Source organism: Chrysemys picta, chromosome 2, assembly GCF_011386835.1.
Source record: "Chrysemys picta bellii isolate R12L10 chromosome 2, ASM1138683v2, whole genome shotgun sequence".
Lineage (NCBI taxonomy): Eukaryota > Metazoa > Chordata > Testudines > Emydidae > Chrysemys > Chrysemys picta.
In genome coordinates, this window is record NC_088792.1 from 236,185,587 (window position 1) to 236,318,442 (window position 132,856).

A 132,856-nucleotide genomic window follows, 5' to 3' on the forward strand; every position below is an offset into this window, starting at 1 on the left:
ACTGGACGAATTTTTCAAAAATAGGAGCATAAACTTAGGCTCCTAAATCCATATTTAGGTGCATACAGGTGAAATTATCATAAATTCCTAAGGGCTAGATTTTTAAAGGTGTTTAGGCACCTAGTGATACAAATAGGCCTAGACAGATTTTTAAAAAAAAAACAAAAAACCTAGCATATAAATTCTATCAATTTCAATGGGAGTTAGGTGCCAATGCACTTTTGAAAATTCCACCAGGTGCCTATCCACATCAATAGGTGCCTAAATATATCTAAAAATTTGGCCCAAAAGACTTATGAGCACAAGTTTCATTGAAATAAATGAAGTTTAAGGGCCAGATTTTGAAAGGTACTTAAGTACCTAGTGATGCAGATAGGTCCCTAGTGGGCTTTTGAAATGCACCTAGAAGGGCATTGGTGCAACATTGATTTCAGTGGGAGATAGGTTTCAGAGTAGCAGCCGTGTTAGTCTGTATCCACAAAAAGAAGAACAGGAGTACTTGTGGCACCTTAGAGACTAACAAATTTATTAGAGCATAAGCTTTCGTGGACTACAGCCCACTTCTTCGGATGCATAAGTGGGCTGTAGTCCACGAAAGCTTATGCTCTAATAAATTTGTTAGTCTCTAAGGTGCCACAAGTACTCCTGTTCTTCTTTTTTCAGTGGGAGATAGGCTCTAATGTCTGAAAACCCCACTAGGCTCTTATCTCCATATTTAGGTGCTAAATACCTTTAGAAATCTGGCCAATGAGACTATTCAGTGTACATAAAGTGAGCAGAATTCAGCCCTAAAATTATAATAAAAGTCTAATTAGTGAATAATTACTTATGTTAAGTCTCTATAATTGCAATCTGTCTGTGTGTTTATACAGTATGTCTACACTCATTAGTAACTAAAATATTTGTATTTCAGTGATCCACTACATTACTTTGTACAACTTTTCATATACAAAACCCATACAATTTCTATCAATTAAGCTTAAGTGCATGCACAGACAAAGCTGAAAGAATATTGAATTTGATTTTAAGTCCTCCATAAACCAGGAAATGTAGTTCCCAAGCTGCCCCTAATTGACACTATTGCTCCAGGTATTAAAATAAGATTACATATAACATAGTATGTAAGGTCAAACAGCAGAGTCTCAAATTTCTTAACTCTGATTTTTATGCATATGTGTGTATGTCTAAGTAAGGTCCTTACTGTTATTTTAACACATTTCGTTTGTGTTCAATTTCCTTTGCTAGGGGATGAGAACTTTATTGTGAAAAAAAAAAAATTCAGTGACAAACCGTCTTGTTCTTTAGTTATTTCCTGGATCATATATTTTTTTTCTGGGTCTTTGTGATCTCAGTGAAAGTACAAGTCTGCATGCATCCCCAGTGTATTATGTCAACATCTACAATGAATGAGGACTACAGGCTGAAAGGCTGTCATCCTACCACTGAGTGGAGTTTAGGAGCACAAATAACATTCCATGTGACCTGCTACTCACAAACAGGGAAGAACTAGTAGGGGAAGCAAAAGTGGATGGGAACCTGGGAGGCAGTGACCATGAGATGGTCGAGTTCAGGATCCTGACACAAAGAAGAAAGGACAGCAGCAGAATACGGACCCTGGACTTCAGAAAAGCAGACTTTGACTCCCTCAGGGAACAGATGGGCAGGATCCCCTGGGAGAATAACATGAAGGGCAAAGGGGTCCAGGAGAGCTGGCTGTATTTTAAAGAATCCTTATTGAGGTTGCAGGAACAAACCATCTCGATGTGTAGAAAGAATAGTAAATATGGCAGGCGACCAGCTTGGCTAAACAGTGAAATCCTTGCTGATCTTAAACGCAAAAAAGAAGCTTACAAGAAGTGGAAGATTGGACAGATGACCAGGGAGGAGTATAAAAATATTGCTCAGGCGTGCAGGAGTGAAATCAGGAAGGCCAAATCACACTTGGAGTTGCAGTTAGCAAGAGATGTTAAGAGTAACAAGAAGGGTTTCTTCAGGTATGTTAGCAACAAGAAGAAAATCAAGGAAAGTGTGGGCCCCTTACTGAATGAGGGAGGCAACCTAGTGACCGAGGATGTGGAAAAAGCTAATGTACTCAATGATTTTTTTGCCTCTGTCTTTACGCACAAGGTCAGCTCCCAGATTGCTGCACTGGGCAGTACAGCATGGGGAGAAGGTGACCAACCCTCTGTGGAGAAAGAAGTGGTTCGGGACTATTTAGAAAAACTGGACGTGCACAAGTCCATGGGGCCGGATGCGCTGCATCCGAGGGTGCTAAAGGAGTTGGCGGGTGAGATTGCAGAGCCATTAGCCATTATTTTTGAAAACTCATGGTGATCGGGGGAGGTCCCAGATGACTGGAAAAAGGCTAATGTAGTGCCCATCTTTAAAAAAGGGAAGAAGGAGGATCCGGGGAACTACAGGCCAGTCAGCCTCACCTCAGTCCCTGGAAAAATCATGGAGCAGGTCCTCAAGGAATCAATTATGAAACAGTTAGAGGAGAGGAAAGTGATCAGGAACAGTCAGCATGGATTCATGAAGGGGAAGTCGTGCCTGACTAACCTAATTGCCTTCTATGATGAGATAACTGGCTCTGTGGATGAGGGGAAAGCAGTGGATGTGTTATTCCTTGACTTTAGCAAAGCTTTTGATACGGTCTCCCACAGTATTCTTGCCGCCAAGTTAAAGAAGTATGGGCTGGATGAATGGGCTGTAAGGTGGATAGAAAGCTGGCTAGATCGTCGGGCTCAATGGGTAGTGATCAATGGCTCCATGTCTAGTTGGCAGCCGGTTTCAAGCGGAGTGCCCCAAGGGTCGGTCCTGGGGCCGGTTTTGTTTAATATCTTTATTAATGATCTGGAGGATGGTGTGGACTGCACTCTCAGCAAGTTTGCAGATGACACTAAACTAGGAGGCGTGGTAGATACACTAGAGGGTAGGGATCGGATACAGAGGGACCTAGACAAATTAGAGGATTGGGCCGAAAAAAACCTGATGAGGTTCAACAAGGACAAGTGCAGAGTCCTGCACTTAGGACGGAAGAATCCCATGCACTGCTACAGACTAGGGACCGAATGGCTAGGTAGCAGTTCTGCAGAAAAGGACCTAGGGGTCACAGTGGACGAGAAGCTGGATATGAGTCAACAGTGTGCTCTTGTTGTCAAGAAGGCTAACGGCATTTTGGGCTGTATAAGTAGGGGCATTGCCAGCAGATCGAGGAACGTGATCGTTCCCCTTTATTCGACATTGGTGAGGCCTCATCTGGAATACTGTGTCCAGTTTTGGGCCCCACACTACAAGAAGGATGTGGAAAAATTGGAAAGAGTCCAGCGGAGGGCAACAAAAATGATTAGGGGTCTGGAGCAGATGACTTATGAGGAGAGGCTGAGGGAACTGGGATTGTTTAGTCTCCAGAAGAGAAGAATGAGGGGGATTTGATAGCAGCCTTCAACTACCTGAAGGGGGGTTCCAAAGAGGATGGATCTAGACTGTTCTCAGTGGTGGCAGATGACAGAACAAGGAGCAATGGTCTCAAGTTGCAGTGGGGGAGGTCCAGGTTGGATATCAGGAAAAACTATTTCACTAGGAGGGTGGTGAAACACTGGAATGCATTACCTAGGGAGGTGGTGGAGTCTCCTTCCTTGGAGGTTTTTAAGGCCCGGCTTGACAAAGCCCTGGCTGGGATGATTTAGCTGGGAATTGGTCCTGCTTTGAGCAGGGGGTTGGACTAGATGACCTCTTGAGGTCCCTTCCAACTCTGATATTCTATGATTCTATGATTCTATGATGTGTAATGATAGTTCCTTGCCTGTAAGTATTACAATAGTCTTTAATTACATGATCAAGATAATGCTGTGTTACAGTCCTGTCCTGCAAATGCTCACCCATAACTTGTCCATAACTTTACACACAAGTGTAGTCTCATTCAATTCATATGGGTGAATGTCTGTGGAACAGGGCTTGAAATGTCATACTTTGCCATGCACTGCAAAGGAGCACATGCCTAGAGAAAGAACACATGCAGTTTTACCCTTTAGTTCCCTGCCACCTGTGTACAGAGGTTAACTATAATCCCATAATCCCAGTCCTTGGTTATTGCCCTCCCAGAGCACAAGATTCAGGAGATCCCAGCATCTCCTCATATGTGGTACAAAGGAATAGAGTGCTTCCAAATCAGCTGATGGAGCTGTGCTGGTATGGAGAGATGTATTTACTCCTTCTGGTGTAACCCAGGGCTGAATCTAACAGGGACCAGCCCCCACGTTGAACCCCTGTCGTCAGCAGGCGGGATTGAACCTGGGACCTCTGAAGCTAAATACATGAGCCTCTACTGCATGAGCTAAAAGCCATATGGCTTTTAGCTAAGGCTGTAGAGCACATTAGTTAAGCTCTAAGTGGTTTTGGGGCCAGAATACCACACCCAGGAGGTGTGTGGATTACATATCCATTACAATAAACTATAGACAGAACTTTATATAATTAAAATATATTTTAAGATGTTTTAATGGTATAAAATACCTAGAGTGATGGCTAGACATTTCAAAGAGGTTTGCTTGTTCATTATATTTAATATATGCAATATAATATATATTACATTACTAAGGCTTGCAAGTTGCTATGCTGCAGTTTCTGTGGTACAGAGGATTGACATCTTTGTTACAACGCACTGGCTCTGTCCTGGTTACTGGGATAAATACAGCAGCAACTAGGAACTGATACTGTTTGGATTTTTCCATTAGCTTCCATAGGAGCAGGATTGGAGCCATAACTAGCATTAGTTGTGTGTGTGTGTGTTTGTTTCTTCAGAAATGATTATAGCTGTGTATTTTTTGAGTTTCTTAACTCAAAAATAACTCCACTAAGGAAGCTCAAACTTTCAAAAAATTGCTTCTCTCTGATTTAAGAATAAGCATGAGAAATTTCAGGCCTAAGGGAGCTTTTCTGTGAAATTTAAACACAAAGAGGTGAAAAAATTGGGTTAATAGTGGTAAATGTGTCACAACCTTACTTATGGAGTCTTAACTATTGCACCAGAATGTAAGCACGTGTGTGGTACTTCTAAAAATGTGTCATTAGAAGATATGTTGTCTCTCCAAACGATATTTAAATGTACAGTAGAATATTTGTACAAGCTAGTTGTTGAAATACATCTGTTTTGATTCTTTGGAAAAGAGAGAGGAAGGGCAAGAAGCTCCAGCATGTGTTTATCATGGCACTGACTCAAGATAAGCCTTGAAATTACTTTTTGGTGTACAAACAGTGTGGTTTCCCCATCAAAAGGTTATTTGTTATAAAAGGGCTTTATTCGGTAAAACATTGGGAACATTCACTTTTTAATTAGAGCAGCCAAGCTTCTGACCAGTCTAAGGTCAAAGTTATGGCATTTTATGATGCTTCTTTTCCTGATTATAAAAGAAACAACAAGTGCAGCAGAACCAATTTCATCCCATGAGGATTCCCTACAGCTCAGTTACCCCTTGAAAAAATAAACCATCAACTGTAACATTGAGTGTGCTTTCTTAATGTCTTGAGGACTTGTTTAAACCCTGCGGAGCAGGGAGTTAACTTATGGTGGTTTTCTCCCTGCTGGCCCTCAGAGTGTTAGAAATTTTTAAAAACACGTTTCATTAATTTCCTCTCCTCGTAGATAGACACCCTTATTTTTAACTCCATTTTTATTTGGAGTTTATTTGCATTTGGTTTTTATTAGTTAAGTAACAGTAGGTCAAATGTCAGAATAGATACCTTTTTCCTTGTGCTCAAGGGAACAGTTTTCTTTTTATTGAAGATTATGAGAAATTCTAGAGACAGTAGTAGGACATTGTTTGATTTCAGCTTGTTAGGTTACATTAGTCTTAAGCTAATTAACTTTAAACAGTACATTTAAGATCATCCAAACTAGTACATAATCATGTGAGACACTCGAAATATTTAAAATAATTTGAATTCAGTCTTTGTAAAAAAAAAAAAAAAAAAAGAGGTTCAAATTAAAACCAATTTGTATTGTCAGTTGTTGGACAAGCTGATTACATTATACAGGCTGCTTAATGTTATAAGGCATAATGAAACCAGTTAAGGATGTCCTTCATTTTGAACTAAACTGACCATAGTGCATCCATTCTCCTGATATGAAGTTAATGTTCTAAGATGCCTTTCAGGAGAGAGATTACCAATATGCTATGGAAATTTGTTTATGCCATAAAACTATCTCTTAGTCATCAAAACAAGCTATATTGCAGCACAAGATATACCTTGGAAGGTTAATTATAGACATTTCTTTAAACATTTTTCTGTCTCCATGTTAGGATATTTGTAAGAATTATTTCTGCTAGATTTCATGTGGGACACAGTACATAATACTCAGCTCCAGTATACAATTGTGTAATTTTAACTATATTGCCAATCAGCACAACAGGCATTACATTTCCGGAGAGGAATTTCCTAATACAACATTATTTATGGTTGTCCTGAAGACTTGCTAATCATGATCTTCTCAAACATGACAAAAAGAAGAAAAAGCCCATATGGCCATCTAGTGTTTACTGTGAGAAATACAGCTCAGCTATTTCTTTTCACTAACAAGATTTACCATTTGATAGTGTTTTCATAGCTTTTCTATAACTCTGAATATATTTTAATGGTGCCTGATATTTCTACTGTCCTGACTGTAACACTGAAATTCATAGAAAACAGGTTTATTTAATAGCTTCAGTTATTTCTATTCCTCTTAACTATGTCTCTCTCTGTCTAGACTTTCAGACCACACTGACCATTATGGTCTCTGAATGCTTTTGAAATATGGATATTGATACCTTACAGCAGAGATTTAAGGGAGTTAGGCGACTACATTAAATTTCAATGGGAGTTGGGTACCTAACTCCCTTTGGCTACATTAAAAATCCCATCCTTCATTCTCATATTCTCCAATATTTTTTATTTAGGCCCCAAATCATCTTGATTTATTCACATGTAAATTCCCACTGAAACCAATAAGGACTTTTCACACGAGTAAAATGTACTGGAGCTGGACTATAGCAAGCATAATTCTCCAAGGTTCTGTTAGCTTTCATCTTCCATTCACTGCAGCTCCCTAGAATTAGTGAGGATTGAGGGCACTCAGTACTCCTCAGGGTTGGGTTATAAAAACTAATAGCTGATGTGTTGAAATATATGCCTGCAAACAATTTGTAAGTGCATACAATGTGACAAGTTCAGGTTCTGCCACACAGAAAAAAGGAATTGATCCTGCTCCCCATACAACCAATAAGAGTTTTGCCATTGACTTTAATGAGAATAGGAACTAGGCCCAGATTTGCCACAATGCTTATCAATTTTTTGGAAACTTGAGATTTTAATTAGGTAGATGCAAATGCGTTTAAATATAGTAAGAGTCAGTCAGTCAGTCTACATCCTCACCTGAAACTTTAACCAGATCTTTTCTGCAGATTCAAAAATGTATAGTTAAATTACCCCATTATTATTTTCATTATTATGTTTCTGTTCCCCTCTCCATTTCTGGGTTACAGACAGAAGCAGATGTTCTGATGAGAGAGGCAGCACCTCTTGTGGCATTTCTGGACTGACTGGAAGCAAAAAGAGCCGAAATTTCACAAGAGAGCATGCTTTTAAAACATTTGATGACCCCTAAGAGCCTCAGAGAAGTTGTGGGTGCTCGTCAGAATTGAACCTCTAAACTTATTGAGGTTTAGCCAGCATTATATTTGTCCCTATAGGAGATTTTTCCAAAGAGTTCACTAACTTTCTGTCTTTTAATAAGATATTATGTTGTCTGTCATTGCTATAGACCCACTTTGTGCTCCTACCTGACCTACATATGTCACATTTATCAGTTAGGGTATCAGAATGTTTATGAACTCAAAGTTTGAGTGGGCATGTTTCTAACATAAGGATGAATGAAGTTAAATGAAATGGGACCACCAGACAGACCCAGCAGCGGTCGCAGGATGTGGAATCCAGAGGACTATTCAAAAGGTAGTAGAAACATCTGAGGAGCTTTAGCTCATTGAGTCATCTCCCAAGTCATCACTAAATAGTGTAAAAAACATACAAAGGTCACTATGCTGTCACCTCTCTGGGTATGTCTACCTAGCAACTAGACACCTGCAGCTAGACCATGCCAGCTGACTTGGGCACACAGGGCTCGGGCTGTGGAGCTGTTTCATTGCAGTATAGACTTCCAGGCTCAGGCTGGAGCCTGTGAGGTGGGAGGGCTCCAGAGCTTGGCCTCCAACCTGAGCCCAGAAGTCTACATAGCAATGAAACAACCCCACAGCCCAAGCCTGAGTCAGCTGGCACGGGCGAGCCATGGATGTCTAGCTGCTGTGTAGACATACCCTGTTTTCCTGTATGTTGTTAGATAGATGACACACTCAGCAGTGGTTAGACTTAAAAGAAAGAGGAGATAGCGACTCATGAGAATACCTTGGAGGAAATCAGTTTGACAGATATGGCAATGTCCTGTAATATCCTGAACAAACCTTATTGAATTAAATTAAACCTTATTGAATTAAGTTTAAGTATCTTAGGAATTCACTATATTAAGAGTGCAAATGTGTATGTATTATTGTGGAATGGTATGTAACCACTCTAGGGAGGAGACCTGAATAATGTAAACCCTGGCAAGTGTTATCAGCTTAAAAGGACTATTTTAAGCAAAGTGAACTTTTTAAAGTAAAGTGAGGATGAGAAGGGGACCTTTTCTCTGCTGATCACCTGTTACATGAAGACAGATTAACCCCCACCCCCCGCCCCCCCACACACTACCACTGTATAAAGAAGGAACTCACAGATTCTCTGGTAGGGGGGTGCTTGTTCTGAGCCAAAGCAGTTATGTACTTGTAACCACCCAAAAATCCCTTGGTGGGATCTGAAGGACTGTTCACCTGCCAGAGCCCTTTTTGGAGTTGAGCTGATCTCTGGTAAGCTTATTAGCATGCCTGTGTCTCTTTATTGTCTTAATATGATGTCTCTGAAATGCTTTACCATAAGAATAAATGTGCTTGCTTAGAAAGGGCTGTGTACTAACTTATAACTCTAGGTAAGTATGCTGTATAGTGCCTCTGAAGAGAAGGCAAAGCAGGTCAGCTTAGAAAGTCTGTCTTGCTGTGGAATATCAGTGTTGGAGGGGAACCGTGCAAGCCTAGAAATAACACCATCAGGAGGGAGAGCTACATGTCTCCATCCAGGAGAGGTAACGGCTGGGGAACTGAAAGCCTCAGAGTGGTTCCCTTGCTGGACCACAATGGGGAAATACAGGTGGCCTAGCAAAAGGTATTTCAGTAGCTTGACCTGACTGGATGTATTTGATGCATGGAGTACTAATAGCTAATGGGATATTGACTTTAGACTCTGGTGCTAGTGAGCTTTGCAGGATGTGATCAATTATCTGGGTGTACAGAAAGGGGATTTGAGGCAGACCTGGAGACGTAACAATGGTTTGGTCTTCATGCGGCAGGCTGTTCTTATCTTGGATAAAAAAGTGGGTATAAGAAACATGTATATTTTAGAGAGGATTTTCTTTACAGAGATTTTATCCCTCTCCCAAATAGAGGTGTGTGGCAAAGTGCTGGGAACCAACAGCTGAGCCACCACTCTGGTCACTTAAACACCAATTAATTCTGCCTGGGGTGGACCTGTCAGGGCCTGACTAGAGGATTAGAATGGGCTGGGGCAAGACCAATGAGCAAATTGTCCCATTAACAAAGGAGGTATAAGAAAACCCAGGAATAGGGTGACCATATTTCCCAAAGGGAAAATGGGCCACCACGCGAGGCTCGCCCAAGTCCCTGCCCTCCCCAGCCCAAGCTGCTTGCCCAATCCTCTCAGCCCCCATGCATGGGGCTATCCCAAGCTGCTCGCCTGAGCCCCCTCCATCATGTGGGGCTGATCTTAGGGGACCCATACACACAAGCCGCCTGGTATCATGAGTCCCACCATGCAGGGCTGGTACTGCCAACTCTTCCCCCACCCAAATGTTTCTCTGTGGTCCGCTAAGGGGGCATGCCCCACTTTTTTGGCAAAACTTGGCATTGCCAAAAAAAATTGGCCACCCAGGACAGAGGTTAAAAAGGGGATTGCCCCAGCCAAAAAGGGGATTGTCCCACCCTACAAAGGAAGGAAGTGCAGGGGGGAGGCAGGCAGGCTTTTAGAGCCAGAGCCAGCACAGATTTCTAGGTAGTGACAGCCCTTTCCTTTCCTCTCCTTCTCTTGGCAGAGAACCGTGGTAAAACTGAAACTGTAAATAATTATGGTATATGGTTCAATAAGGTCATGGGAGGAGCCAAGGTAAAAAAAAACTGCACTGGGGTGTTTAACAACTGAAGGTCTTTGAGTCTGTGTAGACAGAGAAGAAAACAGGAGTGGGATTTCACCCTTTGACAAGGAGGTTACATCAAAACAAAGAAAAACTGAGATTTCCAAAACCATTCAGGAGCTTTAGCCACACATCTTCCAATTGCTTTAATGAAGGATATGTGTCTAAATCCCCTAAACAGCACTGAAAATGTTAATCCCTGTTTCTGTCATTCTGTACTCCCAATACATTCCAAAATATCCTGTATCAGCCATGGGAGAATGGAAGTTAACAATCTACTTGCAGACCATAAGGTATATCTTTTTTTAAATGATTATGAGGGGAGCATTACAAATGCTTATGGACTCAACCCTGCTCCTATTCAAGTCTGCAACAGTTTTGCCTGGTTTTAGAGTACACTGAAATGGGAGGGGGAGCCTTCCTCGTACTAGTAAATGCAAAGGATGATATGTAGGGGAGCACTCTACCCAAAGCAGAGGGAGAAGGGGAAATGTCTCACTACCCCCCACTTGCTCTTGCCATTACTTCAGTGGAAGTAGGATCAGGCCCTACAGTAGATGCCATAGTATATCATCTACATCAAAAATCACAGTAGGAATAGGAGTCCGCCTCTAAGAAATTGCCCAGCATTTTTCTGTAGCCATATTTGAAGAAGGAAGCACCCTATAAAGATTTAATGCTTAGGGAAATATATCCTGGAACAACCATATCTTAGGTATTTGTGCGGCTCCCCTGCTACCATTGTGTCCAAGCACCTCATAGTCTTTATCTTCAGAACACCCCTGTGACAGAAAGAAGTACTATTATCTCCCGCTTTCAGTGTGGGATTGAGGCACAGAGACACTGCCCAAGGACAGATGGCAAATCTGTGATAAAGGAGGGATTTAAACCCAAATCTCTTGAGTCATAGGCTATCCCTGAACCATCCTTCCCCCACTAGAGCCACTGTGACTCCATTTGTACTGTACCGTGTTGAAAAACACACACATGAAAATGTACTTGTAATATAATATTTTTTTTAAGAAACTCTATTTTAACTATTCACTGAATAGTTTTTCCTCCACTTTCTACAGAAATCATAACTCTTCTAGGATCTCACAGCTCTGTTAGAGGCCTCTCATTATATCATATTTACCATATAACTTCCTTAATTGTTTCGATATTTCAAGGTCCTTGTGAACTGGTATTAGTTAAACAACACTTTCTTACAAATTGTGTGGCTCAGGGGATTGGAAATGGGATACAGACTCTTTCACCTCTGGGGCTATGGTTCAAATATCACTTATGTCATTACTAATTAAAGGAACGTGGGAGCCTATCTAAAAGTTCTTACTCTAGTTACTATTTGACTATAGATATATCGTAACAACGATGCCAGTGATGCTTTTATGTCTCTGAAGGAAAATGGATGGTAAACTTCATTTGCAGCCCTCTGAGACAGAGTTGGGTGGACAGCTTGGAGAAGTGTGTACTACTACTGCCCATGCTGTACCTTGTCTGTGGCTAGAGAACTTCAGTTCCCAGGGCTGTCAATCCATCACCTTTCAGGAGCATTAAGTTCACTTAAAAAAATTAATTTTAACAGAAAAGGATGTTATTGCTTATACTGAGGTCACTGAAAAGGTGATACCAGTCTCAGTGATGCTAATGTGAAGATACAGGAGAGATGTAAGTTAATTGCATAGTTACCACTCTATTATTGATTTATGCTCTCCTGACATTTACAGAGAAATAAAATAGAGTTTATATTATGAATACTCTATAGCAAAATATAAGATGTGAAAATTATTGCACAGTAAGTCACTTTTCATTGTTAAAGCCACTGCATATAAAGGGATGATGTTAGGAAAATGTGTATTTTCTCTTCCTGTCATTTCTTCTACTTAAGTCCACCAAATGAACCTATATTTAATTTTACCTTTTTTGGGCAGAGAGATGAAAGGTGTCTTATCTGCTTCATTGATCAATTCCCACCAATAGTCAATGGCTTTCTGAAGTGTCCTAACTCTGTGACTATGGTCATCATTTTTGGTTTAGACCCACACAAGGTCTTATATATTTATTTCAAAATTTACTGCACATGTCCTCTAGTATTGAAAAATAATCAATTATCTCAGGCAGCAGAAGATGCATGAATGATATAGCAATACTAGTCAAAAGGTACTTATTTGCATCATAAGTGACACTTACTAAACTATTAATACAATTTGTCTTTCCCTCATATTTTTTCTTTCCATTTCAATCTGATCAGTAACTTGTAGGTCTCCTTTGTTTACTATTTAGGACATTAGACCTTCCAAAAATAGAAAAATCCTTGAAAAGCTTAATCAAAAGTAGATTTCACTGGATCACATCTAAGGTTTAGCTTCAGTAGCATGCAAGGCAGCTACAGTTAATGGGTCACATGCTTCACTTTTCCATTCCCTATGTTATGCAACATGGGGTGGGGAACCAGGAGATGATGCTGTGATATTCAGCTTTCCAAGGGGGAAGCAGGGGAAGGAAGGAATGGAATTCATTTCTTACTGCAACCTTGTCATTAAAGTCAGGCAGGATAACAGATGAAGAATTTGGGATTGCATTCTATTCCAGTGGGTCAGCTGTATACATACAGGTTGCACTAATAATCGGTCTCAAAAGGTCTCCATTTCAGGCCCCTGAAAAGATATCTCAGAATTTATTTCCACGCATAGACCCCAACCTCAGACCCAAGTGCTTACCTACATTCCTGGGCTAAACCTGAGGAGCAGACTGTGTACCTGGGAGTGTGCTCCCCATCAATCTGTGTTAAAGAATAGTATTAAACCAAGACACTGCTGTGAAAATACTGATCTTTCCCCTATATAGTACTGTGTTTTCCCATCCACGCTAGTAATTAAAACAGTTTTATACAGTGGAGTGGCATCTTACATGGGGGTTATGTTCTAAAGTCAGCGCGTAAGGCGAAAATCGTGTATAGTCAAAATTACCCTTGAAAATCCCTTAAATTGCCCATAAAGTACAGTATACTGTACATGGTTTTGTGTATACAACCCTGTACAGTAATATGTATAATGTATACAGTAATGTACAGTATATAATAAAGAGTACATATGCAAAATATAATTTTACAGTACTGTATTTTTAATTACAGGGGTAATTACAAGGGGTCATCAGGGCTTGATGTCGATCCAGGAGACAGAGGTGACGGAGAGCCTGGGTGACGGAGAGCGAGTCGTAGAGGAATTGGTTGGCTCTGGTTCAGCTCGAGAAGTTGATTGCGTAGGCTCATCTGCTGCTGGTTGTTTTTCCTTGAAAAACATGGTGATCGGCAACTGTCGCTGTTGTCTCTTGAGCTGCTCAAACATTTTTTGATACAGTCTCAAATCGTCTGTAATACTACGTGTGATTTTGAGGCTTCGTTCCATAGAGGAATCGTATTCAGAAATTAAATTATTCAAGTGTTTTGCTGCTTGGAACACTTCAGCAAATTTATGAGGATTCCAACTTTCTGGCTCTTCCTGTTCGTCATCATCATCTTCATCTTCTGTAGATGATTTTATCAGTTCCTCTAACTCTTCATTAGTCAATGTTTCTCTATGGCTCTCAATTAATTCTTCAATTTCTTCCTCAAGGATATCGACCACCCACTTGCCTGGCCACCTGAACAATGAGTTGCACTTCTTTGTCAATGGTCGGGAAACCCTTAAAATCATTCACACATTCTTTCCATGGGTTTCTCCAACAAGCATTGACTGTTTCAGGCTTGATTGAATCCATTGCCTGTTTAATATAAGTGATGCAATTGGCAATGTTGAAGGACTTCCAACACTCCATCACATTAAGATTGGGATCAGCATCCATAGTGCTACGTATTCGTGAGAACGTAAGTCTCGTGTACGTGGCCTTGAAACAGCGAATCACACCTTGTTCGAGAGGTTGGAGGATGGAGGTGGTATTGGCGGGGGGGCGGGGAGAAAGATGACTTCAACATCATTATGTGCAAGCCGGAGTGCCGCAGGCTGGCCATGAGCATTGTCTATGATCAGCAACACTTTAAAGTCAAGTCCTTTCTCTTCGAGGTACTGCTTGACCTCCGGAATGAAACACTTGTGGAACCAATCCAGAAATAATGCTGCTGTCACACAAGCCTTTTTATTTGATTGCCAGAACACAGGCAGGATATTTTTGTTCTTGCCTTTTAGAGCACGGGGATTTGCAGCCTTGTAGCGCAAGCCCAGCTTTATTAAATGCCCAGCCGCATTGCCACAAAACAACACAGTCACACAGTCTTTAGCTGCTTTGAAGCCAGGGGCTTGACTTTCTGATTTCGAAATGTAAGTGCGGGTGGGCATTTTTTTCCAGAAGAGCCCAGTCTCGTCAGCATTAACAACTTGTTCAGGAAGCTAGCCCTTTTCTTCTATGATTTTCTTTAATTATTCGGGGTAGGCTTTTGCTGCCTCTTCATTGGCAGATGCAGCATCACCAGTAGTCTGCACTTTTTTGAGGTTGAAGTGGTTTCTAAAACTGTTAAGCCAACCTTGGCTGGCTTTGAATTCCTTCTCATCAGAAGGCTGTCCCTTTTCGGCAGGAGGTTTGAATAGTGCATAGAGTCTAAGAGCCTTTTCTCGCAATGTGCTGCCATCGACAGGCACACGTTTATGGTTCATGTCTTCCAGCCATAAGTTAATGCCTTTTCAGTCTTCACTAAAGTCTTATCACGCACCTGGCTCATCACCTTAGCAGTTATTGGAGCACTTGACGCCACGGCTTGACGAATTTCTCTCAAATCTTGATGGCATGGATGCTAGATTCGTTGTGGCCATATTTACGCACCACGATGGAGACCGACATACCGTCTCTCAATAAGTCCAACACAGCCAGTTTTTCCTCCAGCATTGAAACAGATTGTTGTTTCTTTGGTTGAGCACCAGATGAAGTAGTTGGCTTGCGTTTAGGGGCCATGTTGTACAAAAAATACCTATCTTTAAACACTAGAATCACACTCAGTGTGGTGAGATGCTCACACTATGAGAGGCACGCGGGAACTGAGACCGACTGAGGGAACAGCAGATTCATGTCTCCCATCTCACGCTCACTCTGGGGCATACACTCATTGGGTGGAATCACCCGCACTATTTACAGGTATCTTGTTGTTTTTCTTTTTTTTTTTTTGCAGAGCGCGTATAGTTGAATTTGCGTAAGTTAAATGCGCGTATGATGTGACTCACCTGTACTACTAATGGTAGCAGAAGATTATAATACTTACTACAGAGCTTAACTGTGGTTTCTGAAATGTTGCTGAACAGGGTGTTGTGTGTCTTTGCTCTCTACACAACATTAAGAATATGAGGCAACCCCAGAGACACAATTGAGTTCCAAATAATTGTTGGCTAACTATACAAACATACAAGGCCTAGCTACATATAGGCTATGTCTACACTACACAGCACTTACAGGGTATGTGTAGCTACATGCCGCAGTGAAAAACACACCACATCCACACATGTCACTGAAGTGCTCTGGTGGGTGGGAGGCAGCAGGAAAAGGCTTCATTGTGGCAAGGAAAGACTCTGCCAGTAGGGAGCAGCAGTGAAAGATTGAGGCTTTCCCTACTGCTTCCCTGGCTGCCTACACCCTACCAGAGTCTTTTCCCCCATTGCCAGAATCCTTACCTGCAGTGGGGAAGGGCTCTAGATATGGGGAGCTGGCAGAGCTTTATACTGTGGTGAGGACAGGCTCTGGCTGGAGGAAGCTGCAGGGAAAGATTAAGCCTTTTCACACTGCTTCCCTTGCTGACTCCCCCCCTGCCAGAGCCTTTCCCTGCTGTCAGAGTCTTTTCCTGTGGTGGGAAAAGGCTCCAGTAGTGGGAAGGCTACACAACTAAAAGTAGCAGTATAAATAGGAAGACATGGCTTGGGCAACTAGAGAGCCTTGTAGGGTATACACTCATGTACATACCCATACCCTCCAGGCATGTCTTCACTCTACTCACATAAGTTAAGCCTCACTGTCTGTACTGCTGTTTATACCCATGAGAGGGGGCTACACAAGTGCTCTACACAGCGCCAAAATAAATGTGCAGTGTAGACGTAATCATTATATACAGTTGCTCTGTTAGGATCTGGTGGCTTCTGCAATAAGAATAGAATGGGAGGTCCACTAGAAGGCTCCAAAACTATTCAAAGGGACACTTCTCAGTTACTATGCACTACAGTTTTCCTAATCTATGTCTGCAGTTAATTCACATTCAGCACCAATGAAGCCCATTGCTGACACTCAGGCCTGATCTGTACTAAAGAATTTAACCTTTTGTAATTAAACTGGCTGTATTGAACCAGTTTAATTACAAACAGCTTAGTGCATCTATGCCAGTCATGCTCAATTAGTCTGTTTTGTACCATGTCCACATCAGTATTGTTCTAAACAGTTTCACTTGTAAAGCCTATCCCACAATTCCCAGCTCAGCTCCCAGAAGCAGTGCATTCTGGGAGACTTCATAATGCACTGCAAGACAGTGCTAGGGAAGACAAATTGAACTGTTTCAACTTGCTGCATCCATACTGGCAGTAAAATGGTTCACATGAACCAGTGAAGCTTTAACTGAATGGCAGTCTGTTTTAAATGGTTACTAGATCATTTGGGCAATTTTTGTATTTTGACCCAAAATCTTATACAAAAATTCTAGGGTCTTTCACTAGGGTCTCTAGTGTAGACAAGGCTTGACTTGACTGTCAGCAAAGAGTAATTTTCTAAGGCATGTCTACGCTACATAAGGAACCATGCCTAATTGAGCCAGTGAGATGGAACCAGTTTAAGCACAAATAGTTCAATATGTGAACACTATCCCTGACAATATTTGTTCTAGAGTGTTGCAGTTTTGCCATGCTTCTATGCAAGTGCAGGTTTTTTTCTGTTTCAGTTGCAGTGTTCTCTGGGTTGAAATTCCACAGTTCCCAGCATAACTCCTATGAGGGGTAGATCCTGGGAGGTTTGAAAAGCAACCAGTGCAGAGTAGGACTGTAGTGGGGGAATTAAACCAACCACTTCAGTCTGAATCGTTTCAGTGCAATCCACACTGATAAACTAGGTATTTATCTATGCTAAAAATAAGTCAAATCCAAAAGATATTTGGCATGTTCTTTGGATCGCTTTTGTGTGTGGGCATGAGAAGTTTTACAGCTTGCTCAAGTGTACACAAAGCTACAAGTCCTTCGATTGGCTAAACAATACATAATCTCTGGTAGATGGCATTGCCAGTATTTTCAAAAATCAAATATTGAAGCATTTAAAATAAGAATAATTGTACATCAGTGTGCAATTTTGCAATTTGAAAAAAAAACTATTCAAATATTTTAATTAATATATATACTGTTTGCTAAATATTTTGAATTAATGTTGTGGATTTTATTGTTCACACGGCTACATAAAATACTCCAGACCATTTGGTTTGTATTGACTTCCTTAGATGAAGCCACAGTATCAACAGATTATATCTAAATATTATTTGTAGTTGTTTTTATTCGAAGAATTGCTTCCACCGTAGTCCTTCTCTATATAAAACTATCTGGGTATGTTACTTCATTAATACAGTTCCAAGGGACAGTATTTGGTGTTGTGGGGTATCTAATAAAAAAAAGTGATGGATATATTCTCCACGCAAGCACTTCATTGCTATTAATATTAATGATATTTTTACTAGATGAGATTTTGACCCCATTATTTGCATCATCTGAAGCCACACCTTTTTCAGGGGAAAAAATTAACAGAAGTACTGACATGGGTGAAGTTAGGCATACACTTAAATGCTTTCAGGTCTGAGGCCTCAGTCTGTTTATATTCTATTTATGAGAGTGTATCCAAATGACCAACAATCTGTTTCCTTCTGCAGCCCCTGGAGAATGGTGTAACATTATTACACTATGGCAGTGATTTGCTTTCTTTTTTAACTGTTGTAACTGCTATTACAGGAAATTACAGGATTCAGTGGTTCTGTTACATTGTAGGTCATATTGTATAGCTTTCCTACACACGGTGACTGTAAATTTATCTATAGCTAGATATAGATATAGTGTGACTTTGTACATTTCTATCTATATTTCTATCTGTATCTATCTCTAGAAATAGAGACCCCCTCCTTTCTTTCTTTCGGCTCCCCTCACTCTTCTATGGAGAAAACTGTGAATTGAGGCTTTTTGATCCTAGAATGAAATCAATGGCAAGGCACGATAAAGATGTGCTCTTTTAAGCAAGTATTTAACTTCCCTTAGATAGAATGCCATTGGTATGTGTGCCTGGAAGAGGAGCTACAGAACAGTATCGGGGGAGCTTGAGAAAGCTGGCATATCGTTTTCTATTATGCCCACTAGATGGCATGTATAGGTTTCTGAATACCTTGAAGAGTGCGTGCTCTGGCACATTTGGTTCTTTGTCACACTTTAACTAACTGCACTGCGTTGAAGTGGAGTTAATTAACTGTCTTGTGACAATTACAACTTTCAAAGTTCATAACGTTAGAAAATAGGGTGGGTGAGAAGGGAATGGCTGGTTTCCCCTCCATAGCTGCTGCTAATGCTGGAAAATAGGGATTCTAAATTAATCTTAAAAAATACGGATACCAATTACCATAAGAAACAGCCCTGAGACTGTTTTGTTTCGGTGTTAGTGCAATAAACTCTTGTAATCTGCAGGTATTAGCATAATCTTCAAAAAATGCATTTAAGATTCTCAACGTCCTTTCTTGTGAGACTCTTAAGAACAAGACATTATAGTATTGTCCTATCCTTTGGGGAGTCTGCTCCTAGGCTTCGAGGGGTTCATAATCGGTTTTTTTTGTTTGTTTGTTTTTTGTTTGTTTTAAGTAGAGGTGCAATAATGCAATTTCGGTATTAAAAGGGGGCAAGGGAGCACTGAAGATTTTAATACTCAAAGTTACTACACACAGCTTGTTTATTAAACGACAAGGGGGAATCCTATAATTCACGCTGAAGTTTCCTTTTCTTCAAATTTGATTTAATGATCTAACTTGAATTTGAAATATTCTGGGGACTGGAATTGGTTTCGAATCATTTGATTGCCTTTGCCTGAAATCTATGGCTCCATTGTGTAGCTGTCCAGGGCTCTGGAAATGAACAACCCAAACCCCAGGTAAGGTTGCAGAAGTGTTCATTGCAGAGAAGGGTGTGTTCTGCAAATACAAACAGCACCCACAGATAGTTGCTAAGGGCACCTAATACATCTTTGCATTACACCTTGAACCAGTCTGCTCCTATCACCTGGTTTTTATTGCACGTACCATAAATGATCGTAAAGTCTGCAAATCTTTCATGGACCCTGGCAATTAATACTTTAGTAAGGGACCTTTACAGAAAACAGCGTTTCTAATGTAGTATTTGAAAACAGCTCAAAGCGGTTTAGGGGCTGCATAATCTTACGATTTATATTCTAAAAAGGTTTATAGCATTTGTACAAATAGCTCAGACTGATTTTTTTTTCTGGGTAAGAAAACACAGAAGGGCTTGTATCAGGATCCCAAGTGCTCTGGAATCAGCAAAACTCAATGCCCAAAAGAACCTACTAGGTTAGACAAGGGTTTCTATTTATGGTTTCAAGTAACTAAACAAAAATTGTTGTCTCTTTGAACCGGTTTGGTCCTGGTCATTTCCTGTATTTCACTTTTCAAGCCAGCAGCAATCCGTGACCCTAGGTGGCTGCGGTTCTTGTCAGCCGTTTACATGGCACTTGGGGCTCCTTTCACAGCTCTGTGTGCTAACAAATAGTAGGGGCTCCTGTGAAGAATTCAAGGTTTTGTAAGAAAATCTCCTACGATGAGATGAACAGTGCACAGCCCCGATGAATTATTTCCAAGGGATGGATCGGTAACAGGAAAAAACAGCCCAGGGAAGCGGAAGGATCAGTGCATCGACAGTTGCTTCACCTGCAGGTTAATGATCCTGGAGTTAAAACAAAAGAAGCGGCTAAACACCCATGCAAAGGCTATTCAGATCGGGAGCAGTCCGATAGGTGAGCATGGCTGACTCCTGCCCCCTTTCTGATGAGCTCAATAAGCTCCCCCAGGTCACAAGCAAAATGCGAGCGCTTGTCCGGGCAGGAAAACAGCCACGTCCCGTGGCAGACCTGCGAAAATAAACAATCGTTTTAAAAAGTGGATGGCAGCCGCCCTGTTAAGGGGCGGTCGGAGCGGTGATGGAGTGAGTCACTGTGAGTTGCTGGACAGGGGATGCCGGGGACTGGCACATTCATTCCCGGCTCGCTTACAAGTGTCTATCTACACCAGAGCCCCCGGCAGCAGGACGTTTGGGGGATTCGCTAGGAAAGGGTTCTACCTTGGGCTGTGCTGCGAAGGGTCCGAACCTGAAATCCTCATTAGCGTGTGTAACACCGCAAAGGGCTACTGCGGCTTTGCTCCCTACGTTCAGTCCAATCTCCCAAGCCCTCCGTACCTGGCTGGGTGGTGTAGTTAGAGAGAGTGGGGAGGGGAGAGGGATCATGGATTCCACTTGAGGAGATGACAGAGCTATAGGGCCATATCGTGCCATCATCACTTTTACTCTCCTACTGCACTCACGATAACCTCCTCCCCCCCACAAACTTCTCCAAGATCGACATAAGCACAAAGACACAGGTGCCTGGCCTTTGAGGAAAATCAAAAAGGCTGCATAGGGAATGCACCAAAGGAAGCGATCTGCTCCTGTTTCTAGGCACGGTGGCTCTTGTGCGATCACAAGGATTTTATTTTGAAAGTGACACGTGAAAATAACTTATTAAAGGTAGCCTGGCCGGCGAGGTTACCTTCAAGATGCCACCTCCCTCTTACAGCTTCTTAACGAAATGGTAACGAAAATAGGCAGCAGATCGTAAAACTACTCTGAGAAGAAACTAAAGGAGAAATGAAAACCACGAGTGACATTAAGTTGGCATCAAATGTGGCCTTGTGAGTCGAGAAATATTCACTATACAGAAATATTCACAGCATATCAAAGACATCCCATCTCATCTTCTACAAGTCATTTAGTTTTGATACAAAGTAGCAGCCATTCCCATTGTTTTTTTTTTTTTTTCCAACAGAGTGATTACCTTGGAAGTTTGTATCCCCTGAAATTGTTCGATTCATTTACAACTTTGTAACAATTATTAACTCAATTTGCATCTTCCTTGTGATAACGATTTGCCTCTGGTGACTAAGTGGCTTCACTGTAAAAATTCCATACTAATTTGGAGAGAAAACAAATCATGTCCGCTGGCTTTATTCATATAACATAAATGACCATTAATAACTGGCACCACAAAACTGGTTTAGATTATCAGATGTGGTTTGCAGCACTTGCATTTATTTCATTGTTAATATTGCCCTGGCATGCAGAATCCCTAGCATTTTGTCTGCGGCAGGATATGGACAGCATACACCCGCCTAAAATCTTCCTGAGTGAGTTTTACTGGCCTTTTAAAAATACCCTTTAAAATGACACTCGAGTTCTTGGGAGCTATTTACATTTTCCTTGTTGCATATCTGGACAATTATTTCTGGTTATTAATAACAGTTACTAAATGTTTAAATAGCCGTATAACGTCCAATGCATTCAAAGTAATATTTTGATTCAGGATTTTCACGCAGAACGCTATAAATGAATTAGCAATCAGAACGAGAATAAAGGCGTGGCATGATCCTAACAATAAGAGCAAACTTGCCGATTTCCTCCCTGAGTAAACCAATAATCCTTGATCGCATTCAAATACTAGAGAAAGGGTGCGGAAAGAACCATATTTTCACGCTTTTACTTGAAACTGGTTGTTTTCTCTGTTGTGACAGTGCCAGTAAATCACTGGTACATTCATATTTACTGTGATGGAATACAGAAGTGCTAACAAAGACAAGGTAAAGGAACGCCCCGAATCTTCCTCTGTTAGGAAGACCTTTCCCTCCAGAAACTCAATAAGAAGACCTCTTCCTTGCCTGGTAACAACTTGCCAAATCCTGTTTTCAGTCACACCCGTGCGACCCCACAATGAACGATGATATAGAAAACCTTCCATATTTTGCATCAAAATTATGTGTATCTATCTTCTTGATGTCAACGCGGCCGTAACGGGTGTGACTGAAGGAAGAATTTGGTTCCATGATAGGCTAGCCGTTAATTATTATTTGAAATCTGCAAAGTTGCAGTTTCGCTGAACAATGTCTGTTGTTATTTAATGGCTACTTCCTTGTGCCACGGTCTCTTCTAGGTGCTCTGGGTAAGCAGCTGAAGTTCCATCTAACTAGTATCCTTGGTAGAGGGAATTGAGATGTTTTAGTTGAGATACTTTACTGTTATCCAACTTTCTTTAAAAAACGGATGCATTCAAAAAGAGATTCAATGAAACAGGGGGAAGTAAACTGAGTAAACTTCTGATCCAAGAGAGAAAGATCCAGCCCTTTGAACTACAACGACATTGTTACTGCAGAACAATCGGGTAGGGGAAAATTTTAAGGAAATTAAATGACTGCACGGGCTTAGTAACACTTTTATTTAGGAGTTTGTGTTTGCGTGTGTTTGTGTCTTATCTATAAAAATCACATCGGTGGCTTGAAAGAGACCAGAGAGCATTGTAGAGAGAAACTTCGGCTAGATTTCTTGGGTCCCAGTGCTAAACACCAGTGATAGTAGGAATGTTCTCCTCACACGCCAGGGTTGCCAGGTGGAATAAAAGTATTTATTTCAGTGCAAACAAACATTCAAGGGAGAAAATATTTCGTAATGACTGATGAGTTATTTGTTGTTGGGCTGGGGAAACAAACATCTCTCTTTCTCTTTACTGAGGTCCTCCAGCACCTTTGTCGGTCAAACTTCCCTATATTATCCATATAGGGATGATGAAAGGAGCAACTAGGATCCACCCCTTTTCTATATGCTAGGCACGATGCCACTCAGCCTGTCCTAGGTCTCCAGTTTAGAGTAATCACGCTGCCATGATGGGGAGTCCTGCCCTGCCTTTGCCCTGCCAGCTCAGCAGGAAGAGCTGGCTTACAGCCCCCTCCAGTACTGCTGCCTTAAATCTGTAAAGGGGGTTTTATTGACTAGGTGCTGGAGGGGGCAGTGGGATTCTCCCCAGCAAGGCTGCTGAGCATGTGCAGATCGGAGAGCGGGAAAAGTGCACGCCTTCTAGCATGGCCTTTAAATCCAATCACCTTCTAGCCCCACTGCATGGCTCTATGGAGTGTGGGGGAAGCTTCAGCTGCCAGTGGGGTGAATGGCTGAGTTGGGGGGATGCCCTCTCAGAACAATGGGGCCACTCACCCCACCCCACGCCTGCCGGGCTACCCCTGGGTCCGGCGGGGCAAGCAGGAGCACGCCCGGCACGTGCTTGGGGTTTTCGTGCAGCGCTTCTAGCTTCTCGCTCGGCTTCCTGGCCAGGAGCAGCACCTAGGGCCGAGAAAGCCGCTTCCTCCAAGGCGCTGGGGCTGCCCCGCCCGCGGAAAGGGCCCGGGCCGTGGGAGCAGCCGAGCCAGCAGGAGCCGCTTTCAGTTTTCCTTGAAGCGGCTGGTTACTGTTTAACATCCCCACCCACGTTTCAGTTTGTTTAGTAAATCGATCTGATGCTCGGGCTCAGCCTGGTGCCTTGTCGCCATTGAGCAAAGTTAATATCCCCCGCTCGAGCATATGGTAAAGGCTTTGCCAGCGAAACCAACTCAGCTCCCGCGGCCTGAGCAGGACAAGGGGCCCCCCGGGAGCCGTTCCCGGGGGATGCTGCCGCCGCCCTGACTTGCCGAGCTGCGACGCGGGAGGCAACGGAGCCGCATCTGTGCCCAGCAGGTAAGTTTCACTTGTGAGCAGGGAATAACTGAGCGCCCCTCCCCCGCCACGCCGCTGCCCTGGCTTCGCACATTGCAGCCGGGTTCCCGGCCCAGCGCCCCAAGAGCCGCCGCCGCTGCTGGTTGGCTCGGGCTTCTTGGAAGCGGAGCCAAGTGCAAACGCAAAAAAGTGGCTCTGGCTGCGCGAGGGAGAACAATGGTTTCCGGAGGGGGCGGGTCACGTGCCTCTGGGCGAGCTGAAGAAATCCATTTTGGGAGGGTGCCGCTGCAGGTTGCGGGGGCTGGGCCGCAGGAGGCCCGCAAGGCGTTTAACGTGGCGAGCAGGGAGAAAGCAGGAGGGCACTGGGATATTGAGAGAACGGCCAACGCATTCCCAAGACTCTACACTAGAACTGCCCTGATAACAAGAGAGGGGAAGCTTTATAAAGGAAATGTGTTACCTTGCTGAGTTCCGGGCCTGAATCTCGTGACCACACGTGAAGTGGGGTGGTTTGTTATTGTAGGGTTGGTGATCACAATGACACTTGGGAATTACGGAGGGCCTTATCAGGGCATTCTAAAGCACACCGATTCTTTTTCAAAGGTAAAAACATTGTCACATAGGCGGGAGAGAGGGGAAAGAGCAAAGAATTATCTGGATTTCACACCCAGATATCGGGTCAAGTTTTAGGGCATATCGGTGCCTGTAGTCGAAATGACGGAAGAACAAGTTATGGTGCAGTCTATGATACTCGCTTCCATTCCCGGTAGTTGGCATGGGAAACAAGCTCAAATATTTTATTCAACATATACTGTGCAGCAAAAATAACACCATTCTTCAAGTTGGTTTTCACATTGACTATGATCAATAATACTCCATCTCCATGCTAATGTGGAAAAATTCATTATATAGCTATTAAACACTGTCTTTTTTGTACTGTTGATTGTATAGTATGTATTTTTGAGTTACTGTCATTTCCCATCTATATTATGAAGCTAATACATTATTTTAAAGCATCATCCACATTATTAATTGAGTTTCTGAAAACTCATTGTGTGAGACAGATTGATTGTATTAAACAGTTTTCCAGGTTCCTGAATCTCTTGATTTTAGGATTCACTTAAGAGTCATTGGAGGAAAATATAAAGCACTAAATAATTCCTATGTCCCTAAAAAGTACTATTTTGGAGCTTATGCAACATGCCTAAGAGAAATCTGAAACATTCAATTATATCCAGGTGTTGATAGAATATTATGAACAAGATACTGTTGATTTTTCCTTTTTATTATGAGAGAAATGATGGAAAACCTTTAAAATGGTCTTTTGTAACAGTCTACACTTCCCATCATTTCTCTGTCTCCGAAGGTTTGACAGGAAAAAAGCATTTAAAATGGCTATTCATTGTCTGGTACTCAGTTCCCTGTCCCTCTCCTCCTCTCTCACTGATGCATACCAGCCCTCCCTGGGGCTCACCTCATACACATAAAAAAATATAAGGTGTTGGACAAGATCGTAATGCAGTTATCTTGTTCAGAATGTTATCTTTCATTTTTGCAACTCACACATATGGACCATATAATTTCCTCCACTGGCTCCTTAGCACACAGCATAACTTTACCTAAAACTTATTCTTTATAAGCAAGGGGACATTCTGGGCCAAATTCTGTTTTGTTACACTAGTGTAAATCCAGAGTAACTAATAGGCCTAATTCACTGTTTTGCTACAGCTCTTTTGTGCCACAAAGCCATCTTCCTAACTATACTCTTCAGCATAGGAGTAATCTCCAGGTAATGGGAGCCAACATAGCAGCTCTATACCACCCTCACAAGGTAATCCCCAGTATAGAAGGTGTGGCTAGAGAAAAGGAAACATGATTTTTGTGTGTGTGTGTGTGTGTCTGAGTGAGAGAGAGAGAGAGACCTGGCAATTACTTGACCAGTCCCTTACGGATGTGCACAGTCAGACATAAATTATATCAGCCCTGAGGCTGCTCTAATTTCTACTGGAGATTGATTTGGATCCTGACCAGGGTGAGGGTGTCTCAGGGTAGTGTAAAGACATCTTTGCCCCCGTGCTTCTTCAGGTCCTATGCCTAAGGAAGGGGGGGTGGCATATTCTATTTGATTTCAGTTGCATTGCTGTGCACCAATGTAAATGAGAATTTGGATGTCAATTTGCTTGAAGTGACTTGTTCAGAATTTTGGTGAATATATTTGTTTAGCTACAAAACCAATAGCTACTTTAATCTTCTACTGACTTGGTGTATAAGAGCCTGATCCTGTAATGATTTGAGTAGAGTCAGCTCCCATTGCCTCTCTCAGCAGGCACTCAGATTTTTCAGTATTGGGCCTGAAAAAGAGGTCCAATACATATTTTTGGATGTTGCATATTTATATATCCAGTATTATATGTTCTTCTACATTTTTTGTTAGTTATGCAGAAAACTAAAAGATGTCTTAGTCTTTTATTAATTCTTTTATAACATGTAAGATCACCAGTAAAATCAAACTTTTCTTTAAGGCTTCAGAAAATTAGTAACACAGTAACTGGAATTTTTATTAATAACACCTGCTGCAAAAAGGTGGTTCCATCTGGAGAATTTCTGAGTAGTCATTAAAACATTGTGATTTGCTGCTTTTATGAAAAAAAATCTGTTAGGTCAAGAATAAGAATAGGTATGATATGCAGATAGTTAAGTTAAGAATCAATCACTGATATGATGCTGTCATTCTGAGCCAAATAGATTTTGGTTTGGACCTCTTTAAAGTAAAAGGGACAACTGCACTCCATTTGTTAATTTCTGCACCTGTGCTCTAGACTGTATATTTCATACCTTTTCCCCCCTCTTTCACTCCCTCTGTGCACAATACCAGACAGTAATAGAGCCTGTGGATCGGCTATTTGATACCTTACTGGTTAGGCTATTTAGGGATCACACAACCTTAATTTTCAACAGTAGTAAGGGCCCTTTGCTAGCTAGATTTACAGCTTATAAGGTTTTAAAGATCCCTTGATTAATTTCTTTTCACCTGTTATTTAATTGAGCAACTCAGCTGTATGGAAGGCCAAATTTTGCTTCCTAAGTAAGTTCAAAAGCAGGTGAAGAGATGCTGTTTACAGTGACTTTAAGGAGAAAAATGTAGGCAGAGTTGCATATGTTGTCTCTTACACAACACTGCTTCTTGTTGCTGTCTGATACATAACGTTTGATGGCTACATTGTTCCACTGTTTATATAGACTGTATTAGAAGGTAAAGATTGATATTATTTTGTGATAAATTGTCAATTCTTAACATAGATGGTGATTTTTTTTATATCTGTTATAAAAAAAGCATTCCATAAGCAAATTGTATTTGTAACATACTATATGTTATATTTAACAAAGGTACACACATTACACAGAACTTGTTTGGGGTATGCATTATTCAGAATCACGCCTACATGTTTTACCTTTTTAAAGTATCCTGTATCATTGTAAAATTGGGATGATTTGCATTAGCAACCAGCAAGTGTGCTTAATGAGACCATTTTTGACACATAAGAGATGTTTTAATGCATCCTTCAACCGCTTTGATTCAATCAATTATTTTTCATTTCAAAATTTCAATTAAAAAAACAACTAAAAATCATGTTGGAATAGTGTATATAATGTCATAGATGAAATCTATCAAAGTGAAAGGCCCAGGATACGTTTTCAAACCTTTTTCAATTGTCAATTTAAGTTAATTGAAAATGAAAGGTCTTGGTTTCAGGATTGGGCCATTGAAATGCAAGCATGCTGCTTTCATTTTGTAATCTCCCACCACATAGGTATTTTTAAAAGGTTCATTCATAATTCTCCCTTTGCACTTCTATTGGAAATGACAGAATTCATTATTTTGAGCTCCTGAACTATTTTTCTGCAACTCGGGTGATGAATTGTATGAGATTTAGTTCACAATATGACATGGCAGCCCACAAGATTTTAAAATTCTCAGGGCTAGATCCTTCCCTCTGTGGCACACCATTGGGAAGAGTCTAGAGCCTTAGTCCAGATTCTCTGCCCCAATCTCCCATGAAGTAACAGGGAACGATCTCTATCTAGTATTTACAGCAATTCTAAAAAGGGGGCTGGAATTCAGGTTTGGTAATTCACCAGAGCTTTCCAGACAGCTAACACAGGCAGCAGCATCCACTAGGCAGGGGTGCTTTCTGAATATTCAACCACATATTCCCTACTCCATGGTTGCCTTGGGCAACAGGATCCCAGCAGCAGAGGACACCTGCAAATAACTTTGCTCCTACTAGCTATTCCTACTGGGGCAAAATTTGGCTCCAAACTTGTATTTTAATTGAAAAGTCTTTATACTACAAAAAAGGGCTTCTAATTATTTTGCTGCATGTGTGAAAATACCTGACCAAACACAGGGATGAGTTGGGGGGAGGGGAAGAAGGAAGATGGTCTTACTCTTCTAAGCTCCGCCCACAAAGTAAGCTGTGCCCATATGAGTTGCCAAAGTGAGATACTGCCCACAGTAGTTTGTGCAGTGTTAAAATATGATTGTCTTGCTACTTGCTCCACCAGATTTCTTGAGCTTGCACCCCCTTGGTGAGGGTTGAATATACCCATGGACTCTGCTAGGCTCCTCAGGTTTGGCTCATTCTTGACTGTGCGGGACAAAAACAGTGGTATCTTCCAAACACCACCCCACTTGTGGCACTAAAATGATCCATCACCCAGTAAATTGTGCAGATCTGTGATCCTCCCTTTTCTTTCTTGCATGATATTGAATCGTCTGTTTCTGAGCCCTGCCTAAACTGCCCTGTAAGTGGACACTGAATACCTTTGTTCCTCTGTCCAAGTCTTTCTGATATGGCTTTTGGTATCAGTATTGATTGTTTTATTTCTTATGTGAAATATACCAAACTGACAACTGCCTGGAGAGATTAAAGTCCTCTAGTTCAAAGAACAGGTAAAGTGGGGTAGAGCAGCAGTACAAATTTGCCTACACTGCCTCACCAACACACTTCATTCTAAGGATGAAGGGGTGAGAAATTCATGTTGCATCTTTGCTAAGACTGCCGACAAGGATTCCAGGGGTGTTTGTTTTTGTAATGTGGTGATTCATCTGTTGAGAACTATACTGGTAGCAACTCATTTCATACAGGCTGCCAAATGGGCATTAGTTGCCAGATATTAATTTGCTATTACCCTGGGCTAGATTTGAACTGGTAGCCTAGTGGAAAGCCTCCATAATTCCTTACAATCACATAAATCATTTACTATCCCATTTCAGTACTGGCCATCATACTGAGTGGTTTCTTAAAATCTCTTAATGGAAATGGACTTCCCTTTTGGAGGCTTTGATCAGACAGACATACAATGATTCTGTTAGATTGATTTGATATCTTTTGGGTTGGCTACCAGTTCAGTAATTTTTTATGATGTTCAGTTGCTCTTCAGTCTGCACTTTTGAGCATGCCACCAGGAAAACTGAATTAATAATCTTTTTACTTTTGAACTATGCAAATGCAATGGTTGTTTTTAATTGCTGAGCAGACATTGCTGATAGGTGATGCCTATGTAATATGTATGTATGTTTTCTCTGTCGCTATTTAGGGTATCAGTTACTAGTTTCTGTTTTGGATGTTTAGATCCCAAAATGCATTGCAGTCTTTCTTAAAGAACTATATTTTTAAGAAGCTTTCACTATCTTCTGAGTGTCTTGTCACAGTTCACTTTTAACATTTTTCTTACTCTTCAGTTGTTGCTTTTGACTTTCATATATTTTTCTATTATTCTTTCTCTTTGCTTTGAGCTTCAGTGAGTTCCTGTATTAATATTAAACATATAACTGCAACACGTGGTTTAGGTGAACTTGTAGACACATTTTTTAGCCTCAAACAGATTTGAACTGCCAGAACTTGTTCTAACATACATTCAAACCACAGCACTAGAGTATCATAACAGGAATAATTTTGGCCATGACAATGCTGTTGACAAAAGAAATAATAAGAACAAAGACAAGAGATACCATCAGCATCAGATTCTGCTTATTGTTTTAGAATCTTGTAGATAAATAAATAACCCCATCACAAAGGTGTACTTAGACTTAAGTCAATACAAGGAAAGTCTAGTCATTCTATCAAAAGGAAAAGGAATATACACAAAAGTGGAACAGAAGGTCCTGTATTAGAATTTGCACAGAAGATGATACAGATGAGAAATGACTGGAAAGATAGGGGGGTGAGGGTTAAGGATGTGATGAAGGATTTATTGATGTGAAAATGTGGAATTCAATTTGTTTATTCTACCTAGCTTCTGGATGAAAAATGATATTTTGGAGTGAACTTTTTTTATTTTTATTTTTTAGTGTGGTAGAATTAGGACCTACTCTCAAATTATTCACAACATATTTAAAACAAACTGACTTGATATTCTGCTATCTTTTATCAATTTATTAATATTATTCAACATTGACTATAGCACCATAGAGTATAAAGCCATTATCCTTGCCCTGAGGAATGATCTAATCTAGATTAGAAACAGGAGTTGAGGGCACTCAGCACTTCACAGGATCAGGCCTTATTAAGAGGATGAGCACCCCATAGAACTAAAGGGTATTTTTTTTTTAATGGTTGGTGGTTTCTTTGGTAAATTCTAGTATTTGTGGGGGAAATGGCAAATTGGTTGCCTTGGAGAATGAGAACCTCTGTTTGTAAGGTAGATACAGCATACGCAGGAACAGTGCAAGTTTCTTCATACTGCTCCAAACTATGCCTCAGTCCTCAGCTGGAAAGGCCAAGACGGTAATTCAATCTTCATGCTGTCAGTCCTTCTTCTTCACCCTGCTGTAACTGCCAACAAAGGAAAATGTAATGGTGCATTTTATGATTTGGACACTTGTCCACAAGACAACAACAATATGTTGGCTAATAGCAAAATTTGAGAACAAGCAATTCTACTCTATTATTGTTTTTTTTCAATAGGAAGGCAATAAGGCCCCTTTAAAAAAAAATGAAGAAATATGAGAAACTTTAAATCAGTAAATTTATAGTCCAAGGACAAGGAGGCACTGAGTGGGTTACTAAAAGCAGGAAGCAGCTGAAAAAGGAATTCAAATTTTAACAAAAATTTCACCATGAGTTTTGTACGTATAAAATTTAATAGTTTTTATCTCCTTTTACTCTAATAGGTCAAGTAATTTATTTCCTGAGATGTATTTGAAGTTGAAAAAAATAAGCTTGAAAATGAAATACGCTGCCAGTACCCTGGCAAAGATCACTCCAAGTATGTATGGTATCACACAGAGTCAAATGAATGTTTTAAAATTAAGTTATATAATGTAGCAAAATCCTTGGCAGGAAGAAAATGAGCACAGCTCAGACTGGTTCAGAGAATAATAACAGCCTACTGCAGCAAATAGTTTAACCCTTGGCACTCTACACCTTTAGTTGCTTCACATTTTAGGCTAGACTCATTATTTCCCACCAAGGTAGTAGCTAATCATCATATAACAGCTGTAGCCAAGTATGTGCCTAATTGTTAAAATCCTCATGACGTTAAGGTGATTCAGAAGTCAGTCAAGACCATGTAGGTAAATGGACATGCAAAGGTTGTTGACCATTTGGTACCAACATGCTGGAGAAGGCCTGGAAGAGTGGCTCTGCTCTGAAGAGTGACTATAAAAATGGCATTTTCTTATTCAGTGGCTGTGATCTCTGTGGGTAATCAAAGTAATAGCTTTTATATTTTATCATCAGTCTGTGGAAAAAGTCTTCTCCCACTCAGCTCGATGTGATTGAGGGGAAAAGCCCTAGTCATCTCTAGGTCTGACCAAACAGTCCAATAACAAAGAGCCCCAAAGGAGGGTTGTGTGGTACACTTTTGTATACAGACTATATCTGTAGGATTAAGCCCTGTCCCACAACTACAGTTCATTTAACTGTGGATGAGCACAGTAGCCCCATTATCATCACCTAGATGAAGAGCCTGACTTCCCCTGTAGTCCTTCAGTGAGATAGAGGGCATTTTCTCAGGCACTGGGGAAGCTGTCTTACTTGATAATAACTTTACTTTCCACAGTAACTATTCAGGATTTCTTAGTTTTCAATTATGATTTCCTCCTCATCAAATGAGGATAATGGTGTCTTTAAGGGACTAAATTCTCTTGCTTCATGACTTACCTATGATCTGATATTCTATCTCCCAGAACTGGAAGGGACCTTGAAAGGTCATCAAGTCCAGCCCCCTGCCTTCACTAGCAGGACCAAGCACTGATTTTGCCCTAGATCCCAAAATGGCCCCCTCAAGGATTGAACTCACAATCCTGGGTTTAGCAGGTCAATGCTCAAACCACTGAGCTATCCCTCCCCCCAAGCCCTCTGATCCTATTGCCATTGAAGTCCAAACTCTAAGTGACTTCAGTGGGAACAGGATTGGCCCCTAAGATGAACACAGGCCCAATGCAAGTCTTTTGTAGTGGCAATTACTATAAAGGGACTGTAGTTTGCAGAGAACAAGCATTGTCTGAGGAACTGGCTGTATATACAGGCTCATCCTTCAGTTTTGTGAGGGAATTAGGAACCTTAAGAAACAATCCAGGCTAATGGTCCATATTAAGAAAGAAGTTGCATGTATGTAGATTTTGAGAAGACCAAAGGACCTAGGTGTATGTGAGAACACTAAAGGGACCAGAAATGCCTGCCAGTAAGAATGCATTTTCGCGAGGATAATATATGAGTATTTTTTTGGTGCTAGAGTTGGTACACTGGTGTAGACTAAGCACAAGCATTTTTACCAGCATGTAACTGTTCATGAACATAGGTTACAGTTACATAGTTTATAGCAATAATGTAATTCCACTGGTGCTGAAAAATAATGACAAATTTTCCTAGTGTAGATAAGGTATGAGAGTCAGTGTTTGTCTGAATTCTGCATTATCCGTAGTTGGGGGTAAAACTGGTGGGTAATATGAAATTGCTAGTTGCTTGCCTTCTCACACTGATACAAAACATTTAATTCTGATATTAGTATCTGACATAGTCAGCAGGGCCGGCTCCAGCATTTCTGCCACCCCAGGCAAAACAAAACAAAACAAAAGTTGTGATCGGCGGCGGCTGTTCGGTGGCAGGTCCTTCGCTTCTAGAGGGAGTGAGGGACCTGCCGCCCCCGAATTGCCGCAAGTGCCGGCCCTTTCCCTTGGCCGCCCCAAGCACCTAAATAGTCTTGTCATAGTTGACTCAAGCTGTACATGTGCGACAGTCACTTTAGGAATTGGTACACCTCTATCCCGATATAACGCTATCCTCGGGAGCCAAAAAATCTTACTGTGTTATAGGTGAAACCGTGTTATATCGAACTTGCTTTGATCCCTGGAATGCGCAGCCCCACCCTCCCGGAGCTCTGCTTTACCATGTTATATCCAAATTCGTGTTATATCGGGTCGCGTTATATCAGGGTAGAGGTGTATTAAGAAATAGCTAAGGTGTACAGCTACTTATAAGATATTTTTTGTGTGGCATAAGCTGGTCATAGATACCTGACTGTTTTTGAGCAGCCAGTCAGCCTTTGCAGGGAAGATGGAGAAAGTAGCAACTTGTTAGCAGCAGCATGAGAAACTGCAGAATGCCATGTTGTTCCTATTCTGGCAGAAGGGTGCTGCTATCAGCTGCCCTAGAACTGCTGCTAAGTGCCCACTTTAGAAAAGGAAGGGAAGGGATCCAGGAGGAATGCTGGAAGAGAATTCTTTCCATGTTTTGTCTCCTGGTTCCTGTCACAACCTCATTCCCTGCCCTTTGAATGCAAGGTTTGTTCAAGGCTCCTGCCGACATTTGTTGTAGCCTGTCCATAACGGAGTGGGCAAGAGTGGGTCTGTGGCACCAACAGTACAGAAATGAGCTGGCTAAGCAGAAGTGCATGCATTGTACCCTTTCCAAGGGTGTAGCAGGGGCCACAATGTCTGTGATAGTGTGAGGGGACCCAAGGAGACCAGTGGTAGACCAGAGAAGTATAGGAAACAGAGAGGAATTAGAGAGAAATCAGATCAAAGAGACTGGAGCAAGCCTACTGAGTGTTTTAAAAATCAGGAAGACCTTTTTAACCTGGATCTTGAAATGAATGGGGAGCCAGTGGAGTCATTTTAGGATGGCAGTGATATGGTTGTGATTCTTTGTACATGTGAGAGGGTGACTAACAGCAGTCTGTTCATGCTGAAGTCGGGGAGCTTGGGTTTGGAGGCCACAGAATTACAATAGTCAGGGTGAACAGAGTTGAAAGCAGAGATGGAGGCAATTGGTGTTCAAGTGCAATGTTCCAGGAATGCAGAAAGCAGATTTGCAAGCAGAGGAGATGTGGGAAGAGAAGAAAAGGTCAAGCATGACACTAACATTACAGAGAGTGGAAGCAAATCAAAAAGAAGAGAAGAGAAATAAAGGAGATGAAACTGTTTTGGGACACACATCTGATACCTTTTGTCACAGGAAGCTGAAAGGAAGCCATACATTTATTTGAATTGGACAGGAGGAGGGTGGAGAGAGAGAGAGAGAGAATATATATGTATAGTTGATAGTCATCAAAGCAAAAGCAATGGTTAAAATTATAGGAAGAGCATTGATGGCTGCAGTTGAAATGTCCAAGAAAAGGTAGTAAGATAATGATCAGAAGAGACAAGGTACATAGGCAGAGGCGGATTATGGGTTTGTAGGGCCCTGGGCAAGAGCAAGTGTGGGGGGGGGCCTCCCCACCCCTTCCGCCTGCAGTCCTCCCGGCACTCCTGCCAGAGAGCTGGGTTGGGGCAAGGGGGCTACCCCACCCACCCAGTGCTCCTGCCAGAGAGCTGGGTCGGGGCGCGGGGTCTTCCCCCACTGCACAGCGCTCCTGCTGGGGAGTGGGGTTGGGATGTGGGGGCTTCCCCTGCTCCCCAACTGGAGTGGCAGGTAGAGGGGACAAGTCCCCCCCCCCCACTGACCCCGCTCCCCAGCAGGAGCACCAGGCAGGTGGGTGGAATGGGTTGGGCTGCGGGGGCGCCCATTTTTCTAGGGGCCCCCCAATTGACCAGGGCCCCTGGGCAGAGACCGTGTTAGCCTAGTGGCTAATCCACCATTGTACATATTCAAGAGGAAAAAGACTGAGAATGCCTTGCAGGGCTCCATAGTGGAGGAGGAATCACCACCAGATGAAAACCAAATACCCAGCAATGAACAATTGCCAATTTCCCGATGAGGAAGCAGTAACAAAGGATGTATGCTGTAAAATTGAGAAAAATCTACACAATACAAAGAGACAGAAGTCTGCATTTGTGTGGAAGTGAGACATCATCAATATGTAGCATACTGCTAAGTCTGCTGGCCTTGATTCTCCATTGGGTTACACCAATGGAATCACACCAGTGTAAAACTGGTATAAGAGTGGAAAATTACCCTAAATATTCACTATAGAATACTGGCGTTTTCTAATGTGATCTAATATGAGCTTTTGGAAAAACATAATAGAAATAACCTTATTAATAATAAAATCTCTCAGTTGTGGAAAAATAAAGAATTTTGTTCTAAGTACTGTATTTTGAGCTGAGGTTTTTCAAAAAGTGGAAAGTAGTCTGCCATTTTAACTGTGTCAGAGACCTCTGCTTTTGGTTAGTAAAAACATATATTTTTTTCCTTTGTATGAACATCTGTGTTAAGCTAAAATATGTTGCTATTAATATTTATCATCATTTGGGGATCACTGAGCCTGATTCTCAACTCTGTTACACTGATTTTAGGCTGACATAAATCCACTGATGACAATAGAGATATGCCAGTGTAAAACAGTACAACAGTGTGAGGAATCAGGCCCTTCATTTGCCATTAACTCATAATCAGTGTGCAGAACAGTGAGTTTAATTCACTGCTAACTTTCATACTGTGCAATTATAATATTTGGCTGGGATGGCACAGCGTACATCAGCACTGAATTTGATGTGAAGCATACACTGTGTAGAGCAGTGTTTCTCATCCTTTTTGATACCAGGAACTGTCTGGCTGCTTTCCAAAACTATCATGGACCATTTGAGAGGGGGAGAAAAAAAAAAAGAACAGTATTTCACTGGTATTTTTGCTGTTTTTTTCAGTATTGCCAGGCATTCTTTTTTTGTACTATCTGCATGTAAGGCATTTCTTACTTGCTTACCAACACAGGGCCACTACTCCAGTTCTATTTATTTGTTAAAATAAAGTCCAGTTCAACCAATTATGTGATATGAAATTGTTAACCTGATTTTTAAACATTGTTTCAAATAAAGGGTACCAATAATTTTGTCTACAACTGTATATCTCATTTTGTACATTAGAGATAATTGCATTGATTTAATTTTAAAAAATAATAAAAAATCAGATGGGTTCACTCACCATTCTGTTAATGAGATATTTGTGCCTGTCTTGTAGACACAAGTCTTTCAATCTTGGGATGAAGGATACTAGGAGCGTATTTCCAATGCGCAACCATTTGCGGTATTTTGTTTTCATTGCAGTCATCACTGAAAATCCAGTTTCATAAAGATCTGTGGCGTGGAACAGGAGCAAAGTTTTGATAGCAAGTTCACTGCGTTGTGGGTATTCACTTCTGACTTTGAGCCTGAAAATAGGTAGAGTTACTTCATGAAACTGTAACTTCAGACCCTCATCACTTGACTGTTCCAGCAACTTGTCCTCCAATGATGGTGACAGAGAGGTCTCAGTTTCTAGAGAGGAGAATGGATCACAAGGTGCCCATTGCTTTCCTTTCTGTGGATCAGAGTCTGATGGGAAATAGTTCTTGAACTTTTGGAGAGTTGATTTTAGATGGGATGCAATTATTTCAACTAGGAGAGGCAGATCCACGTCTTTACTGTCATCAATAGCCAGAAATGCAAAAGATGGAAACATGTCATAACAATTGTACCCAACTCTTTCTTACCAGCGTTAGAGCTTTTTTTTTTTTTTTAAAGGTTGTGATCTTGTCAGCCAATACAAAAATACTCAACATACTTTCCTGCATAGAGAGATTGAGCTGATTGAAGTGAACAAATATATCTGCCAAATATGCAAGCTTGGCGAGCCATTGTAAGTCCTGAAAGTATGCTGCCGGAGGAGACTTCTTTTGAGACAGAAAGGCTTCCAGTTCACATTGCAATTCATACCCTCGATTTAATACTTTGCCATGTGATAACCACTGCACTTCAGCGTATAAGAGTAAATGATGGTATTTGGACCCCATTTCTTCACACATTGTAGCAAAGATGTGAGAATTGAGTCCATTTGCTTTCACTAAATTCACGATTTTAACAACTATACAGAGGACATCATTAAACTCTCGAGACAATTTCTTGACTGCCAAGACCTTTTGAAGAATGAAGCAGTATTCCATCACTCTCGCCACTAACCCTGAATGTCTCCATGTCATTGTGGCCGCTCTGTGCATTCCCTTGTTGGAATGCAACAATCCAGTGCAGCAGTCCCACTGAAGTCCATGTCCTGTGACATACTTGTAGGACCCAGAAGATTTCAGCACCTGTTGTGTTATCTGGCAGTTTTTCACAGCAGAGTAGATCTTCGTGAAATGCGCATTAATAGGCATCAAAAAATGCTGTGTTAGAAAAGTCCATTGACTCATCCAACTAAATTGCAGATGAGCTTGACATTCTCACCCTTTCTATCAACTGAGCTTCAATATCTTCTGCTATATCAGTGATTTGACATGAGACAGTATCATTTAACAGTGGAACACAACTCACTTTTTTGGCAGCTGAATCACCCAAGACTTTGCAATGGGCATCTATTACGGAAGGCATGATTAGTTCTTCATCAACTGTAAATGGCAGTTTGCATTTAGCTGTGTGTAGGGACAGCAGATATGATGCTTTTAACATACCTTCATTTGATGTTACAGCGGTGTGCAGTATTTTCTTTTGCCCCTTCTCTTCATCCCACTTCCGTTGGAAGAATTCCACTGCTTTTCTCTTAAATTTGGATGCTTGGTTTCAAGGTGTCAAATCATTTTTGAAAGTTTCATAGCATTATTGCTCAGAGTCATGCCACACACAACAGAGTTTTTAGGCATTCTGCATCCTCACTTGCAATGAACCCATACTTCCGACAAATCATATCATTAATTGAAGGCCGAACGTTTCCTTTTCTTTTCTAACCCTTCTTCGTTACCATGTTTGGAGTCACTCGCATCTCTATTATGTTTTTCTGAACTTTTGTTAGTTCAAAAAAATCAATCCAGAGTTAACTGCTTTGACAATGACATTGTCTGGTTTAGCTGAGGTAAAAGTTTTACTGGGACTTAAATTTCACTAACCACTTTCTGTTAACTACTTCCTTCCAACAAATGTACGCAAACATGCTTTGCATCTCAGCACCGTGGCAACGGATGTCAACCCAGTCAGTTTTTGTTTGTTTGTTTATTTATTTATTTATTATTTTTTAATGTTCAGAAATAATTGAATCAATATAGTGACGTAAAATATAAGTACATGTAAGCACGGTCTGAATGAACCCTGACAGCTATCTGGGAGGGGGAGAGACTTCAGGAGCAAATTATATTTACATGAACACACCTACTTTGCCAAGATATCCAGCAAATAGAGCAATGTTGCTCAAAGTGATCAACTTTGGCTGGTGTTGGGTTACAAATTACTGAATGTGGGGTAGTGAAATGTTATCAATGTTGTTTTTATTGCATGAATAAAGGGAGCAGAACTGTGCTTAACCTGTCCCAAATAAGAGGGCCACCCTCAGCTGAAAGACCTCGTTAAGTCAGGGGCTCAAATGCCAGATGTAAGAGGGGTGGGGACAGGTGTTCCAGCCAGGAGGGGTGGACTTTCCCTAAGGATCCTCCAGTCTGGTTTAACCAGTTCCTCCCCACTGTTGAAAGATAGAGCTAAATAGTTATTTGTTAGTTTGTTATTTTAAGTGCTTAAATGAGAGCTGAAATTACTTGTGGTGGGACAGGATTTCTGCCTAGCCTGCTAAAAGCTGAACACCACTAAGAGCTGACAGTCACTAAGAGACTGATGTGTGGAGGTCACAGAAGAGAGGCAGGTGGCAGCACAAGGTAACTGATAGTTGGCCAGCGGGAGTGGTGATCAGTCAGCCAGTAGGAGCAGCGAGCAGGTGGCCGGCAGGAGCAGAACAAATAGCTGGCGGCGTGGCCAGCAGAGAAGAACCACAGTTGGCAGGGTGGCCAGCCAGAGCAAGTGCTCAGATGGCGGATCAAGCAAGGTGCCTTTTTCCCCAGGTTGGAGGTGAACTCAGATGCATCTCTGAACTCTGGGTCCTCACTGCCGAAGGACAACCACTGTGAGTGGGGTGTGGTGAGGGAGCAGGGGGAGCACAGAAAAGGAACTTTTGGTGGTAGAACTCAAGAACATGAGGCAGAAGACACTGCCTCATGCACTTTGGGGTGGGTGTCCTGCTCACAGTTTTATGATTATGAATCCTGCTTGTGGCATTTTCCCTAATGAATGTCGGGTTACTTCCCTTCTTTCAATAAAAGTTTCTTTTCTACACTCAGACTCTGTTCTTGCAAGTGGGGATGTATTGCCTCTCGGAGGTGCCCAGGGGTGGTGTGTAATTTTCCCAGGGTACTGGGTGGGAGCTCGAGCTGGTTCTGTGTTGTATTGTTGAAAAGGAGCCCCTAGATATTGAACCTAGCCTTGGTTGCTGCCGGCTCAAACCTGGCTGAAGGGTTACATACAAAAATATTTTAAATATTAATATCCTGTGTCAGGGAGATATCAGGGACTGGCAAGGAGGTCCATGGAGCAGTTGTTGAGAAACACGTGTGTAGAGTCAGCGACTTGACCTTTACTGTACTTAATGGCAGGCACCACTGTCAGATCAAATATTTACTAATTGTAATGTAATCGTAATGTGGGCTTTAATGGATCCTTTGCTCAAAACTTCTTAAGCATGTACACATGCAGTGGCACACATCCAGTACATAAGTGTTTTATTTTTAGTGCTTTACAGTTAACCATAAGATTCTCTTTAAGGGAAACCCACATGAGCAAGTCCTAGGAGTGAATGCTTTTTATTGTCAGTCCCCTTTTTGGTTACTGGAGTTGTTTTGTATCTGTTGCACTTTATAACAAACACAACTCAGGCAAGCACAATGGAGCTCTGGACTCTCAATGTTACCCTAATACAAATAACTACCACTAATGATAATCATGGTCCAATGGCAACAGTTTTGCCAGGTGATCAAAAGGATGCTTCTTCAGCGATTCAAATTAAAAGGACCCGTGCTAAGTCTATCTCAGCTGGAAATTGCTCTTTGTAGATTTCATGGCAAGCAGCATTGTTCAATTGTGCCAAGTTGCAGCTAGCATTGACGCCACACTATTCCTCGGAATGTCTGATTTTGATTAACAGTTTCCCACTCAGTAATGGCAAAGATGGCATAATCCTCCTCTAGATCCCAGGATTGATTGTGGTCTACTGTCTCATTTGTGATTTTTTTTCTTTTTCATTTTGTTTGAGATTGAATTTGAGAGAGCTTTGTTCTGGACAGCAACTTATGGCAGTGGGCTGAAGAGATGAGATTTCACTGAATCATCAAACTAATACACAAACAGAAAATATGTGAAAATTGAAATGGCAAGGTAGAGTGGCTTGGTTGTTGAGGTAGATAAAATAACTACGTTCTCAGGGAAATGAGGTAGGGATTTTTTTTTTCTGAACTAGCTTTAGCTTGAACTGCAATAGTTGATGTAGAAAGCATAAACATCATACAACTTCATGAAAATAGAAATAAATATTTGTCACCCTTTCTTTCATTATTTTGTGCTTAAGAATCTGCAGTTTTGTGATCCTCAGCCCAATGAAAATAAAACTACTATCCAATGTGTGTACAGACAATTTAAGGAAGCAAATATATATAATATATATAATGTGTTTGTGTGTGTGTGTGTGTATATATACACACACACACACACACACACACATATATATAATCCTTTACTTACTATGGAACTTTGCCATCAAAAACTGTTTTTGATGTTGGAATGCACAGAAAAATCAGGAATACACTGAGAAATCAATGTCTCTTGCCAGTTTTTTTTTAATGAGAAGAATAATGTATTTATTTTTACCCTTTGGAATCACTGAGGCAAGTTGTGACTGATCTTAGCAATTTAAAGTATCTCTTTGTGACTAGAAGAATAAAGTCAGCTTGGAGTAAACATTGCTGTGCTCTAGCAATGACACAGACATACCATATTGAGCTATAATAGCCAGAAAGGCTGACAGAGCTTGCATGTGTCAAAGTTAGCTGTCTATCCCCACTCCAGTCTGACTAGGAGCAGGGGAGCTACTTAGTTGTCAGTTAGCAAGGGGTTAACTTCAGTGCTGCTTCCTCCTCCTCTTGCTCAAGTACTCAGGGGGAAGCTATAAGTGTGATGACTTGGGGGCAGACAGAAAATACCTTTGGGAACGTTGGACTTCACCTCAGCACCCAAGATTGGCCTGAATCCTAGCTGGGGAGTCTTGTTTCAGGGCTTGAGCCAAAGCCTACTGAAGTCCATGGAAAGATTCTCATTGACTTTGGGCTTAGTATCAGACCCATAAAGTTTAATTTTTGAGGAAAAAGACCTTGTTGATGGCAACTGTTTTTCTACTAAGTTATTCCAATGGTTTACACCCAATAAGAGATGTACTTTTTGATTTGTCCTGTTTAATTTTTAAATTCACTTGTATTTCCTCCTTCAGTTCCCTATGTAACCATGTCTTCAAAACCACATTGGGACTGATTCTCTTTACTTTTCCCATCACTGCTCAGCTGACATAAAATAGCCAGAATTTCACTCCCAACTATCCGGTTGAGAATTGTTCCAGCATTCAGGAGCACGCTGATGGCCATAAAAATGAGGTAACTAGTTCCTACCCTAGTTTCCTACCCACACAGACATAGGGGGTGTGCTGGGGCATGGCAGAGTGCACTATGCCAGTTCACAACTGGCATATGGTCCTTTGTGGGCTATAACATGAAGCTGTAAGTTAGATCAGTCTTCAGGCTAGTGATGGGGAAACCTTTGCTCCCATCTTCTTTGCTCTCACACAAACTACTCAGAGACCTTCCTTTTGTAGATGCCACGGTGTAGTTTATTTACAGAATTTCACCTCACCACCATTTAGACTGTAGGGATATAAAAGAAGGTACTAACAGTGATTTCCCCCAAGTGACAGTGACCCCCTCATAATTTGTCCCCCACACTTTAAAATCCAACAGTTTCACCAAATACAAAAATCTCTTGGGTCTTCTTTTAAAACTTGTAAGCTACTGTCTGTAGAAACCATTGACTATATCTATCCTGAGAAAGATACTTTATTACTATGTAAAACTTACAAACAAGTTAATTGACTTTGTTCTTGAAATAATTGATACAATGTAAACAAACACTATAAGCTGTTAAGTGACTTTCACTTCATTCAACGGCTCCTAGGACAGACCCCCCCACCCTCTGTGATTAAAGGGCCGGGAGTCTCAAATGAATTAGCACACACCCCGAAAGTGGTGGAGACAGTAAATTAAAATATGGTTAAGATATGGAATGTATGTTAATAAATGCTTGATGTACATAAATGGTTAGGGAGGTGCCAGCCTAGAAAGGGAGTATCCATCGGCCGAAGAATGTGTCAAGTAGGACCACCAGACAACCCCCTGAGGGTAAACTGGGATCCACCCCATCACCTGGAAGGATGAGAAACACAAACTTTGGACAGTGTGGAGCCACCAGGAATGTGCCACTTTGGACAGGAATGTGCCATCTGCTGATTGAGTCAGCAACAGCAGGATGAAACAGTTCCCCTAGACTAACATAGAAATTAATTCCTATACAAATGGACTCTAAAGACTGATGACTTTGAGTCTCTGGTTCTGCTGCCAACCTCCAGGAGCATCAGGTGCACCTGACACAGACTCGGCTCCATCCTCATGACCAAGATACCTGGCCAGTAACTTGGCATGAGCAACTTCTAGGCTGGTAACTATAACACCTATACAAAACTTGAATGAATGATTGTGTGAATGAATCTCTCTCTCTCTCATATGTGTGTGTGTATAAGAAATAAGTAGTCAAACAACGTTGTTTACTTTTATCTTTTGCTTTATCGGTATATTTACAATAAATGTGGCATCTTTGCCTTATCCTTCTTAATAAGATCCTGCTGATTTTTATTCTATTGGTATAACAAGACCAGTGGTGGGCAACCTGTGGCCCATGGGTTGCACGTGGCCCATCAGGACAGTTTGCTGGTGGGTCGCGAGACAGTTTTAAATTGACCGTCCGCAGGCATGCCCACTCACAGCTCCAGTGGCTGCAGCTCACCATTCCCAGCCAATGGGAGCTGCAGTAAGCGGCATGCCTGCGGACAGTCAATGTAAACAAACTGTCTTGCAGCCCACCAGCAGATTACCCTGACAGGACACAGGTTGTCCACCACTGTTTTAGATACTCATGCAGCCATACCATTTACAGAGTCTTTCAGCTTAACTACCCTTCTCCCAAGGGATGGGGATGGGAAAGGCTCTCCTTGTAGGGACTTCCCGTTATCAGGCCCAGCTAGCCTTCTCAGTTGGTCTCTCTCCTGCTTCTCTCCTTGCACTTTCTTCCTGTGCTCTTCTATCCCATCTCCTCCTTAATGGGATAATTAGCTCATTAGCTACCCAGCCCCAATCTGATCTGGTAAGCAGGAGCTCCTCTCCCTTCCCAGGGGCTTAGTTGGTTAAACAATGACCAGAGTGCTGGTTTGATTGCTGATTCCCAGCACTCTGTCACAGGTGGCTTTAACTTACACTCAGTACTTAATTTGTGCCAGGACTTGCCAGGACTGAACCCCAGCACCCCTAGGCTTGGCAGGTCATAGTTCCGGCACCTCTGGGTTTGCTGTATCAGTTATGAACAAGGCTAAGATTCTGTCATGGTTATTTTTAATAAAAGTCATGGACACGTCATGGGCAATAAACAGAAATTCACGGGAGCCCATGACGTGTCCATGACTTTACTAAAAATAATCAGAGGGCAGATTTAGGTGGGGGAAGGGGGAGGAATGAAAGCTGGAGTCCCATGGATGGGGACTGACAGGCCGAGCCCCCCGCCATGGTCAGGGGCACAGCTGCAGCAGCTGCAGTTGTGGGTGCAGCCATGGGGGGGCGCACAGCCCCAGCTCCAGAGCTGGCTGTAGCTGTGGGACAGGGATGCGCAGCCCCGACTGCAGCTCCCACCAAGCCCCAGCTGCAACTGGCAGGGCGGCGAGGAGGGATGGCCATGGGAAGCTGCAAGGGGAGCACACAGCTGAAGCCAAAGAAGTCACAGAGGTTCTGGTAAAGTCACAGAATCCATGACTGCCATGACCTCTGTGACTAAATCATAGCCTTAGTTATGAAAGTAAAAAAAATTGCTTGAGCCTCGGCACCTCTTTCATTACAAATTAACCACTGCTTACACTGGGTTATTTGACTGGACTTGACTGCTGCTTTCTCCTTCCACCCATACATCAAACAGAACTTGGAGCAGCAGAGAATGGGGCTGTTATTCTTTCTTTATTTGTTTTACACTAGTGTCTTGAGGCTCCAGTTAAGAATCGATGTTGTATACACCGAATGAAAAGGCAGTCCCTGCCTCAAAGAGCTTTAGCGAGTGAGGTACTATTTGCAAAATTAAGATTTCCATTGTCAGACTGACTTTCACAGCCTCTCCCCTGCTTTATTTACCCAAACAAATCAAATCTACCTCACATTTCACATTTGTGTTCTTATGCCAGAGTGGGAATGGATTTTTGAAAATCTGAGTTAACTAATGACAGTTTGGAAAATGAGAGAGATTTTGAAAATTGTTCTAACTCATTTGGTCACATAGCAAATCATATGGTTTAATATGAAAACTCAAAATTGGGTGTTAATTTGTTAATTTCATGACAAGGACAAGTGCCTCTACTCAGGAAAAGCTGGTGCTTAGATGTTTTGTAAATATATTAGGCATTAGGTACATGTATTAGATGTATTAGGTACATGTATTAGATGAGGCTTATGCATATTTTTGGGAGGTCTGTATACTCCAGATCTTTTTATATCAGCCTGCTCCAAGGTGGCCACAACAATGTCCATAATAACTTTACTGGGCATTGCAGATTTTGGGATCTCTGGTGCCTTCTTACTGAATCCCTACTCTTTGTTGTGACAGGTATCACATGATGATTTGTTTTTCCGATGTTGCTACCTGCCCACTGTATCTGTCAGGAAATGACACTTATTTATCTGTTATATAGTTAAGCAACAGATTATATATACCTGAGACACATCAATGATATTTTCCTCCTCTGAATAGATGACCTAAACTCCCTCGTAGATTTCCGCCATAACTTCAACAACCACCATGCATCCATCAAACTCTCTCCCTAGAACACTCTTTCACCTGCATCAGCTTCCTGGACACAACAATAAGCTTCAACAATGGAACCCTACTGACAACTATTTACCAGAAACCCATGGATCACCACACCACTAGTAACCACCAAGAGATCTGTAACCTACAGCATGGTGCTCAGATGCCATAGAATATGTTCCAAAGAGAAAGTCTAGGATACACACCTGTAAAACTGCCTTCAGCAAACAAGGATGCTCCACTAAAGAAATAGATTATATCATGGAATGGGCCACTTAAATACCCCAAAAACACAAGAGAAAAAAATACCACAAACACCAACTGCACACCACTGGTTGTCATCTACTGCCCCACACTGGAGCCCAGGTGTGGTATCATCAAACAATTACAATCTATTCTTGATAGGAACCACATCCTGAAAAATCTTTCCTGAACCCCCTCTTTTGGCCTTCAAACAACCCCCCCCCAACCTCACCAAGTTCATCATTGGAAGCAAGTTCCCCACAGACCAGGACACACCAACTCCTAAGCAGCACCAGACTCTACCAGAACAGATGCAAAACGTGCAGACATATCTCCACTGCTACAATGATCAGTACCCCTCAGCTTTCAAGTTCCATGGGTCCTACATATACCTATCACAACAAGTGATGTACCTCATCCAGTGCATCATATGACATCTTCAAAAGACAAGCCTAGGAACTTAAATTCATAACTTTGTTGGACACTAAAAAACATGGACTTTACAGATGCAAGGTTTTATAGCCCATTACAAGAACTTGTAACACACTTTGCTGCCTACTAACCTTCCATTGTTCTATGACTGTGGTGGTCTCCTGCGACATGTGTGAACCCTTTTTGCTTAACAATCTGTTCCAGGTTGTATTTAGCTTGAACACTCTTGTTTCCTTCTCCAGACCTGAAGATGAGCTCTTTGGTGCTCGAAAGCTTGTCTCTTCCACCCACAGAAGTTGGTAAAATACAAGATATTACCTCACCTTCTTTGTCTCTTGCCTATCGTTAAGCAAGACAGCCAAGTTTCTTCCTTGAAAATCATGATATCGCAGAAGTTAATTAATGATCATGAGTAGCACAACCGGGTGATGAGGCATGTTTAGTATGAGTGAAAGTAGTGATCATTATAGGAGATTTATAACTTGATTATGGCAGTATTTTTATTAAGCAGTTAGTGAAACACTTTCTTATTGGTATCCTGTACAAACATCAGAGAGACAAACAGCCCTGATAACTTCTGAGAGTCTTTCTATTGTTGTTAGGTTATGCTGTCAAACACAAACTTCTATAGTTTAGGTTGGGTCATCCAATATTTTCTCAGTATTTTGGTAGCAACTGGTCAATTGACCATAACAATTTACTATAAACTTAGGTTTTCTTTATGAAAGTGCACTGGTTTTTATTAGATATGAATAAACATTTTGAAAGCAGGATTTTACTCTATGATTTGATAATTTTCTTTACAACTTTCTCTTAAAAATGTATTTTATGTATTGTGGTGACACTCACTGTGCTGGCCATTATTCAAACATACGGGAAGACACAGGCTTTGTCCCAAAGAACCTTTAATATGATGAATGTTTCTCTCTTTTCAACTGATTTTAGAAGCGAAACTGTTTTCTACAGTTAGCTTGTCTTCATTCTTATCAAAACGGTGGGGCTTTCCAATGTCAGGATACTTGTGTGGGTGGAGACTTCTCAGAAGAATAGAGGACTTATCAGTGTTTGCTTAGGATCTATTACATTCTCAGCCATAAAAGTAGCTATGCTATCTATAGCACTCATAAATCTTCAGCCAGTCAAGGCTACTGTCTCTTCCTCATGCAATCTTGAATATAAAAATACTACATGAATTTTTTACATAAAATAGTTTTAATCTCAAAATAAATCATTTCCCCTATACCAGTTTTTAAAATAAGATTATAATTCAGTCTTCAAGATTGTTATGACACTTACAAGCCTTGGCACAAAATCTACCTGTGTACCCTACCTTAATATTGAAACCACCTGTGATATTGTTATGGTGTGCAGTCACCAGATGGCACTGTTACGTAAAGTCTTACAAGTTATTTTTCTTGGGGTGCAAGCAGTGTTTGAAGAAATGCTGTATTGTTGTTAGATTTGTGAAGCATATTCCATGCAGGGAAGCTGTTGCAAACACCAAGGTCGCTGGAACTCTGCCTTTATATATCTACCAAGATAAAGTCAATTTTAGGGACAGTTCCCAAGAATTGGCCTTTGCTGTTGGGGCTGAGATTCCTGAAAGCGGGACCATCTCTGTTCCAAGACTGTGTGTTAACAGGAAACCAGCCTGAAAACCATGAAATCTGTTGCAGCTCAGCAAAGGGCCTAGAATCATAAAACTCTAGGGCTGAAAGGGACGTTCTAGTATGTCCCTCAAATACTGAGGCAGGACCATGTGTACCTCGACTATTCCTAACTGGTGTTTGTCTAACCGAGTGGTGGGCAACCTGCGGCCCACGGGCCACATGCGCCCCATCAGGGTAATCCATTGGCGGGCTGTGAGACAGTTCGTTTACATTGACCGTTGGCAGGCATGGCCGCCTGCAGCTCCCAGTGGCTGCAGTTCACAGTTCCCAGCCAATGGGAGCTGCAGGAAGTGGCGCGGGCTGCACAGACATGTGCTGCTTCCTGCATCTCCCATTGGCTGGGAATGGTGAACTGCAGCCACTGGGAGCTGCGGGCAGCCATGCCTGCGGACAGTCAATGTAAACAAACTGCCTTGTGGCCCACCAGTGGATTACCCTGATGGGCCGCAGGTTGCCCACCACTGAACTTTAGTCACTACTGACGTGGGTTGAAATCAAATAAGTGACCCCCATACTCCATTACCAGTTCTGAGAACTGTCTTGCATATTTTTATGACGTATGTGTTGCTGAAACAAATGTTTAATTTGTGCTAATGTTGGTCTGCTATGCACACTTGCTTGAAAACAAAAAGACAAGAAATTCAAAATTTCTGTTTTTTGACAGCGAAAAGGAAAAATACACACTGAAGACCTACATAGAAAATACAGAACTTGAAACATATTTTGCTGGGAAAAACACATATATACAACCCAGGAGACACAAGATCATGCCTAAAGTCATAAGAGCGAGATGCTCTCCAGAAAGCTGGTTAGTCTGTTTACAGATCAAAACATAATCCAAAGCATTTACTTTTTTACTGTTTAGTTTTCTCACCTATCTTATTTTTGCATAATAGACACACATACATTTGTTACCATCTGATAGCTGCTTCTTGGTGTATGTGAAATTAATTTGTGGTCTCAATCTAGTTCCTAGTGGAGAAACCACCTTTACAACTGGCATCCTTGTTCACAGCCTAAATTTATCCTCTTGCACTTACAGGAAGTGAGTTAATGCAATTGATGGTGGGTAGTGAAGAGAAGCCTGCACTGCTGCTGCCAACAAAAATAAAGAAAAACATTTAAAATGTAATGGCTTTTGCAAAGAGCTAGAAAGGCCATTTTCAGCAGAGTTTCTGCTTTGCTATCATCACATATGTCTAACTGGTTTGCACAGGGAAAAAAAAAATCTTCAGTGTGAAGTTAGGCAATTTTTAAGCCATTGAGGTATGAAATAACTTCTTTAAGTTTTCTTAGCACACGACTGAAGTCCTTCCAATTGCCTTTCTTTCTATGCAAAAATAGCAAATTGAAATTACACATACCATCTCAACATAGCAGCTACAAACATATGCAGGCAACTAGTAAAAGACTGAAGGAGAGACACCTAGGAAGGAGGCCAAGGTTTGTGACCCAAACATCCTGATAAGAGGATTGTTTCTGCTTATTTTACTGGACATTTGTAACAATGGCTTTTTGGCCACATACCCACTTTTTGCTTTCAAGTTTGTTGTGCCGTGGCTTATTTGACTGCTGAGGTGGATCCACCACCAGAAGCCAAGGTTGCTGCTCTTCATGTTCTCCATTATGAGTGAGTGGGTGAGTGTTACTTATCAGTGCAGGAATATTCTGCCTGCATTCAAGAATCAAAGAGCCAATGTTCTCCCTGACCCCTCTGTCAGACTGTCCCTCAGGAGGTCGTGACATGCAGCCTCAGCAAAGAGGATGCAGCTTGTTGTTTAGTACTTTGCCAGCTACTCCGTTCTCAAGCAGAAAAAATGTTTTGAGGGTATTTGGTCAGTTTTCTCATCCTAGTTCTAAGTGCCTGGCATAACCCACTGGTCTGTATATTTATGTGTACCCTTCTGTGCCCAATCCATAGAGGATGTAAGTCTGCTGTAACAGCTAGATTGTCCTTCCAGCTCAAGTAGTTTTTGCTTATGCTTTCAGTTCTGGAGGTCACTGGTTCAGTCCTTGGTATTGGCCAAAATGGCCACCATCATAATGATATAGAATTCTTTTGTAACTACTCCAAGGTTAATTGTCTTTAGCTCAAGAACCTAGTTAAATTTTAGCACTAAGGTTTTGGTTCTGCTGTCCATACGTCTCTGAAGTGGAGAGCCTAGTAAAACAGATGTGTTGAATAATGAATGCTATATCAGGATATCTTAAGCATGCTAGTTCCTTTTTCATCAAGTGCTTTTCTAATTGTGCTGATTTTTTTTAATTAACTCACTTGCTCATGCATAGCAAGAGCTTGATTTGGTGTGCTTGACATAAGAGCTGTAATCCAGTAAGAAAATAAAATCTTTACTGTTTAATTCAAATAGGTCTGAACCAGGCTTGGACCAACAGTGAATCTTTTGAACTCCCTTTCCTATATTTATTGTAGATTTATTAATTAGATACAGTATCTTTGAAGGAAACATCCACACATGGCCAGAAAAAGATGACTGGCTCTTTTCATAGGGTATATCTACATTAGATATTTTTACATCCAGTTAATTGAGTGATGTTGTAAAGACTAGGGTGGAGGCTTCCCAAATGTTTGTTCCAGAATGCAGATATTTTTTCTTTATCCTAGGCTGAGCCGTAAGGAATGTCCACACCAGTTTTTACAAATGTTACTGACTTCCAGTCCATAGACATTTCTTGTCAAATTTTGGGTAGAACTTGGGTCAAATTTAGGTCAAATTTCACTATTTTAATTTTAATTTTATATTATATTTCGTATTTCCGTATTTATAGTTGTAGTGAAATAATGTCCTGTATAAGATGCTCCTTACCAGGCCTGCATTTCAGACATAAAGAATACTCTTTCCATTTCATATTCATTTTCTAAAAACTAGTCAGTACTTTGCACAGTGGCTTCCAACAGTTTATGGTCTATTTCTATTTTGACCAATAAATATTAATAAAAGGTTAACTAAATCACTCACAATATACATTTATTGCCAGTGTTCCTTTCTTCAATCTAGGCATAGTTCCCTAAATCCATAGCAATAATACTTTGCTGACCAATGAAATTAGTGTTTTAAAAATTCAATGAATACTAGAGAACTTACCTGCACACTTGTATGAATAGAGAGTCCAGAAGTACATATATTAACTTTATATAATTCTGGATATCCCACTTTCCCATTTATGCTGATAAAAATTGTGTTCCTTTTAAAAAGAATTGTGCACAACATTTAAAGCATGATTCCTTCATAAAATATTCACAAACCCAAATTGTACAACCACATAGATTGTTAAAAATAAATAGTCGTACTATAAACTTTTAAGCACTTATTCTTATATATACTTCAATACTATTGTTTTAATACCCAAGTAAATTGCAGAACATGTAAATACATAACTCCAAGTTGTCAGTCACAAAATTACGTAGTATTTATGTGAATACATTTGCCTACCCAAGAATCCAGTGCCAATATTTGCTGTTAAGATTAGCTGCGGTATATGTTGCCAGCATTTCATTTTAACTGTGGATGTTTTTAATAGGGCAAATATGTAGGCAAACGTAAAGCTTCTGTAGTACGCACACTGTCTTTTAAAAAAAAAAATCCTTTTCATGGTAGTGAGCTGCAAAACTAAATCTATTTCATTTCATTCACATTATTAACATTATGAATAATATATTTAAATTTAAGATTGCTTTTAATTAGGTTTTGATCAAGTGTTTCAACTCCATTATCCATACACTTTATTCTGGTTCTCCTGATGGCTCCTTAGCCACTTTATCCTGATTCTCCTGAGCAGTCCAGAATTAGAGAGGGACAAAGATGGCTGAATTACACACATGATCCCACTTCAGCCTATGTGGCACATTGTGTCTGCACCTCCTGAAAGACATAGCACAGAATCTGGCCTATTGTCACGCTGCATGTTGTAACTGGGAGTGGAGATTACTAAAGAAAACTAGATCCGTATTTTGATCAAACACATACTTGATTGTTATTTTTATTACAAAAGAGTGCAAGTTAGAGAGTAAGTCAACTGTGTCTACACAAGGACTATTGACAAAAAGAACATTGATTTTGACCAGTCCAGTGTTTCCCAAACCTTTGAAACCTGAGTTTCAGTAAAATAAAATCAATCACACAGTGCCCCTTCAATTCTCATATTCCATCTTTCATTCTCTCCTCCTTTGAAGCATTCTTTCCTTGGGTGGTGCGCCAAATTATGCACAATACTTTATTCTGGGCTCTGCATAAATGACATATTCAGCTCGCATGGAGAAGTGGGGATAGGTTTATTATGATTGTTTGTTTGTTTATTTAGTATTAATTATTATTTCAACAAGCCATGTTATATGCACAATAACATACTCCAAGGTAGGGCTAGTTGGAAAACTTTTTAAAAGTTGAATATTTGATGAAAAATGGACTTGCAAAATAGTTTTTGACCAGCTCTGCAACACGGAACCACATGATTCTCTTCTATCACAGAGATAGTGTTTATAAGCCTGAAAGTTGGTTCCAATCAAGAAACCATCTAACTTTAAAACAATCCACAGTAGGTCTGGGTGAATTGTGTGTAGTGAATATATTATTTGATTTCTTTGAAACTCTTTTATATGTTGAAGAAGAATCTGAAGAAGTGGGCTGTAGCCCACGAAAGCTTATGCTCAAATAAATTTTAGTCTCTAAGGTGCCACAAGTTCTCCTGTTCTTTTTTTGGATACAGACTAACACGGCTACTACTCTGAAACCTTATGTGTTGAGTAACATATTCAACATTTCTTTTTAGTTTAGTATTTGCCCAGCTCTAGAACTGGTCAAGATCTGTCCAAGTATACTGAGTAGTATATATTGACAGAGTAACCTGCTACTCAACATGAGTAAGGGCAGTAGAAGCAGACTCTTAAAACATCTGCATATCCACCAGCATCTTCTTCAGGTTTTATCTAGATCATCCGGCCTATCCAGGGGACTTTGAAAAGGTTTGCGTGTATGATAACAGGTTTTGTATAAATACTGACAATTAAAGCTGCTGAAGCGTGTTAGAGAGAGCAGCTTCAGGCCATCCTGGGAGTGCACATACAACCTAGGCACAGATCTCAGGGAAGTATAGTCATGCTAGAAGCCTGGATACTCTCAGCAGGGGAGATTGCATAAAGAAGTTAGCATGTGTGTGTGCTAAAAAATGTGGACCATACCCCTTGATCCGAAGAGCTGGCAGTTTAAATAGAAAAAGGATAGGAGGCGCAAGGCAAGAGTGTGACTTTCCCAAGGAGGTGCAGCAGGTCTGATCCAGAAATAGAACACAAGTCCAGTGCCCTCTTCGCTAGATCACAGCTGTTCCCCAAGGCCTCTTCAGCATTGCTTCGTATTGACCACAGGCCCTACTTTGGAAAATATACTTGGAAAGTTTGGCCACAGAGAACCTGTGGAGGGTGAATTCCACTGTGTGACGAGGTGTGGGAAAAGGGGTACAAAAGTTCCGTGCCTGGTCACTCCTTTTCAGAAACACATGCAAGAGAAGGCCAGAATTCAACCTGATTTCCAAATATTGTTGTGTGTGTTGTTTGAATTACAGTGGTACCTAGAGGCCCCAACTGTGCTAGGTGCTGTACAAACCTATTTTAACACGGTCTCTGCTCCAAAGAGCTTACAATCTATAAAGAGACAGGACCAACAAAAGGGATATAACATACAAGTAGAGTGAATGTGTGATGGTTTGAATTTCATGATAGCTCCATGATTATTTTTAATGGGGTTTTGTAAAGTGTAAACAGAAAGACAAAAGGAAGGAGAGGGGATAGGGCAGAAGAGAAAGGTAGGGAAGGAAAGAAGGGATCATTAAGGGAAGGTGGAATGAGGTTGAAGTGAAATGATTTTGCAGGAATATTATATCATGAGTAATGTTGGTGAAGAAAGACGGATTCCAGAAAAAGATGAACTACATTAATTTTAACTGATATGTGAAAAGAGACTAAGGCCAAAAACTGAAGCTAGAAATATTCAAACTGGAATAAGGTGCAAGTTTTTAGTTGTGAGGGTAATTAAAAAAATTGGAGCAGCTCACCAAAGGATATAGATTTTTTTTTGGTAGATTTTCTGTCACTTGTCTCTAAATCAAGGCTGGAGATCTTTCTAAAAGATATCCAGTAATACCACCACATGTTAATGGGCTCAACACAGGAATTACTGGGTAAAATTTTATGGCCTATCTTATGCAGGAGGTCAGACTAGATTATCATAGTGGTCCCTTTTGGTCTTAAAATGTATTAATCTAGGATATCAATGTCTGACAAATTGTTAAGAAAGAATTGGGAAGAAAAGAATTTTAATTTAAAGTGTCTTGGCGAATATTATAAACTGTGAAATGAAGGTGGCGAAATTGAACCTAAATAGTTAATAGCTGAATATGGCCCTTTAAATCAGAGAGCAATGGATATTATGTTAATGATAGATTTTGGAACAACATCGCAGTGAACATAACAGAATCAACTATTTTTGTTTAAAACTTGAATTAGACTGTCCTTAAAATATTTTGAGAAGGGAAAAAGAAATTGTTCACCTAATGCAGAACTACACTTTGTGGTTTGAAGTACTCCACTTACCAGTAGAAGACCAGAAGGAAAAAAAAAAAAAAGAAATAGAGAGACTTAGTTTTGCAGAAAATCTGTATTGCCTGAACTTGCAAGCCCTTCCTCACACAAGTTCAGGCAATATTGATTTTCAGTATAGAGCTATCTAAGTGTCTTTTTTTCCCCCCTGGTCTCTTACCGGTAAGTGGAGTACTTCAGATCATTAGGTGCAGTTCTGAATCAGATGAACAATTAGTTTTTCCCTTCTCAAGATATTTTAAGGAAAATTGACTTTCAAGTTTTAAACAAAAATAGTTGGTACCGTTTGTTGTGTTCACTCTGATATTATTCCAAAATCTATCATTAGATATGATATGTATATGTGAGCCATCCCATTTGCCTGATTTGCGTGAGTAAGGGTTTGAAGTATTGGGCCTCTAATGACATTGGAAGCCCTAGCAAAAATACTAGAATCTGAGGCAGGGGAAAATTATTAGCAGTGATGCTGAGCTCCAGGTATCACCAGGTACGAAGGTCTCCGTCATTAAGAACCACAACTAAATAAACATGCTAGGATATGATCACTTTATTGCTGTTCATTCACTTTATGTCCTTTTATTGCCCTACTAATGGCTATAGGATTAGGTGTGTAAGAGAGTTCTCAAAATGTACAAACCAAATAGGCATGTAAAAAGTGCATGCTTCCCATAGAGATTCTAACTTCTCCTAACCATGGATGATGGAGAGACTAATTTAACTTGCATTGATAAGAGGGGGTGCGGGAAGGAGGCCCAGAGGGACTTAAAAAAGCAAATCTATTTCTGGGTTTTATCTTCATTTTGGTACAGCTGATGATTTTTATGCGACTTTATAGTGGCTCCAGTGGGAGAGACTGTATTATTTCCCCCACAATTACCCAAATGGTACATGCTCTGTGTATGAACATATGCAGCAAAGAATTAACTTTATATCTTAACTCTTAAATAAAACCCCTCTCATCTCTGATATTGCTCAAATCAGTCTGGGATGTTGGTGTAGTAGCTTCACTTCTGAGGACAGAGAGCACTGATGGGCTAATAATTTTACTGCTTTCTATTTTGCATGCAGTACAATTTAGCGGATCAATAAAGAATATAGTGTCTCAGTGGCCCTACAATTTAGCCTGTAAAAATATCTGTTCCTGACTGAAGTCCTATTCTACCTAAGTAATGGGAGTTATATTTGTCCCTAACATCCAGATGTGATTTTTCTCTGGTGTCATTGACTTCCCAGGGGGAGAGAATGATGAATGGTGCGTAAGATTTCTAGTGAAATAAAAAGTTTTTAAATACTTAAGCAAGGATGTTGTATTAGCTGAACCTAGAGGATTGTTATTACCAGGGAAGCCCCAAACTGACTTATTCTGATTTGGTTATTAGTAGAAAGTATGATGGTTGTTTCAATATGTAAAAGAGAATTGATTATTCAGAAATTTAGAAGTAATTTGTGTGTCCTTTGTCTCTGTTAAAAAATGCAGATAAATACACAGTACTACTGCTTCAAAATGTTTTCTCCACATAGGGCCAAGTTGCTCATGCTGAATAGTAATGTACACCAGAAGCAGTCCCATTGAAGCCAGTGGGACTACACAAGCTGTACAGTACTACTCAGAGGTATCACAAAATGGCCCTTCATCTTTGAAAAGAAGGGAAATGGTTTTATGATCTAACTTTATAAATTTCAGAACTTCCTGTACATAATATAAATTAAACCTGTTTTTTGTTGAGTGTTTACTACTGCAAATCCTGTTTCAGAATGTAGATTAGCTAGCATCTAAGCATTACAGTCTTCAAAAGAGCAGGGGTTCTTTTTTTTTTCATATTCTTCTCTGTGTCAACAGTTCTGCGGTTTTAAAAATATTTTGTCTCTTCTTCACTATATGTAATCCTTCCAGATAGTATTTCAAGGCATGGCAGAAATTCTGTACCATTTTTTCCCCAAGTAGAAGAAAATCTGACAACATTGTGTGACGACTTAACCATTTTCTTTAAATTTCTCTATTAATCTTCTGCGGTGCCTTTATAACTTGATACCAGAGTGGAAATGCTGCATTCTTAGCTTCTGTAATCCAAATGAAATAGCAGGATTTTACATTAGCAGCATAGTTGGTCTGTCTAGCATGGAAAAATTGTAGTTTAACATTTGTTACTATAATTGGCTACCAGTATTAACTTTCAAGGTGGGCCTTAGAAAACTATACCAGCCCTCCATAATCAGTGCATACTGAACTGAATCTAGTGCCCTCTGTCGTTTTTTTTTTTCTTGAATATATGAACCCTGATTATTTGCTGTATAGCTTCAATAAGCTACTTGCTTACTAGAAGCTAGACAACTTACTGTCATTCCTGCCATGGACTCTCCCCCTGAAGATAATGAGCATTTAGTGTGAAGGCTGAAGTCAGGATGCAGTTAGGCTCACCATGTGTTCCTGAAAACCATGAATATCTCCATTCAAAGTCCTGTTCCATTTTCTCAGTTTGACACTAATGGTGTTTTCTCCCAAATTTTTTGAAAGCCCTTGGACAAGCCATGTGAAGGAGCTGCTGGCGATCTCAGCTGGTGAGATTGGCAACAGACTGGCTGAAGGAATATGAACTCAATTACTGTCTCCCAACAACCCTTTGCCACACAAGGGTTCCCACTGAGGCACCTGCTCACTTAGCATTAGTCCTTTCCTCCTCCTGCTGCCAAAAGTTCAACCCAGAACCCAGAAGTGATTAGCTTCTCCAAAATTCAGTCTTCACTATTTATCTAACTTTATTTAACCTGCTGCTTTTCGGTTGCTGAGGACTTTGCAACCAGGAATTGCATAGCACTTGCTCTTGCTTTCTTTAAGGACCAATCCTGAGAGGTGCTGAGTGCCTGATATTAATGGGAGTTGAGTGACCAGAATCTTGCAGGTTCAGGGCTTTAAATATCTATGTATTGACATCGACAGACCTGCACTCAGTTATGCTGGCAGTATATGTGTCTCTTAAGTATTTAGTTTGAAATATGCCAGCTTCTGTCCAAATAAGAATGTAACTTTGTATAACTACTGTCTATTATCCTTTAACTCTGTTTGTACAATGTTCTTTGGACTTGTTGCAGTTTGATTTTTCTTTTGAAGGTGGCTCTGAAGAGGAGGAGATGATTAAAGTAGGAAGTGTTGCTGGTATATATTTTATTTGCAGTTCTAATAAGTGTTTTTCTGAAGTTGTATGTACAAGGAGAGTGTACTCCAGTGAAGTGCACATTGCTTAACTGCAGAATCTGCTAAATATGCATAAGAATAATGCAGCCCCAATCTAGGCTCATTAGATAGCATATCTTGCTATGCCGGTTAATTACATATCAGCTAGAATAACAGCATAGTTCTGGTTAATTGCAAATCAAACTGAGGTCATGATGCTGCCATTTTGTGAGTCATTACAGATTAATTGGCAATGGGAATATTCACAAAATATTTTATTCGCTGACTATTTTTTAAAAATCAGCTTTCAACCTACATTACACAAAAATGGAAACCGTCACTGGGATGTTTAAAGATAAAATCATGGCTGTGACATTAAAGTAATTCCTGTCATGATAAGAACATGCAACATCTTACAAACATGCAAATCTTATGAGTCCACAACCATTCAGTCTTCCCCAAAAATGAATAGCTTTGGGTAATTACTAGTGTCATCATATTTCCAACTGGACAAAATATTTATCCCTGCCTCTTCGCTACCCTTCGTTGATGTTTCATGTATCTATCCTTACATCCCTGTTAATTTCTCCATCACATACCGTCATTTATTGTGATGTTTCTGACCCCATCTCCTGTAAGTCCTGGTCATTTTACTCACTTAACTTCCTTTCCCTCCATCTCCTCCTTCCCTCACATATCTATTAAGTTCCAAGTCTGGCCTTATTTCTTGCTCCTCCCTTTTGGTCTGTATCCTCTTCCATGTATGTATTATTCTGTCTCTATCCTCCTCCTTTGTCTTCTGTTGTATTTTGTTGGTTTGGTTCCCCCCCCCCCTTCCTTCCTTGCTTCCTTCCTTCCTTCCTTCTGTGAGGTGCCTCAAGGCTTATTTCCCTCCAGACCCCCTCCCCGCACTCCTTTTCCCCATCCCGTATTGTGTTTTTGTTCCATCCCCACCCTTATTCTCCTATAGGCCTCCTCTCCCCATCCTTAGATTGATCCATGTCTCCTCTCATTCTAATTCCTCCGATCAAGGCCTTCCCGCTGAATTGCCGCCACAGATTGCGATCGCGGCTTTTGTTAGATCGCCATCGCGGCTTTTTTTTTTTATTTTGGCTGCTTGGAGTGGCCAAAACTCTGGAGCCGGCCCTGTTTACAGTTACTTTAAAGGCTGTCATTTTCTCCTTCCATTCAGCATCAAGCCAACAAGTGGGAGGAGCCTGGGCATCCCTCAGTACCACCCAAGTATCTCTTTACTGCTTTCTTTAGTAACAAACAAAAATATTTCTCAGACTTTATACACTTCATTAGACTTTAAGCTCTACATGGTAGGGATTGTGTCTTCATGTCTTATAACTTCTGTTCCAAGATCTGCTTTGATCCAGATTGGGGCGGAACATAATGTAAATATTTCATAAGAATAATTTAGAAATTGCCCTTAGATTATTTTTAACTTCTTTTTCTTGCAGTCAGCCTCTGAATAACCACCAAAGTGGTGTATTTTTATTTAATTTTTTCTGTAGGCTACATTTCTGTGATGGTGGAAGGATCACCAAAACCAGCAGTCATGTCACAGTTTGCTGAGAGCAAACCTGCCTTTGAACTCTGTATTACAGAACCAATAAGATAAGCCAAATCTAGACTGGAGCTAGCTTCAGTATTTCTTAGCTTATGAAACACATGTCGTGGTGCCCCCTCCAAATTGTCTGTACTATGTCCAAAATAACCCAACCTATAAGAAAAGAAGAAAATCCTACTGTCCCTACTTTCTCTGTCCATCTGTCTAGCTCCAGCTTCTAAGACTATTTGTTTGATTAGTATGTTGGTTTTGTAATAAAACATCAGCATGAACTAACCCACCCAGTAGTGACCCTCCTTTCACCTAACTAGGCTCAATGATCTCAGTTTTCTTGCACTCAGGCCCTATTCACTCAACTCTTCCTGATTGCTAAACAAACAAATTAGTTTTGCTGTTCTTGCTGATTAGACCATTATTGCCTTTGCTCCTTTTCTTATTTTTGGAAGTTAAAAGAAAAAAAAATTTCAAAGTAGGATATTTTGCAATCCCCCCCAAAAACAGATTTGGAGTATTTAAATGCCTGTGCGTTTACAGAAGTAAATGCCCTTGATGTGTTATGTTACTATGGGTACTTGCTCAAATGTCAGGTTAAAGCTGGGGTTTGTTATTCAGAGGAAATCATAATTTTTAGTTAGAAGTAGTTAAGAAGGCAGCTAGTGGACTGAGAATACAGCTTACAACAACCCCTTCTCTTTAACTGCATGACTTCTATACAGCATAGATTACTCGTACATCTGTACAGCCACAGTTTCAAATGTTGCCAAAATTTAGGATGCTACAGTTTTTGGGTGTCCAGCCAGAGGCACTTTAAATTAGCTAGGTGTGATTTTTTCCCCCGCCCTTTGCTACAGGTGGAAGGTACATTTAACAGGATAGCTTTATTTTCTAGATTCATAGATTCATAGATTCTAGGACTGGAAGGGACCTCGAGAGGTCATCGAGTCCAGTCCCCTGCCCGCATGGCAGGACCAAATACTGTCTAGACCATCCCTGATAGACATTTATCTAACCTACTCTTAAATATCTCCAGAGATGGAGATTCCACAACCTCCCTAGGCAATTTATTCCAGTGTTTAACCACCCTGACAGTTAGGAACGTGTTCCTAATGTCCAACCTAGACCTCCCTTGCTGCAGTTTAAACCCATTGCTTCTGGTTCTATCCTTAGAGGCTAAAGTGAACAAGTTTTCTCCCTCCTCCTTATGACACCCTTTTAGATACCTGAAAACTGCTATCATGTCCCCTCTCGGTCTTCTCTTTTCCAAACTAAACAAACCCAATTCTTTCAGCCTTCCTTCATAGGTCATGTTCTCAAGACCTTTAATCATTCTTGTTGCTCTTCTCTGGACCCTTTCCAATTTCTCCACATCTTTTTTAAAATGCGGCGCCCAGAACTGGACACAATACTCCAGTTGAGGCCTAACCAGAGCAGAGTAGATGAAAACTGGTCCCGTTAAATACATACGTCCCTGTGTCCACATTTCTATCTGTGTATATCCTGTCACTTATTGTAACTACTGATGTGCATCACCTTGCTTCTCTTGGGTTTTTATTAAGCTTATTCTGAGAGACGTCACTCTCTGATTTTTATTACAAATCGCTTGAAACATTGTCCACTATTGATTGAATTGAAAAACCATGTTTGTTAGGCAAACTCTTTTCCCAAAGTTCAAGTGTTTTGGAGCAAGTGTCTTTAGGCAGAGCGCATATTGTCAGCAGTTAGGAAGTACTCAAGGAAAACCGAGGAAGGATGTTCATTAGCCTGGGACTCAGGAGACAAGTCTTCAAGTCTGTGCTCTGCCATAGACTTCTTGTGTGGCTTTGGGCAAGACACTTTATCTCTCTGTGCCTTAGTTCTCAATCCCTAATATAAGCATCATTGTTCTTCCCTACTGCACATGGGTATTAGAATAAATGATTGTGAGGTCCTCAAATACTTAAATAAATATGGAGATACACCTATCTCATAGAGCTGGAAGGGACCTTGAAAGGTCATTGAGTCCAGTCCCTTGCCTTCACTAGCAGGACCAAGTACCGTCGCTGATGTTTTTTTGTTGCCCCAGATGATCCCTTCAAGGATTGAACTCACAACCCTGGGTTTAGGAGACCAATGCTCAAACCACTGAGCTATCCCTCCCCCACTGTGGTAATGGGGGCCACATGAATATCTTAGATGGAGTATGACCAAGGGGCTATTGATGCCAACATCTGGATGTGTCCCTTTCTATTGTCCAAAACATCGTACCAGACAGAAGGGTGACATGTTCCATCGAGGGGAGAATTAACCTGTTTGCCTTCACCTTTGACTATTTAAGCATGAACACAGATAGTAACTCAGTGATTAACACTATGTTTGACTCTTGTATTGTCACAGTGAAGCTTTGACAAGTTTCCCCTGAGTAGATTTTGGTTAATTTCTCTGCTCCACTGTTCTCACCACAGTTTCCACATCAGTGAAGTTCCCAGGCTTGCATCTCAGTGTGAGATTTCTCAGCCTGTGGTTTATTAATCTGTGATGTAGGTGGTCTTAATTTCTAACACATCCCCACCAACTTTTAAAGAGAAACTTTTGCTGATTTTGAAGTAACTAAAATGAACATTAATGCTGTTTATTGGGATCAGCTAAATTTAAATTTATATGGAGATTTCTAAAGATTTACATTGTAAAGTTGAGCATTATAGGTTCTGTTCTTTCTAAGTGCATGCATAACATCCATTAAAGATAATAGGATTTCTCTGAACATTCGAGAGGATATAGATTTGCTGAGGTTACATGTCTGAGGAAAACGAAAATTACTTCGTTACATATTTATTAGCTATGGGTAAATAATGTACATTTTCTATGAATATTAATGGGTTTTGATCTCCTGGTACTTTGGAGCCTGATTTATGATTTTTGAACATTTGGGGTTGATAATAGTTCATTTACTTCTTAGGAAGCACTGCAATGTTTTAAGAGCCAGATTTTCAAAAATGCTGAGCTCTCATTGCACTGGAAGCTGCTTGGTTCTGCACTCTTTTGAAAATCAGGCCACTGTACCTACCTAACTTGGGAAATGAGCTCTTTTGAAAATCTGGGCACTTATTTAGGGTGCTTACATGGAAACTACTGGATGGTTTTGAAAATCTGGTCCTAAACATTTATGAAATTTATGCTTGGATTCCATCCTGCTTTCATGTTGTTCCTTTGTTCAAGTAAGAAACTTTTGAATTTTCTATTCCTTTACAGTACTTTCACTTATAGTCTCAGTAATACTGTAAGCTTCTCATTATTAATCTTTTTGATAATAAAAAATTAAGAGAAGTTATCCAGCTAAGGACAAGCTCTGAAATGATTGACAACTGCACTTCAGTTGGTCTTTGTAAGAGTTAAGTGGTCAGTGGTGAGATTTAAATTCTTTAAGCAAGAATGTGATGCGTCAGTTTAGGCACTAGTTAAAATTTAAACATTTTAAGCAGAGTAACTGGACCTAATGGATCCTGTTGACTACTCAGTGACTTAAACTGACTGTCCTATAAGACCCAGAGTTATATAGTTACTAACATTGAATAGAATTCTATTGAATTTGTTTTGGAACATACTTTAAACAGATTTTAACACATTTGGCAAAGGATGAATACAGAAATCATACAACTTGATATGATTAACTTATTACACAGGAAAGAGAGCTTCTAGAAAGGCTAATAAAACTACCTTCCCCTGCTTTCACCTTTTTAGATCTGTTTTGTTTTGTTGAGCAAAAGCAAGTTCTTTTACTTATCTATGGGGAAAAAAGGAAAATGTATCCCATTATGATATTACATTCTTACATTGTTTTTCTCAAGGTAAATGTGGATAAGATGCATGTAAATGTTATCTAGCCATGTATATAAAACTTTGTTTATGAGCTGATATGAGTAAAAGCCTGCTGAGAAGGATTATTATCAAACTACTAATTACCTAGATATTCTTAAACTAGGATTTTTTATCTTGCTTATAAATACCATGATGTAGTTGTTTTTAATCTTGCTTTTGAACTCTCCCCTCTTTTCAGTCTACTCTCCAGAGTGAGTCTCTGATTAATTTTTTCAATGTGTATCAGAAAAGAATAAGTTACTTGATCTAAGCAAATAATTAACAAACTCACCAATCACATGTCATTTAACTATAACTCAGCAAATCTGTCCCAGGCTCACTGCAAAATTATATCACACACAAACTCCTTGGCCACTTCCAGACAGAAAATACTTCATGGATTACATAAAAACAAAGATGTTAAAGGGCAGGTATTTTAATATTGTATACCAAGGCACACATAACTGTTGTCTATTATCATATGTAAAGGGAAATATAATCAAGTTCCTCTAAGCGCCCCTCCCTTCCAATCTATAATTATCTACCAGTGCCTGGCTCAATAGCTAGGGTTAGCAAATTTATGATTGATCAGAATACACATGAGAATGAAGACACAAGATAGAATGAAGTGGCAGGGTGCAACTTTACTAACATTAACCACTAATGGGGTGGGGGATGGGGAAATCAATTGGGTCTAGGGCAAGGTTAACCTGCTTAAGGTGAGACGGCCTCCAGGACAAGACAGATCAGCTCATTCAGTCTAATCCTCCCATACCCATACACAGGGTTAAGCCCCACTGTGTTGCCTTTCACAGCATGCACAAAGAAAAATGTAGATATAATTGAGGGGTATGTGGTCAATCTATGGGAGAGTTAAGACCTTCTACTGCCTCCCAATTCAGAGGCAGCTATGCCAGCTGCCTTTTGGTATTACCAAAGGAGCTGACCCCCTAAAACCACTCTTGCCTGCTGTGGAGACAGGCTACAAATTGTGACAACAGCGATATCTTCGTTTATCCTGATGCTTACCTCCTCCGTCCAGGTTTTTGTTTTGTTTTTAGTACCATTCAATTCCCAAATGTTGGTATCCTGGCCTCGGTGAACTTGTGAGACAGGGACACACACACACATAGAGCCAATCTCATCCAGAGGGGAAAATTTCTTCCTGACCCCCATAAAAAGTGATCTGGCCAGTCCTACAGCAATCTGGAAACCCAATCCTAAAAACTATTAGAACTTATTGGGTAGGATAAGGGGTGTGTGTGTATGGGGGGAGCTGCAAATGCCTGCAATGGCAGCCACATGCCTGAGATGGCGTTACAAATAGGGGGAAGGGGAAGAGGGAACCAATTATCAGTCACCTCCACCAGACTGACCTGTGAGATCTGTAGGAGGAGGAGACTTCTGTCCTGCCTCCCCTTGCTTTTCCCAACTCCCCATATGGACCATGTGAGTGGGATAGACGGGAGGCTGTCATCAGATGGCTATGCCCTCCCTTCACAGAGAGACTCCAGGGGTGGGCATTGTCAAGCTTCTCTTGCCAAATCCTGTCCCTCCCCCTCTACTGCGATGGAGATGGGTATTCTCAGGTAAAAGTTTCTCCGTCTTAACAGCTGACGTGGAATTATCTGTCTCCCAATCCCTCACATTCCCTTTGTGTCACCAATTTAAATGTTAATATTTCATTGAGTGCTGGTTGCTGAGCTCATCAGATTGTGGTATAGTCAATGCAATAAGGATCCACCTTCCATTATATTCAAGAGAACCTATTCCTATCTTTATGGTGATATAAACATTTAAAGGATAATTTGGTTCAGAGTATATAATCTAGCTGCTAAGTGAAACACAAAAGGGTGTGCTAATGCTGCAAACAATGTTGTAGTAAATACTTTACATAAATTTTCAAAGGAAATGTCTGGTGTTCTGTGCACTCTGAAGAAATGGTAATGTGCTTAGTGATGAATTGGGTTAAAATTTGAAGAGAGTATGACACCGGAGCTTACCCTGTGGTCAAGTGGTAATATAAAGGGTTCACTAGCAGGTTTTGTTAGCCCTGGGAAAGAGAGAGCACCTTGCACCCCTCTCTGACTGTTCCCCTCTTGCTAAAGCAAGGTGTGCAGTAATAGGCTCTGGTGGGAGTTGACTGAATCTTTTTGACTGAAGAGAGTCACTGAAACATGAGGGTGATAAAGAAATAATACCTCCCCCAACCCCCAAGAAAATCTTCCAAGACTATGGAAGGTAGTCAGGGGATACTTCTGACCAGTCCTTACCATGGAGATAGTAGAGACATCACTCCTACCTTTTCATCTTAAATACAGATAGTTATATTACTGCACATCTTGGTACTGTGGAAAAGAAGTTTCTGGGGAATTAAAAAAATCCACACAAGTGTATTGTCCAGCAGCAGGCAGTGTTACAATGCCAAGTGTTCTAGAGAGGTTCAGGCAACTGCTAGACTATAGAATGTAGCTGGTTCACTCTTAACAGTCAACTGATTTCAGTGAAGGGTAGACGAAGGTAGGAGAGCATATGGGTCAGTGAATGAGCAGCAGCAAAAGGGTTTATTTTCACAGCTTTGGCTTCTATAGAACTTTGGGTGAATACCTTATGATGAAAACCAAAATAGTCCGTAATCATGAATGATTCAAACGTTTAAAAAAACCCAACAAGATAGCAGCCAAAAAGGTCATGCCGTCCAAAACATGACTTGCACTTTTCAAGTTGTTTAACAGACATTCTGTGTACTGCTTTGTGTGTGTAAGTGATCGATTAAAATCAGGTAAAACAGATAGCTTTGTTTATCTTGACCTCACCTAGCGGGTGTAACATTTTCCATATATATCTATATAATGTTACTATTATATACTGCTGTTGCCAAAACTCTAGGTCAGTCACAAACAGTAACAAGGTAATCAGCAGTTTGATATAAAATTTATAAAACTTTTACACTTTTAGAATATGTTGTATCGATCCAGATCTGGCTGGAAAACCCTTTCGAGCATAAAAACCTGGATCATATTCCTTTAATATGGCCTCTCAACTACACATAGGACTAGGCCCTCAGCTGGCATCAGTTGAAAATTGTACAATGAAATTAAAGGGCATTGTGTGGCCAAATCTCAGTCAGTTTTGAAAAATCTCATGGAACCTACATATATTACCATCCCCTGATCTTAGCTGGCAACATTTTCCACACTGTCAGCCAAATTAGTGCTCAGTAGGGCATGTCTGCAGTCTCCAAAGGGTTAACAAAAATGTGACTTAACAGAGGTCATACAGATTCTTTGGTTTCCATATATTTTTATTAATGACTGTGGAGGTTACAGTTGAAAGATCTCAAAAATGGATTCTTTATTAAGCCAAAGGTATAAATGTGAAGACAATTTCGGTGTCTAGTTAAGAAACATGCAACGTTAGTCTGTTCCCAATTACCTTAAAAATAAAAAGGCTCATCATACTGCATTAAAAGTTATTTATTTTTGTCATGTGATACAATAGAGCTTTATGTAATGAATCACTGGTTCTGATGAAAATAGGAGTTAGTTCAGCACCTGCAAGAGACTAGCATTTGCAGAATGCATGAGGGTGGTCTAAGTGTCTAAAAATGTATGTAATGGAAACAGGCTCAGCATAGATTTATTTCCCACAAAGATTTGTACTTATGTTTCACCTGGCATGGTTGTTACAGCTAATCTTACGGCCTAGCCTAATAGGTGAACTGTGAAAATATTTCATTAAATTCAGTGACTAGCTCTAATTTTTGGTGTTTTTTTTTTCTTTTAACTCCCCCCTCCCCTCCACAACTTTTTGGACAAACTCACAATGAAGATACAGTGTGAAATGGGATACATCTGTTCTTGTATGCTGTCTAAACTAAGCTAGTGGTGGTACTATATAGAGAAGCTTGCATTGTTTTTACTACCTTAGATCAGTTTAGTGGGAGCAGTTGTTCCGTATTTAATCCCATGAGTCACAAATTGGTTTGCAAATTCCTTTAACATTAACCAATTCAGAAGCCAGCCTTGTCCTTGTTTGGCTCTGGAACATATATTTTTGCATTGTAGTGTTGCAGATTTTCAGTAATGTTTCAGAACTGAGAGAAGCCTGTGGACGTTTTCCTGCCATAAAACAGAAGTCCTTACAGTAGTTTCATGCACAAGAAAAATTTTTTTTTGCACAAATCTAATAAATTTAATACTGTAATGTCTTGGATATACAGCTTATTTAAGACCTAAGAGTCAACTTTTGATATTTGAATTATTAATTACAAAACAGGTTGTAATTCTTCATCAAATCAGGGTGCTACACACCCAACCCTAATATGTAGTACAAATTAATACTTTTCCACCCAATCTTTTTCCCTTTGATTAATTATATAATTATTAGGGATGGACCTGAGCCACAAATCTGGATTTCAGTCACCAAAGTTCAGAAATAGCATCTATGGTCTTGGTTCCACACATGCTAAATATAGGGCCCCATTACAAAATGTGGCCGGGAATTGGGAGTTGCAGCCTTCCCGAGCCTTCAGTGCTGGCGGATGTTGGTATCTAGAGGTATCACTCTCGTTGTCTTAAATGTTCCGAAGTGGCTAATTGATTTTCTCACTATTTTATTATAAAACAATATCATGTTGTGATGACTATGTTTGGAGTTCAAGTCCTGAGGCCAATTTGAAGTTAACAAATGGGTGGTAACGACTCCATATTTATGGTTCCATTCTAAGATGGGCTTAAAATGAGGCACAGATTCCTATTTTTCTTTAAAGTAGGTGGCCCTACTGGTGTGGAATTTCACACATTGTTAGTTTTTATGCTTGTTGAATGTGTTTGTTGGCACATGCAAAATGCTTATCCTTGATTGAAACACTCTCCCTAAACATTGTAATTGAAACTGAAATGCTGGCAAAGTGGCACTGTGACATCAATGATGAAGGTCCTGTGCTGTATCCATTTATTGCAAAACACACAGCAATAAGGAAGCTGAGTGGTCCATGGGAGGATGGGTCATGGGATGTAGAGTCTTTGACTGCTATGTCACCTCTTTTAATATAGCCCAGGTCAGTTGTGACCAAAAGACATTATCTCCTTTGCTGTTTCCCTAGGTAAAACAAGCTGGTGATTGAATCCCGTTCCTAGTGTGCAAGTGTCCACATTACCAACCATGCTGTTTGTCCGTCATTAACTAGCACTCTTGTTGTCTTTCAGCTGAGAGGCAAATAGTTGCATGCGCAAAACACTGGACTACTCTCTCCTACCTCTGATTGGGCTGTCCCTCCAAGACAGGGTTGAGACACACTGGTGGGGCAAGGAAATTTGCACTGCTGCTTTATATACAGTAACTGTTAGGCAGATTAATAGAGTCACTGTGATCTGGCATCTTTCACTGAATTAATATATTCTTTTAGAACAAGTTTCTGGCCCCACTTACATGGCTGCACAATATGTGCATAAAATTGCTCACAGCACTGGGGGAAAGCAGGCTGTGCAGAATCACGGTGTCCCACCCCTCACACATGTGAATGGAAAGAGGCAGAGTGAAACATCCATCCCTGCCAACACACTGGGCAACAGAGGTGTGCTGCAGTATTAAATTTAATGGAGATATCCTATCTCCTAGAACTGGAAGGGACCTTGAAAGGTCATTGAGTCCAGCCCCCTGCCTTCACTAGCAGGACCAAGTACTGATTTTGCCCCAGATTCCTAAGTGGCCCCTTCAAGGATTGAACTCACAACCCTGGGTTGAGCAGGCCAATGCTCAAACCACTGAGCTATCACTCTCCCCAATGTCAGTATTGGCAGACATGATGAATCCCGTGTAGACCCAGTGCAGTTTATTCCCTCTCCATAGCAGTGGGGCCCAGTGGGAGGGAGACTGTGACTCTCTGCCTCTGACTTAGAGCAAATGGATAAATCACAAGCTAGCCCCAGAACTGACACTATTTTAGGGACCTAACTTGTCAATCTGGAATAAGCATACAAGAGGATATAATCGTGTATACACTTTTCCAACTGCAGCTTTTAAAGACATGCTTTCACTATCAATTGTGGTTTGATTTGAAATAACCTTGATTTTATTAGCTTGTGTTCTATTTTACACCATGATCAGAAAGAATGATTAAATCTAATATAGGCAGAAGGATGATTAAGAGGCTTAATAGTCTTACAGATAAGATAGGATTGCTTTCTGCTAGTGCCTGTATCAGTTGATAATGAGTTCAGATTTTTTTTTTAAATGTACCTTCTTTTTCTTCCTTCAGAATTATGCAGAATTTTTTTTTTTAAATCACATTTCTTACTCTGGTTTACAGAATCAAAGTAAACATCTCAAAGGAACATTTTTTTTTTGCTGGGCTAGTCATGCCATTTTTAAACTTCTGCTTATCTGAGGCTAGTATTTCCCTGCTGTCAGAGGTACATGACTTAGCTCAGAATATGAAAGAGCATTTCAGGCTACAAGTTGCAAGGTCATAAAAAATTTGAAAAACAATACAGGTGTCTAATAATGTGAAAAGAATATCACTGTGCCTGGGTCTGAATGCTAGTAAACTTTATAAAGCTTGGACTGACAGTGGATTGAAGGTTGAAATCTATCTGGAGCTATGCATCAATCCTCAGCACCTCTGGTTCCAGATCCATATTTGAAGCTAGGCCAAAACAGAGTGATTACCTTTTCACATTTTTGTACTCACAATTTTAGATTGTATTAATTGTCTGTGACAAAATCTAGTCATTTTCTGTGGCTGAAAAATTGATTACTGTACTATTGCAACTAAACTAAAAAAACCTCAAAGTTCTTTCTGGGTGAATAATTTGAGTCAATTTTGGTTGTTTTGACAGTGTTTGGGATTACATCACGGCCAGATTTTGCCACGGTTTCTGACAATGAGTAGTGCCTTTCTCTGCAAGTAGATCCAATGGAGTTAATCTTTTTTTTTTTTCTCCAGATCAGTAGGGCTACTTACATAGTGAGGTCTCCATCCTGTAAAGACTTATGCTCATACTTAATCTTAGTCTCATTGTGTAACTTTGAGGCCTAAGGTGCTACTCAATGTGAATATGGAATCTCACCTCATAATTTCAACCAGATATATACTATGCTATTTTCCCCCACACTTTATCACTTAACCCAGGGTGGACAGCTGAGTTCCAGCAAATGACAAGGAGGAGCCATTATAAATTCCTCTCCTTAATCAGACAAAACTCCCAGGATCACCTCCAGATTAGCTGATGAAACTAGTCAAATTACAAGAAACAAGGTAGAATTAATGCTAGCCTGCATTGATCCCATGTATGAATATATGAACCCTGGATGGGAGGATAATTTACCCCAAATTGTATCTTGACTGTAAAGGTCATGTCTCTACTAAATGCCTAAATCATATTTATGTAAAATTTCATGAATATATGACTTAATTTATGGTGATTTACGTCAACAAAAACATTAAAAAGGACACTATAAAATAACTGTCCTACTTTGGACTGTACTTTTTTATATATATATATATATATAAAAGGAATCTATTTAATGGGGTTTTAAATGTCATCACTACAAAGGATCAAGTGCTTCCTGCACCTTTGTAGTCCGTGAAGGCTCTGATGAACCAGAATGGATGAGATTCTCCTGGGGAAGGCAGGGTTTGGTCATTTTATACACTTTTCATCTTGTAGAGCTCTGTTCAGGAAAGGTTCCCTGTGCCCCAGCCTGAGAGGGGGATTGTGGGAGAGAGAGTGAGCATAGAAGGAGCAGGACCTTCAGGTACGGAGAGATACTGACAACTCTCCTTGAAGAGGACAAATGCACCAGCTGGATGTGCAGTCCTGAGGCTTCAATAACAGATGTCATGTTGGACAATGTCATGTTTGCAATGCAAAGTAATGCACATTGGAAAACATAATCCCAATTATACATACACCTCTACCCCGATATAACGCTGTCCTCGGGAGCCAAAAAATCTTACCGCGTTATAGGCGAAATTGCGTTATATCGAACTTGCTTTGATCCGCCAAAGCGTGCAGCCCCGCCCACCCGGAGTGCTGCTTTACCACGTTATATCCAAATTCATGTTATATCAGGTCGCGTTATATCGGCGTAGAGGTGTATAAAATGATGGTGTCTAAATTAGCTGTTACCATTTAAGAAAGAGATCTTGGAGTCACTGTGGATAGTTCTCTGAAAACATCCAGTCAATGGCAGCAGCAGTCAAAAAAGTGAACAGAATGTTGGGAATCATCAGGAAAGGGATAGATAATAAGACAGAAAATATCATATTGCCTCTATATAAATCCATGGTACACCCACATCTTGAATACTGCATGCAGATGTGGTTGCCCCATCTCAAAAATATATTTATTGGAATTGGAAAAGGTACAGAAAAGGGCAACAAAAATGATTAGGCATATGGAACAGCTTCCATATGATGTACGAAGAAAGATTAATAAGACTGGGAATTTTCATCTTGGAAAAGAGACGACTAAGAGGGAATATGAAAGAGGTCTATAAAATCATGACTGAGGTGTGGTAGAAAGTAAATAAGGAAGTGTTATTTACTCGTGCTCATAACACAAGAACTAGGGGTCACCAAGTGACATTAATTGGCAGCAAGTTTAAAACAAATAAAAGGAAGTATTTCTTCACCCAATGCACAGTAAACCCATGGAACTCTTTGTCAGAGGAAGTTATGAAGACCAAGACTATAACAGGGATCAAAAAAGAATTAGATAAGTTAATGGAAGATAAGTCCATCAATAGCTATTAACCAGGATGGGCAGGGATGATGTTCCTAGCCTCTGTTTTCCAGTAGTTTGGAAAGGATGACAGAGGATGGTTCACTTGATGATTACCTGTTCTGGTCATTCCCTCTGTGGCACCTGGCATTGGCCACTGTCAGAAGACAGGATACTAGATACTTTGGTCTGACCCAGTATGGCTTTTCTTATGACCCCTGCCATTCTGATAGAAGTGGAGGAGTAGGATTCTTTTCCCTCCCCACTTTAAAGTTAAGCATGTACCCAAGTCTTTTAGGCCTGGGGCTTTGAGCATGTAACCTAGCTGTATACAATTATTTTACGGCCAAAAACTTGCTTAGTGTTGTATCCTTTTTTTGATTCTTGGGCAATTAAAAAATTTGTGTGAAAAAGCTAGTGGCCATTTATAGAAATATCACATCTTCATTTAAAATCTTCTCAAAAGTTTAGGTGTCAGAATTGAAAAATAATTTTAGTTAACATTCAAACCTTTATGTACTGTTTAAAGTAGCATGTTTATTCTACCAGTTTGGTGAATAATTAGATTATTAGCAATTATCCTACTGCAATATTACAGCTATTGAAAATCACTTTCAAATTGAAAGGCTTAGAAAACATCAGATGATTTTAGTGCATGATGAAAACAGTTCAAAGAATTTTGCTAAATAAATGTGGTATTTCAGCTACAGATTTTTCCCCTCCAAATCTTTCAAGAAAATCCTATATCTGCTTTTTAAAAAGTTGGGCTTTGTTGGAAAAGTAAGTATGGTTAAAGGCAGAAATCTATGTACCATATCATAAATGTAGAACAGTTTTCATAATTTTTTAAGGTATTTAAGCACCTGCAGATACAGATAGGAAATTTCAATGGAAGTTAGGCACCTAGGTGCCTACTGGGATTTTCAAAAGCACTTAATTGTACCTATATGCACCTAAATACCTTTAAAAATCTGACCCTTAGGAGAGAAGGTCTTTCATGTTTCTAGACACACAATGTTTTAATGTCTGGGATCCCAATCCCAAGAATTTGGTAGAATTCCCAGATATCATAATAGTCTTCTCTTCCGGTTCGTGGAGTTCAGAAAGTCATATTGATTCTTGAGTGAAAGTGGGAGAAATCAAATAAAAGGCACCACATTATATAGTTTGTCCGATATTCTGCTTTCTGGTTAGATGCAATGATGCTTTGTTTTGCTTGTGCTCAAAAGGCCTGATTCAAGGACTCTCCCTTATTGTTTTTATATGCTGTTGTAATTAAAGGGGCTTTTAAAGGAATTGTTTGGGGGCTATTTTTGCAAGAACAGCCACCTCCAAATAGCTTTTCATTCAAATAAACATTATTATATTGTGAATAGTAGATCTTACTGCTGTAGGGTCTCTGGCATCAGGTTGTGCTGTTGCAGGAAACTTCACCTCTTGTACCCTGAGTAGCCATTTCCATGGCCCCATTAGCCGGTGTGTGTTTGAGTTTTCCATGGCTTCACCCTCGGGCCAGATCATCTTAAGGTTCAATCCTCTGCCAGGATAACAAAAAGTCCATCTGAAATTTCAAATAAACGTCTAAACAAATGATTCTTCTGCCCATCTTGGGCCACGATGAAGTTATCTGCTTATTGATCCCCACTCATGGTCCCTGTAGAGTGTTCCCCTATGTTGGTTCCTCCCAGCAGGGTTTTCCCACTACAGTAGAACCTTAGAGTTACGAACCCTTCGGGAATGGGTTCGTAACCCTGAAATATTTGTAACTCTGAACAAAGCATTATGGTTGTTCTTTCAAAAGTTTACAACTGGACATTGACTTAATACAGCTTTGAAACTTTACTATGCAGAAGAAAAATGCTGCTTTTAACCATCTTAATTTAAATGAAACAAGCACAGAAACAGTTTCCTTACCTTGTCAAATATTTTTTTTAAACTTAACCTTTTTTTTAGTAGTTTAAATTTAACACAGCACTGTACTGTACAGCCTTTTTTTTCTTTCTTTTTGGTCTCTGCTGCCTCATTGCATACTTCCAGTTCAGAATGAGGTGTGTGGCTGACCAGTTAGTTCATAACTCTGGTGTTCATATCCCTGAGGTTCTATTGTACTTCCCCATGTTAGGGACTCTAGCAGCTTTCCTCAAGGACCTTCCTTTTTCCTTACAGGGCCTTTTTTAGAGCCCTCTGCCACAGGAGCCTAACCTGCTCTCTGTGGGTCTCATCAAGCCTGACTTTCCCAGTCCCTTCCCACAATGGAACTTCCCTTGCTCCTCTTTTCTGGATCGCCTCCCTTAGACTGAGTTCCCAGTTTTGTTTAAGAAGTCCTCTCCCTGATTTCCCGTAGCTGGGTCATCATTATAATTAAGTTTCCATCACACTGAGCGGTGGATAGTTCTCTGATCGCAGGCTACGCTGAGGCTGACTTGCCTTACTATCTATCACAGGTTGACTCTGTATGTAGCCAGTCATTGAATGTAGCTAATTAAACACCTGCTAGTTAGTTTTACAGTTCTCTGCTGGTAATCTTTAATGTAACTGTATTGTACAAAGAGTGGGTTCCCATAATTAACTCCTGGGATCATCATAAATGTGTGGAATCCTGTAAAACAGTATTTAAGAGCAGCTTGTGTATGGACCAAATTCTGCTGCCCTCCTTCCTCTCTGCAAAACCTGCATAAAGTGGCTTTTTATTGGGGTTGAGAAGAAGGAATCTTCCCTTTAACATAGTGGCTTGGTATAACATGTCTATGCAGCCAGTTCACTACCACTTGTGCAGAACATTGGTTGTGATAGCAATTGGGAATGTAGGTATGGAGTCTTTCTACCTGAAGACCCCCTGTGGTTCTGCATGTGTTTAGGGCCTTCCATACTCACAGAGGCTATGTAGCAGGGATCCAGGGAATGGGTAGCATTTGGCACTTTGTTATTAAAATGAGCAGAATCAGCTGCTGGACACCCTTTTCAATTTCCTCGAAAATTCAAGCCAATATGACTCCTGATAAGACTAGTCTATGGAACATTCCAAGATTATCACAAGAATTGCTTTGGTGTACCATAAAAGAAAAAAAGATATAGTCAGAATATGGCATGCAGAAGCAGTTTTACAGCTCCTCCCATCGCTGCACATAAGTGACACTGTTTACTGTTAACTTTGGATTATCAATCACTGATTGCCAGCAAAACAGAGTAGATCTCTTCATTCTGCATTTGTACTCTTGAGTAGCTTTCTTTTACTGTTTTCCCATTCAATGATGAGGCTGTCGGAACCAGTATTGGACATGGACATGGCAAACTACAGTGAAGTCTTAGATCCAACTTATACTACTTTGGAGTTTGAAACTATGCAGATTCTGTATAATGGCAATGGTGAGTTCTCTTCTGCTCAGTGATGCAAAATCAAGCTATGGGTTAACGGAAAAAAGTAAAACTAAGTAATGCTGTAAGGTGCTAGTTAAATGTTTTATTAATAGAGCATTTGGGCGGCGGGGGAGGGGGGTTATGGCAACAGATCTGCTCTTTTACACTTCATCATTAAATCTAAGTTAATAAAATGATAACTTTTTTCTGTTAAAGAAAATAAAATACCAGTTATGTGTAAGAAAGTAAGTGAATTCCACTGTCATCAGTCAATTAATCAAAGGAAGAAAAGGGGGCTTTCAGCAGTTGTTTTATTTACTGTAAAACAAATGAATAAGTAGTATTGACAGTTTGGGCATGAAGGTAGATTTTGCACATAACATTTAAAATGACAGATAGAACAAAATTATCCAGAGGTTTGGGAAATTTTACCGATTGTGGAGAAAATGATCTCCTTGCTCTTGCTGTCTAGTTTCCAATTAATGGGCTCATATTTTATTTGTATAATGTAATAAGTTTTTTATCACATTGACACTCTACAGGCTAATGTTTAGCTGGGAGAGGCGCTTGGTATTTGAGTGTAACATTTTAACTTAGGTTAGAAATGTTTATGATATGGGTTGTTATGCTATGGGTTTTTGTGACATTCCATTCATAAAAATATTGCCTCAAACATGTTGCATGCTGTATTTAACTTTACCATAACTGAATATTCTACCACAGACATAAAGGAAATTTTAATCTTTGAAAGTGAATGTTTTAATGTAAAGTAATTACTTTAAAGTTTAGAACTGAAATTCATTAAGGATAGAGAAAGTATATTTAGCACTAGCACAACAATTATTTTTATCTAGTCTAAAACTATAGACACATTGCTGTTGTTTGTAGTTTGTTTTTTAAAAGGCAGAGCAAATATTTCAGCATTTGTGGAAAAGTTCATTTGTACTTGTATTTTGTTCTATATTAAATTAAATTAATGGAGATATCCCATCTCCTAGAACTGGAAGGGACCTTGAAAGGTCATTGAGTCCAGCCCCCTGCCTTCACTAGCAGGACCAAGTACTTGATTTTGCCCCAGATTCCTAAGTGGCCCCCTCAAGGACTGAACTCACAACCCTGGGTTTAGCAGGCCAATGCTCAAACCACTGAGCTATCCCTCCCCCCCCCCCCCCCCCCTCTCTCTCTCTCTCTCTCTCTCTCTCTCTCTCTCTATATATATATATATATATATATCTATATATATATATCTATATATCTATATCTATATCTATATCTATATACAATGTCTTTGATGTGAAAAATGTTCATTCTGCATATCTCACAAATACAATATAGAACTTAAGTGGGCCTGTATAGGTGTGTCTTGAAACTTTTGTTTCGATTTTGGATGTTTCCATTACAATTTCTTTGCAACCAGACTAGTGAACAGAAATGTAGATTTAATTATTGATTCTGCCTAGAAGAAGAAAAAATAACATTTGTCATGAAAGAAAAATTTCCTCTTCTTAAGTGATTATGAGGCTTTAAACAATGGTCACTTGAGCTTTAGATGGTTTCTCCACTTACTTGATTTAAGAAGGGGGATTTTCTTGGTAATTAGTTATTTTTGCTTAACATAACTCTTACGGATCTGTTAAAGGTACACACACACATACACATATATACATGGGGGAAGGGAAGTTAGGCAAGGGAAGTTTATATTGGTAATGCAGATGGTTGAATTATTCAATGAAAATGATTAGTTGGCAAATTTTAATTCATATTTATTAAATGTAGGCTTATTCTGGTTGCAATTCATTTTTAAGCTTATCTTAAGTAACTGTAAGAATCAGTCTAAAAGAATGGTCTTGTGGATAATGCACTGATGGGGACTCAGGAGATCTGGTTTCAATTCGCAGCTCTGCTATGTATTTCCTCTGTGAACTTGAGCAAGTATCTTAATCAGAACTGGTCAGACACGCTTCACCAGAACCACATTCTGTTGGCACATGCCCTTCTGTCAACATTGAAATGCTTCACAAAATTGAGTTGATTTCACCAGAATTTTATTTCAGATGAAAGACTGGGGGTGAGGGAGAGGGAGGAGAAAGTTTTGACAAAGTTGAAACTGATTATTTCAACATTTTTGGAATAAAGCATTTCAGTTTTTCATTTTGAAATGACTTAATTTAGAATTTCCAAAATTTTGTATTACTCATTATAATACAAAATAAAAAGTCAAAATTGATATGAAACATTTTGATTTTGTCTAAACTAAATGTTTTGATTGACCCAAAATGATTTTGTTTACTTTTGGCTTGCAGAGAATTTTGACATGTTTGTTTTTCATTCCAAATCAGAACAAAGCCAGATTCTGAAATCCTTTGCAAACTGGAACTTCCAACCTCTGCTCAGTTCCACTCTTAATCTCTCTATGTCTCAATTCCCTGTCTATACAATAGAAATCATGCTTACTTTCTTGCACTCTCGGCTATTTGTCTATTTAGAATGTAAGTTCTTTGGAACAGGGTCTATATTTTACTAGATGTATGTGCAGTATCTGGCACAATGGGGTTTCAGTCTTAGTTGAAGCCTGTAGATGCTACCATCATATAAATAATTAATATTAATAATAGTTTGCTAAAAAAATTATCCTATGGGTTGTTCATAAACTATTCTGTAACTATTTGTGATATATGATTGAATGTCGAAGTCACATAGCAATGTTTCTTCTTCTTGACTGAATGATTGAAAATGTAGACAGGAGAATCTTCTTTTTGTATAACTACACACATATACAAAGAATAGCAATTTTGCAAATATTCATCTGAACAAAAACCTTCTCCCAAATAGTGAGTAAAAAGAGAATAAATGTGGTAAAACCATATGTCCATTCTTAGAACTGAAAGGGAGGCTGCAAGGTCATTGAGTCCAGCCCCCTGCCTTCACTAGCAGGACCAAGTACTGATTTTGCTTTTGATCCCTAAGTGGCCCCCTCACGATTGAACTCACAATCCTGGGTTTAGCAGGCCAATGCTTGAACCACTGAGCTACCCTCCCCCCCCAATTCAGGTGACATGCCTGGATGCACACAGAATGTCTACATCGGGGGTTCTCAAACTGGGGGTCGGGACCCCTCGGAGTCACGAGGTCATTACATGGCAGGTCGCGAGCTGTCAACCTCCACCCCAAACTCCGCTTGCTTCCAGCACTTATAATGGTGTTAAATATATTAAAGGAGGTGTTTAATTTATTGGGGGGGGGTCACACTCAGAGGCTTGCAATGTGAAAGGGGTCGTCAGTAAAAAAGTTTGAAACCCACTGGTCTACATCAACCTTGCATGAAACTCTTCCTGTATGGAAATAACACTATGCCAACCTTCTCCAATATTTTTTTCATGAAATTTAATTCAGAACTTTTTTAAAAATACCTGTGCCAATAATAACTGAGATTCTTTTCATGAAAGGAATGATGATAGCCAACTATTGCAATGTCATGTGAATTAATTTATGGATGTTTTACCAGTTGACTAAAAAATTTTGTTTTGTACCAATGTCCCTCTTAATGATTTCTGTTAGCAAGAATATTTAAATAGTTACACACAAATAGAAAGTTAGGTATTTCTTGTACACTTTAACTTTCAAACCACTTCTTTGAATCTGCAATAGTTTGGACAAAAAGCATTTCTTGTTATAAGCATCATAAATTCTGATAACCAGACATGATGGGTTTGAAAGGATTCATTAGAATAACAACCAGATGTAATTAGACATGCTGTCTTTGTATGATCAGTAAATGGTAAATGCTAATTAAAAGAGAAAAGGCCAGTTAAATCTCCATGTAAGTGTAAATAGTCATGGTGTTGTATTCGTTTCAGGTTTTAACCATAACTGCATATGTTGTTCTTGTCCCTCATCAGACAGTTCTTCAGCAGAACCACTCAACATGAACACTGCAGACAATGGAGTCAGTGGTCTTTGTGCAATATGTGGAGACAGAGCAACTGGCAAACATTATGGTGCCTCCAGTTGTGATGGGTGCAAGGGCTTCTTTAGACGTAGCATACGGAAGAGTCATGTCTATACCTGCAGGTATTTGAAATATTCAGCTTGGGAAACTTAATTCATTAAGCCGGTGGCATATCACTTTCAGATGCAATTTATACAGTGAATATTTTCTTTCTTTTTCAAACTGAATAAACAATACAGTGGACAAAACGTATGATTGTTGGTTTGTTAATGTAATTGGAAAAAATTACTTTCCTACAAATCACTGAAAAGAATTGTCTGCACCCAACACCCCCCCCCTCAAACATAATACATTAAAAATTAATGTTTACCTGTCTCTCATGAGGAAAATCATATTCATTGCTATGAAATTCTTGGTTACATTTAAATGATCTGTAGGCAAAACAATAAAAATAAATATTACAAGGTATTTAATAAGCATCTAGATAATCACCTTTAAGATAGTATCTTTTAGAATGACCTACCTTGATTCTCCACTAGAGGCAAGTTTTATCACGATTACTTTTTGGTATTGACTGTTCCAGTTACCAGCACCAGGTGAAATACACCAGGACAGATGCTTAGATGGATTACATTGGGATAGATCTATCAACGTCATTAGTGCTAGACTAATTTATACCAGCTAAGGAACTGGCTCGCCATTTTTTGTATGTGAACATATAGAGAATTTCCTAAAAAAAATTTTTTTTTGCTGTGTTTGTGATAAGCAACATTTTGGAGATTTCTCACTAAACATTTGTTTTTCTCTGATGACAGACAGTTTCTAAAGAGTGCTTAAGAGATAACTTATCTGTAAGGAGCTCTGTATTGCTGGAAATGGTGTTCTACTGTTCTTCTAATCACACCGTACCTTTCCTTTGTGGTGTGCCAAAATGTATATAGACTACTAGGGAGACATCCCCTGACCTCCACTTGGATGGTTGTGTGCCCAGTACTTAGTTGAACTACACCTTCCAGCAATCTTGAAGTTTTGAAATTCTGGGACCAAAAATTTCTGTTTTCATTTGCAATGCCAGCGGCTTGGTTCTTGTTCTACAAATATTGCTTTCCAAAATTATTTTGTCCTGTCCTGAGGACCATCAGACTCAAAGAAACATTTGCTTCCAGGCCCCTCATTGTTTTAATCGTAGTTCCCCACTGTTCTTTTTAAAGGGCTGCCAGATCTTTACTATTGACTGCCCTCTGGCACTCATTTCTTTCTTTCTCTATTCTCAACAAGGCTGCCTAGAACCCCTCTCCAGAATACAGAGATTTCTCCTACTCGTGCTATCATTTGTTTAAAGCCCTTTTTATCAACGTCTTGTGTCCTAAGGCTTCTGGCATAAATTATGTTTTTTAAAATTTAAACCAAATATTGACTATTAAATACTATTATTCATACAAAATATTTGCTGTGATGATGAAAAAACTAATGGCATCTTGCCCATTATAAGAAATTATTCTTGCCAGATGTACAGGTGGAAAACATTTTTCAAGGCTGAATTAAAGAAAAAGATGGGTGAAGGCTGATAGTTGGAAAAAGTTTTTGACAGCCCACATTAATTGTTGTCCCTCTTGCTAATAAGGACTGTGCTTTATTAATGCTCTAATATATTTACCCTTTCTTGTATCTGATAGATTCAACCGACAATGTGTTGTTGACAAGGACAAGAGGAATCAATGCAGATACTGTCGTTTAAAAAAGTGTTTTCGAGCAGGAATGAAAAAAGAAGGTAATAGATTGCTTTATTACTTGACGTACAAAGAGAAATAAACACTTAATCTAAATGAGTGTTAAAACTTAGTATAAAACTAAAAGAATATCACATTAGAATAACTCAGTGAATAGATAACTCTAGTGCCTTCACAAAGAAAGAGTGATTTTACTATTATATACTTCATTTAATTTTTTAAGTTAGTAAATTTTGAAGTTATAGTATTTTGTGCCTCTAACAAATTAACAGAGTCAGAACGGAGTTTGCAGCTTAAATTTATTTTTGTAGTATGTGAATCCTAGCTTCAAGTCCCAACACTTCAAACGTTGTGAAAATCTGAAATCAGACCTGAGTTTGGAATCCATAAATTCAGGAATGTTCAGATTTGGAGTTTTGGTTCTATTCGTTATAAAGATATGAAATTTGTGTCCAGGGTTTTGGTTGGTGACTGCCTCTAGTAATAATTTTCAATGTCAATCTGCTAACTCTTTAATTTAGTTAAAATGTTGGAGGTGCATAAATCAGAAAAAAAGTGTGTGTGTATGTGTGAAGTTCTCTGGTTTTGAGGTCTTTAAGGTGACAACACATTTTTGCAATTATTAAAGACACACTTTGCTTATTCAATGAGATAAAATTATATAAATTAAAAGTTCATGATATCTGTTCACCTAAGATGCCAAATATGCTCTAACAGATGGCTAAACTATGAGAACATTTTTTTCAAAATAGACCTGTTTAAGTTTGTGAAATGTTAGTGAAATTCAAGCAATTTACTGACTGCAAAAAAATGTTGCTGCCCAGATTTTCACATTTCAAAGTTGGTTGCTTGTTATTGCTCATGCAAGTCAGGTGGTACTGATTATGTGCTCTGAGTCTACCCCATGTGGTCAAGGGGATTGACAGAAGCTCTTTGTGACTCACTTTCTCAGATGGGGTGGCTGCAGTTTCTGTGCTTTTACTGAGTCAGTCAGATAATAACGTTCTGGGGGCAGCAGCAGCGAGTAATTCAGTGCTATTCTCCTCTGTAGTGGCAGTGTGGGATTGTCCCTTACAGACCATCCAGGAACTGATGGGGTACAGTGACCCTATGTGGCAGTTTCCAAGCTGGAGAGGTGAACGGTCCTTGTATTAAAGTGAGGGTAGCCGACAACTGCAAGAAGACAACACTAGCAAGAAAAAAAGTCTCAGATCCTGGTAGGGAAGGGATCATTGTGTAGGGACAGAAGAGTACATGGCTTGGTTGGGATCCCATGTATGTTCAAATAAAATAAAAATGGAGCCTTTTGTGGTTCCCACATTACTATACTGATGTTTATTGTGGTGAAACTGTTTTACAACCTGTTTTGGCATGTTTTTTTTATCCATCATAAGGCCAGTTTACAGCACGACTCTGTAACTTTACTGTAGTGAAGTGGGTTTACAGTGTGCTTCTGCAAGTACCTTATTAGGGTAAGAGTGGTTTATTGTGTGGTGTTATATGTTTTTGGCTTTGCTAATGGCAAAAAATTTTGTAGGAGAGAGGATTAAATGTATTTTCTTCTTGCAGTCACATGGTGAAATTCTGCTCTTATTTACAGTCATGAATCTAAAATAACTCCATTAAGTCTGTGGAGTTGCTTTGCATTTACATTGGTATAATGGTGCAGAACTTGGCCTCTAGCATTCAGACCATTAAAATCAGTAGTGCTTGGAATTCACTGTGGGATCCTTGTAAGAAAAATGTTGAATTATCTGTGTGGCCCTCAACATTTTGCAAAAGGCAGAATTTCAAGGACACTCAAACCTTATAAAATGAATAGATTAAAAAATGTGCATAACTTTTTTTTCACTGATTTTACACCGTTTTTCCTATAAAACATATTGGTCCTGCTTCTCCACTACATCTGAGCTATGCTGATTCAGAGCTGTCCAGCCACAGCCAGGCGGTCGCCTAGGGCGCCAAGATCTGGGGGGGCGGCATTTTGCCGCCCTCGGCGGCAATTCAGTGGCGGGGGTCCTTCCACGCTCCAGGTCTTCTGCGGCAATTCTGTGGCGGGTCCTTCACTCGCTCCGGGACCCGCCGCCGAAGTGCCCCGAAGACCGGAAGCGTGGAAGGACCCCCGCCTAGAGCGCCAAAAACCCTGGCACCGCTCCTGGCCGCAGCATAAATCAGAACTGGAGGGATCTTATTCTAAATAACACTGTGTGTGCTGGTGGTATATGGTCCAACACATCATGGGAGGATTGAGCAGAGCAGAGATTTCCCTTACAGAGGGAATTTTCTGCTTGGAATCTCTAGTCTGCTTAAGGATGCTTTAGCCTAAGTAAGCAAAGAAGCTCTATTGGACTGGTGAATCCAATCCATTGAATCCTGTACGTATGCAATACAAAGGTATTTCCCTTTGATTCTGCAAGTGGCCCTGTCACCCAGTGACTGGCCCTTGTAAGAGGAGATGGGGCCAGTCATACTTGTGCTATAATTAATTTGCTGCTTCCCAGCCTGAGGGGGCAGAACTGGACAGCCAGGTGATACCTTAATGAACACCTGGGCCTTATAAAAGGACTGAGAGAGATCTGTCAGGGTGTTAGAACCACAGGGAGTGGGAAGGCTCTTGTGGAAGGCCCTGAGCCAGCGTCTGCAGGAGGCTGGGTACTGCAGGGGAACCAGCCTTGGGGGCTGGCAAGTGCTCTATAGTAGAGTGGGTAAAGATTCAAAGGTAGCTTAGAAAGGGGCTGAAAACAGGGCCCAAAGGGCAGGCTGAAGCGAAGCCCTGGAAGGCAGAGAAACCATTTTGGTTTGTTTAGGACTTTTTAGTTTGGACTTTTGCTACCATTGAAGGGTTATATTTATTTGTGACTTGGGTGGAGAGGTAAGCCACACCTCCAACCCAGACTTGTGGGGATGCGGAGGAGACCCATCTTGGGGAAGGAAACTGGGGCAGGGAGTACTGGCAGTGCTATGCTCAGCCAGCAGGTGGCATGCTAACATCTAATTTTAGTATTTGACCATCAGTGTCTTGCTTCTTCTGGTCCCATGTGATGTTGACATTATTTTAATTAATTTTGTATTTAGTACCCTACTTTTTGAAATACTAAGTGAATAGGCATTGTGTTCCTCCAATTTAAAAAAAAAATCCTATTTCTTGTTTCATCTCTACATGAACATTTAACACTTAATGTTTATCACTGCAAGACATTTCTTATTATGACTTGATATGAGGCCCATCAGTAAATGTCCTTGGCAAAAAAGCTAGTGTACCTCTGGAATAAAGTGTGTTCATTCATCATAGAAACTACAGGATATTGTGCAGTGTAGAGAGAGAATATTTTACTGAAGCCTTTCATGCTGCAACTGAACCAATGTAATGCAGATTTCCCCCCCTCAAAATAACAAACACATGATTGAAAATAAAACTGCTACTCTTAAAAGATGATGAGATTCCTAGTGCAATAAAGAAGGATGTTGATCAGCACAATGCTTGTTCTCTCCTTGGCCTAACCTTGGATACAATTGAAATTTTGAGAAATCTGATTGATAGTTTTATTTATCCTCTTCTTTCCTGAATTAAAAAGTAAGCCTTGTTACTTAATAAGCCCTGTCTGTGCTCATTAAGGTTCCTTATCCAAAGCCTTTTATACACCTTTCCTAGGCCTCATGAGACACAACCCACCTGCTTGGAATATTTTTGCTTAGTTAATGTTCTATAAACTGGCAGGAATTGAACGTCCCTAAGGAGGAGCCCAATATTACAGGCTCAAAATTACCTTACTAATGGATTAAGTTCATTATTCACTCTTGTTGCAGTGTTTCTCACAGGAAAGCATGAGCAGAGGTATCAGAATTTCTATGACTCAGACATTCTGTCAGTGATTGCTCTGTAAACCCTTGACCTAACTCAATAGGACTGGGATTTCTATATCATTAGGAAGAACAGGAGTACTTGTGGCACCTTAGAGACTAACAAATTTATTAGAGCATAAGCTTTCATGGACTACAGCCCACTTCTTCGTAGTCCACGAAAGCTTATGCTCTAATAAATTTGTTAGTCTCTAAGGTGCCACAAGTACTCCTGTTCTTCTTTTTGTGGATACAGACTAACATGGCTGCTACTCTGAAATATATCATTAGGCTTCGTTAATTAAGGATGGAGGAGAGGCCAGCCAATCAAGTTACAGAGTATTGTTGAGTTGAGTATGCAAATCTACTGTAATAAAGCCAATCATAAAAATGCCGTGTCTAACAATAATTAGAAATGAATAATTTTTAGTGACAAACAATATTACATGAATAAGAAATGTACAAGATTTCTTGTCACTCTTTCTCATGACTCTCTCAGAGCTGAAACTTCAAGGTCATCTTTGGATGTCAGACCTTGTGATTCATATAGTTCTATAACAGCCCTCTGAAATTATGTTCAAACACACTGCCTACAAGCAAATAAATGACATGATTATTCTTTTCTAGCTGTGCAAAATGAACGGGACAGGATAAGCACAAGAAGGAGCACATTTGATGGCAGCAACATTCCCTCTATTAACACTTTGTCACAAGCTGAGGCTCTTTCTCGGCAGGTACAGTGATCCACCATGAAGTTATTTAACACCCTTTTAGATTTTTTTCATAGTTAAATATTTCCTATTTCTCATTATATAAAGCATAATTATTGAGACCAATGTTCTATCTGCTTCCAAAAATGCAATCCAGCTGCTTCTTCCTAATGTAAGAATCAATAATAAAGAACATACATCTATTTCTGATGGTGAAGCCAGTAAAGAAGGTCACTTAAGAAAATTCATCTTGTGTTAGTTACAATATGTCCCAGTTTTCTTCCTTAATATTGCTTTATGATCCCCTTACTTTCAAATTAAGTACTGTCTCAAGCAGTTAGTGGCATCTGTCTGGTCCTTGAGGCTGGATTTTCAATGGAGCTTAACAGAGATAAATGTCTGACATCCAATAAATGCCAATGGGTGCCTAACTCCCTTAGTTAGGCTCCTTTGAAAATCACAGCTTTAATGTTTGGATTTTATAAACCCTAATAAGGTTAACAAAAGGGATCCAAATGCTGAACCTATTCACATTGTGCTTTTGAACTCTGTCTGGTTTGAACTACATTTTCCTCTGGTTTCTTTTTTATCCAATTAATTGTTGAGTAGAACAGTATTCACTGGTTTCCTGTAATTCAAATGAATCATAATAATTGATTTCACACTCCCTTACCTCTTAGTAACTTACTCGGAGGGCAACTGCTGCCATCTTTACTTCATGATTTCATGCTGACTGTTTTATACTGAATGATACATCCCCAAAAGTTTTGTAATCTTGTCCTTTGTCAGCAGCTTGCGTATGATGGAACTGTCTCTAAGAAATACCCATAAGCTGTAAAATTTCTTGGATCCTTCTTTGTTCCTTATTAAATGAAAGAATTAAATTAGCCACTTAATACTACTAGGCTGGTACGAATGGGCTACTTGGTACTTTGGTACTACACCTGACTCTAGTAGTCAATGAAAAAGCCTCTTCAAAGGTATTTGCATTTCCCCTATTATTTTTTAGAATGTTAGATTTTAAGTAACTTTTAGCCAGGCCTGGTGATTTGTTGTTTTCTTATTGTACAAATTAATTCATATTTCAAACTCATGTTTACAAACAAATAAACTAATATTTCACCTCGGGCTCATGCTCAGAAGCCATGGTGATGGACACCTTAAAAATACATAGGCAGACAAACAAGTAAACAAAGATAAATATTTAAGGATAATGCCTTCTCCTTCTTTGGTAAATGCTGAACTGAATAATTACATACAGGCCTCAAGCAACTATGTTAACAACCCCAAACTCAGGGAAAAGTTCTCACTTCATCTAACCCATACCTCATGGCTGTTCCTTTCTCCATAATGTTCTGAACAGAAGCCCTAAATCCAAATACCCTTCACTTTGGAAAGTTTGGGTCCAAATTTTGCAGCCTCATGCCCATCTCTATTTGTGACAGACTTCTAATTATATCAACCTAATTAATGGTTAACTTTCTGTTTGGGCTCTAACTTTTAGCTGTCATCCTAGGCATCTCAACTACCAGTATATTAAGAGCTTGATGCAGAAGTTACTGGGTGAAATCTTCTGGCCTGTGTTGAGCAAGAGATCAGAGTAGGTGATCATAATGGCCTCTTCTGATCTTAAAATCTAAGAATAAGCTGTTTTCCTTAGTAATTCTTTGAACTTGTTTATAGTATATACACATATGTGTTTTTATAGTCCTTTAATCATTGACAAGTGGTACATACAGTTCATGAATAAAAGTGTTTTCTTAAATGGGCTCCTGCTAAATATCAATTTTTTATGCTTTTCTCCCACAAAACTGGGAGATGATTGTCTTCAGCATATATTCCCCATCTAGAATTTTCCCCTCTAAAGATTAAATATTGTATTTTGATTATTTGATATCTATATTTCCATAGCATCTAGAGGTCTCTAAGAGCATCAGCTCCACAATGTGCTAAGCACATCTGAAGACACAGTCCTGCCCCAAAGAGCTAAAAAGTGACACACATAAGGTGTGAGAATAAAGTGCCAGATAACCTCATGTGACCCTCAGTCAAACATGTGGCAAATTTAGTATGGGCTTCAGTGAGAGATTTAAAGGAGAAGAGGGTAGGGTAACAGGTTAGTTCAGGGAGAGTTTACACATGTAAGAAGCAATGAGGAAGGCACAAAGATGTTTTAATCCTTCTCATTTTAACTTTAATGATTCCATTACTTATGCAGTAAATGGTTCCAGGAGGAGCAGAGAAGAGCATGTCTCCTTTGCCCCAATCCCATAAGAGCTCCTCTGCCCCAAATCTGCAGGGTTAAAGTTACACCATTGTTGAAGGTCCAGGTAGGAGTGAGACTGAGTAGCATTTGCCTTCCCTCAAACCATCAGGGATACAGTACCACAAGATAATGCTCACCCTGTCAGCATGATTTACCCTACTTACCCCTCCATGCTGTATGCTAAAAGAGAAGGAGGTTGGGACAATGGACAATGGAGAGAGGAAAGGTCATGGTAGCATGGCCAGGAGCTGTGACACCTCTGGGAGTGCAAAGATTCATATATTTTAAGGCCATAAGGAACCATTGTGATCATCTGATCTGACCTCCAACATAACACAGGTCTTAGAACGTGACCCAGTAATTTTTGTAGCAAGCGCATAACTTTTCTTTGAGCTATAGCATATCATTTAGACAGACATCCAGTCTTGATTTAAAGACCTAGAGTGATGGAGAATGTACTATGTCCCTAAATAAATAATTTTGACTGTTAATTATCCTCACTTAAAAATTTGCAGCTTATTTCTAGTCTGAATTTCTAGTCTAGCTTCAGCATCCAACCATTGGGTCTTGCTAATGCCTTTTTCTGCTAGATTAAAGAACCATCTTCGCTGGAAGTTTCTTTCCCATTTACCCGTTTGTAGAGCATTATCAAAACACTTCTTAACCTTCTCTTGGACAAACTAAATAGATTGAGCTTCTTAAATCTCTCACTATAAAGCATGTTTTACAGACTTTGCAACCTACTTGTGGTTCTTTTCTGAACCTTTTCCAATTTTTCAACATTCTTTTTGAAGTTAGGACACCAGAACTAGATTCAGTATTCCAGCATTGGTCTCACTAAGGCCATATGCAGAGGTTACCTTCCTACTCCTAATTGATATTCCCCAGATGATGCATACAAGAATTGTATTCACCCTCTGGGCTACAGCATTGGACTGGGAGCTGATATTATGTTGGTTATCTATAGGCTTGACGGAATTCATTTTAAAAAATGTAATAAAAGATGGATGTTTATTTTTCAGCATTCTTTCCTTTTTTATTGATTTACAGTTGCTGGAAATTTTGGAGGAGTCAGATAATGGATGCCATAGGTCTAAGTGAGATATTTTTTCTAGTTTCAGCCCTACTTTTGTCTTCAGCCATCTTGCCTGTATTGCTTAATAGCAAGTTTAGTATTGTTCCTTTCCTTAGAAAGTCATTAAGGATTTCACGATTTGGCTCAGCGATCATACAAAAGCTTTCCAGCACCAAGCCCAGAAAGATTCCTCTCTCTGTGTTTTACAGAACACTGTGCACTGCAGGTGGTCTTATATACACTCCTATTAGTACATTTTCTGAAACATCCCCAGCTTCTATCCATACTGGTTCTCATCGTTACAAATCTTTCTGCTTTAGGCATTTAAAAAGCGTATTTCATCTTCTAGAGTTAATGATACTTATCTTTTCACTGAAAATACATATTTCCCTTTTATCTTTGTGTGCCTAGAACTTTATTACATTCCCTTCCCAGCCCTTTCTTTCTAAAGTGAGGTAAATGTCATCCATTTTAAAGGAAAAAAAACAAAACAAAAATTTAAAATGTTACAAATAATAGTCATCTCTTGGAATGAGAAGATCTTGTAAAAATATAACAATAAGCATCCCACTATCGTGGTAAAGTACACCATACAAGTAACAATGAGGGACAAAAATGATCATTTACATGCATATTGGTTGTCCTTATATTGTCAGGGACTTTGGCAATAATGTGCATGCTGGCTTCCGTGTGTTTTGCTTAAATATACTTCTAGCCAGTGGAAACAGTAACAAATATGGAATACTAACATGGTGTATTTTTTGGTTTTGTTTTTTGTTTTTGCTTAACATGGCTAGATCCCTGTCTCGAGTCCTGGTGCTAGTACTGACATAAATGTAAAGAAAATTGCCAGTATTAGCGATGTCTGTGAATCTATGAAGCAACAGCTGTTGGTCCTTGTAGAGTGGGCTAAATATATTCCAGCCTTCTGTGAACTACCATTGGACGATCAGGTACAAAGCAAATGAACTGGAGAATAATGATTATTCTCCTGTTACAGTCATGTAGAAATATTGTGTAACAATTCATTGTCTGCCCTGTATGCTAGAGCTCTGCTTTGAAGCAGATCTTGAGACATGACACAAAGAGATAGTAGAGGTTGAAGGGTGCTTCATGTGTTGGAAAAAAGGGTGCAGATCCACAAACTGAAAATTTCAGAAACAATATTTTGCAACTGTTGGAACCTGAAACTTTAAAGGCATGCCAAAATTAATAATAGTTTAAAAAAACCATCTAATCTTTCAGAACAGTTGGTTCATGTTCAGCTGCAACTGTTTGTGAAGACTGAGGTGGCTTGTTATTTAATTTGAACATTTATTTAATTAAGTTTCCTTATCCTTGCAAGAAATATAAGTATTACAGTCTTGAGAAGAAGTCAAACCTATATTGATGCCAAACCATAGAAAATAATTTGCTGTTGAATATAATATAATAAAATATCCAAAATTGTATTTATAATGTGCTTATGTAAATTTTATTCTAAATTGACATGTAAACGGTGCTTGAGTTCTCTTTAGGGACAAAATATCATCTTGGTGCCATGTCAGATATCTGTTAGCTTTGAGTAGATGTCTAAAGTGAATTCAAACCCCAGGTCTTCATGTTGTAATGGACATTACCGGGGCGTATGTAGGAATTTAAATTTGACCACTTTTGGAGGGGCATATTAAACACACACATTATACAGATTAATATCAACACATGCATTTATATCATATGCACAGATATAAACAGCAGTATGCTCACCATTTCAACAAAAATTGGTGCGCCTTGGAGCCATCTGCATAAATGTATCAACAAGTACTTGGCTGCAATGGGGTCACAGAAATCCTCCGGCCCTGGGGCTGAGGTGGGGAGAGGGAGCTTCTCCAGCCCCAGGGCCAGAGGAGTGCTCTCTTGCTGCCACAGCTCTGAGGCCGGAGGAGCTGTCTGCTCCCGCTGTGGCCCTAGGGCTGGAGAAGCTTGCTCTCTCCTCTGCACCCCCAGGGCTTTCTCCCCGCCATGGCTCCAGGGCTGGAGGAGCTGTCAGCTCCTGCCTCGGCCCCAGGGCCAGAGGAGCTCACTCTCCTGGTCCCAGCCCTGGGGCCAGAGGAGTTCTGTGCCCCCTCTGATTATCAGTGCTTGCCCCCCCTTGTGCATGTCCCTGGACATTACTGTCATCAAGCAGCTGGTTGGGAGGTTAACTGCTAAGAATGCCCTGATTTTCGTCTTTTAAACTGTAGTTCTACTCTGAAAGTGACCCTATAAAAATGTCATTGTGGAATTCCTCTTTACTGTCTCCTCAGTGTCAAACATTCTCTGTTTGTAGTAAAAAGACATGAGGGGGTTCTCTCAGCACTGCAAACCCAGCCTTATATCTGAGAGTGAAGCTGGGGACATTCCTCCTCCTGCATCTTTCCAGTAGTAAAGCTGCTGCATGCCCTTTCAGATTATTGCTTCAGTGACACCTGTGCTTACACTGGGTTTGCACAAATGTACCAAACAATTCTGTTGATGATATAGAAGGAAGAATGGAATCAAATCAGTCTTTAGTTGTGTTGGCACTCTAGGGGCCACAGATGTAAGAAGCAATAAAACTTGCTTTCATCACTTAAGCTGATATGATGGAACAGGAAAAAGAACAGACCTGCTGACTAAGAACATACCAACTTTACGCTTTTCAGAGTATAAGTGCACTTTAGAGGGTCACTAGCCAATAATTGTATGCTGAAAATTTGACCTACAGTACTTAGAATATAAAGTGAGAAATATTGCTCAAACTCCAAGGAAAACCTGATACTTTGTTACTGAGAAGTTAAAACTAATGGTTACTACTTTTGTATGATAACCTTTTGCTAATTGGCAACTAGCATTTACTTATCAAATAAACTTCCTTGTTTTGTACACTTTCTTCCTGACCTCAAAGTCAACCTGGTTTACGAACAACAAGGTAAACAAAAAAATGTGTTAGCTCTGTTAAGGCTGAGATTCTGAAAGCTTTCTAATTTAGTTGCTCAGTTCCCTTAGCTGGCTTTGAAAATCCCAGCATAAAAATCACAAGAGAAAAATTCATGTTTGCACAATGGAAACAAACAACCCCCCCAAGAAAATAGATTTAATTGCCAAGCTTCTAAGAGGGCATTATAAACAATGGAATGTAAATAAAAATGTAAAATGATAAACTAGTGAATAAATTGTTTAACTGCTTTCCTGGTATGCATCAGGTTTCTTCTTTATTGACTATCATAAAGAGATCTTGTTCTATATATTTTGCAAGGATATCATTGTCTGTATTTCATAGTGAAACTGGCCTGTTTGACAGCAAAATGGAGTACTTCTCTGTTATTTTATTTTCAGTTTTGAGCATGGTGTTTTTTCTTTTATTTCAGTTATTAGAAGAGAGGTATTTTTAGCAAAATTGGTTGAATTACCTAGTAATGCACTGTCTTCTGAAAGCTGATAGGTGGGCCTGGTATGGCACTAGGAAAATTGTTCTAAGCTCTCCCCCCCCCCCCCCCCCAAAAAAAAAATAAAAACAACCATGTTCAGAAGGCTGGCTTTGAGGGGGAAAGAGCCATCTCAAATATCTTTGTGTTTTACTGGATCAGGCTGAACAAAATACTGGATATTGCAAAATTCATGATAATAAGTTATGATAGCCTTCCTGCCACTGGTTCCTTCCATGTTGACTTAAAATCCAAGAACAAGCTTTATGTAAAAGGAAGTGGAAACTATGAAGTGCACATAAATGTATACAATGATAAACTATTTGCAAAATCATATTGTGTTCAAAATTCAGTTTGTACGTATTGCTAAGTGATAACAGTGACAAAGTTACACAGTTTAACTCAACTACATTGAAATAGTAAGGTGTTGATATAAAATGAACCAGGTACCTTAAAAATTACTTGTAGTAGTCTGAGTGGTATAATTGCAAGCAACAGCACTCTGATTCATCTTGCCCACTACAGATAATCACATATTTATCTAGATGTTATAATCCATGTTGTTATTTTATGGGGGTTCCTCTTTTTAAGGTTGCCCTGCTAAGAGCGCATGCTGGGGAACACCTCTTGCTTGGAGCAGCAAAACGGTCGATGGTGTACAAGGACATTTTACTTTTAGGTAAACATTTATTTTGTTTTAATTAATAATTACCATGTTATAGTTCACTAACAACCATATAATCAACATCCTGATAAACAGTGTCCTCATTTAACTGGGACAGTTGCCACAGCAGAATGAGTGCAATGCACTCTGCTGACTTTAAACACTGCACTGATGGCATACCTAAACACTGTACTTATGGTATGCCTACTATATTGTCACATGCCAGTTTCAGCAAAAGCAGATGTACAGTCCCTTGCAACTTAAAATGGCTGCAGTTCTACTGATACCATAAATCTAAACCCACATACGAAGTCCTTGCCAAACGGATATACATACTTTGGTACCCTGTGTGGCAACATTGACCCATGTCACAACCCACCAGCGGGCTCCATCTGTGCCAGTACTTTGGCCTTCTTTCAAGGAACTGTCTAGGTGTCCCTGGACAGAAGCACCTAATGCAAGCCAGGGGTATAAAGTGTGTAAGGTATAGGGGCAGTCCATCAGCCTTTCTTTATAAACATCATGTGCAGGGGACTTTCCCCTGCCTGCTATGCCCACTCTTGGGGTCTGGCTATTTGTGGCCCAATATGACTCATTCTGAGTATTATTGAACCAACCCTAGCATCCAGAGAATGGAGAGCACTTGCTCTAGAGATGCTACTCACATTAGAGGCTCCTTCCTGTTCCTGATCCAATTTTGTTCCTGAGTGCAGCTTTACTGAAATAAACTGCCTAGTTAAGTGTAAAACTGACTCATCGTACCCATTAAATTACTAAAGATATAAATATTTGCTGTATTCTTGGGACACTTAGGTAATGAGCAGAACTGGTGTAAATGAAAATGGTGGTTAGCATGACGAAGGTAAGTATATGCCACAGAAAGGACCAATTTAGGACCAATTTACTAGCTATTCCAATTTACTAGTACCCCAGCTACTCTAGCTCTCTGAGAAAGAATTCTGTTTAGCTGATAATTCATTGACCTAGTGGGAAATTATTATCAGCTTTTGTTCTTGACAAAACTTTTGCCCTTATATGTTATTCTCACAGGTCATTTTAGTATACAGATAACTTTTGGCCAGAAGTTAAAGTAAGGTGGATTGCCGGTGTGGGCTGGTTTTCTGTCTCTGGTCCATGACTGGGATTCCCAGGATTTACGGTAGTAGATATATATAATAAAGTACATACGATTATGCTACCATAAATAGTAGCAGTCTGTTAGGAAGTTACATGTTGTTCCTCTCGTTCTCTTAGAAAGGTTTAGAATTCTAAACCAAATAAATTAGAAGTGGGAACTTATATTTTTTACAGTGAATTTAAATAATTATGAAGACCACGTTTTCAAAGTGGCCTCTTTCTAGCCTCTAAAATAGAACACTGAATTTTCCTAAGATTAAATGCCTGTGTCAAAATGGACTTGTGGGCCAAAACTATATAGTTGGATGGCTAATTGGATAACTCCCCAGTTTGTGCACACAAATAGACCTCGAACCTGCAGACACACTAATCATAACTACGCATATGGGAATACTTATATGTACCTACAGGATCAGGACTTTGTTTTGCACATATGCTTTCCTTGTAAAGAAACTTAGTTTTGCAGGAGGGAATGTTACTGTATGGGAAATTCAAAAAAATCTGACTTGCAACATTAAAAATGGTTTGGTTCACCTGGGTCTGTAAATTTAAATCTTTGTGTAACATCAGTCCATATTCTGGTATTTTTTTCTCCTCAAGGTAACGATTACATCATCCATCGTAACAGTTCTGAAGTCGAGATCAGCCGAGTGGCAAACCGGATTCTAGATGAACTAGTCCGACCATTCCAGGAAATTCAAATAGATGACAATGAGTATGCTTGCTTGAAAGCAATTGTGTTTTTTGATCCAGGTACATTTTCCAAAAAGTCTTTCAGATTTACTGTATGAATACACTGAAATTCACCTTTGGTGATGTAACATTCATTAACAGTCAACATATTTGCACAAAGAATTTTTCACTAAAAGAATATGCTTTGACTTGAAGTATTTTTTCATTTTTTCAAGATGCAAAGGGATTGAGTGACCCATTAAAGATTAAGAACATGCGGTTCCAAGTCCAAATCAGTTTAGAGGATTACATTAATGACCGTCAGTATGACTCCAGGGGGAGGTTTGGAGAACTTCTGCTTCTATTGCCTACCCTTCAGAGCATCACTTGGCAAATGATTGAGCAAATACAGTTGGTCAAACTGTTTGGAATGGTTAAAATTGACAGTTTGCTTCAGGAAATGTTACTAGGGGGTAAGTGTGTCATTCTTTTTCTGTGATATTCCACCTTATCAACTTGATAAGCACTTTGGAAAAAGTATCCTCCTCCCCACCTCACCAGGCTGCTCAGACGTACTCCAGGGGACTGGATCAGTGCCAATTTGGAGGGAGCGTTAAAGTCATGATAACATGGCTAACTGTCCTGTCCCCCCACCTCCAATGTGTACTGTATGTTCCTCAGCCATAGCTGAGTTCCTGGACATACAACTCCCCGAAGAGAGAGACCGGGGAATCCTTATGAACATTGTAAGGATTAAATCCATTGTTAATGCAACCCAAGCAGTGAAAACAAATGTCATACTTATTATGGTTGAAGTCTTGTTAAATTGTTTAATAAATATGCAAAAGGCAATTATTCAAATTGCCAATCAAAATATTTGCTCTAAGGGGATGTAATTATTGCTGTGTAAATCGCTAGTAGCAACATGTTCATTCGAATTGATATGTGCTCTTGTAATTTTTGCAGGTACGTCTAATGATGCCAGTCATCTTCATCATCCAGTACATCCTCATTTAGCTCAGGATCCATTAACTGGCCAAACTATTCTCATAAGTTCAATGTCTGCTCCTGTACATACAGAACAGATCTGTAAGCAATTGCACATTATCTTTCTATCATAACATCTGACTGTTATGTTTAGTTAACTGCCAAATCCATTAAAATGGTGACCTGTCAAAGCTAGTGTATACTTCTTTCATCATCATTTCTGAGATTTAAATAGTAATGAAATTTAAAAAAAAAGCACACAGAAACAACCTCCTAAGCAATACATTCTGGTTTGAGTTTAATTTAAAACACATGACACTATTTTCATATTACCATTGGTTACAAATGTGGATTTTTAAAAGTGAACAATACACGGGGCTTCTGATATTTAAAAATGAATATTTACCTTTAGTGGCTAATGCAGATACTTTTTTAGGGTACAGTAGTATGTATGTCATAAATATGTATTTAGATTGGTCAAGAACATAATAATACATAGTTTCCTTTTAATTCTTTTTCAGCAACTCCAGAAACTCCATTACCTTCCCCTCCGCAAGGCTCTGGACAAGAATACAAAATGTCTACAAACCAGGCTACAGTCATAACGCAGCAATCAATTTTAAAACAAAAACCATTGTGATAATTTTTTTTTATTTTTTGTTTTGTTTTGTTTTCTTTTACATGCACTATACAAATTGTTAGGACACCTGGATGGTGGAAACCTCAGGATAGCAAATTAGGCCACCCCTTGACCCAAGCAAGTACAGGGGGCTGTTCTTATAATTCTTCTGTTTCAAAACTCAGAAAGCAAAGTACACTATTATGAATGATGAATTTGCTGTACACTTGGGGATACTGGTAGTCTTACAGCATATGTATATTTTGGTAATGCCTTTGGATCATTGAATTGAACGGGTTCATTTTTATTTCCCATTTGTAGTTGTCATCTTAATATTGTTTATTTTAGATCTGTAAGTAATTTCTTCATTGAAATGTCACTTGGAACTAATTGTGCTTGTTTAGCTATGAATGGTAGAACTTAAGACATGGATTAACACAAGCCAAGAGTTCATAAATAATAAAAGAGCAGGTTGTTAAATAAAACAGACGTATTACATTTAGAGTGAAAATACATAATAGATAGGAGGGTCTGTTTCATTAAAATAAATCCTAATGTGGGGATACCAGGATCTTGAAGTCTGACTATACCACAAGAGTTAAATGTGTTGAATGATAGCTGTCATGTTTACCTATCAGTTTATGTGAATATGGTAAAATGAGAGAACCCGCAACATGCAGCTGTGTGCTAAAAATGAAACATGGGTATAGGGAATGACTTTGATCATGCACACACACTGTGTTTGCTCACAGTTGGAATTTGTTATGATGATCTATTTACTGACTCAGAGAGAGGTTTTCATGCTATGCTTTCATTCATGAATTATTGACATCACAAGAAAATTGCTACTTCGCACAGTCTGGTTGTTCATAAGAGAAATGATGTTTCCTTTAATGGAGACTTTCTCCCCAAAAGCTGTTAAAAAGTGCCAAATAATGTGGTCTGTTGGGTTATTTTAATGAAATAACACATTGGAGTCAGCGATTCAGCAAAGAGATGTGACCTGGCCCAAATACCTTGGTTTATTATAACATCATAAGTTCATACAATCATCATGAAGCAGCTAACTCCCTGACTCCTAAAGTGGTATACACTCAGGTATAAGAACTTTTTGTCCTTTTTTGCAAACATAAAGCCACAAAACCATGTAAAAGAATTAGAAAAAGTTTGAGTGCTGACTTGTAAACTCAGAATGCTTTAATGAGAATTCACGTAACACCAAGCAGTATGTGTGTTCCTTTAGGGTATTCTGCAATAGTTGTATTTGTAGTTAAATCTGCATAAAATAGCTCTTATTGTTCGTCTTTTGCTTTTTAAAAAGTGTTTTCTTTTTTATTGGTTATTTTGTATTTTTTATGAATAAGCATATATTGCATTTCTCTGTGGAGCAATAACGTTTCCTTTCTCGTATCCTTTATGATATGTATGATTCATGTTTTGATGGCCTTGATTGTACTCTCTTCGATGCCTAGGGAAGGTTTGCAATTAATTTCAATGGAAGCAGGGTTGTGTCCCTTGTACGCAAATGGGACCATAGACGCCGACCGTGTGGGTGCTCCAGGGCTGGAGCATCCAGAGAAAAAAAAAATAGTGGGTGCTCAGCACCTACCAACAGCCCCACAGATCAACTCCTCCCCCTTCCTTCAGTGCCTCCTGCCCACCAGTGGACCCTGAGGATCAGCTCCTCCCCTTTTTCCCCCAGTGCCTCCCGCCTGCCAGTGATCAACTGTTCAGCAGCATACAGGAGGAGAAGGAGTGGGGGTAGGAGGAGGTGGGGTGCAATGCAATATATGCTTGAGGGAAGGGGTAGAGTGGGGGCAGGACCTGGGGCAGAGTGGGGGGCCAGCACTCCTGGGGAAATCACAAAGTCGGTACCTCTGTATGGAACTGAGTCATTTTTGAAACTATAATGTAGCTTTTAGGTGCTGATAGGTGCTGAACACATGCAACTCCCATTTAAGTGACCATACCTATTCCTACTCCCACTGAAGTCCATGGCAAAGCTCCATTGAGGTCAGTGGGAACAGGTTCATGCCTACTGACTTGAATGTGCCAAATATTTCATGATTGAGGTCTCACCCTGTTTGGGTTCATTCTGTAATTTTCCCAGGTACGCTTTGTGAATGCCTCTATAACTGACGCAGAGTACAGCTTATTGTGTTTGTCTAAAATACAGTGTAAGAACCAGAGAATGTACAATAGAATGTTTTCACAAACTGCCAGAATGTACTGGATAAAAACATATACTGTAGTATTTTATCTTACTAAAGGATGTTATCTATTTTATACAGTACATTGCATTTTTTCAAATAAGGAAAACACTACTGTAATTTATTGGGATATGATGATTTATTTTATAAATGTAACATTATTTTTGTAAACTTAATTATGCAAAAATCAAAAATGATTAGCTTTGTTAAACCTTAAATTATATTAAAATGAAATCTCCTATATGTCTGAACTGTGATGTCTTGTTTGTATATTGAGCATTCAGGATAAAAATGGTTGCTAGAAATAACCATCAATCATCATAATTATCAATGCTCAATAAACAGATATATAAACTATGTGTATGTCAAACCTGCCCTGTGGTAACTTTTTGACAATTTACATAATTGCATGAAAACACTGATGTCATTTTATATTGTTTATCATATAAATAAGTATAAAAAAGTTACAAATCTGCATCTTCACTATATTAAAATCACATGGGAAATATATGATAGCAACACATTACTTGCCACTGCTGTAGCATTGCTTTAGTACTATATAGCAATAGTTTTCAGTTTTTGATCCTGACCCAGAAAATCATTCAAGCACATGCTTAGCTCAATCCCTATTGAGGAAAGCGCTTAAACTCATGCTTAACTTTAAGACTGTGCTTAATATTAAGCATGTAAGTGACTACAGTTCTTGGATAGGGATAGTTTCCTGAATAATGGCCTTTGTAATCTGTAGATTTCAAATTATTTAAACAGTTTAATTTAGTAGAAACTTGGTAATACTTGAATGTTTAGAAGTAGATTTTTTCTTTCTTTTTTTTCCCCCTTAAGATTCCTTGCAATGTATTTTATCATGTTATCAGCATCTGTTCTGTGTTGGGCCAAATATTCAACTGTTTGTCTCCTTATAGGTTGTGTGGGTGAGTGGGCGTTCACTGATGTTGATGTTGAAGATTTTTAGGCCTTTTGAACAACCTGTGTCTGCAATTGATGATTCCAGTTTAGGAATCTCTGTGCCCTTTCAATGCTGAATTGGATGAAAAGAGGGGGTAATTTGGACAAAAGAGATTTTCTCCCTTTTCATGTAGCTGGAAACACTACTATAGGGCCTGATCTAAACTCCACTGAAGTTAATGTAATGCCAACAAACCCCGGTCCTCAACAGCCAAGATCAAACCTGGGATCTCTGGAGCTTAATGCATGAGCTGCTACTGCATGAGCTAAAAGACGCACTTCTCTCTTAGCCAAGGCTGTAGCAGACTTATCTCTAGCTGGTCTAGCCACCACTAGAGGGGAACAGAGTGCCATACCAAGCAGGAATGGGTTACATACTTCCTCTAGCTGAGGAAGCACATCCCAAGATTCAGACACTTCACAGTTGATATCCCAGATGAACCCCCACTTGTAATGCTGACAGATTCTAGCAGCCAGGATCAAACCTGAGACCACTGGAGCTTAGTGCATGAGCCACTACTGCATGAACTAAAAGACACAAATCTCTTAGTCAAAGCTGTAGCAGGCTCATCAATCACTAGCCATCTAACCATCACTAGAGGGGGACAGAGTGCCACCCCAAGCAGGCATGGGTTACATCAATAAAAAGCATCCCATTGATTTTAATGGCCTTTCAGTCAGGCTCCTGTTGTATTAATTATAGGAATAAATAGACCAAAAGATTCAAATGTGTTACCATGACCCTGAAACTTTTCTACATAAGGTTAAACAATCTTCAGGGTTCGGTATACAGAGACCTCAGCCTATTAATACCATGGCAAACACACCATAAACATTCTTTTAAACCTTTTATTAAAGATACAGAAAAATAAGGAAAGACAATAAAAACAGTTGAAATGTAAAGTGTTAAATAAGAGTTTCATTTTAACCAAATCTTTTGTTCCTTTTCCCTTTAGCTGGGGAGAGTTTTTGGAAAGAAACTGCCTAGTCTGACAGTCTCTTAGATCATAATAGCTGTCTTTTGGGGAAAACAAAAGAAGTCAGTTGAGATGGTGTCATAAATATACACAGGGCAGCTGTACTGAATTGCCTTACCTGTAAGGGGTTAATCAGTTCAATTAACCTAGTTGACACCAGAGCAGAAGAACCAATGGGGAAAGAAGATACTTAAAAATCTGGGAGGGATTTTTTGTGCTCTCTTTGTTTTGTTCCCTCTCTGGATGGAGAAGGAAACCAAGCAGGAAGAAAATCTGAAAACACAGCTGAAATGAGCATCTAAGATTACAAAAATTGTAAGTAAGGGCAAGGAAATGCATTAGATTAACTTTTGTTTTAGCTTGTGAATTTTTCCTATGCTAAGAGGGAGTTTTATTCCTGTTTTTGTAACTTTGAAGCTGAGCATAGAGGGGAATCCTCTGTGTTTTAAATCTTTTTTTACCCTGTAAAGTTACCGTCCATCCTGATTTTGCAGAGGTGATTCTTTTACTTTTTTCTTTATAATAAAGTTCTTCTTTTAAGAACCTGATTGATTTTCAGTGTCCTAAAAACCAAGGGGTTTGGTCTATGCTCACATTGTAACCAATTGGTTGGTATATTATTTTCAAGCCTCCCCAGGAAAGGGGGTGAAAGGATTTGCGGGAATATTTTGGGGAAATAGGCACTCCAAGTGGCTCTTTTTCCTGATTTTTTGTCTAAATCACTTGGTGGTGGCAGCAATACCGTCCAAGGACAAGGAAAGGATTTGTGCCTTGGGGAAGTTTTAAGCTAAGCTGGTAGAAATAAGCTTAGGGGGTCTTTCATGTGGTTCCCCATATCTGTACCCCAGAGTTCAAAGTGGGGAGGGAACCCTGACAGATGGGCTGGAACAGTTGTTTTCACTATTGTTAAAGTCTGGTCCCATTTCCTAAACAATGAAACAAGACAAAGACACACAAAAAAAGAGAAAGAAAAGAACAGCAAATATAGAAAATGCAGCTTCTCTCTGGCATTGACTCTAACTTGCAACGTCACTGCTGGAAAATCCAAGGCACAGCACATAGTCTTATCAGCCACCCCAAGACCTGGCAAACATTGGTCTGTTCAGGGCATTGCTTTTTGCTGCCTCTTTCTGGTCACAGGCTCAAAGAAAAGTTGTAAAATATGCAGTCTTGGTAAGCTAACTCAGACTCTTATTAGACAGAAGGAAAAAGGAGAAGAGATAGGAAAGAGAAGAAATAGGATAGAGAAGGGAAAGGACACATGGAGAGGGGGACAAAGTCTCACACCCCAGGTGGGTGTTCAGGATTCAGCTGGAGCCAATGGAGGTGGCAGTGTCATCAGGGTCCCTCTCTCTGACCCAGTCTGGTCAAGACATATCTCAGGATAAGGATGATGAAGGCACAGTGGTGTCAGGCTGGATCCTGGGTTACCAAAAGATGGTGAGGATGGCAGCCATGATGGTGAAGCCTGCTTCTTCCCTTTCTTTCATCTTTCAGTCAGCCAGCTTTTATGCTTCCCTCTGTCTGATAATTTTCACCCTCTAGAGCAGTGGTTCTCAAACTTTTTTTTTCGCGGACCACTTGAAAATTGCTGAGAGTCTCAGGGCACCACTTAATGATCTTTCTAAATGTTGTTTGTACCATTAGCTAACTATTGTAAAGCGCTTTGGATAAAAGCGCTATATTAAAAAAAAAAGTAGTAATAATAAACTTTTTTGTTCTACAAATAAAAGCACATAACTCATATTTTAATATCAGTAATCTTACCTTTCTAATGCGATGGATTAATATGGCAGCCCCCGAGCTGGGGCTGGGGCTGGGAAGGAGGGGGGGTCTCTCCCTCTCTCCCCCACCGCAGCAGCCCCGAGCTGAGGCTATGAAGGAGGGGGGTCTCTCCCCCCCACAGTATCCACAGAGCTGAGGCTGGGAAGGCGGGCTGTTTCTCCCCGGCTGTCACAGCCCTGGAGCTGGTGAAAGTCGTCACTTTCTCTGGCCACCGCAGCCCTGCACATCCCAAATTCCCCCCACCCTGTCTTCTCACCCCACTGCCCCTCCCACCTAACCCCTGCACAGCTCCACTAATTAGGTGGGTAGTCCTTCATTCTCTCGTGTGCGACCGCCCAGGCCCCTTAGAGGGAACTATCCCCAAACCACCTGAATGGAGCTTGCAGACCACAGTTTGAGAACCTGTGCTCTAGAGTACTTCTTGAGGACCCCAAAAGGGAGCAATGGGTGGAATAGCCCATCTCCTCTTTATTTTGACAACAAATTAGGCCTAATTTTCAACACACAATCTTGGTTCATTGATTTCCAGTCCCACACTTCTCTTGTTTACCAGACATCATGAAATTCAATAAAGACAAGTGCAAAATACTGCACTCAGGAAGGAAAAATCAAATGCACAACTACAAAATGGGAAATAACTGATTAAGTGGTAATACAGCTGAAAAGGACTTGGGGTTTTTGGTGGATCACAAATTGAATATGAGTCAATTATATGATGCAGTTGTGAAAAAAGGGTAATATTCAGGGGTGTATTATCAAGAGTGTTGTATGTAAGACACAGGAGGTAATTGTCCTGCTCCACTCAGCACTGGTGAGGCCTCAGCTAGAGTACTGTGTCTAATTCTGGACACCAGAATTAGGAGAGATGTGTATACATTGGAGATAGGCCCGAGGACAGGAACAAAAATGATAAAAGGTTTTGAAAACCTGACCTGTAAGAAAAGGTTAAAAAAAACTGGGCATATTTAGTCTCCAGAAAAGAAGACTGAGGGGGGGACCTGATAACAGCCTTCAAATATGTTATGAGCTGTTATAAAAAGGATGGTGTTCAATTGTTTTCCATGTCCACTGAAGGTAGGACAAGAAGTAAAGAGCTTAATAGCTAACACTTACTGAAAATGAGGAAAAGCTTTCTAACTATAGTGATAGTAACATTTTGGAATAGGCTTCCAAAGAAGGTTGTGGAATCCCCATCTTTGGAGGTTTTTAAGAACAGGTTAAAGAAATACATGTCAGGGATGGTCTAGATTTACTTGGTGCTGCCTCAGTGCGGGAGGCTGGACTTAACGATCTACCGAGGTCCCTTCCAGCACGATTCTACGATTATGTGTAGAGGTGCACTACATCCAGTTACAACAACTGGTGTTCTATTATATTTTTCCTCTTCCACTTTTATCAGGACTGGGTCTTCTGGTTTAAGCTTGGGCCAGTTTCCAGCTGTGTTCTAACAGTTAAAGAAGAAAGCCTAGACCTTCTCATTTTTGACATCCCTCGGGGCTTACATCGTTTAAGCAGAGTCTTGTAGGGTGAAATTTTATCTCTTAGGGTATGTCTTAACTGCAGAGTTAAGTAGAGTTTTGTACACTTGAGTTACTCCTCTTGAGTTAGGCTAGCTCGAGTGAGAGGAGCCACCCCGCAAAATCACACCCAAGCTGCTGTGTCCACACCGGCACTCCATTCACTTGTGTGTGGCATTGTGATTTTTGGGAAGTAGATCTCAAATTTCTTTGTGCTGCATTAAGCTGAGCCTCTCTTTGAATTCTTTCCCAGTGATGGCGGGAGCGCTTGACTGTCCTTTCTGGGCACACAGGGAATTGTGGAAAGGTGTTGGATGACTAGAAGCTCTCACGTGGAGTTAGCCTGAGTCCACACTGCAGAATGGTCATGTCAGCAGTTAATGAGCTGTGCTTGCTCCAACTTTAGCCTATATCTCTGGCAAGACAGCCAGCCCGAGCTAAAAGCAGCACCATGCTCTAGCTGAGAGTTTTTGTGTGTGGATGGGACTCAACTTAGGGGCAACACAACTTATCTTTGCAGTGAAGAGAAGCCCTAAGGCTGGCACTGTTATACTGACCTATCAACCCCAAAAAAACAATATTAGCAATAGTTAAGTACTTTTTTTATTTAATGTTGCAGAATACTGCTGTCTTCCATTATAATGACCACTTTTTTTTTCTTGTTTGAATAACATAACTAAAAAGCAAAGGAAATTATAACTGAAATCCAGCTAGAAATTTTTCTAAATATATAGAAAGCCTTCAGCTTTTAGAACATTTCAAAGCATTTCTTTAATTTAACCCATGCATCTTATTGCATGACTAGAATGATGCAGCCTATGCTTATATTTTAACAGCGTGCAGTTTTTCTTCCTTTCTATTTCGTTGACCCCCTTCACAATTGAATGAATTTTCATGGAAATGACTGTCCAACAAAGAATTCCATTTTTCTGATGCCTGCCTTTTTGTAATTTAAATAATATGAGCATCTGAACATAGAGATTTTGCATTAAGAGGCAATGGCAGTTTTTCCAACAGAGTTTATTCAATATATTTCCGACATCATCTATTCTAAGATATACTTAAGATTACCATGGTCAGAGACTAAATTACTGTGATTTCCAAAAAGTGGAGTGGATAGCAATAGTAATAGTCGATAAAGAATTGCCATATAGAATTTTTCATTGTCTTAAAACTTTTGTAATGAAATTAGTCTTGATCTGAAATGCAGTATAAAGAACAGTAATCTAAACTATGCAGACAGATGTACTATAAAATAAACCATACTTATATGCTTAATTTATATACTTTGGAGTAGATTTTTCCCTTGCAATATGCAAATTAATTATCTATATTTTATCTCAGTAGCAAAATTATAATTTAACTACTTCATAATCTGGGTTTCCTGTAAGCCCCCCCCCCCTTTTTTTTTTTTTTGCATCTTGGTTAAATTTCATCATATGATTAAATAAATTGAGCCAGATACTCCATTTCTTCTTCGGGTGATTGCTCATGTGTATTCCACAATAGGTGTGCGTGGTCCTAGCAGTACCCATAGGGGAGTGCCCTAGCAACCCCTGGAGTGGTGCCTCCATGGCACAGTATAAGGGGTGCTGTGCACTTCCCCCACCCTCAGTTCCTTCTTGCCGCCAGTGAAGGTGCTCTGCTCCAGCTTTGCTGTAGCTTGTCCTCAAAACTGCTTGTTTGTTCAGTGTATGGTACCTGTAGTTAGTTAGTTAGTTTAGTTTAGCTAGAGTTCCCGGGCCAGAGCATGCCCCATGCTTCGGGTTTTAAGTCGTGCAACACTTGTAGGCGATCTATGCCAGTGAGTGATTTGCACATGGACTGTTTACGCTGTTTGGGAGAACCCATCTCAGCGATCGCTGCAAGATTTGCAAGTCGTTTAAGCCTCGGACCAAGAGAGAAAGGGATGTTAGGCTCCGGGCTAGTCTGATGGAGTTGGCGCTGACCCCGGCTCCAGCATGCCGCTCCAAGTCTGCACCAGGCACTGCGGTGTCGGTATGCAGCGACCCTTCGGTGCCATCGACTAGTCAGCACTGCTCCCCATCCACAGGGCATGCCAAGAAGGCTAGGAAAAGGCCTTCTTCTCCATGGCACCGGAGTAAACCCAGGACAGAGGCTAGATCCATGTTGGGAAGTCCTCAATCCCCACCAGCCTCTAGGCCTCCGACTCAAGTTGAGCAGAGTAGCCCAGCCCAGTCAGAGCAGGCCTCCCTGGATGTCCGGATGCCCTCCACACCGGAGGCCCTGCAGGCGGCCCGGGATGTTACGTCCATGCCGGTACCAGGAGCACTGCTGATGTCGGCCCTGCACTCCAGAGGCAAGCCACCGCTGGGATCTCCGCAGTCACCTCTGGCTCAGTACCGGTCTTGGTTGAGAGAATGTTCCCGACTCCATTTGCTGTCCAGGGCAAAGTCCACGTGGATCGCCCTCGATGCCCACCAGGCTGTCTGGTTGGGTTCTGTCTGACCGAGACTCTCTGCACCGCTCAGCCTCGAAGAGCGAACACCTACAGGACCGAGGCAGACAACGCCAAAGGTCCTCATCTTGGAGGGGCTATCGCAGCCGGTCACGACACGAATGATGACTTCGTTACCATTTGTCGTCCCACTCCAGGACCCCGCCATGGCACCGCCTCTGCAGCCCTGAGCGTCAATTGCCGCCGTCTCGCCGTTGCGGGTCCACCCACCAGAGCTGATCGCAGAGCAGCTGTTACCGATGGTACCGGTCCTCCACGTCGGGATCGTGGTCCCATGGTCAGCATCGCTCCCAACGCCACTGCTCCTCCTGGTCCAGGAACAGCGGCAGGTCGTATGTCAGCCCGGCCTCCCTTTGTAGTCATTCATTGACGGGCCAGGCCAGCCTGGCCGGCTCTGCCGGTGCCAGGCTCGCTCGGTGGCCAGAGCCTCAGAAGGACCATCAGCCTCCTTCTCCAGACCTCCGAGGAAGGAGTCAGTGGGACGTACATCCTCAGCACCATGCTCGGAGACCGACCAGGTGGTGGACTCTCCGGTGCCAGTGGACACACAAAGTACCGTGCCAGCCTCTTCACCTTCCCAGGATGAGGCAATTACGGTCCCTCCTCCCTCTGTCCTGCAGAAGGACTTTAGGGCCCACCAAGAACTCTTAAAAAGGGTGGCATCAAGCCTCCACCTCCAAGCAGAGGAGATGGAGGAGCCCTTGGACTCCCTGTTTAATGTACTTTCCTCCATGGCACCGGGCAGGGTGGCCTTGCCTCTCCATGAAGGGATGGTGAAAATTTCAAATGCCCTGTGGCAAACCCCGGCCTCATTGGCCCCGATCTCTAGGAGAGCAGAACGCAAGTATTTTGTACCCACCAAGGGGCATGAATACTTATACACCCACCCTGCTCCTAACTCCCTGGTGGTTGAGTCTATCAACCACAGGGAACGGCAGGGCCAGCCAGCCCCTACACCAAAAAATAAAGATTCAAGGAGGCTGGACTCATTTGTAAGAAAAATGTATTCATCCTCGAGCTTCCAGTTATGGATGGCGAACCACCAGGCTCTCCTGGGCCGGTATGAGTTCAATCTGTGGGGCTCCCTGCCCAAGTTTGAGGACTCCCTCCAGGAGTGCGACAGGAAGGAGTTCAAAACACTGGTGAAGGAGGGCACAGCGGCTGCCAGGGAAACCCTGCAGGCAGCTTCAGATGCAGCAGACGCGGCCATGTGGTCCATGGCCTCCACGGTGTCCATGAGAAGGGCATCATGGCTCCTGCTCTCTGGGCTGTCCAGCAAGGTGCAGACCCCCCTGCAGGACATCCCATTTGATGGCAAAGCTCTGTTTGCGGAACAAACGGATACAAAGCTGCATGGCCTGAAAGACTCCTGCACGACTCTCCAGACTCTGGGTCTCTGTGTTCCGGCTAAACCTAAGTTCAAACCACAGCATACTCCCGCTCAGGCCACCAATTCAAAATACGAGACTGCTTATAAGAAGTCATGGGACTATAACAGGTGCCCACAGAGGCAGTCTCAGCTTGCCTCCCCAGCCTGGGTCCTCCAAGGGCAAGCAAGCGGGGAAAAGGCAGTTCTCATCAGGGATCCACCCTCAATAAAGCTTCCCTTCTCCAATCGGTTGTGTGCTTTCCTCCCAGAGTGGTTGCAGCTGACCTCAGACCGATGGGTCCTCAACACCATCTCCCAGGGCTACACCCTCCAGTTTACTTCCTCCCCACCCAACCAGCCCCCGCCCCCATCCCTTCTGGGGGACTTCTTGCACGAGGCTTTGCTCGAGCAGGAGGTGGGACAGCTCCTGGGCCTAGGAGCAGTGGAAGCCGTACCGGGGAGTTCAAAGGCAAGGGGTACTACTCCGGCTATTTCCTTATCCTGAAAACCAAACGGGGGCTCAGTCCCATCTTGGACCTACGAGACCTGAACCAGTACATGGTGAAGCTCAAGTTCTGCATGGTCTCCCTGGCCTCTATCATCCCCTCCCTGGATCCTTGGGACTGGTACGCCACCCTCGATCTGCAGTACGCATATATTCAAGGGGCACAGACGCTTCCTACATTTCACGGTGGGACAGGAACGCTACCCATTTGCAGTCCTCCCGTTTGGCCTGTCCACTGACCCCAGGGTATTCACGAAATGTATGTCGGTGATGGCAGCCTACGTTGGGCGTCAGAGGAAGATCTGGACCCCCCATCTGAACAACTTGTTGGTCCAAGGGCAGCTCATGGTCGCAGGTGCGGGATCGTGTGGCGCTCCTTCTGTCCACATGCACCACTTTGGGTCTGTTGGTAAACAATACCAAGTCCACGTTAGTCCCAGTACAACTCATAGAGTTTATCGGGGTGGACCTGGATGCCTCGTCAGCCAGAGCCTCCCTCCCACTGGACAGGTTCGAGACCCTGAAGGGGCTCATTGACACGGTCACAATGTTTCTGGTGACAACAGCCAGAGCGTTGCTCCAGCTCTTGGGTCACATGTCGGCGTGCACGTATGTGGTGCATCACACCAGACTCAAGATGAGGCCCCTCCAGCTCTGGTTGGCCTCGGAGTTCTCCCAGGACAGGATGGACACAGTCCTCATGGTGCCCGAGCCAGTGATCACCTTCCTACGGTGGTGGTCCTCCCCAAGAAACATGCTCCAAGGGGTCCTGTTCAAGGACAGGGCCCCATCGCTGGAACTGGTGTCCAACACGTCAGACCTGGGATGTGAGGCCCATGTGGGGAACGTTCAGACCCAAGGTCTGTGGTTGGCTCAGGATGTGACCCTCCATATAAATGTCAAGGAGCTCAGGGTTGTACGGCTGGCGTGCATGGCCTTCTGCTTGCACCTGGAGGGCCGGGTGATCAGGGTCCTCATGGACAACATGGCCTCGATGTTCTACATCAACAGGCAAGGCGGGGCCTGATCCTCTGCCTCAAAGCCCTCAGGCTGTGGGACTTTTGTATAGCCCATGACATCTGCCTACAGGCCTTCCATCTGCCGGGCGCCCGGAATGTGCAGGTGGATCGCTTGAGCAGGGACTTCTTCTCTCAGCACGAGTGGTCTCTCCACCCAGAGGTGGTGCACAGACTTTTCCAAGTGTGGGGAACTCCCCAGGTGGAGCTGTTCATGACTCGGCAGAACCGTCACTGTCCCCAGTTCTGCTCCAGGGGGCTAGGACAGGGTGCTATCTCCAATGCCTTCCTCCTGTCCTGGTCAAATCAGTTTCTCTATGCCTTTCCCCCGTTCCTGCTGATCGGCAAGGTCCCGGAAAAGATAAAGATGGACAAGGCCCAGGTCCTTCTGATTGCCCTGGCGTGGCCCAGGCAGCATTAGTACGGGACCCTCATGGGCCTGGCGGTCACCCCGCCATGGCCGTTGCTGTCTCACTCGGACCTGCTCTCCCAGGATCAGTGCCGCCTCCTCTACTCCAACCTAGCGGCACTCCACCTCACAGTGTGGCTGTTCAATGGTTAGGTTGGGAGAAAAGGACGTGCTCAGAAGGGGTTCAGCACGTCCTCCTAGAAAGCAGGCGGCCCTCCACGTGCTGAGCCTACTTGGCAAAGTGGTCTCGGTTTTCCAGATGGGCGGATGAGTGGGGCGTTTCCCCGGTGGATGCCCCAATCCATCTTATTCTGGACTACCTCCTTCACCTTAGAGCCCAGGGCCTGGCACCGTCGTCCGTCAAGGTGCACCTGGCGACCATATCGGCCTTCCATCCACCGGTGCAGGGCCACACGGTATTCTCCCATGCTATGACTGGCCGATTCCTTAAGGGATTGGATCGTCTCTTCCCGTATGTTAGGTCCCCAGTCCCGCAGTGGGACCTAAACCTGGTGTTGGCCCATCTCACGGGGTGGGGCCCCCATTTGAGCTGCTAGCCATGTGCTCCTGGTCACACCTCTCGTGGAAGGTGACCTTCCTGGTTGTGATCACGTTGGGTAAAGGTGGGTCTGAGAACTCAGGGCCCTGACCTCCGAGCCCCCGTACATGGTGTTTCATAAAGATAAGGTCCAGCTTCACCACACACTTCGTTTCTCCCAAAGGTGTTCTCCGCCTATCACATGGGTCAGGACATTTTTCTGCTGGTCCTCTGCCCCAAGCACTCTGTGTCCAGTGAGGAGCGCTGCCTCCACACGCTGGATATGAGACGGGCTCTGGCTTTTTATCTGGAACGGACTAAGCCATTCAGAAAGTCCTTGCAACTGTTCATCACCTCGGCTGAGCACATGAAAGGTCGGCTGATCTCCACTCAGCGGCTCTCCAACTGGATCATGTCATACAGCCGTACCTGTTATGACATGAGCAATCACTTGAAGAAGAAAAGACAGTTACCTTTTCCGTAACTGGTGTTCTTCGAAATGTGTTGCTCATGTCTATTCCACATGTGTTGCTCATGTCTATTCCACATCCGGCCCTTCTTCCCCTCTGTTGGAGTTGTCTGGCAAGAAGGAACTGAGGGTGGAGGGAGTGCACAGCACCCCTTATAGCATGCCATGGAGGTGCCACTCCAGGGGTTGCTAGGGAGCTCCCCTACGGGTACCGCTAGGGGAAAAACTTCCAGCACTGGTGCATGTGGCGAGCATGTACACCTATTGTGGAATAGACATGAGCAACACATCTTGAAGAACACCAGTTACGGAAAAGGTAACTGTCTTTTCTCAGTTATATACTTAAAGGAAGAGGAGCTGAGCAATCTTACTTAAACGAAGGTTGCAATGAACAGTCTAAATCTCAGACTTAATGTTGTGTGAAGGTATGGATAGAACTTCAGGTAGCAACCTTTCATAGATCAGCAGTGGAAACATTTCTGGCACATACAGTTGGGACCCTTTTAGACCTCCTGGAATGTGGACTAACACCTATTGATAAGAATCCTTGTGAGTTCACAGCAAGAGAATATGCAGAGGAATCCACTTGGACAATCTCTGAATAGTGTCCACATGTACTACAAATAGTCTAGGTGGGTTTATAGCATGGCTTATTCCTGTTTAGAGAGTAATTTAGTATCCTTTTAACTTCTAAAGAGTGTAGCTTAGCCTCCTCTGGTAATGAATAGGTCTTGGGGGAAAATACAGGCAGGTTTCTGTTATAAGTGGAAATCACAGCTCAACTTTAATAAGAATTTGGGATATCATCTTAGCTTTATGGAACATAATGTGCAGGGGTCAGCCATTAACAGGGCCCTGCATGTTCCATGACTCTGCATGTCTGAATTTGCCTTGAAATAAACAGCCAGTTGTCAAAATAATGAATGCCCAGTCTTCTCTTTTGGGGTTGTGAAGTGTTCAAATGGCAGAACCTAGTACTGATAGTGTTGGTCTCACCTACAGACACTGAGGGATCTGGGATATGCTGTGAACCCCTCCTGGAGACATAGAAGTTATTATGGTTGCTGATATCACCATATGAAATTTTAATCCACTAATAGATTTGGTCAGATGTCTGTGATCCATTATGCGATGTAACCACCTTTTCTTTTTAATTTGAGGAAGTAACATGAGTAGTGACTCTTCCTGCTGTATTTATGTGGGACCTTTTCTATGATTCTTGTTTGGAGGAGGGATAAAATGTCATCTACTAGCAGTTTCTCATGAGAGGGGCCCTTGAAGAGGAAAGGTAAAGTAGGAGGTTGGGGGGAGGTGGGGTGGGCAGCACAGAGTGAAATTGGAGGGAATTACTCTTTTTTACTATAGGGTTGTAGAGATAGATAAATAAACCCCCACAGACTCTTTAAAAAGATGAAATTGAGGATGGAACATTATTAAACAATCAGAAGAAAATATTTTTGAATGTTATAAAAGTCATGTAAATCTGAAAGCTACGTAGAAAAAGAAGAAATTTTGATAAACTGCCAATTGAAAAAGACAGAGACTCTATAAACAAATCAATTAGGTAGATTACAAAAGGGTAATAAGGCAGACTACTGTACCTGTAGTGTTCAAGGTGAGAAAAGGTTGTTTCAGATAACAAACAAAAATAAATCTGTTCATGGATAATTAGTCAAATAAATTGTTACTGTAAATAGGGACATATCTAGTAGTGATCCTGTAGCTTGGAATGGTAGAGAAGTTTACTTGGGGGAATTCTTGTTAGAAGTTTAATTTAGATCCTGTCCTTTTCACAGAAATAAAGCTCTTTAACTGACACATGGGACCTTTAGAAAAGTGGAAGTGCAGTTTTGATGCACAGGGGAGACAGGATGCCAGGAGCATGTGAAGGGAATTTAGACACTTCCTACCCCTCTATGGCAGATATGTATTTCAAGCGGTCTCCCTTTTTGGTATTGCCATGGAGAGATAATATGTAAGATGAAGGTGACCAGAAGGTGAGTTCCTAGAAATCTCAGTGATGGGTGGCTTAGAAATACTCTACTATACCCTTAAAGGACCACTACTGCCTCTGCTCTGTCCACCTGGGAGATAAGCTGCTGCAGCACTGGGAACTGTCAGAGATTGACAGCGGAGTCCCTTTCCCTCAGCCAAACCAATCATTTTGAGGGTGGCACTAGTGACGAGCCATTTTGGAAGGCAGGAGAGTGAAGCAGCATCTCTCTGGTCCTGAGGGGAGAAGGGGCGCTCCAAGAGTCTGTCCCTAGGATGGAAAAGCCTGAGTAAAGAACTTTTCACTTTGAAAACAGGGGGCCAAGAATAATGGAAAAACTGCTTGAAAGGGGAGCATTGCAAGAAAGTCTCTTGGGAACCCTATTATCAGCTGGAGATAGCCAAGAGGCCAGGTGGGTGCTCAAGAAGGTTTGGGGGGTCCAAGGAGCGAAGCTTCACCCAACAGAATGTTGCAGAACTGATGCCAACTCTTGTGATTTTATTGTGAGTCTTGTGACGTTTTGCTTAAAGCTCCACTTTCTGGAGTCATGTGATTATGTGAGAATCTCAACTTTCATATTTTAAAATAGGTAAGTTTCTAGCATTCATAACTATTGTTGTCATGTCCTAAAAGTGTCATTTGCTATTTTTTAATGTTGTTTAGTGTAACCTCTTTAATGGAACTACCCTGTATTCTCTCTCACCTATGTATTACCTTATCTCTGCCAGACTGAGAGTAAATGGGTCTGTTTATTTTGTGACCCCTGAGTATGAGCTACCAGCACTAATCAATTTCTTGCACCACTGCTCACATAGGCTGAGGCTCAGGGCCTGCTAGGGCAAGACAGGATTGGTTACAATAGCTGGAAAGTTCATCAGGGTAAGGGAAGAGAGGAGGGCGGCGGATATGCAACTATGCAGCTTTACCTGTAATCAGGGGTGGCGCTAGCTTTTTTGCCGCCCCAAGCACGGCAGTGAGGCTGCCTTCAGCGGTGCGCCTGCAGGAGGTCCCCCGGTCCCGCGGATTTGGCGGCATGCCTGCAGGAGATCCACCGGTCCCGCAGCTTTGGCATACCCGCCGCCGAATTGCTGCCGAAGCTGCGGGACCAGCGGACCTCCCACAGGCAAGTTGGTGAAAGCTGCCTGACTGCTGCCCTCGCAGGGAACGTCAGGGCGCCCCCCACGGCTTGCCGCCCCAGGTATGCACTTGGAGCACTGGTGCCTGGAGCTGCCGCTGCCTGTAATTGCTGATACTTGCTCTGAACACTGGTTACAGGGACTATTGCAGCTTTGGGAGCATGGTAGCAGCTACCGGACGGGTCCTTGTGTTGCAAGGACTACCATCACCTCACCAGTGCAAAGACCATGGACTCAGGTTTGACAGGGGAAATGGGATTTTACCATATGTATAATTCATCTTGCAAGCAGATAATTATCACAGTCTTTCTAGAGAACTATTTGTTTTAAAACTAGAAATGAATTAATTAACCTATATCTCTTATAGGTTCATTGAATTTATAAATGTATCTGCTAAAATATTGATTAAAAATATTGTCTGTGGGTCACATCCTCAGCTGATGTAAATCAACATCTATTTAATAATGTGATTTTATAGGGTCAGAAGTTTAATCCAGTAGTACCATGCAATTTTATTATCAGATGGCCTATTGTTTTAATTTATGAAGGTGATATTGGATTATGTCGAAATAAAATGGAATGGAAACACTGCAGTAATGGTATCATTAGAAGGCAAACAAGTATAACTACAACCCATCACCATTCTTGTCTGAAGTTGTGTTAAGGTTTATTTTGGTGCAATGTGTATTACAGGTTAATCCACAGTATACACAAACCAATGCACCACTTTAAACTCCATTATTTCATGGCACATAGAATTACACTACAACAAGAGCAAGAGACAAAGCTGTGCCCTGTCTCCAATATAATTTGCTGTATGGGTAGAACCCATTGACAGTTATTTGTTGACCTTTAAAATAGAATGTCAAGTTCCTTTAATATTCTTTAGTTTAAGATGTTCAGGGATTCAAATGAGAATGCTCACTGAGTCCCCTTGCTGTCCTATGTGGCAATCGGACTAAGTGGAGTCTGTGACTCTGGCGGTAATTAAGGAGAATATATAGTAGGAGTGAAATGCCTGCTCTGCCATTCTATTATTGCTAGTGAGTGGCTAAATCAACCTCACAATCACCTAAATAGGTCTACTTTCTCCTTCTTAGCTGAAGAACTCAGCAGTTTGTGGAGCCCAGCACCCACTAGGCAACTTTCCCATAGATAGATCTCATTTGCAAATTAGACATTGATTTACATGAGAGAGAGAGAAAGAAAAGTATTTTGGGGCAAAAAACTGCTATGGAAAGATATACAACTCATGTGGGGTTAAATTAAATTCTGCAATGTCATAAACAAGAGCGGAGGAAAGAGGTAAGGGCCCTTTTATCCCTGCATAGCTCACAGAAGAGCGCTAGGAGTTATGGCTAGGTAATGTGTAGGGTGAACAAAACATCCCAAAGGGAATAGGCCTGTTGGGTATAAGTTGGAGCTACCCCCATGCTGACTAACACATTTGGGTCTCATATCCTGCCAAGTGTTGAGCACTCTGACTCTGATCCAATAGAGCACTTAAGCACATGTTTAAATTTAAGAACATGAATAGTCCCATTGATTTCTTTATTGGACTGGATCAAAGTCCGATTATTCACCAACTTGCAGAATGGAGCTCGCAGTACAATCAGTTGCAGTGACTAAATTGTAGAAGAATCCATGCATAAATTGTTCTCTTCTCAAAATAAACAGACAAAAACCAGCATTAACAACTTCCATGCATTGTAGTTGTCCACTCTGAGCCATCCTGCCTTGCTATGCTGGTAATATTTCCACTACTATCACCATGAATCCTTGACTGTTGCCTCAGAATTTAGCCCTTTGATGTTTCCTTAATATCTACTCAGTTTTGTTCAAGATATATACACATTCAAACTTAAAATGTATTGGAAGAAAACTGAATACTAAATATACAGCCTATAAAGTAAAATCGTAAGGCAATGTCTTGATGCTCTAATCGATGTAGGTTACAAGAAGGAATATTTTGATAACAAGGTATCCATGCGTAATGACAGCTAGAAATACAGACTATTGGGAAAATCTGAAAAATAGTTTTGATGCAGTCACTGTCTCTATGTTTATTGACGTATCACAAATGTGAGAAACTCTAGCTATGTGGCTTGGGTGACTGGCAATAGCATATAGAGCCTTTCATCCCCAGGTCACCATTCACCATTTCAAATATAGAACTGGTTAGTGGTGCTCAGAGGTTTTTTTTGTTTCATTTTTTTTTCTTATGTGAAATGCTGTCAGTTCAGTTCTTAGTGAATAGCCATCATACACCCATCTCAAACTGGCATTGATCTGGCATCCTCTCAGTGAAGCCAAGGACTGAATGGAGAATGAAAGCTGAACTATGCCCTCAGACCTTGGGCATAGTCCCTCTCAAAACAGGCCACGCTAATGCGAACTTTGCACTGCCACTACTTTTACTATACCTGTTTTGTGGATAAGTGCTTTGTTCTCAGGAGCTGCCAACATTCACAAGCTCTGCATTTACTTTAAAAGTGTATGAGGGACAAACTAAGGAAAATATTAATTAATAGTGGCAAAGCAAAGAGACAGTTCATACTGACAAAAAAAAAAGAACCAAGAATGGATAAAGGATTTAATGGCATGTGTTCTAGTGGAAAATATAACTTACTTCATGAGACTGTCATATCTGAAAAAAACGTGTCTACCATTTATAGTTTGTATATGGACAAAAAAAGTTCATCCAGTGGCAGTTTATAAATCATTGAAAAGAGTAGGTTGACATCTTTAGAGTAGTAATGACATATATCATTTTCCAGAAAAAAAAATGGAAAAGTGTTTTTTTCCATTTCCTTTCCTTGATTCCACATCACATCTAATATTTACCAGGTGTTATTAACACATAGTCTACATTATTTTTGTAATAGGTATATGTATATATACACATATATAACCAGTTCTAGGGTATACATAAATATATACCCAGAAATGGACACAATACTTCAATTGAGACCTCATCAGAGCAGAGTAGAGTGGAAGAATTACTTCTCTTGTCTTGCTTACAACACTCCTGCTAATACCTCCCAGAATGATGCACTATTGACTCATATTTAGCTTGTGATCCACTGTGACCCCCAGATTCCTTTCCTCAGTACAGTCATTTCCCATTTTGTATGTGTGCAAAGGATTGTTCCTTCTTAAGTGGAGTATTTTACATTTGTCATTATTGAATTTCATCCTATTTACTTCAGACCATTTCTCCAGTTTGTTCAGATCATTTTGAATTATAAGCCTATCCTCCAAAGCACTTGCAACCCTTCTCAGCTTGGTATCATCCACTAACTTTATAAATGTACTCTCTATGCCATTATCTAAATCACTGAAGATATTAAACAGGACCAGACCCAGAATTGATCCCTGCGAGACCACACTTGAAATGCCCTTCCAGCCTGACTGTGACCCCCGACAACTACTCTCTGGGAATGGCTTTCCAACCAGTTATGCCCCCACCTTATAATAGCTCCATCTAGGTTGTATTTCCCTAGTTTGTTTATGAGAAGATCATGTGAGACAGTATCAAAAGCTTTACTAAAGTCAAGATATCTATATGATTCTGTATTTCTAGTGCATTAGACTTAAACAACTGGGAGGCTAAGCATTGACATAGGTATCCATGTGGGCCAAATAACAAGGTATCTTCTAGTGTGGCTAGGGCAAGTTGGGGTGGGAGGGAATACAAAGGTACTCACCTAAGCACTCCCCTGATCCTAGGGCTATTGTGTGCAGAGCCAGCCCTCAGGCATAAGTTAAAGCAGACCTAAAGCTACCTAGCTAAGCAGATAGATCCTTCTGCAAATGCAAGATTATTTCCAACAGAATGTTGTAGGGTGCTTTGTTCAATTTGGTTTCAGATTATTAGTGTATTAATTGAGCTTCAGCCACTTGCCAGAAGAAAAATAATTTTGTCCTCTATGTCAGGGATTACAACCCCATGCAGTCTCCTGCATAATTGTCAGGCATACTAACAAGAAGCTAGTGACTCCAAAACGGGTTCAGCTGATTGAATTTGCTGTGCTGAAGTGAACAGGTAAATAGAGCACTGTAGTTGGTCTTTTCAAGTGACAGAACAAAGAGATGCTGCAGGGCACCAATGCAAATAAGCAGAAATCAGGACCTTGCACAATCTATTCTGGAAACAATGCTCCTCAGTGGGTTGCACGTTCAAATGCCCTGGCTCATGCTAGTAATGAAAAAGTAACAGGAAAAAAAATTATAGTCTCCTTCACAATGATTTACTAAAACCAAAAATGCCTTAAAGGTGAGTTAACAAAGCAACAGGGAAGTGATTTAAAGGAACACCGTGAAGGCTTGTAGGACTTAAAAAAACAACAACAAAAAACAGTCCACTAGTTGGTTTACTTTTCGGTTGCCCATGTTGATATTCTTACTGGAAGTATCCATCCTGTCCTGTCGCTGATTTTTATTCTGAGTCTTAAATAAGCTGGACACTTGGATTTTTAAAACCATATTTCTCTGAGTCATAGTGTGGACTGGCCCATTAATGGAGTTGGCAGCAGGAAAAATCCTGTGCCTAATTATCCACCTCCCAGGTTTAAGTCTGGACTGTTGCCTGGGTCAGGTGATAAAGCATCACATGATAGTACACCGGACGCCATGCTTCCTGTAAGAGGGAGTCTGCCATGGCACTTAGATAATAAGGGATACCTCCGTAGAGAGGTGGTAAAATCTGCTGCAGTGGAGACAGATGGATAATTGTAAAGAACTGTTATGATATTCTCTGCAATGAGCTAGGCAGAAGGTCTAAAAAATGGCCAAAAAGGGCTTGAAAAGGGCTGGGGGAGGTCTTTTCAGAGAGGCCTGGGGCCTGGAGTGGGACTGGGAAAATTTCCCAGCTCAGAGGGAGCTGAAAAAAAGTTGGTGCTGGAAGCTCAGATACAAGAGTAAGTGGGAATCCCTGAGTAAGGGATTTATTGGACTGTGAAACCTTGATGATATCCCTGGTAGCAAGGACTATGCTCAAAGGTATTTTATGCTACTGGTTCCCCAGTGCTGAGAATGCTGTGCTGTTGGGGGGGCTTTTGATGGGAGACAACACAGAGGACAGTAGCAGAGCTGAATGAAGCCTGATGAGGCCTCTCCAACTCAGCCACTAAACAAAGCTAAAATCATTAGAGCTGAGTTAGGTGGTGGAGCCTCAGAACAGGACCAAGCAACACTTCCCAGAGGAGTGTAGAGAGGCCTGCATGATGGCACTTCAGGACTCTTGGACTGTGCCATACCTACGGACACCAAACCATGAGTGGAATTTAGTGGATGGACATGGGGGACACTTGCCTATTGGTGGGTGGGGAGCTAAATTAATGGATGCTATAAAAGTTACCACAGGGGAGTGTTTTATTTATCATTCATATAGATAGATTGTTGCTGGATTTTCCCAAGTTGAGGCTGTGTTCCCTTTTCCCCAAAAAAACTTTCCTTGTTTCATATACAGACTCCATTCTTGTAAGTGGGGAAGTATTGCCTATTAAGGGTACCCAGGGATGTATCTAGTGATCCCAGAAATTCTGGGTGGGACCAGAGGTGTTGGTTACTTTTAAGAAGGACTCTGAGCTTATTGAACCTGGCCTTTGCCAGAAACTCCTGATAGAAGATTTAGATTTGGGGGGCTTGTTCAAGATAGTCTGGGTTAGTACCCATTGCAAGTATATCCTGAGTAAACTATTAATTTGGGAAAGCAACATATTTTGGAAAAATATAATTTGCAAAATGGCAATAAATAAGTTGGAGGATTGGGGATGAGGTCACAGTATCTGGTGAAGAGGGTTTTGGATCATGATTAGAACATGTAATACCTCTGTTTCATACAAGACTACATGCTTGCAAGTTGGGAAAGGGCTGGAGACAGAGGTATTTGTTAGTTTTAATGATATTTGTTAACCACCTGGCAAAAGGATTACAGATGCTAGGTGTGACCCAGACCAATTAGAATTACTGGGCTAATTGGATGAAACAATTATTAAAAACAGAATTATAAACAATCTCGATGAACATTGTATTACTAGGCTAAATCAGCATAACTTCTGTAAAAGGAAATCATGCCTTTCTAAAGACCCTACTCAAAGAAGCACTTAAGTATGTGCTTCAGGTGGATTTAAACGTGCTTAAGTGCTCTGCTGAACTGGGGCCTAATCTACTAGAATTCTCTTGAACATGTCAACAAAGTAGTAGTAAAAGGGAATTGGCTGACATAACTTGTTTGGACTTTAAAAATCCTTTGTCTAAGTCCTTCACTAGTCTACTAAGGTAACTAAGTAGTCATGAGGTCACAGAAGAGCCATAGACTAAAAACTACCTAGGGGATAGAAAACAAAAAAGTAGGAATGAGTGGTTGACTTTCAACAAAGCTAAAAGATAACAGTGTGGTGCCCTAAGGTTCTGTACTAGGGACTTTTGCTATATTTATCTGTAAAAGGGGTGAACAGCAAGTTGGCACTTTTTTGACCTGGCCTCTCTAATATAAACACCTATTAGAGTGTCCATGTTTGTTTGTTTTTTTAAATCCTATCATAACAAAACAAGACACTCACCACACAGTTCTCCCTCAGAAAGAAGATGAGCCACACATAGCAGATGTTATAGTCGCAGTGATTAATTCACACTGGAAGGTGCTCAGATCCAATAAGGATTAGGGCATTTTAAGAATCTGTATAGAATATGTGATGTAGCCTGATGGTGCTTTGTGATGAGACTATGGCTTTGCACAATTCACTAGCTTAGTGTCACTTACGAGGAAAAAACCCTTTGCTATTCTCTACTTTCTTTTCACTTTTTATCTCTAAAACAAAGTGAAGAGGGAGGCTTTTGTACCTTAACCTTCCTGAATGGTGGCTTTTGTGCATTGAATTTCCCATCACATGATTCAGATTGGATAGTAATAATCTATTTACAAACCTTAATACTTTCACTGACTGGAGAGTTGCATAAAAATATAAATTGAGCATTAGTCTTATCTTATTTCTCATACATAAAACTCTCACATCTACACAAAAAGTGCTCCATAGCCCATACCCATTTTAGGGGAGGCCAAAACAAACTAAAAGGGAAATAAAAGCCACTTCAGATTTACTTGGAAAATGTTACAGGTGAACTATGGAATATGTCGATATGCAAAGCATTCCGAATGACAGCCCCTTCATGGAAAAAGTTCTGCTGTAGGAGAGGTGTACATTTGTGTGTGTGTGTGTATATTCTTTACATAAGCTCTTAACAGGCTCTCCCTCCCATTCTCTCAGGATAAACATGGACATTTAGCAGTTCCAACTATGCTGCTATCAAATTCTATAAGAAGGCAATGGAGCAGATGCTTCCCTTATCCAAAGTAAGGTTCTATGGTCTGGTCCTGCACCCTTTGAAATCAATGTCAAAACTCCCATTGACTTTAATAGGAGAAGGATTTGGCCCTTACTTAGTAATCATACAATAAACATCCTTGAAGTGACACTCCAATAGCTATTTCTGGCCAACCTAACAGGATGCAATGGCAGATTTGCTTTCATTTCTGTAATAAATTTCATCATAAATACTGGTATTAAAGGACAATCTTTATTTTCAAAAGAGTATATTAAAAATGGCAAAAGATCCTGGTTATTTGATCTTACACACTTTAATTAGAATAATCACATTATCGGTGAATATCTAATTATCCATATTACACTTCACTCATGCAGCTGAATAAAAACTAGATGACAAGGAATATTAAAATAGTAGCCACACACCACTCTGAATAATTGCTTTTTTTTTAGTATCGTTGAGTTTTGTAGCCAGTGGACACAGATTGAAGTTCTAGATTTTGCGGAGCAATCAATATTGAATGTTCAGAGAACCAGGAGAAGATTCAAGATCTCCCTGAAAAAAATCTGATGTAGAAGAGAGAGCACACAGATACAATATGTCTGAAAGGTTACTTTTGTAGAGATTGTCATAAATTAAAAAAAAAAAACCTTTCTATGCACAAATGGTAACATCCCAAACAAATATCAGAGGCATAGCCGTGTTAGTCTGAATCTGTAAAAAGCAACAGAGGGTCCTGTGGCACCTTTAAGACTAACAGAAGTATTGGAGCATAAGTGTCTGATGAAGTGGGCATTCACCCACGAAAGCTTATGCTCCAATACTTCTGTTAGTCTTAAAGGTGCCACAGGACGCTCTATCCCAAACAAATTCAATTCACTTGGATTTCTCTCAGAGCTGCAGCTGAATTTTCTTGAGATATTTCCTCTTTTCATATCTTTTGAGAAACATCTATCCCTCCACCCTGACGTCAGATCAGGCACGTAAGGTTTGTTACTGGTACCACACAAACCAACACAACTGACGACAGATGAGGTGCTCGGTAAGTAAACCGGGAACCCCATCACTCACTCAGTAGTTGGGGCTATGCCAGATATCCACTGGAATGAAAAAAATATCCACAAAGGAGTAACTCTATCTGTTGCTACTGCTTTCCAGCCAGTTCTTGGTTGAACAAAGGCTAGGGGAGAAAACTGTGAACCAAATACACTGCAGAGAAAGCATTAGGCAGTTGGCACTGCAACTCATGTCTTGATCCTCCAAGCCTTGGACCCAGCCAGTATCAATGAGAGGGGGGTTTGGTCCTAAGGCAAGCCTCTGCCTCCTTATTTTTCTGCCTAGCTGTATGTGCTGAAGATATGGATAAATAGTCATACGGAGCATGCTGGGACTCTGGCAGCAGTGAGTGACTAAGCAGCCCTGTCAGGCTTGAAATTAACCATTTTTAAACTTGCTTGTAGGAATGAGAGGGCAATGTGTGTGGGTATGTCAAACAATCTAGAGGGGGTCAGTGGCCCTAGAAAGACTGTCATCATTGATAGAGAGTTGGAGAATATGAATATCAATGTAGCAGTCCTCTTTGAAAGCAGATTAGTTGATACAGTCTCTCTACATAAGATGCATCACACCTTCTTCTGGCATGGAAAAAGAAAACAGAACCACAACCACCATGGGTTGAGTTTAGCAGTCAAAAATTCATTAGCATCCACAGTTGAGTGTCCCATTGCAACATCAGAACCATCATTAAAAATATCTACCACAGGTGTCTTTGCTACATGTGCTGCAACATTTTTCTTGACCTCTGAAGTGAAGGAATTGTTCTATCAGCAACTCAACAGCATCATCAGCAAGTTACAACAGGGTGAGCAACTCTATTTATACAGGGAGACTTCAACATGAAAGTTGGCTCAGATTATGAGATGTGACTGCTAGGTATTGGCCACCATGGAGTGGGAAAAATTAATGACAAAAGGCAAAGACTACTGGAGCTCTGCAGCCACCAGGTGCATTACCAACACCTACTTCCAAGGTGGTAACCACCGGAAGGTCCAGTGAAGACACTCCAAATCTGTACATTAGCACCAACTGGATTTGTCACCCACAGAAAACACCTATCTTATAGGATTCCTTCCATATTCATAGCTTTCACAGTGCAGTGTCACACAGACCTTGTGCTTGAATGCTGTAAAATAAGGATTTTACTAGGGAAATTCCATCATACCAAACAAAGCTGTTGGCCATTCACTAACATAACAACACAAAATACCCAAGGAAGGTGTCTCCAATTCACTGCAAATCTCAAGAAGGCTATGTCATCCATTGCACTTCTCCTGAATGCTGATGCAGCATGGAACACTCATAATAAATATCCACATAGCTGTGACCTTAGCTTTTTGGTAAAAAAGACAGTACTGTATAAGGTAAAGACTGGTTTGCAGAATATTCTGAAGAAATGCTTCCAGTTACTGAAGCAAACACACAGCACATCTCTACTAGAACATGAACCTCTCTCCTGAGACATTTGCTATCCTCAGAGTTGCCAAGAGTTCATCGCAATGAACAACAAAGCAATGTGCTCAGTCATATTGGCTTGATCTGTGCAAGAAGACATAAATGACTAGAATGGAGATCTAATAGGTATGTATGATGGAATCAAGGAACCAATAGGTCCTTCAGCCAAGAGGATTCCCTGTTCAAATCTCTCAATGGAGACAACCATCATTAACAGAAGGAAACAGATGCATCTCTGGGTAGAATACTATCACAAACTCTATTTACATGAAACCATTGTTTCTGAAGTAGTGCTAATGCAATATACCCAGGCTCCAGACCATCAAAGTCTTGATATAGAACCTTCTATAAATGAGCTTGAAAAGGCAATCAAACCCCTAGCACCAGGAAAAGCTGCAGGAAAAGATGGAATTTGAGCTGAAGTACTAAAACAATGACATGCTGTGCTTAAACATCTGCACAATGTCATACTTACCTGATGGAGGGATACCATGAGACATGAAGGATACCAGCATCATAACTTGTACAAAAGTACAGATCTGAGTGATTGCAACAACTACAGAGGAATTTCTCTCCTTAGAGTTGCTGGCAAGGCATTCACATATGTCATTCTCAAAAGACTGTTCTTGTTGAACGTGTACATCCAGAGAGTCAGTAGATGAACTATCTATATGGACTTCATGCTAAGGCAACTACAGGAAAAGTGTCAAGAGCAAGTAAAATCTCTCTACATGGCCTTCATGGATCTCACAAAGGCTTTTGACCTGGTAAGCAGAATGGGCCTTTTCCAAGTGTTAGAAAGAATTGTTTACTCCACAATCCTCCTCAGTCTCATTCAATCTTTCCATGATGGCATGAAGGCTATAGTCCAGTGATGTCAAACAGGGATGTGTTTTGGCACCTACACTCTTCTGTATATTATTCTCTCTGCCACTTCATCATGCTTTCTCATCTAGCACCAAACGTGCTAAACACTAAACTGGGAGGAGTGGTAGATACGCTGGAGGGTAGGGATAGGATACAGAGGGACCTAGACAAATTAGAGGATTGGGCCAAAAGAAACCTGATGAGGTTCAACAAGAACAAGTGCAGAGTCCTGAACTTAGGACGGAAGAATCCCATTCACTGTTACAGACTAGGGACCGAATGGCTAGGAAGCAGTTCTGCAGAAAAGGACCTAGAGATTACAGTGGATGCGAAACTGGATATGAGGTGACAGTGTGCCCTTGTTGCCAAGAAGGCTAACGGCATTTTGGGCTGTATAAGTAGGGACATTACCAGCAGATCAAGGGATGTGATCATTCCCCTCTATTTGACATTGGTGAGGCCTCATCTAGAGTACTGCGTCCAGTTTTGGGCCCCATACTACAAAAAGGATGTGGAAAAATTGGAAAGAGTCCAGCGGAGGGCAACAAAAATGATTAGGGGGCTTGAGCACACGATTTATGAGGAGAGGCTGAGGGAACTGGGATTGTTCTGCAGAAGAGAAGAATGAGGGGGGATTTGATATCTGCTTTCAACTACCTGAAAGGAGGTTCCAAAGAGGATGGATCTAGACTGTTCTCAGTGGTACCAGATGATAGAACAAGGAGTAATGGTCTCAAGTTGCAGTGGGGGAGGTTTAGGTTGGATATTAGGAAAAACTTTTTCACTAGGAGGGTGGTGAAGCACTGGAATGGGTTACCTAGGGAGGTGGTGGAATCTCCTTCCTTAGAGGTTTTTAAGGTCAGGCTTGACAAAGCCCTGGCTGGGATGATTTAGTTGGGAATTGGTCCTGCTTTGAGCAGGGGGTTGAACTAGATGACCTCCTGAGGTCCCTTCCAACCCTGATATTCTATGATTAGTCTAAAGAAGACAATGGATTATAGCAAAAGGTACGTTGACTATGCCTGAATTTTCAATAATTAATATCATGCTAGAAGTTGGGACATCTAGGATCAACTGTATTGGATATCTTATCTCTAGATCAGTGGTCCCCAAATTTTTTGATCACACCCCCTGGGGGGCAGGACAGGGGAGGGGGCGCTGTGCTCCGGGGGTGGGGGTGAGTGGGACAGGACAGGGGAGCCACCTGTACTTTTTTCTGCCGGAGCCATTGCTGAGTGCTCATCCAGTCGCCAGCAGCAGCTGCTGCTCTTTTCACCCCCTGGTGGCAGAGGCCGGTTACTGTGGGTAACCTGGCAACCCTAAGCTGTGGCCGGGTGGAGAGTGGCAGCTGAGGCCGGGGCTGGGTTAGGGCTTAAATTGAGCTGTGGGCAGAGTGGAACTGGATGGCACTCTCTCCCTATCTTCCCACCCTGAAGGGGTCTGGCCTGGTCCTGCCGTACCCCCTGGGATGTTCCTCTGCATATGGGACTGTACCCCACAGTTTGGGGACCACTGCTCAAGATGATGAGCTTAATAATCACAATGGAAAGGCAGCTACCACTTTAGGCCAACTGAACAAGTGAGTGTGCAATAACAGGAAACTAATAGGAATTTGAACATCAAGGTATGGGGCTACCAAATGTGTGTTCTGAGCACACTGCTGTATGGTGGTGAGACCTAGGCCACCTACAGCAGGCATAAGAGTAGGATAAACAACTTCCACCCTTGCTGTCTTCGCCGTATTCTAAATATCAAGCAAGAAACGAAAATTCCTGACACTGAAGTACTTGAGAAAACAAAACTGCCAAGCCTAATCACTGTTTTCAAGAACAGACATCTCCATTGGCTTGGTCATCTGCACTGAATGGACGATAGACAGATTCTAAAGGCTGTCCTGTATGGAAAACTTATGGATGCTCCAAAGTCACTGGGCTGACCTTGGCTCAGATTCAAGGATGTTTTCAAGAGGGATTTGAAAACTTTTGCCATTGACATTAAAATCTGGAAAGATGTAGCTAGCAACAGGCCACAATGGAGGGCTGCACTGCACCAGGGAGTCAAAGAGGCTGAAGAGAGATATTTGAGAAAGAAGAAAGTGAAGAGGAAAGTGCAGCAAGCCTCAAGTGACAATAGTGCAACAACTTCATTCTCTGGTTCTGTGCAATACTTCAGGGCTATTTGTGGTAAGGAGGGTTGCTCAAGAATTGTTCTTCCTTGCCACTCACAAAGGAGAAACATGACACACAGTAACTGAACTGCTTTGGTGCTTACACCATTGTGTTTCATGATGAATGACTACTATATACCCACCCCACTCCAGCCAAATCCAATGAAAACAGCAGCTACTCTGAACCTCTAAAAATAAAGGTGACTGTGTCTCAAGTAGAATACCCACAAATTGAGGCAGACAAAATCAGAGGATGCTTCTGAAAATTTTACTTCCAGTGCCTTGGCCAAGGCCATGCCAGTGATTCAGTATTTATATAAAACAGTAATAAATACCAGCACTTATATAACACCTTTACTATTCCATGATTGAAACACTGATGATGTTCAAACATTGCATACATAAATATTCCAACATGAAACAACTGATTCTCCCAATATCCCTGACAAGTAAGTATTTATTATATTTACTTTATGGATTAAGAAATTGATGAATTTTTTATGATAAAAGTTGGTCCAACATTCATATCTTCACATCTTAATGAAACAATGCTGCTTTCCATGTCCTGGCAAGTACATTACATGATATCTATTACCTCTGGCATGCTTTCATTACGATCGTGCTAGCCTGTTATTACTTTTAAAGATAACAGAACACAGTAAAAGCAGGGTGTTGTTGATTTGATTCAATATTTCTTACTCCCAGTATTGGATCTCAGATATCTATCTGTTGAGTATTTCTTCTAGAAGTTACCCCCAGTAGTAGAATTGTTCTGAAAGCAGTTAATGTGGTCAGGATCACAGTATCCAGGATATAGGTCATAAGGAATCTCTGGAGGATTATTTAAAACCCTATCACCACCTAATAAGAAACCTTACATTGCAGGAAGGCTACATAAAGGTCCCTTTGGAATGTTGCTTACAAACTAGCTGGTAAGGTTTTTTTTCAAGTGCAGGAACTGAGCACGCTACATACGATAGGCCTCACACAGATGCAGATCAAAGAACCGGATTTGGTGTATGAACTTAGTAAATGTGGTACATTGCCAGTTAGCGCGCTCTTTTATTTACACATTTTTTATTTTCTGAAAAGGATAAGAAATTGTATAAAGAGGTAATGAAATCTGGAGCCATTCATTTCTAGGTCACTGGTTTGAACCTGGCCTAAGCTGTCAGTGACCGAACTTCATTACCTCAGATTGCTGTCTGATATGTGAAATGAATTAGTGGTGGTCTCAGTCCAGTTCTATCTAGTTACTTATAGCTCAGCACCAATTCTAGTTATTCACATCTTAAAACCCATTGTTATAGGTAGCAAAAATTGACATTCTTGGTAGCAGGATCAGTAAAGAACCAGGACTGAATGAATGTGGTGATTTTCTCACCTATAAAAGCAATCAGGGTCACAGCTGAGGTGTATTGTACAATGAAAACCTTCCGATATATTTCTTCCACATATTGCAAAGGTTCTGATTTCTAGTGCTCTCTGGTACCTTTCATGACATTCGTTATTCTTCTTTTTTAAAATAAGAAAAAAAGAAAAGATGTTTACTGCTCTCAAAGGAGTAGTTTTGGAGAACTTCCATAGGCATTTGGACAAATATACACATATGCTGCTTATTGGGTGGCCAACTTACTATTTTCCCCATTTGAGAGGTTCTATTTTCTGTAACATGTGATAAACACTTTATTGAAGAATGACCCAAACAGCAACTGAGACTAAACTGCAACATTTTATAAAATATGCGTATTGATTTTAACAAATGCAAGCTTTTCAGATAAAAAACTCTTTGAACTGTATTCAGTGTACCAAAAACTAACTTTCCTGACTTTGATCATAAAAGGCGCAGAAGATCTTGTCAGAGATGAAATGCAGCAGTGAAGAGAGGTGAAAAATGAATGAAGTGACAGAGCACTAGTTGAGCTTTGTTATCCTGGCTGTACTACATTGGAAACAAGCACTTCTTGCTAATGTGATGGAACAGCTCAACAATTTTCAAGCACAAAGACTTCTTGAGGGAAAATTCAATAAGTGAGTTAAGAATACCAAACAGTAATCAGGCCTTGGGGAAGCAACAGTATTGAAACACAACTTTTTTGACAGTTTTGAGTGTAGCTCTGGTGGTCTGTTTCAAAATCTGTCAAAAAGATGATAACTGGACTTAGGAGTCTAGTTTGATTCTTAAACCAAATAATCTGGCTGCCTTTTTGGTATTAGTGCCTTTAGCAATTTAGAAAACTCTGCTTTTTGAAATGGAAGAGATGTTAACATAGAAATATGACTATGATAAATGTGGACTAACTAATTTTATGATGCTTTATCACATCCTCACTGAAATGGGATTGGATAATTAAAGCATCTGAACTAAAATCAACAGAACTTGACTCCCTATAGCAACGAACAAGCATCAGAAATTTGTTCATCAACACTGATGTGAAAATTGGCAAATCTCATTCCTATCATTAGATATTAGGGGGTTTTTAACCATAAAAACCCCACCTCCACTAACCCAAACTCCAAAATAAAAGATAAGCAATTTGGTGTACATCCCACCTCCAGCCTACAGTTATTGTACATTACAGATGGGCTCTGATAGGAAAGGAAATCCAGTGAAATAATGGCTAAGACACCAATGGACTGTAACAGACTATTAGGAAGGATGTTGTGGTCAATAGCATCAAATGTGTAGCCAAACAGCTTAGCACAATACAAAATATTGTGATCCGACTTGCCTCATTCTTGCAGTAAAACCCATGGGAGAGTTTCTGGGTGGATGAAAACTGCAACTTTCTCCATCAGCAATTCCTTCATCCAGAGGTCAAGGTTTGATTCATCTTCCTACAGGGTTCAGCCCCCAAATTCTACGGATCTCTTGGAGTCCATCAGAGGTCATGGCTACCTGCAACCCATCTTCAACTCTTCCCACTACAGTAGAACTCCATTGAAGTCATGCTGCCCCAGGGATCTCCCCAGGAGGGGGTTGATTGTGAGATTTGTGTGTGTGTGTGTGTGGGGGGGGGGGGTGTCTGCAGGAAAGGTAATTAAGTCTTGGTTGGGGGCAGGCTATGGAAAAAGGTAATGCAGGCTGGAGTTTGCTATCTGCTAATTAGATTTGCAATTCTAAGTCCTGTCAGATTCTTTTGCTGTTCCTGGATTTCTAGGCAGGAGTGGTAGTCAAGAATGTTCTTTTTCCATCTTCATTTTGCACTGATGTTGTGTTCTTTCCCTTTAGATGTGAACCTCACCACAGTCATCCAGGCCTTTCTCACCAACAGGTATGGATTGCTGCAATGCTCTCTGTATAGGACCATCCTTGAAGACCATTCCGAAACTTCAGTTAGTGCAGAATGCAATTGCCAGTGATCTAAGAGCATTTCTTGCAAGTTACACCTAGAATTCACTGGATTCAGATTAGTTTCCAGATATATTTTTAAAGTGTTGACATTTAAAAAATCAGTTAACTTTGCTACATGACAGTTACCTATCACATCATTTAGGGCACATAAACACTTAAAGTCAAGGACGTAAGTGTTGCACTGCCCCCATAATAATAAACCATGTTTCTTTTCAAATATAAAGAAATGCAGATTTCATCATAACACAGCAACCTTATCTCTGATCTACCCACTGATTGTTGCTGGGTTTTATTGGATTATTTTTGTTAGCTTGACTTTGTTATTTAAAATGGTTTTTTTTTTAGGGATGCTGTTAAATGGAAAATATGTTGTTGAATATATTTACCAGCACAACACTAGAACCATGATTCTTTACCTCCAAAATCACAGGCCTAAACTGCCTGAGCTTAAAGCAGATCTCTGTTGTCTATCCAAAAATAACCCTAACATTCTAAGCTGCAACCAATCACTAGAGACCAACATGCTTGTGTTAGCATTCTCTCTCTCATGCATACATATATTTAATTTTATTCATTTATCTGTTAAGAACATATGAAAATTCCTATCATGGGAGCTAGGTGCCCTGACCACTGATATAAAAAAATCGAGGACAAAAATAATTAACAAACCACAAGAGCAGCACATTTCTGGTTGGAAAGTTAACAGAAAAGGAACTATTTTGATCCATGGTAGAGAGAGAATTCTTGAGTCAAGAAGCCCTTGCCATGGCTTTAGGAAAGCTTCAGGGGGTTCAGGGAAACACTCGAACACACACTTAGCTTTAAGCACAAGCATGTGTTTAAAGCACACTGAAGTCAATGCTGCTCCCTTGGGGCCTGATCCAACACCCACTGAAGTCCAACACCCATTGAAGAGTTTATACCTACAAACGTTCCTGTTGCTTCAAATGGCATTAAGCAGAATCTTAAAGATAAGCCTGAGCTAAATGCTTTCCTGAATCAGGGTCAGAAGTCATCCTTGCCAGAAGCTCTCTTTCTTACATATCACGGGCCTGATGCAGCTCCATTGAAGTCAGTGAGTATGTCTACACAGCAAAGAAAAATCTACAACTGGCTCATGCTAGCTGACTCAGGCTTGTGGGGCTTGGGCTACGTTGCTGTGTAGACTTCCAGGTTTGGGCTGGAGCCTGAGTTCTGGGACCCTCCCACCTCACAGGACCTAGAGCCTGGGCTCCAGCCCGAGACCAGATGTCTACACAGCAGTGAAACAGCCCCACAGCCTGAGCCCCACCAGACCGAGTCAGCTGGCTCAGATCAACTGTGGATGCATACTTGATGTGTAGGCATACTCAGTGGGAGCTTTTCTATGGATGTTAGTAGGTAGTGGATCAGGCTCCAAGGAAGTTGCAGATTAAGCACTTCTGTTGATCTCAGAACCAAATAATCTGGCTGCCTTTTTGGTATTAGTGCCTTTAGCAATTTAGAAAACTCTGCTTTTTGAAATGGAAGAGAAGTTAACATAGAAATATGACTATGGTAAATGTGGACTAACTAATTTTATGATGCTTTATCACATCCTCACTGAAATGATCTCAGCTGCAGCGGTATGAGTTGGAAGAAGGGAATGGCCCTCAGTTGGAATGATTCCAGGCCATTTAAGATACCATACAGGGAGAGATCCTGCTCTTGCTGATGTCAATGGGATCTGGATTGGGTACAAAAACTAACCATAACAAAATATAACTAATCACTTCTCTCAAATACAAAATATTTTCTTCAAAAATATAAATATTGAACAACCTGGAAAGTGTGAAGGAGTGATAACAAGACAATTTTTTGAATTAGAGGCAGTCAAACTCCATTATGACTAATGAAAACAAATACCATAACATTCTCTCTTTCTCCCCTTCTCTAGTGAACACAGATGGTTCTGTGGTTAGGGCACTAGTTTAGGAGTGGGAGATCTGTGTTCAACTTCCTGCTCTGTGACAGGATTCCTGGATGACGTTGGGCAAGTTAGTGTGTCTCTCTGTGCTTCAATTCCCTCTCAGTATAATGGGGATAATAATGCTGCCCTACTTCAGAAGGCATGGGGGGACAAATACAATAAAGACTGTGAGGTACTCATATTCTATGCTAACATGGTCCATATAAATACAATAGATAGCTAACTAATCCCACAGGAATGGGTGTGGTAGCTATGCACATGGGAAACCACTCTCATCTTTGATTAGTCATTCACAGAGACAGAACTGCTAAATTAGATCAAGGAACTCAACTTAAATTTGCTGTAAGATGTTGTTTTCTTGCCCACCACTTTTCTAGAGGGTCTAGGCCTCCAATACAAGCCTAAGCCTGAGCCATAAGTGAGGTACTGTCGAATAAGTTTTTCCAAGATAAAGAAACTGAAAAAACAATTACATATGAGTTTGTATAAATATAGTACAAGACTATTGCTAATCTCCATCTTTCTGGTAATTAAAAGGCACTGCATACTCTTAATATTATGGCAAGAAAATATCTTTACATTTGTATTGTCACAAAACATTTTTGCTCTTTCAGTCAAATAAGAGTTTATATGCAAGGTGTTATTGAGCCTAAATAAAAAGGTGCAGCTGCACTGACTCAAACCTGCAGACCTATCTGTGAAACTTCTCAGGAGAATACCTTCCATTTTAATCGTATTATATTCATTATTCCCTTTTCCCCTGTCTCTTCTCTACTTTTTAATTCACTTTGTTGCTTTCTCTTCATCACATGGGTCTTTATTTTCAAAATAAGCCGTTTGTGTGGTACCTTTTCAAATGCCTTTGGAAAATTTAAATATATAATGCAGCTACATTCCCTTTATCTGTCATGCTAGCAATATCTTCAAAAAGGTCTAGTGTATTTGTAAAGCAAGAGCAGCTCTTCTAGAATCCTTTCTGCATCTTGTTAACTAATCCCCTTGTCACCACCTCACTTTCACTTTCTTCTGTCACAAATTAATCCATCAACAATCTTGTAATTCGAACAATCTGGTTTCTCTCTTTTTTTCATGAAGTGGCATTAACTCGTATTTGAGTTGTAAGCAG

General features: G+C 40.7%; 1 protein-coding gene and 1 long non-coding RNA gene across 6 annotated transcripts; one reads left to right on the forward strand and one right to left on the reverse strand.

The window, feature by feature from the left end:
* Positions 1 to 23,564: 23,564 nt before the first annotated feature.
* HNF4G (hepatocyte nuclear factor 4 gamma) lies at positions 23,565 to 98,637 on the forward strand. 4 transcript variants are annotated; one of them, XM_065585779.1, is made up of 11 exons: positions 23,565 to 24,123; positions 75,010 to 75,119; positions 79,010 to 79,181; positions 80,736 to 80,830; positions 85,257 to 85,363; positions 89,478 to 89,633; positions 92,697 to 92,784; positions 94,507 to 94,659; positions 94,815 to 95,051; positions 95,545 to 95,667; positions 96,087 to 98,637. In XM_065585779.1, the coding sequence occupies exons 2-11, from the start codon at positions 75,032 to 75,034 to the stop codon at positions 96,203 to 96,205; spliced, it is 1,338 nt and encodes a 445-aa protein (XP_065441851.1). In that variant the 5' UTR covers positions 23,565 to 24,123; positions 75,010 to 75,031; the 3' UTR covers positions 96,206 to 98,637. The 4 variants fall into 4 exon arrangements, with proteins under 4 accessions (XP_065441851.1, XP_023958569.1, XP_005306855.2 ...); XM_024102801.3 differs by lacking the exon at positions 75,010 to 75,119 and having other exon boundaries at positions 23,566 to 24,123; XM_005306798.4 differs by lacking the exon at positions 23,565 to 24,123 and having other exon boundaries at positions 74,402 to 75,119.
* Positions 66,184 to 74,212, reverse strand: LOC122172635 (uncharacterized). Of its 2 annotated transcripts, none has more exons than XR_006173131.2 (3): positions 73,668 to 74,212; positions 73,140 to 73,290; positions 66,184 to 67,145 (listed from the first exon to the last, which is right to left on the reverse strand). It is a non-coding gene; the product is annotated as an uncharacterized LOC122172635 (long non-coding RNA). The 2 variants fall into 2 exon arrangements; XR_010598911.1 differs by having other exon boundaries at positions 73,140 to 73,314.
* Positions 98,638 to 132,856: the final 34,219 nt, after the last annotated feature.

What these genes read in the sequence shown, in the direction of transcription:
- HNF4G (XM_005306798.4), top strand. Translation starts at nt 75,002, where the DNA reads ATGATGAGGCTGTCGGAACCAGTATTGGACATGGACATGGCAAACTAC. An exon ending in AGTCATGTCTATACCTGCAG is followed by an intron (nt 79,182 to 80,735) that starts GTATTTGAAATA and finishes TGTATCTGATAG; the next exon opens with ATTCAACCGACAATGTGTTG. An exon ending in CAAGGACATTTTACTTTTAG is followed by an intron (nt 92,785 to 94,506) that starts GTAAACATTTAT and finishes TTTCTCCTCAAG; the next exon opens with GTAACGATTACATCATCCAT.